The sequence below is a fragment of the Salminus brasiliensis genome, chromosome 13 (assembly GCF_030463535.1).
Source record: "Salminus brasiliensis chromosome 13, fSalBra1.hap2, whole genome shotgun sequence".
Lineage (NCBI taxonomy): Eukaryota > Metazoa > Chordata > Actinopteri > Characiformes > Bryconidae > Salminus > Salminus brasiliensis.
Window position 1 is genome coordinate 24,616,755 of NC_132890.1, and position 134,198 is coordinate 24,750,952.

The window sequence follows — 134,198 nt, forward strand, 5'->3', positions numbered from 1 at the left end:
ACTTTACAGCAGTCCATCCAAATTACCAAAGAACCAGTGGTCCATGGACAGCGATATGTAGCCAGGAACGTCCAGCTAACTTAGGTCCAAATCTCACCTGGTTAGACGATAAAGCCTCATATCTGAGAGCACAAAGTCAAGTGAACGGTCTTAGGAGTGTTATTGAATATTTTCTGGCACATTTACTAGACTGGTTCATCCAGGTTTGCTTGAACTTAGCATGTCGCTAAACTCGCAGCTACAGTGGGATAGTTTTTTTCTAATTAGTTAGCATGGCTACTGTGCCTTAAATGAAGCTGAAGCCTAACAAAGCAATTACTCAGAAAATAATTGTGCAGTATGTGTCCAAAAGTTTGTAGACATCAAATGTTCCTTCTGAAATCGAGGTTAATAACAAAAGGTCTGTGCTTCTGTGCTGCAGTAACAGCCTCTACTCTTCGAAGCATCAATAAGGTCAGGTCATGATGTTGGAAGATTTGTTCTGGCACTCCTGGCAACTCAAGTTCAAGTTACATTGCTCAACAGCAAGCCGACGTTTGGCATTGGGCACGCTAACTATATATGTGGCTGCTCCTTCTGGAGATATTTTTTGGAGATTTTTTTTTATTATTTAACCTGAATTATAAAAGCTGTGTAAGCACTATGCCAAAAATGTGTGCACCTTAAACTACCTCAACTCACTACTTGGAAGGGGTGTCTTGCATGTTAGCTTATTAGCTCACTGGGGCTAATCTATCTCAGTTGTTCCTGTTGGAAAAGCTACCCACCTAAAAATAACTCACCTATTCCTGCAGGTAGCCACTTGTGTAATGTAGAAGGGGTGGGCAGATCAATCCAAATGTTGATAATATCAATACTAGTGTTGGTATTGGTATCAGATCGATGCTCTCGTGATGGGATTGATACTTTAGTTGCTCTTATTTAATCAAAAAGCATAATGACTGTGCCAACACTGCTTCTTTCACATCATGCACACACACCTCCTCCTCCTCCTCCCCTGCTGTGTTTTGTCGTCGTTCTGTCACGTAACTTAGAGCTTGCGCTGTGAGCAGTAATTTTGAAGACTTCCGCCTTAGTTACGTCATGTTTGCGTTTATGTGTTGGTTCAGTTGAGTCGGTTCATGTTCATTTACGTTCATGTGTGTTGGTTCAGTGACTCGGTTCATGTTTATTTACGTTCATGTGTTTTTGGTTCAGTTCATTTGTGTTCACGTGTGTTTTGGTTCTGTTGTAATCGTTCATTCTTTAGTTCATGTGTTTCACCTGGGACTGGGGGTACTTAAGGAGCCTCAACCCCATGGTTCGATGCCGAGAATTGTATCGTTTGGGACCTTGAGGTCGCCTGAGAGGTTTCCCGTACTGTTAGAGGTGTGTTGAGGCCAGCTTCTGCTCTGTGTCCTCATTCAGGAGCAGGTCACCCTGCTATCCACGTTATCTGCGAGGCTCGCTCGCTCACTGTCAGGATTCGCTGGCTGCCCACGTCCCAGCTAGGCGACCCTCGCTCACGGCAGCACGCTGAGGTTCCAGGTTTGGTCGGCCTAGCCGTTTTTGCTCAGTAGCTGGTCCCCCAGCTCTCCCCCCTTTGTCGTTATAGCACCGTTCTAGCGCCTCTTACGTTAACCCCTGTTTAGCCTAGGCTCTAGGCTTCTTTCTGGTCTCCTTTTGGTTTTCCCTCAGCGCTAGCTGCTCGCGCCAGCTCAACTCCCAGTCCCAGGTTCGCTTTGTTTTGTCCTCTTGTTTGTCACGTTTGTGTTGGCCTAGCACGCCATGACACTAAAAACTTTGCTGTCCCGGGTTTTAACATATAACACATAAGATTGACCATTTAACAGTAGAAAGCAAAAATAGCAATGAATTAGTGGCTATGAAAAGGTATTCGGATTTAGCATACTGATGATAGATTCACCTCATTAATCATAACACTGCTCTCCTCTACATGAAAGTACATACACTGCTTTCAATAGCACATAATTATAAGTGTTAGTACTGGTGTCAGTGATCCTGGCCCTGTATTTACTTAGTATCTGATCAATACCAGATTTTCAAAGCAGTATGAGGGCTTGTTAAAATCACCATTAAACCTCAGAGCTGCATTTATAGTGTTTTGTCTCTTTAAAAACTTCAATCTTCATGTGAGCTGAATGGTGACAGTGACGGAGTGGAAAATACAGAGGGTAAGTGAACAAGGGCCTATTGGACAGTGTTGAAATGCAAGGACGCCATGTGTAAAAAATGGAAAATTAAATTTTAACACTATCCACTAGATGTCCCCAAATCCATAGCTGGCCTAAGCTTAAAATAGTATGACGCAATGGAGTTCAGTAATGGGCCTTTTTTTAATGCATGCTGTCATACTCACTCATGCCAACATGTTTATCATACTGATGTAGAAGGAATCATGAAAAGGTACCTTGAACGAGTCAAATTCAGGTCCAGCCACTAGCAAATACACAGCGCAGTGGATACACTTTACACCTCCCTGAGGAGGACAATGTGTTCTTTCTCTTTGTCGGCTAAGAAAGAGTGAGCTGGTAATTCCTGCACAGCACCAGACACCTACACCAACATGGACAAGGGAAGAGAACCCTGCTGGAACAACATCCTGGCTAGCTGGTTGACTAGTCTAGCAAGTGACCAACCAACCAGAGTTTTATGGTTTAGCTGGTCTATCATCATATCCAACTTGACCAAGATGCTAGATGACCAGCATGGCCAAGCTTATTGATCAGCACACTCTAATATAAAAATAAAGGTGCTTCCAATGGTTCTTCGAGTGATGCCATAGAGGAACCACCTTTGGTTCCATAAAGAATCAACTAAGGTTGGTTAAATGGTTATATGGTTGGTCAAAAGTGGTTCTTCTACGGCGAGGAACCACTCAAAGAACCATTTGAAGCATCTTTATTCTTAAGAGTGGATGACCAGCATTACCTTCATGACCATGCTGAATGTCCAGTACGACCAACCTGACCATGCGGGTCCACCAGTAACTAGCTTTACCAAACTAGTCAACCAGTATGACCAGCTTGATGACTGGTGTGAAGAACCATCACTTCTAATCAAGATTCTTTTTTCATTTTAATTTGACCAAGAAGAGTGGTTGACCACCAGCAACTAGCTTAAATAATCAGTTTGGTCGAGTTCACCATACTGACAGACCCTTTAGTCCATCAAGCTCAAATGTAAACATACCTTATGCTAGCTATGAGCTAAACTAGTCAACCAGATTAACCAGCTGGCTTTCCAATCATCTTGACCATGAAAGACCAGCAATCAGCTACAAGCAGGTCTAGAACTGGATTTTTCAGTAGGGAAAGCAGACGGATTCATCCATAAGGCTGCTGGAATAGCTTGGTCCGGAAATTCCAACAACACTGTACCCCACAGACTGCTGACCAGAGGCATTCTCATGCACAAAATATATATAGACACCCCATCATTATGGCAGATACCCACACACAGACGCATGCATAGCTTTGCTCCGCTCCACTGCTCATGTCTGTGAAAGCAGCCGCCACTCAACACACTTTCAGACGCCAGCCAGTTACCTAGCAACTGCACTCCACTTCCATGGCAATGCTATAAAAAGCAACAACAAAGAAAAGGAGGGATGAAATGAAAGGAGGATGGTGGACATGGCAAAATTGGACGAAGGGCTGTGTTTAAACAATCGATCAGTCTCCCTCCCTCACACACACACACACACACATTTACATACATACACACACACCTAAAGAGAAGAAAGCACTGTTGCAAGCGCAATGTACCTCTATTTATGAGGTGGCATCAATCAATACAGGGCAGTTTGCTTGGGTCATTTAGGGCAAGCGCGTACTGGACAGCCTGTGTTGCCTGTTCTGACACCACATAGGCACATAGGCCATTCATCATTCCATTTAAAACACTGTGAGGTGAGGTTTGTCGATATGCTAATATGGTAATATGTGCTACAAACACATAAAAATAAAGGCACTTCAAAGGGTTCTTTAGGCTATGCCATAGAAGAACCGCTTTAGACCACCATAGCATATATTTTCAGCTGAGTTTGATGGTTTAGCTGGTCTACCAGCCTGACCTACCTGACCAAGCTAGTCAACTGGCATGGCCAATCTGGTATACCAACTCTTGAAAAATTAAGCAATGCCATGAACAAACCTCTTTTGGTTCCATAAAGAAGAATATAAGGAATATTTGAAGGATCTAAAGAACTTTCATTTGATGATCCTTCTATTTCATTTAAAGGTTCCTTACAATCAAGTGGTTCTTTTATGGCATCGCTCAAAGAATCATTTGAAGCATCTTTATTTTTAATAGAGTAATATGCATATCTGTGTCACAGTGTATGTGCTATTCCTCTTAGACCTTCATACCCCACCCCACCCCCCAACACCCACCCCTCTTTTCCTCTTTCTGTCAGCCCTTTTTCCCCCAATCTCGTTCGCTTCTTCCTCTCCGCATTCAAAGCGCTGGGAGCCATTAAGAAGGGCAGTCAGTGGTGACAGACTCATAATTACCCTGAGGAGGGGGGGAAGAGGATCCTGAAAAGGAGGACAATGCTACAGCTCTACAAACTCCTCAAGCGTTATGAATGTTAACAGTGTGTTGGATCATGTGAGAAGCACCTAGGTGAGGAGAACACTGGCAGTGCAAGATCATTCATCAGCCTTGTCAGGGTCTGTAAGATGATCTAAAAGCAATGAAACCATGATACAAATGCAAGGTGAGGACTTTACATGTGATCCAGGAGCACCGACTGATGGTCTGTTTGGCCTTTCTGCTGCAATACTGTTCTGTAAATGCAACTAATCATCAAGAGACATGGTCTACTCCAATTAACACCCCTCCTTCCCCTGGTATCTCAGTAGATTTGCCTCTCGAGCCTTTCCCCAACCAAATCTATGTAGGAAAACAAGGGCTGGTGATTAGTTGAAGTCATTGGTGTGAAATAAGATAACAGACTCGACATCCTTTTGGTCAAAGGTAAAGCCTCAGTCTCATCCCAAACACACTGCATAAACACTTTAAATGTAATGGATGCTACCATAATAATATTGTCTTAGCTCTGGTGACCATATGTCCTGTTTTTCCTGGACACTGGTCCTATTTTTGGGGTGTGAAAAAAAAGCGTTTGCTTCCACAGCTGCCACAACAGATCTTATGTACAGGTTTTTACAGCTTTAAACGAAGCCTGTTTAAGTCCCGCCTTCTCAGCGCCACTATTGGTCAACATGTCACCGCATTTACATCAACCATTGGTCAAACCTGGTCACCTTAGCTTAGCTGACTAATCAGATGATAACAAGTAGAGTAAATTAAATCTAATATAAATGAATGAATATAACAATTTATTATTAATATAATAAAAAAATATCATCATAATAATAATAATCATCATCATACAATACAGGGTTTTCAAATAGGTTATTAAACTGACACCAGTAAACCTAAAATATTTTAAAAATAAATTCAGAATTGGACCCTATAACTTGTCAAAATTATTATTGTCAAAATAACCTATGCATTATGAATTTGAATAAAACACTGCAAAAAATCTGCAGGGATTAAACAGAGCAACTGCACCCATACAGTAAAACTCAACAACTCCAAACTGTTTCCCCCTGAAGCTACGAATGATTCGCTCTCAAGGTGAAGATCCTCTCTGTATTCCTGCTCACAGTATTGATTTGCTGTGGGTGGGCAGGTTAGGTACACACGCCTGCCTGGGCTGACTTTAATAACTTTCATATCCAAACTAAGGTTTAGGACATCGGGCTGCTGAGGAAGAGTGTGGAGGAGGTATGCAGGATGTTTATTGTAGTGTATGGAAGCAGATCTACAGCTCGACAGCTACAGCGTCACTGTGGGACTGTTACTGTGGGATTTAACTGCCTATAGACAGTACCCTGCCTTCATAAACAGACCAGTTATGATTGGGCAAGTAAATCTGTCAACTCACAGTGATTTGATTCGATGGTTTAATGATTCAGTGTATGACGTACTCTCAAATTTCACCTGGATTCGATTTGATTAGATTCTGTGCAATTCAGATAAAAAAAAAAACACTGGAAATACACATAATATATTTATACTAATAAGCTCTGGACAAAAAAAGAGTCACCTTGCATGTTTAAGGTGGTAGTAACTTCATGCTCAGCAGATGCAGATGCTTTTTTGCCACTGCTGGTAGACCCGTATGACCGTATGCTTCAACGCACCTGCAAATTCAGCTACTTCCTTCACACTTTGACCTTTGACACACCCAAATGCAATCACTCCTGTTTACCCATTATTAACATCTGCTTTGCGACCTGTTTTCTACACATTCAACAAGGCATTCACTGTACCACCTCCTCTCAATCTACGAACCCCATCGCTCACACCACAGGTATTTACAGCCCCATCATCCTCATGCGATTTAATCTGCAGGAGTCTGAAGTTACTACCACCTTAAAAGCGCATGGTGACACTTTTTTTGTCTGCTATACTAATGTAAATGAATTGTGTAATATGGTGACAATCATTATTATTATTTACAGTCTTTTGCAAAAGTTTTGGCACCCCTGGTCAAATTATGTGTTTTTGAATATTAGTATTTAAATAAGTTCACATTCTCTACAGACACACACTTCTGCACATTATAAAGCATCATTTTACATATTTTACTATTTTAATAACTGGATCATAATTTATATATTCCAAGATGTACGCATGCACACCAACGCGTACTACAGGGCCTTCCGTATAAACAGGTGGGGCTATTCTCTGGTAATAGAAGTTATCTAAGGTTGTTTCCTGTAGATTATTTGCTCTTATTTACACTTAGAACATCAACAAAATGTGTCATTTGGCCAGGGGCGCCAAACTATTTGCTAAAATAATGCCACATGGCACATTTTCTACAAAGAAAAAAGCAGGCCGAACACACTTCCTGTTTTCATTTTTTAAAGTTTATTTGTATTCTTCAAATACCAATTAATAGTGCATTCCTGGGCTTGCAGGTAAATGTAACCAGTTCTCAGGTCTTCCGATGTTTGATTGGAAAACTCCAGTGAGACACGCTCCCCCCAAGGGTCCGGGGGTGGGGTGGTGAAGCACGAACCATTGAGATGGTGGGACAAGAACCGGAACAACCAGAAGGTCCAAAGAGTCTCTCTCTCCAGAACAGGCAAAAGAAAAGGAAAAAGAAACCAGTGACGTTCTGTCTCTAGTTTAGGTGGGCGGGGTACCCTCACCCCTCAGGCATCCTACCTCTCTCTCACCCCTCATCTCAGATGAACATCCACTCGGGAGGTCAAAGGGCAAACCCCGGGCCCTTCAGACTGCAGACAAGAACGAAGCTATGACATCACATCAAAAAAAGGCAGATAAACCGAAGATCTTTAAAGACATTTACACAGGTACAAAGTCGCCCCCCGTTCGATCGTAAATAGACTTTTTTTTTCATAATCTCTTATATCGTAGTTCATTTCTCAGTTACTTTCTCATATATTTCATAAAACGATTCAGTAAAGTAAAGCTTTCCACGACTCGTTTTTTTACACAGCTGTTTCAAAACCACACATCTACTTGGACATTCGACGAACACCTAGCTCAACTTGACATCAAAGAAAACAAGCACAGGTCATTTTCCTCCACCTATCCGCTCAACCTCAGCGTTTGTGCTTTTGTCGTTGTCGGGTGACAACAGTCACACAGGCCTGTGGTGCAGCTCTCATCTGTAATTCTGATCTGTGTACTGGACTTTGACTGTGGACAGCCAGAACACAGGGACGGGACAGACGTGATTAACAGAGCTAATGACCAAGTGTCCATCGATGCATTAAAGTCTACACTTAAAAACTCAACTGTAAAAACATACAACGTAAAAAAAGACAGAAACATCCAAAACAACAGCCAAAAGCTGCCTGTCAGACGTTTGGGGACATCTAGCTGTTAAATATATGTTAAATATATGTTTAATACAGATAAGAGTATTCTGTTGGTAAGAATATATTTCATATTTGTATATATCCTCTCAACCTGGCTTGCTATACAGTAGGGGTGGCAGGGCATGGTCCAAAAACAGGGTAACAGATAACATGGGCATTTTATGCAGTTCAACACACTGAAGTACAACAAACTTTCAGTCACAGTCAGATATTTTCACAGCAACAAAATCTGCCAAGTTTGACAGCAGTCAGATCTATATTTCTCAAGATTCCCCCTAAAGACGTGTGTGTTCCTAACTCCCAGAATTCCCTCCTATACTCTGTTAATCATTCGGTCAGTGGCTGTAACAGAGCACAGCTTTAAGGTATATAAACAGCTCACAACAGTCCTTTTCACATATGGACTCAGAGAATCTCAGAGAGAGGGTCCAGACATTATCCGGAGTTGCCCTTTTGCACGTCTAGCGTACAGTCTGAGATTCCCTGTGTCAGACACGTTCTCACTACAGGAAATGTTGCGGTTGGTTTAGGCAGGCGGCAGCGCCGGTGTGGCGTGTGTACGAGGCATGGCATTACCCACTGTGAATTCAAAAATGTCCAACCCCTTGACAGATGCCACTGTAGATGAAGATAATCAGTGTTTTTCACTTCACCTGTCAGTGGAGTTCATTTTATGGCGTGTGTGTGCTCAGAGACTAAATGCAGCAGCTAGCAGCGGCCAAAAAGCTTTTTTCCCAACCCAAGGCGACAACATAGGAAAGGCCTAGAATTACCAGACCATGGCTGAGTTCAGTGAAAAGCTGCAGGTAAATCTGCCTGTAATTTTCTCAGGGGAGGAGAGAGAAAAATGCAGAGGAGCTTTTGTGAAAGAGAGAACTACCTCAGGACCCCATGTGTGAAATTGAATAAGGCTAAAGATAGAACTCCATAGTATAATTTTTATATAAGGTTTTATGGACAAATTTATCAAAAACATAAGACTGATGTGATATTAATAAACATAGTTCAGTTATATCATGCTAATACTGGCTGATGTATTCTGTAGCCAATAATGTGCCTCTTTTGAAAGCCAGTGTATAGATTTTGTATAGATTCAAAAACAGAATTATACTGAAATAACTGTAAGAAGGAACAGTAGGGATTAGCCCCTCCCTCTGTTCGAATAAACCCACCTATATAATATAATATTTCCTTAATTAAGATTTAAAAAAAAAAAAAAGAAAATTAAAATTTCGGGCAAAAGTCAACATGTGCCCAGACTTCAGACAGGAAATGTACTCAATACAGAAAGTTCTAGAAAGGTGCTGGAGAGCAAGGGAGCTGTTAAATTAGCAAGCACTTCACTTCTCAGGTCACTCTGTCCCTCAGCAATCCACCAGCAGTCACTCTGATCACATCACAAACACATCTCGCCAGCAACAAGGAGACCAAGCTGGACTCATCTTGGGTCAGGGTATCTCCCTCTCTCTTGCTTTCTCTCTGCTCTACATCTTATCCCTCTCTTCCCTCATCTAAATCCATGCTCGAGCGTCCCCCTGAGCCCCACTGACACAATTATCTCTCTAGCTGATATTAGGTCAGACAGCAAATTTCCTCTGTCCTATCTGCAGCTGCTCGCAGCCATTAATGCAGAAGGAGCGATAGATGCGTCCTGTCAGAAGTGTCTGCCTTCTTTAGGCATAGGCAATCTGATATGCAGGCCGTCCTCCGTTAAATAGCACAGCAGGCCTTTTCGCCATGCGCCCAGGATGGTCTGCTTTCAGCTCAAGACATGCAGTAAAGCTGCAACTGGCTGTTTTCGCGAACTGTAGTGACCTCTGAAAAAATCAATACTAAACAATGGCTTCCTAATGCCATCGGGAGCTAGTGGGATCGTTTAGCTGAGATTTCCTACTTTAGGTTTGCTCACTTGTTTTGGTATGCGACCACCAGCTACATGCCAATTTGGACAGGTTCATGAGTGAGAACCTAAAACAGCAAACCTGGACATCATTTATGGGTCCAATGACGCTAAATGTGTATTATATGTCTTCATATGGGCCATATTTTATTATGACACATCACTTTACATTGGAAATCAATACAGAATGTGATTAAAGAGCCCATATCACAGTTTTAAAAGAATGAAACGAGTTTGTTCATAGTTTAAAAACATGTCCAGTCCTCTCCAGCCAATATATGAAAACTAAGCTCCCACACAACATCATCATACATGCACCTTTTCAGCCTACAGCATTTTAGCCCCTCCCATTTTGGCTTATAAGGAGTGTTTTTACAGGGACTGCTCTTTTCCCCCCAATTTTCTCACTTTCATATCCAATTCCCACCCACGAGCTAACCCCCGTCACACAATGCTACCAGCACTACTATGGTGAAGGCTAGCATGTGCTTCCTCCGAGTCACATGAAGTTCCCCTGCATCTTTTCAAACTGCCACACAAACGTTAGGACTACAAAACCTGCACTGGCTAGCATTGCATTAAGTGAAAGGGGAGAGGGAGGCCAATTATGGTCTCTGAGACTCCCACTAATGGATTGAACAGGTGATCTCCTGATTACAGGGCCTACACGTAGACAGTTGTGGCAAAAGCCAATCAGAACAGAGATTTTTCACATATATCGTCTAAAAGGCACAGCAACAAAAACAGCCTATTAAACTAAAGGTAATCAAGGTATCCAAGGTACAACCACATGTCCTCAAAGGTGGACCTACACTCTTAAAGTCAAATGATTCAAATAAGAATCACTTTGGTTCCATAGAACCAAGTACGTAATAGTGATGCATAAGGGAAGAACCGTTTAAAGGTCTAAAGAACCTTCCCTTGATCTAAATCTCTATTCCAATAATGGCTGTTTAAGGAACCAGAAATGGTTCTTCTATGATAATTATTTTTTTTATTTTTTAAGGGGGAAAAATGCAAGAAAATGTGGGCTATGGGCCCTTTAAATATTACACACTAAAATCTCTAGCTCGGTCTGAACACTGTGCGATGCAAAACCAGGGGGCACGGGGGATGGAAGCCCGCAAAAGTCTGACACGGCAAAGGAAATTCAAGGACGACAAATTCAAGACATTGCTTCACAACACACCTGTTCACATTGGGACAGCAATTAGTTTTTTTTTTGGTTCTTTTTTTTTGCTTTTTTTTTTTGTTTCTTGGAGAAAGACAAACATCACAGACTTGCTTCAACCACTGATTGTACTGTACAAGGACCAGCAAACAGCAAAACTGAAAAAGAAAGCAAATAGGCATCAGAGGACGAATTACAAACACTTGAATTAGCCCTTGAATCAAAACAGTTCAGAAACTATGAAAATATGCCCAGATTAGAGAGAGAGAGAGACAGAGAAATCAAAAGAACAGAAAAGCAGGCAGGTGTGGATAGAGCTCAGCAGAATCCAGCGAGCTGGAATTGCATTCTGAAACAGCAACCTTTCGTTTGAGTCCTTCAGCGAGGAGGTGTGGGATGAGAAACGATCCACAACGGCCACCTCCAGCCCAGGGGTCAATTGCTTTATCATAGGCCTTGTGTTGCCTTCTCTCTGCCGAAGCACTGCGGCTTTGATATGTGTGCTCTTCTCATCTAAAGATAAAGATTGTGATCACACAGTAACACGTCCACCTCTCTACAGCTACTCCTCACTGCTTGTTCGGCCAGAACATAAGGTCCTTCAACAGGTCCTGCGCGAGTCTGCCGACGTTCTTCTAACCTTTGCTGTTCCTGCAGTTATAATACAGCACTTCTCTGTGAGTTTTACGGTCCTTCTCCTCTTCGTCGCGGGTTCTTCAGTCAGTACCTGGGAAACAGAAAGCACCGGGGTGGTCGGTTGGTTTTAAAGGGACAGATAGGACTCAGAGCGAGAGGAAGAGTCAAGAGGGGGCTTCTGTTCAGTATCTGTGCCGAAAGGAGTCCATCTTCAGAGAAGGGCACAGTACAGGGGTCCTGGTTGTCCATGTGGACGAGGGGAGCAGTAGGAAAAGGGGAAGAGATCTGTGAAGAGAAGTTTTGGGGGGGGAGATGGACAGGCCCGTTAACCCAAGGCCTCTTTGCCGGTCTCTCGCACCTGCTGACCGCTCTTACTCATCTTCATCTCTGTCAGCTGAATGTACCGCAACACGTTTGTGTCTGCAGAGAGCAGAGAGGGAGAAGAGGGACAGAAAGGGACAAAGACAAAGACAGACTAAATAAGACACACTTTTTTAGAAACTCTGAACCAGGTTTGAGGAATGAAAAGGAAAACCTCCCATAAGCTGGACATACTAGCTCACGCCTTTTGCTGTACATCACTAAATGGGGTTCTTTTAGGGTTCTTGAGTGAAGGCAATGGTTCTATATAGTACCATGGAAACTCAAAGAACTGTTTAAATGCTTAAATTCAGCATTTGTCTGGTTAAAAGGTTCTTTAGAGAAGTAGAAAACTATATAGAACCTTCAAAAATGGTTCTATAAAGCACCAATAAGGAAACTACAGCGCTCTTTAGGCACTGAACCTTTTAAGCATTTAAATGCATTTAAAATTATTCTGCAAGGGCTCTTTACAAGACCGTGACTCAAAGACAATAATACAAAACCATATAGAACTGATTTTGGTTCCATATGGCACCAAAAAGGGTTCTACTGTTGTAATGAATCTAAGGACCCTACCCAAAACCCTTTTTGCTTAGAATGCAGAATTATATCAAACCATTTCTAAAGACATTTCTACATTCTTAAAAGTTGTTCTTCAAAGGTTCTTTAGTAAGGGTCTATATAGGACCAGGAGAACTCAAAGAAGCAACTGGATGCTTAAAAAAATGTGTTTGTCTAGTTAAACGTCTCTTCATATTACAGAAATAAATACATATAAATATGGTTCTATATAGCACCAAAAAGGGTTCAAATCAAAGAACCCCTTTTCAGTACTACATAGAACCCATAGAAACAAATTCTCTGGGCAATTCTACCTCCTTAAAATGTTTTTTTCAGGCGGTTTTTAGGTTTTATTTAGAATCATCTCAAAGAATAATTTTCTTAAATTGATCTTCGACTGGTAAAACCTTAAGCAGATGGCTGTATAGAACATTAAAAAATAGTTATATGTAGCATGAAAAAGGGTTCCACTATCATTACGTTAAAGTTATAGTTATTTTGCTTTTTTGCTTACAGTGTAGAATCTACCCACCCAGAGAGAGCATGGCCAATTGTGCTCTCTCTGGCTCCGGCTGCTGATGTCGAAGCAGCATGACCCAGGATTCAGACATTTTCTATTTTACTCATCGCTTGTATCGGCCCTTCCCTGCTCCTCTGCTCAGTGGGCTCGGGGGTTACTTGTGAGTTAAACAAGCCTACCTGTGGGCTCGCGGCTCTTGGCATCGCGGAGGTAGCGCAGGGCACACTCGTAATCTCCCAGGTGGTAGAAAGCAATCCCGGCGCGGTACATGGCTTTAAAATGGTCCTGCTGATGACCAAGCACCTTCAAGCAATACTCCTTCACTCGCTCATAATTCACCAGCTCCGACTGCAGCAAACACGCTGGAGGGAGAGAAAGAGAGAGAGAGGGAGTAAAAGAGAGAGAGAGAGAGAGAGAGAGAGAGAGATGTAATAAACCACACCTCTTAAAAAACGGCTGATTCAAGAATTTAAGAGGCTTATGTAGGGAATCTGCAGGCAGCACAGATATTAGATAGTACCGGAGAGAGAGAGAGAGATAGAGAGAGAGACAGAGAGAGAGAGAGGGAGGGAGACAGACAATGAAGAGAGAATGGACAGTGATAATTAGACTGCAGGCAAGTGAGGGAACTGGTGCATGGAAAAGGGCAAAGCAAAACTATAAAAAAGGACAAAATAGATGAATCAAAGCACAGATAAAGTGAGAGAGAGATAGAGAGAGAGAATAAAGAGGGCAGAGGAAAAGGCAAAGGCAATGGCTAAACCATAGCAGTGTGAGGCCTGGCGGACCAGGGTGATTCCTCCTCAGTCGTCAGCTATACTGGAGCTGCAGTCTAAATGCTCTTAGCTTCAGTCAGACTGCAGATAACTTCATTAGCACGATGTGGAGATCTAATTGCACCTCTTAGCTTTCGTAAGCTAAGTGACAGAAATAGGCTAATAACCTTATCTGCTAGCACAGAGATAATGGAACTCACAACACAGCAAACACAGCGAGCAATGCCTTAGCACACATAAGAGCAGGCATAAAATGAGGTCCAATATTTTACTTTTTACATTGCTTGATATTTTCCCTTAAAAAATGGGGATGGTATTCAAATTCAAAGAGAAACTGATTTTAAAAGGTAAAACAAGACTAATATTTACTATGGCTATTGGTATATACTAGTATGTATATGTTCAAAGAGTAAAAAATAACAAGAAAGATGTTACACAGTTTGAGATGACTGACTGACTGTACAGTTTGATATTCAATACATGTCACATGTAGATATGACACGTTACATATGATTGCTTAGATAACTAGCTAGACTAGTTTTACTGTGGCACAAGTGGATCAGACACAGCAGCGCCTGTAGGACTAATTACACTGATACGACTACTTACATATTATTAGTTACATAGTTATCTATGACTAGTTCTATATATATGATTAGCTACCGAATTAGTTACAGAGTTGGGTAGTTACATAGATACTACATATATGTCATATATCTTCAAAATGATGATTTTACAGGAGAAGGCAAATAAATAAATAAATACATAAATAAATAACTAGATAGATAAATGATAATTCATTCCAAGTACTTTTGAGCATTTCTATTGGTCCATGCTGCTGGATTGTTTAAACACTTCTACGTCACTGCTGGACAGAGAATAGTCCACCAACCAGAAATATTCAGCCAACAGAGTCCTGTGGAAAGCGTGTGACCACTAATAAAGGACTAAAGGATGACCAACACAAACTGTGCAGCAACAGATGAGGTTCTGTCTCTGACTTCTACAAGGTAGGAGTGTCTAATAGTCTAATAGAGTAGACAGTGAATGGACACAGTGTAAAATAATAATAATAATTTTTATATATATTTACTGTATATAAATATTTATATACTGTTTAGTTTTATACTGTCTTATACCTAAACTCATACCTAAAAAGGCAACTTTTAGAGCACAATTCCTTTTTATTTGCATAACCCCATGTAATTTAATGTTTTTCTATCAATGTGTTTAATCAAGCAAAAAAAAACACATATATATTTATATATATATATATAAAGCAGAGTTGCTCTATGACCAAGTCTTTACAGAACAGTTACATCAGTGGAACTCTCTATCCTGAATAGGCCAAAATCAGAATTCAATTAATGACAGCGAGTTAAATCCTTCTTGTCCATTTTTAGACAATACAAGACAGCTGAAATCCTATTTCCTTCCTCATTTCCAAGTTTAATGAATAAAACATTAGAGTTCCTCAGCAGAAAAAGAGCTACAGCTAATTAATAGCTCTGTGGAATAGTAAAATTAGATGCACTGGCCCTGAAAGAACATCTGCACTGCAAATGTATTAGAGCGGGGGCTGCCAGGCAGCTGGCCACACGCTGTCAGCCCTGCATCCAATCACACACATTTATTTAAACAGCAGGAGAGACGTGGCTGGACCATGATGACAGGCTTAATTTCATATTTTGATTTGAGCTCATTGGCTGTGGTGAGTAATCTATGTGTGTCTGTGTGTGTGTGTGTGTGTGTGTGTGTGTTTGTGTGTGTTTAATCCTGATTTAGCTTTAACAGCAGTGGACCTCACCCCACGGGAGGTTCACTTTATCAGCTGTGGCTGAAGCTCAAGCTATTGTTATCATCGCTGTCCAGCCTTGTCAGTCATTCTGACACACTCAGACACACACACACATACACACACACACACACACACACACACAGTGTACCCCATGCTCCAGGATTAGCTGTTCTCCAATGCAAGCTAATTTTCCCTATGACCCCTAAGACCAAATTGATGTACCACATTCTGCAATATGCAAAATCAAAATCTAGTCAATATATCTAATGTTTTTCATTATGACTTCTTTATGAGCTATTATAACATGAGTAAACCTGTTTAAAATCATAATTGTACCAAGAAAATGCAAGCAAAATATGCAGGAATGGGTTTAAATCTTCTTACAACTACACTATATGGCCAAACCTCTAAAACCAGGGTTACTGATAGGGAGTTTGTCCCACTTTTGAAAAGGCTTTACACTAGATACTGGATCACTGCTGTGAGGATTTGATTGCATTCAGCCATGAGAGCATCAGTGAGGTCATGTACTGCAGATTCCACTCCAGCTCATCCAAAAGGTACTGGATGGAGCTCTATTACTCCAGAGTAATATATGTTTTATGTGTATGATATTTCTATTATATATGGGCTCAATATATAGGTTGTGTTATACTTGCATTACGTTTGTATGTGTTGATATTTTGCTGAAATATATGTCCAATCAGTTCTTCTTATACAGAAATGTCATATATTGCTATATTGGGAATATATTTTATATATTGAGATTGGGCATATATTTGAATATATATATATATATATATATATATATATATATATATATATATATATATATATTGTGTGCAAGTATTATGTATTGGACCCCTTTTTTAAGGGGTTCGTAAATATGTACGTAAACATATACATAATTATCAATTATAGTATATATTTTTAACATACGTATGATACATAAGTGAAAATAACTAAATAAATGACACATAAATGTTTGTATATTTTGGTTTATGGCTGAAATATATGTCCCATATTTGAAAATAAAATCTTGAATTTTGAGAAAGTTGGCATGTATGTCACACACACACATATATATATATATATATATATATATATATATATATATATATATATATATAGTCTATATATTTCATATGTGTATGATACTTCTATTATATATTTCTTAAATATATATGTTGTGTTACACTTGCATGTTCGTACGTGTTGATATTTGGATGAAATATATGTCCAATTTATCAAAAAAGCTGGCTTATATATTACATATGTTTAACATATGTCATATTTAAATTCTACATATTGCTCCATATCAGATTTACGTATGGGTTAGCACTGGTCATGGTGACCTTGGGCTCATGTGTGGCTGCTTCAGAGCATCCTATTTGATTACCAGTGTTTGTGTGCACACTGAAGTAGCTGGACTCACTAGTTAGTGTGGAGTGTCTGGATACTTTTGGACACATAATATGTAAGATACTTTGACTTGCCAAGAGATGACTGTTTTGCAGTTTGGGCCTGTAAACACAGCATTAGCGGTGATAAATGCATGTCCTGAATATCAGCACATAGTTCAGTGGTGTATCAATAGAGCCCTTTAGTGAGTCACTCAGCACTCAGTGCTTGGCAGACTGGCACAGGCTGACCCTGGCCAAGGTTAATGTCCGTAATACGCAGTGCGCAGAGGAGAGCAAAGCCACCCCTTCATCTCTCTCTCTCTCTCTCTCTCTCTCTCTGTTCTGCTTATCTCTCCATCTGCTGCTGACATTCAAACACTTCCCTGAAAGCCATGAGTCAGGGGCTATCAGCCACAAGGTGGGACAGAAAGACAGACAGAGAGAGAGAGAGAGAGAGAGAGAGAGAGAGAGAGAGAGAGAGAGAAAAGGGAGCCAGAGAGAAATAGAAAAGGGGGGGATAAAAACAGCGACTGAGAAAGAGAGAAAGAGAGGGAGGAAAAGAGTAACAGTGTACTAGTAAAAGAAAGTGGGGTAAACGAAAAGAGGGACAAGGAAAGAGAGAAAGGCGAGAGAGAGGAGATAGAAGATGAGGAGAGGGGATGAAGAGATGAAAAGAGAAAGGAAGAGAGGAAGGTGAGAGAGATGTGAGGAAGGGGAAAGTGAGATGTGTGAGAAAGTGGGGATAGCAGGAAGAGAGAAAAAGAAAGGCGAGAGACAGGTAAGTAAAAGGAGAGAAAAGAGGAGCGAGAGAGAGAAAAGGGAGAGAGGAAATATAGCGCAAAGAGGGGGTAGATAAGGAGTCTTTGTGAAAAAAGTGAGGAGAGGAAAGAGAGGAAAGTAAGAGAAGGAAGAGAATGAGAGAATGGAAAGAGAGAGAAAGAGTATTAGTGAAAGAAAGTGAGGAGAGGATAGAGATAAAGGTAAGAGAAAGAGCGAGGAGCAAGAGAGATAGTAAGAGAGAAAGGTCAGAGAGATGTGAGGAAGTGGAAGGTGAGAGGTGAGAGAAAGTGGGGATAGCAGGAAGAGAGAAAAAGAAAAAGGAAGGTGAGAGAGAAGTGAAATGAGAGAAAAGGGAGAGAGGAGATATAGAGCGAAGGGGGGTAGATAAGGAGTATTAGTGAAAGAAAGTGTGGAGAGGATAGAGAGGAAAGTAAGAGAAGGAAGAGAATGAGAATGGAAAGTGAGAGAGAGCGAGAGAGAGAAAGAGCATTGGTGAAAGAAAGTAAGGAGGGGAAAGAGAGGAAGGTAAGGGAAAGAGAGCGAGGAGCTGGAGAGATAGAAAGAGAGAAAGGACCAAGAAATAAAAGTGAGAGGAGGAGAAGGAAAAAGAGAAGGGGGAAAAGAGAAAGAAAGAAAATGGGGAGAATAGAGATAGAGAGAGAAAGAAAGAGAAGAACACAAAAGACAGGGGGCGAGAGAAAAAGAGAGAGAGAGAGAGGGAGAAAGTGATGATAGAGAAAGAGAAGGAGACAGAGTGAGAGTCACTGAGCTATAAAAGAAGAGGGGAAGCAACAGATCCTGAAGAGATCCTGCTCGACACTCTGCCCTTCACTGTTCCTTCTCGACTCTTCACCAACTACATGACTGCCTCTAGTCTTCCCTCTCTCTCTTTCTCTTCTTTGTGTGTCCTCTTTCTTTGTTTCCTCCCCAATTCCATCCCTCTCACTCATCTCTCCCGCCCGCCGACCGCGAAACACCCTTAGGGCTGAACTGTCTAAGTTTCGTGACACAAGACCTTCAGATGAGGGAGGGGGGTGACACACTCTCCAAGCAAAACGTTACTCAAGATACAAAAGCAGTTCTTATTGCTTCAGTGGAACAGCCTGCACACACACACACACACACACACACACACACACACATACACACATCAGCGGCTGTATGATTTGCAACCAGCAGTACTGACAGGCCAATTCTACTGGGTTGTCCATGGCAACAGGGCCATATTTGACATCCTTATTGAGTCCCTTATATTGCTAGACTCACAGTTTCACACCCCTGATAATGTGAACACCTTTGCTGACCTGATACAGCAATGCCACAGAAGAGCCACCTTTGGACCCCTCAGACAGCTTTTAATGGATGATGGTTTATTAATCATTTGATTGAGATACAAGAGTGTGAAGAACCTTCAAAGAACAACCATAATGGTCCAATATCTAGTGCAAGGCCTTCCCACTAGAGTAAGCTTCGGAATGAGAAGTTCAACCATAACATTAATACCTTCTGCTTAATATTGAGTAGGGGCCCATGTTGTGCTGATACAACAGATCTGAGCATGGTATGGACTCCAGAGTCCTCTGATTGTGTCGTGTGGTATCTGGCACCAAGACTTCCTTTAAGTCCTGTAAATTGTGAGGTGGGGCCTCCATGGATCGCATTAATGGTGCCCATGACCCTGCTGTCGGTTCACAGGCAGTTCCTTTTGTTCAATCTACTGCATTCCAGAAACAATCCATAATATCTGCCTGGTGTTTTGGAGATGTTGTGACATAATTTGATCATTTTTAATGTTTTATTAATGTTATGATTGATCCTAACATGGACGTGATGCTTAATGTGTCCACATACTTTTGACCATCTAGGACAGACAATTAGACAAACAGGAAAAAGACAGTAGGTTCTTCAGAGAACTTTTCTTTGGTAAATGAGTTTAGAATTTAAAAGAACCTTCAAGTTGGTAAAGAACCTGTGCGTCATCTGAATGTTCTTCACATGTTTACAAATGTCTTTACTTCTTCAGTGAACTGAAAGTGGTTCTTCTATGGCAGGGTTCTTCAAATCCGGTCCTGGAGGGCTAGTGGCCTGCACAGTTTGCTGATTTCCTGCTCTAACAGGTACAAATCCTCTAGTACTTGCCAGGTTTAGCAGGTGGGTTTGAGCAAGGGAAGCACCAAACTGTGCTGGACACTGGCCTCCAGGGCTGGGTTAGAAGAACCTTGTTATTGCAACATCCATAAAAGAACCACTGTTGTAAATAAAATCTGTGAGGATGGAAGAACCTTTTCATAGTTTACCTTGCCTATGAAGAATCTAGACCACGTTTCGTCCCCTAGAACATAGAGCCAAGAGAAGAACTCCTAAGGAACTTCTTTATTGTTAAGAGAAAACCTGTTAGATCCTTCAGTATGTGAAGGTTTTTGGAACCATTCGAAGGTTCTTCAAACTTACAAACCTCTTTTTCAAATATACAGTACCAAAGGGTTCTTTGTCTTTAGCAAAAAAAATAACAACCTTTTTAGTAGAGTAGGGCTGCAACAAATGTCAATTCTGATAGTGGGATCATTTATTGATTATTGAAATGAATAGCAATCAATTGCTCAGATTATGAATAGCTTAGCGAGCAAATTACTCTTCTGTTGCTATCAGCTTTTAAATTTAGCTTGATGCCGTTTTACACAGTTGCTAACTAACAATGAAGACAATAAAGATGTCTTTTTCCTACTATACTTTTCTCTATTCACTTTTTTAATATCTCAATATCAAAATAAGATCTAAATAATATATCACATTTTAAACCAAGAATGTGTAAAGTTGCAGCAATAAAATACATATATAAGTAAAACAAATAATGACAAGTAAATGAGTTTATCTATAATTTGTCAGATTAACAAAAAAAGCCCACAAAAAAGGCCACAAAAAAAGCCACTCGTAACCAGCTAGTTGGTTGGCTCTTTTTGGTGAAGGGCAGGACTGTAAACAGACGCCATGAATCCCATTCCTGCTGCATTTCAACCAGTGACTGCTTTCCTCATTTATAACGTCTCTGAGTCGACTTACTTGTAGATTTCCTTTCACCCTCAGCTAGTGTCCAAATGGGACACCCATACCTCACAGATACAACTCCACCCGTTACTCTCCACTGACACCCCAGAGTGATGTCCCTGCAGATTTCCGGCCATATTGCCTATTTCACAGCAGCTTTGTGTCGAGATTGAGTGAATTATTGCTGTCAGAAGTAATCGTGGCAGTAAAACGGTATTCCACAGTGTTATGGTGCAACTTCCATGGCCCACGTACATCCAGAACCGCTCCCAGTTAGCGTAAGAAACATGCGTGATGACATCGGAAACTAATTTGATTGTCGATTTTAGTCGATTAAGTTAATTAGTTGTTGCACCCCTAGACAGATAAATAAAATAAGGTTCCACAAGGAAATATCTAGCTCAAGTGGTTTTCCTTGAATCTGCAGAACCATAACCAGACAGTAAACCATTTATTGAATATACAGAATCATAGAGCCTTAATTTCATGAGTAAACTATGAGAAAATTGAAGTAGGTCTACACGATCATGAAACATCTGACATTTGAAATATTCATAATGCTGTTATTTCAGCTGTGGTCATCCTTAGTGTCGCTTTCTCAGCTGTCCATGTCCTGTTATGACCCCCAGTGGGTTCCGCAGTAAACACCTGTCAGCTTCAATCTCACTCTCCCTCCCTCTGCCATGCCAGTTTAGCCACCCAGAATGCTGCTGTAGAAGCCCCCACTGTATTCAGTTACACCCCATAAGGGCCTAATGGATCCTAACTCTTTTTGCGAAGCTCTGATTTTTCTCTGGCCCTTCCTCTCTCTTCATCCAAACCTCAGTGTACACACACAGAGCACAGATACACACACAGACACTGCTGCAGACTAATTTATCACACAAATGGATGGGGCGTCACAGTGCGGATCCAGAGAATTGCACTTAAGTGTGTGTTGAGTGGCCATGCGAGTGTAATAACAATGCCGTCAGGGGCCGTTCAGTAATGGGCCCGCCACATTTTCATCTGCAGCTCTGGCCAAGACTGCAACACAACAAGACTGGGAGTGGTCATCCCACCGAAGCAAAAAAAACAAGCCATCCAAGAACCAAGCTCTAAAGTGCTCCAACTTTATGAAGAAGAATGGATCGATGTGTTTCATATTTAAGGGAGGAAAAGTTGGCTGCACCGCCCTCCTCCACATCCTGCCCTCTACATCTACATGAGGATGCAGAGATGCACTTGAGTTTTCACCCAGAGGAGCTTTATGTGTGATATAGAGCTGTAAATCGATACACACAATAAGAAGAAAAAAGTATGTGGACAACTATTCCATGACAGTTTGGGGGGGCTTTCTTTTAATTTCATCATAACATGTCCATGAAGATGGACATGTCTCATGTGAAAGAACTTTGACCCTACTGAACACCTCTGGGATGAACTGGAATGGCCTCTGCGAGCCAGTCCTTAATGCCCAGCATCAGCACCCTCACTAAAGCTCTTGTGGTAGTAAACTCCCAGATTGATGGAACAATATTTAGTGGAAAGCATTGCCAAAAGAGCAGAAGACAGTTCTGCAGTGAAGACTATGGAATAAGATGCTTCATAAGTGCGTATAAATGTGAAGTTTGACAGTCCACATACTTCTGGCCACGACAGGGATCATCTGGGACAGTGCATTACTGTGATACATATACAGTATATGCTAGCAGGAAAGGCAGAAAAGCAGATAAACAGCTAGCCGGGCAGATGTGCACTCGTAAAAATAATAGTGCGAAATAGAAAAACCATGAACTGTCTTGCATGCTGTCTTTGTTACAGGCTGCCAAAGGATCCTTTCCATTGGTGGGTACGGTTTTACTTAGGAGGCCAATCAGGTCCCACATTACTTTCCATTGGTGGATGCGGTTCTATTTAGGAGACCATTCAGGTCCCAAATTTCATCCCATTGGTGGAGCTGGTGGTAGGTGGTAGGGTTGGCTACTGTTTCAACAGTGGCTATCTCAACAGTCTCCATGGTGTATGTTGTAGAGATTTCTGTTATTTCTGCTATAGAAATATTGCTTTACAACAGTTTGTAAGTTTGTAACTGATCAAAAGTTTGATCATTCATAGCAGCTTTACCTAGGGAAGCACCAACTTGGTAGTTTTTAGAAAAGGCTGGCAGTGGCCCTTGTAGTGACTACAATGTATGATACAAATAAAAAATACATTGTGATGGTTTTTCAGCATAATGTCTCTTGTGGTCAATTGCTCTCCTCTTTGTCTACACCTTCCACACCACCTTCAGGTTTATGTCCTCCACTCCCCTAGACTAGGCCAAGGGTCATAACAAGAACCAAGTTTGGAAAAGAGATGTGTGAAGAGCCATTATGAAGTTGAAGGAAGCTTCACTTGATAAAAACGTTCTGGAAACAATCCTTAATTTGTATGAAGCATGACGGTCAAGCATCTTTTAAAACTATAAATGGCTTCTCAACACTCCCCCCTCACACATACATTTTTAGATGTAGTGTTTGACTGTATTAGTTGGATGCTAGGTAGATATCCAGACAGATGCATGTTTGAAAATAAAGCTTTAGCCTTTAGAGAGGCATGTTTGAAAGAGATGTGTGTAAAGTTGAAGGAACCTCCTCTTTTTGTGTGAAGAACTGTTTAAAGCTTAACAAACCTCAACATAATCCAGAAATTGGTACAAAGCCTTTTCATGATGTGTAAGACCATTATAAGGTCCTTCAAACTCGCAATCTCTTAAACAGAGTTCTTTAAGAAATCAAGGAGTGGTTCTTCTGTGGTATTGCTGTATCCTTTTGGTTCAGTAGAAGTAGATGAAGGAACCCTCTACAAGTGTTTTACCTTGTATTTGAAGAACAATTTAATGTATATATGGAGCCTTTCCCTGTACAAAGAAACCACTGAAGAATTTCCTTCAGGAAGACCGTACAGATTATCCAGATTTCCCCAAAATCAGGACTCGTATACTTGAAAGTCACCACTGGTTAATGGACAATTAGAGTCTGGAGAGCTGGTCCTCTAAACAGGTGTGGGGACAGCGGAGTGTATTGGCAGGACTCTAATTGCAAATCCTCAGCATTCCCCATCCTCCTGTGCTTCGAACATCTCAGATGGGAAATTATGTAAAAAGCCCTTTTATCCCTTTTAGTCCTTTTAACAGAGGTCAGTGTAAGATGGTGAACAGAGAGATGACAGAAAAAGTGAGGGAGTGATAAAGGAGGGGAGGTGGGGTGGTCAGACTCAGAACTGATGATAAAAAGAGCAGAAAAGGTGAGACGGTTTAGAGGCCGCAGGGAGTCCAGGCTAATCGATCGTAAATGCCCTCCTCCTGCAACATCTATCTCCACTGAACTGAATCGGTCCATCTCCATCACACGACTGCTCATTCTCCTCCCTCATCTATACCCCCCCCCTGTCCAGCTCACTGGAGGGCACTTTTCCTCTGACAGGTCCAGAGCACACAGCAGCAGGAGCACTAGTGGAGCTAATTTAAAACCAGCGTTTGCGGCCCCTGATCACCCTGCTGTCACTCAGGCAGTAATTAGTTCTCTAGGAGCTTAATGGCCAATGCAGGTACCCATCATTCCATCTGACGCTTCCCCACTCACTGCGTCCTTCTTTCACCCTCTTGACCTAAAAGCGCCTCTGGCCTGAGGTTCCTGCTGCATTTATCTCAACAGTAAAACGTAAAAGACCAGGTCTTCAGTTCAAACCATTAATGGCAAAAAAACTTGCTGATTTTTCTCAGTGCCACTATGGGGTTTCTAATAGTAAACAGTAACGTACTGTAATTGAAATCATTCAACCTCCATTGCAAACAAGCATTCAGCTGTTTGCAATAAACCTATTAAGATCAATTTAAATAGCTCAACACAACTAATAGAACAATTTGTTTCTTCAAATTCAACAGTGGGATAATTGTCCTGTTGCATGGTCCAAACATACATAAAAGTCCACCAAGGCCTGGTTTCAAAAAAAATCCTGGAAGAATTTGGAGTGGTCCTCACAGTCCCCTGACCTAAACCCATAGAAAATCTTTAGTGGAATTTAAAGAAGGTGGTTGCAGCACACAAAGCCATTAATATTAGTGAACTGGAGGCCACTCAGAAATGCTACCGGAAACTTGTGTATGGCTATGTGGTTCGCTTGCAGCAGGTTACGAGTAAAAGGGTACTCGGCTAAGTACTAAAGACGCTCTTCATGAAGGAGTTGAATAATTCTGAGACCGCAGTTGTCATTAAAGGCGTCCTGTAGTATCTGGTGCCAAGATATTAGCAGCAGGTACTTTCAAGTCCTGAAAGTTGTGAGACCAGAGGTGCCTGTAAGCCTGTCGTCAGTTCACAGTTGGTTCATTTTGTTGGTTCATCGGTTGTCCACTTTTGGTAGATACTGACCACTGTAAGCCGGGAACACTCCACAAGACCTGCCTGATGTTTTGGAGTGCCTTTTTTAAACCCAAAGAGCTGCCACCACTGAATAGAATCTGGCTTACCACTGCTGATACACAGTTAGGGGTGTACCTTGAACCAAAAAGCCCAAAGCTTCGCTGTAGCGACCTAGATGCAAAAGGAAAGAAATTGTGAACAGTTTTAATATTTCAACCCTATTGTTTCCAACCTGAACCAGAACTACAACACCATGTTGGAAGGAAGCACATGTTAGCTTTCACCCTCTTAGATGTGGTAGCATCATAAAAGAGTCCCAGCTACAGGGTGAGAACTGGATATGATGAAAATTGGGTTGTTGGTTGTTTTTATATGGGATAAGAGGCGGATACTGATCTGGAACTGATCTACGTTTCATGTTTATATGATTCATAAGATGTAACGCTGCGATCTCCAAAGACAGGGCCAAGGATAGGGCATTATTTTTAGGTCTAGTGCACTGACACAAAGCACTGATCCATGAAGGCCCTACTTTGTGACATAAGGGTTTAAAGGATCTGTGGCTAATGTCTTAGTGCCAAGTACCACAAGACACCTTCAGAGGTGTTGAGGAGTCCATGCCTTGAATGCTCAAATCTATTGTGGTGGCACAAGGAGGATCTACTCAATATTAGTCAGGTGGTATTAATGGTATGTCTGATCGGTGTTTAGTAAACAGGCCATAGCCAAAACAGTGCACCGTATAGTAGAATATGTAAAGATTTTAACCAAATGGTTCACAATATAGCAAATAGGTCATAAAGTCATTTTTGACATAGCCCAAATCTTTCACGCTATAGTCAGAAACTCTGTAATTAAATCCATATTTTAAACATTAGTTACCTCAGTGCTGAGTGGCAGTTTCTATGCTGGATTCGGCAGCCTGTTGCTAATGTGCTGTCACTCAGTGCACTGTGGCTTGAAGGACACTGCAAGGAAGAGGAAAGCTGTCCCTAAATCACCAGGCCCTGCCTGCAGCTCTGTCTCTCTCTCTCTCTCTTTCCATACTTCTCTCCTCCCATGGCCTTGCTCTCTCAATCCATCCATATCCCCCTCCTCTTTGATCAGTCCACCTGTCAATCAAGCACTATTACAAAGTAAAAAAAAACCCTGTCTCTCTCATCACCATTTTTGCTTTCTAATCTTTTAGTACTTTATTTTACCATCTTCATATTTGCTTATTATGAGACCCTTTTAACCTCTCTCTCTCTCTCTCTCTCTCTCTCTCTTTCTCTCTCTCTCTCTTTCTCATTCGTTGGTAAATATAATAAGTGCTCTCCAGTGTGTTATTAATAGCCCAAGCTGACAGCCATGGCTGAACTACTGGAGTGAGCAGAGGCTAAGGTCGCAGTCATGCTCTGCCAAACAACACCAGTGTTGAGGCTGCAGCTGTGAAAGGACCTTCTCAGACCTGTCTTTATTCACACCAAACTCAAAACTCTGTTTTATCCCAGTCCATGTTCTGCTCAGGAACTAAATCACATAATCTGAAAATATCACGGCAGGGCATTACTCGCACAAACTGATCAAATCTTCAATATCTGACAGAACTGAGGCAATATTTGTATCAATGATGTTATTAAATATTAAAATATAGCTGCTTGTGGCTAGTTATGACACTCTCTTTAGTTTGCTAGTGGATGTGAGGCTACTCCAATATAGAAAACCTGAAAAGGCCTGCTAGACTAACACACCTGCTAGCCAGAGTGGGCGTCTGTTAGTTGATGTAACAGAACTGGTAGTTAGTGTCTTCAAACCTTCAGGGCTAAAATTTTAATAAATTATCATTATGTGTCATTTTCATACTTTGATTCACAGTCAAATTTGGATTGCTGGTAGAATTTTCTTTGGATAGATTACTTTAGGTTCTTTGTAGATGAACACCTTTCCCCACAATGACATCTAGCCTAATCTGAACCCTTTTCCTAAACCTAACCCTAACACTGTCCTTCAGAAACATAATCTGCACACATGGGCTAGCAAGCTGGCTAGTTGTAGTGCTGGCTAACAGCAACTGGCTAAAGGCCTCGCCCAACACTGTTACTGCAATGTTCGCCCTTTTCATGTCTTTAACATTCTAAAGTCTTTCAACGTTCTGAGGTCTCTCCACCGCCTCCCTAATGATTACACGTGTCTTTACCTTTCATTCAGCTTCTCCTCCACAGATCTTTGCCTTTTTGCCTGTTTTAGTGGCCTTCCTTGACAATGCATGTAGTTCAGCACATAGCTCGAGCCTGATACACAGTGTCTCCTGCCCCTCCTCTTACCCTGCCCTGTGAATGAGCATGAACGCCCCTGTTGTTGCTGACTGGCTGGAATAGTATTGTGTTTTCCATTTACTGAGCTAGGGCTGTAGTATGAACACTAGATTTCCCCCGCATGCAAACAGAATCTAAATGAATGGAAATCGCATACAGTGCCTTTAATAGCTTAAGCCCTGTGTGTATGTTCTGTGTTTTTCTATGTCTGTCTGGATCTCCATTATGGGCACATTGTGGAAGCTGTATCAGTCCCAATGTCTTACTTCAACCACAGCCTTGAAGCTTCTGAGATCTGGTTCAGCTACTGTGGGGAAGGGTACCTTTAGGTTTAGGCGAGGCAGCAGCATTTCTTTTGGATATTACAGTATGTAACTCCATGGAAACCACCCCCCAGAGGGACAGTATTATAGAGAGTGTGTGAATGTGAGAGTGTGTGACTGGTGCAGTGATGATGGCTCACACTTCTCTTTTTCCACTAAAACTCCCACCTCTCAGAAAGCAGGGGCTCCACCCAGAGCTGTTATTATTATGCACGGCAGCCGTCGACGGCAATCACTGCGGCTTTGCTCGTCAAGTGCCGACACGCGCCGACAACAGTTCGCACGCTTTTGTGAGATCAACTGGAGGATTTTCCTCTGGTTCCGTTAGCTTGTCTTGCCACGAGAGAAGGGGAAAACAGGTGTTTTGCTCGCCTGTGCTCTAATTGCGCTCCCCAAATGGCTCTAACTCCTTCCTTTCCTTCATTAATTCTGTCTTAGATAACATATCATTAGCAGTACATTCAGAGAATATGTCTTTGACCCCTTTAGGGTCTGTATCGTACAATTTTTCTTAGATGTATTTTCCCCCGAGACCTACTTATGACATTGTGTGTGGGTTTATGTACCAGAAACAGATTAGTAATTAATTTTAAAATAAGTATTTTCCAACCTTGCTCTTAGAATTACTGTTACTTGGTGTTACTGTGCAATCAGGACTCATATATACCCTTAAATATAAAAGTGCTACAAAGGATCCTTGGATCAAATCTGTAGAAAAGCTACTTTTGGTTCTATAAAGACTTAAAGTAGTCACAAAAAAAGTTCTCTATGGAACCCGAAATGGTTCTTTGTAGAGTAAATGTACATGAGTTCTGTTCTCATTGACTGTACTGTATTGTGCCTCATTAAAAAAGCAGTCAAGGCTGAAAACCTCCTAGTTACTTTAGCATGAATGGGTGGGGCTAAACAGCCATATGCAAATATTTTGGCATTGTGACATCACAAATACAATAAATTACAAATGGGCTGTTTTTGCTGCTTAGTTTTCCTTTAGGGGCTGTATGAATTGGGGGGCTCTTTCACAACACTCATCCACAATATGGGTCCTTTAATTTCCTTTTCCTATTAACATCTGTCTACATGTGCTAAATGTCTATGTTGGTCATAGTAAAATGGATCAGTGAAATTGGAGTTTTCTGTGAGCTATGGCGTGTCTATCATTGTATAAAAGAAGCTCCATGCTGCCTTTATTGTTGGATGCACTCTGAGCAAGGGACGCAGATCGGGTAGCCAGTAGCAGTTTGTACTGCCCACAAATGATCCCACAACGATAAAGAGCTAATGTTAATTTGAATGTGACAGTTGTGCCCTGTTAGGCAGGAGGGTGGTTCAGTGAAAATTATCTTACGTTAGCTAACCAGCCAGACAGACATCGGCCCCATGAGCTGTTAAAGCTATATTTTATTTATAATCTATGTTATAAAGTAAGCTGAAAAACTCTGGTTGATGCCGCTGGCTAGTAGGAAAACGAGAGCCAGCGGCATCAACCAGAGTTTTTCAGCTTACTTTATAACATAGATTATAAATAAAATATAGCTTTAACAGCTCATGGGGCCGATGGAGGAGTAGGGAAGTCAAGTTAGCAGATGAGGACAGCAATATCACCACCACGGACTCGGACACGAATCGAGTAGCTGTTTGTTTGCCTTAGCATTAAAGCGGCTAACCCGGGCCTTGTTCATTGTCCCTGGAAACTGATACAATAACAACAGCAGTCTCTTTGAATGGATGGATTACCCAGATTGCTGCAGGGACTGCTGGGAAAGCAGAAAATGAACAGAAAGGGGGGGAAAACCCTACCTAGATCACTCAGTCAGATGTGCTTGTAAAGAGCAGGAGTCATGCTGCCGCAGAATCAGACGCAGAGCATGTTTTAGGAGGAGCGGATTAAATATTAATGGGGTATCCCTTCAACTGTCTTCCCACAGCTCCCCCAAACGCCGCAGCCGCACACCCACCCACCCACATACACACAGATTATTCATGAACCCAAGACTCAGAGACCTATCTCAATCCCTACTAAAAGCAATGACATCACTTTTGACACACCCAATCACGGCCATGCCTCCATGCTATTTAAACTGTGCAAATATCAGGGCTTTTTATGACCACAGATCGCATTTCGATGTTGAGGCTGGATGAAATGGAGCAGCGTCGTTCCCAGTTGGGGCCTTTAAGCGAGGCACTTAGCATGAGAGGTTTCAGCACAGCAGAGTTACAGCAGTACGACGTGAGCCGTCCGATAGAGCTGCTCTTAGATACAGACATGCTGATTCTGCATGAGTGCAAGCGAAGGCAATAGGAAACACACACACATACACACTCACTCAAAGTAAGTTCACTTTGGTTTCCAGGAAAATATCACAGTGCTTTTCAGAACATAACAGAGGCTCAGCACTTTCAAAAGCATTGTCCACACTAATATGGACATGTTTGAGAAAGCATTTAACTTTCCATTCGCACTGAAACAGCATTTTCAGCCACTGAAAAGCACATCTGCACTTAGGAAGTGCTGGCCACAGTGCTGCTTTGGCACTGTAGTGTGGATAGAGGAAACCATCTATAATCCTGTGATAGGCCTCTGATTGAACCCGGCTCCAACAATGGAGAACAAGTTCATTTGAAGGTTGATGGCAGTGTTGGTAAACCTCTGTGTTGGTCATTCATTTATATTCTTTACACACTTCTATCTACCTCCTCATAGAGAAATCTCATACATGACAATACCTAGATTTCAAATATTTGACATTTATTAGAATACATGGAATTTCTGTGTATCCAACATATGTATCAGTGTGAATTTTGAAATATGGGAGCCATACATGAAAATATACAAACATAAATACTTAATGGACAAAGGTATTGGGATACCTTCTCATTCATTATTTCTTCCAATGTCAAGGGTGTTTAAAAAAAAACTTTCTACTATCCAAGAAGGCTTTCTACTAGATCAACACAGCTGACTGCTGGGGAATGGTCACACCTGGCAGTAGGTATGGTCACAACAGGTTCATGTTTAGAGTCCTATTATATTGGCAATACTTCTATATGGGGACTGCACAAGCTGTGCATGGGCACTTGCACAATGGGTGCAACTTAAAGTAGCTGAATGCATTAATTATAGAGAGGCTGCTTAAACCAAGTTCATGGTTTAAGGCTGCTTTGCTAACTCAGGGCCTGGATGCTTTGTGCCCATCGAGGGAACAGGGGAATATGTAGTAGTCCATGACCTCAAGCTGAAGAGATATTGGTTGGGTTATGCAACAAGACAATGACCCACAAGTCCACAAGTCTAACTAAGAAATGGTTGTAATACCTTTGTGATATAAGACTAGTTTTAACCCCTTATTATAAACTTCTATTACCAAAGAATAGCTCCAACAATTTGTACAGAAGTCCCTGTAGTTACTGAGTAACACGGCTTATTGTGTAATAGGCCTTGGGGTGTTAAGGGGTTTTTACTTAAGTCTTGGGCATAGGTTGATTACAACATAAACAAATTTCATCAAAGTATAGTGCCTGCCATAACTGAGCTCATTATGAAATCTAAGCATGCAGACAATTGGCAAAGGCTTGATATTGTTGAATTCTGCCAAAGTACACAAGTGGAATAGCTTACTGACATATAGGAAGAGCACTGGATTGGAATCACAGAGATCAAAGGTCAAGACCAGTTCCACCATGTGTATGTTTTATCATACAGTGATGCTCATTTGCCTTCCCAACAGCTTGTTGCCTAGTTATCCGTGTCGCTTTACACTCCAGTGCCATAAAAGAGGAGGCACTAGTTCCCAACGCACAGTTAAGTATGTTTGCCTTGCCACTGAGGAAGAAGAGCTGCCAAAGATGCAGACTCCGGAGACTATGAGGACGCTGACTCAGAGTGCTGTGCTCTGTTTGTTTGTTTGGAGATTCTCTTTGTTGCTCCATCCATTTCACCATTATCCACACTCTCCAACCAGTGCAGGGTCCTTAAGGACAGGGATGGCTGTGAGTGTATTTGTGAGGAATTATGCAAGTCACCACCTCCTTTCTAATCACACTCAGAACAACACCACTTACATAACCCGCTATCACATTTATTCAAACACACACATTGTTCAAGTTATAGTTAATTTCCTCAGCTATCAGCTTCAAACCTAGTCCTGGAGCCAGAATCTGTGGCAGACCGGATCATACTGGATAATTAAATCTCCATATCAAAATTGGATGACTGTAGCACTAAAGCAATATTGGATAGATGTAGCAGTATAATAATACTACACTATTACTGTACTGTAGCAAAACTGAATGACAGTAGTATTACAGTAGTACTGTATAACTACAGCTGAAAAACCCCAATCAAGCTGGTTTTCAAATGGTCTTAACTGGTCTTGAATGATCAGAGTGGTTAAAAAGATGGCGAACCAAGTGAATACATACCCTATGCTGGTAACCACCCTATCTCATAACCAGCCCAGAGTCTGTTTTTACGTGAGCTTGATGAACTAGGTGGTCTACCAGTGTGACCACCTTGATTAAGCTTTACTGAAAGGGGAGATAAATGAATGCAGGTTCTGACTTTGTGTTCTCCGGGTGGAAAACATGTTGTGCCGCTGACCCGTGGTGTTGATGTTAATGAGGGAGGAGCAGCAGACTGTCCCTGCATGACTCGGTGTCCTAGAAACAGCCAGCAGTGCACCAGGGGCATGGCCACCTGAAGGCCCGGCCAGCCCTGGCCACACACAGACCTTCCATACAGGACAAACACCCACACACACAGCATTGGCTCCAAAACATCCAGTACAAGCTCTCCAGCAAGCCACCATACACTGCTCTGGAAATAAAACCAAGGACTGTGCTGATAGCTGTAGAAGTCATGGGTTATTGTAAGCATATTATATTCAATACACGTTCTGTCTGGTCTGTCTCAAAATTTCTGTTTAGAGGTTCAAGTCAGCATTTCTTTACATGTACATGGAGAGTTTATTCCCAAGCAGTGCACAAAAGCGGGGCGCAAACTGAAAAATGCAAAAACTGGGCCTAAACTGTTTAATTAGATAGTGAGGAGCCGTGTAAGAAGCCAGGAAATTCAAATGGCAACCACAGATTGTAACTCTGGCCCTGTTTACTGGCAGTGCTTCCACATACTTGGCAACTCTCTGATTCTCCTGGGAGAGTCATTGCCCTTACCCTGTGGTCAATATTCTCCAGCATTTCTCCAGGATGGATTTTCAATTGTTACCTCACTAGGAAGTCAACAGATAGCAGGAAACAAATCTCTAGGAGAGGGCCTCCAGGCCCCCTACGCTAGTTTGGACAATTTCTCTAGTTCTGGGCTCTAAATTTTGGCAAGTAGGGCTTTCCATCAGACCACACACTGCCTCAAAACCTGCTGCTGTGCCGTAGCTTCATTCATCCATTCTGTTCTTCAAACAACACCACTGGAAAAGCACTTAGAAATCATTTAGACGTTCTTTCAAACAGTCTAAACACTCAGAGCAAGCGCTTACCTTGTAGGCCATTCATTATTACACACTGGCCTATGAATACAGTACTGAAAACAGTGAAAGTGACTCCTTATAGATTACACGTAATTGGTGTTGGAGGTGTTACTGATAATTCTGGCACTTACACTCATTTCAAGATCTCCTACTCATTTAACACCAGAATTCTGAACTGGTAAGTTATTGGTCACTATGTCCAAAACCTTTTAAAAGCATTTAAACATTTATTTTAACATCAGAAACATCATCTAACTTCATTTTTGTTTCAAATTGGCCTAGCCTCCTTTTATTCTGCATCTATATATAACTAAAAGAAAGGCCTATATTTCTTTCCTTCATTTAAAACAAAAAATAATGGTTCTTTATTTGGCTTATATATAACATTTGTTTTAAATGTTATATATCTGGTGCAAAATATACAATGCAGTTGTTTCTAAAATTAGTGTTCATTTGTTTAATTGATAAATAAATCAATACATTTATAATTATATAATTTATTTTTGCCCATTGTTGTTTTTTTAAACTATGAATCAATCATAGTAGTTAGAGCACATGATTATTAAAGGATTACTAGAAAATAAGTGAAGTTAAATGAAGTGGAGTCTGTGAATACATTAAATTCTCCATTTTCTTCACATTACATTTTTGCTACTGATTTCCAGAGCTTTTGACAGAAAATTGTGTTTTATATACCATATAAAATGACAGACATTCATATCCAAGTCAGAGCCCAAAACACTGCTGCTTCCTAGTATTAAAAATAGGCCTAGTGATGAGGGAAGAAACATGGAACGCTTGTCATCAAAGACATTTCAGATCTCCTGCATTTTAAATGCATTTTCAGTTTTGTCGTCTTTAAATAGACCCATAACTGCCACAGAAAGTGAGACTCACAGGCCAGATATTCGGAGTTCATTATTGCGTCTAATTCTCAGTTAAATTATTCATTTATCATTCATCACTTTCCCCAAGTTGACGAAGCAGCGAGAGCTTCACACTTGCTTAAGCTATATATGCACTTGGAACTTGGAATAGCTAGCCAAAACCTTAAACCACTGACCTGAGGGCATTACTTGTGGTATCTACCAGACTAAAGGGATCAACATTGGCAAGCCATAGGTGCCTTAACATTAGCTTGGTAAGATATATAAATTGCAGAGATTAGTCAGAGCTAGCTTAGCATTAGCCAAGTCAACAACATTGCTGTTACTAGTCATACAAGTGAACCCAATGATTGTACGTTTGATTGAACACATGCATGAACTTCCATCACAGAGAAATGAACCAGTCAAATGGTTTGTTGTGTTATAAAACACTGTCTTTACTAAGGAACCCTTGAAAAATGCTAGAGCTAGCTTAGCATTAGCTCAGTCAGCAACAATATTGTACGCTAGGCCTAAAAGATAACTCAGTGATTGTATATTTGATTGAACACATGCATGAACTTCCATCATAGAGAAATGTGTGAGCAGGCAGCATGTACCGCCAGCTGCCAGCAGGGGGCCCAGCCAGCAAAGTAGGAAAGCTGGTGGGGTTGGAGCAAAGAACTCCAAGCCCCAGAATTCCCAGCGATAATCAACGCTAACCAGACCCACCTGTGTGGCACGGTATAAATACACCTAGCCAAACACACTTCCCCGTCGCACCTTTGTAGAGGGGCGAACGGTAACAGTGGGTTTATGTTGAGAAGAGAAAAGAGAAAAGTGAAAAAGAGAAAAAAAAAAAAAAAAAAAAAAAAAAGTGAAAAAGAAAAGAAGTTCAAGCTGTGAACAGAAAAGAGAAAAGTGAACAGCTGTGAAGAGAAAAGCGAAAAAAGAGAAAAGAATTTGAGTTGTCTTTAGTTTGGTTTTCCTTTGTTTGTTTTCCCGCCTTTTTGTGTTGCTTACGATCAGTGCTTATACTGCCACTCCTCACAGCTGTGGTGGCCTAGTGGAAATACACTGGGCTCCCATTACCAAGGTTGGGAGTTCAAGCCCAACAGTCAACAAGCACCCACCACAAAAGGAGTTGTCTCATTTGACAATAATAAAACAAACTTTAACTGCACTTGAGTCCAAACCCCACACCACACCGTAACAAAATGAACCAGTCAAATGGTTTGTTGGGTGTTATAAAACACTGTCTTTACTAAGGAACCCTTGAAAATGCTAGAGCTAGCTTAGCATTAGCAAAGTCAACAACATTACTGTTACTAGTAATGAAAGTTAACCCAATGATTGCATATTTAATTTAAAAAATGTATTAACTTCTATCATAGAGAAATGAACCAGTCAAATGCTTTGTTGGGTGTTATAAAACACTGTCTTTACTAAGGAACCCTTGAAAAATGCTAGAGCTAGCTTAGCATTAGCAAAGTCAGCAACATTATTGTATGGTAGGAATGAAAGATAACTCAATGAAAGGTCGGTTCCTTGATTTTACTCAGAGAGTTTGTAGCAAGAACAACTAATGATGGAAAGAGGCATATGAATGTGTTCTGTGGTTTTTAAACTAGCTTTCTATTGTCCACAAACCATTTTGTGGCCTGTTCCGAAGAGCCAGTTATAACAAAAAAAAGATTCTCAGACGCATAATTTGATCATTAAAACATGAATGTCTCAGACTGTGAACAACTAATAGGGACCATATTTAGATGCTTGGTATGTGTGAAACATTTGTGCAGTAACAACAGCAGTGAGATCATGCATAAAATATCAAAGCCAAAGCAAAGCTGCCATCTAACAGCGTCTGGGGTGAACACCGGGATGAAGACAGAGAGAGGCTTTTAGCTCTAATCTGGGCTGTAATAACTAAACTGAAGAAATTCTGCCAGCGATACCAAGTTACTATCTAGATTTGCGCGTTTACCAAATCCTCTTAGTTCTGGGTGGGATATAAAGCTGCAGCTACCTTCTGCTACCTCAAGCTGACTGCTGCACAGGACTGGGCGTTCCCATAGAACCCTAGTCTGAGCGCAGCTGTCAGTGTCTGTCACCAGGTAGGTTTTTATACTTTCCACACTTTCTACAGTGTTTCTTACAAGGTACCCAGGCTCAGGCTCAGCCTCATTGCAAATCCCAACTGTACCTGCATGTTGGCACTGTTGGATTTCTGGTCTTATGCCTCAGCTTATCTCCAAACATTACTGGTCTTATTTAACTAGAATATACCACTTACCAATATTGGCCATGCTTCGGTTTGGTACTAATTATTTCTCACTTAAAGCTCCCTGAAACAATCAGAAAACTTATGTGGTAAACTTTCTCTGCTGAAACATCCAGCTAAGATAATGTCAGATGTTCTAATGGTCTAAACTGGTCAATGTGGTTAAAAAAGCTGGTTATCTAGGTGTCTGCTTGGTCAAGCAGTGCATGATTTGCTTTGGAAAAGACCGCAAAAACCCTATACCGGTCAAGAGCCAGCAGAGTTTCCATTAATATCCATTAATATTTTTACTATATTTAAGTACGATTTAAATTTGACAACAATAAATTGCTGAATGTCTTGTTTTACATTTCACTACTATAGCAAAATACCAGTAACAAATTACATCTTAAGGTTAACCCTGTAAACCCTGTATCGAAGCCCACACATCAGTTTTTCACCCTGATAACTACATTACTATCAAAATTAAGCTTCATAGGCCCAAAAATAGAACCCTATGGGACTCCACAAAATAGCCTACATTAAATTATTACCAAATAATTCATATTAGTGTGTGCTTTAAGGTTAACAAAGAACAAACCTATGGTGTTAAAGATCATGAAGGTAGGCCTATAATTTATTCGGCTTTGTTCTTCTCAGCTTCTGTGAGTTTTTTCTACATTCACTTGTCATTATTTTATGACTGGGTCCATCAAGGGTGTTCTTTTCACATATTCCTCATTTTATTTTATCAAGTATGTGTTCAGCCCTGCCAGCACTGTCCTATTAAATTCTGCCCACAGTGTGTGCAGCATCTGTGTGCCACTGACAGCATAAATACTACCATCTGGAGCTGGTGAATGACCGCACCTATCCGCAGGATTTCCAAGAGCACCTGGAAGTGTTTTCATGTCCTGAAATAGGAGTCACACAACATGTTCTCCAAAATACAGTGACAGAGGAAGAGAAGGCGGACGGCTGTTGTTAAAATATTGTGTGTGCATTCAGTCCAGAGTGGTTATGTTTCTATATAAATCCTCACTATAGCTCATAATGGACCTTCGTAGGTCTGCATAAATCCGGACTGGCCTCTGGAGAGCAGCAAGGGCAGGTCTAATGCGCAGGGTGTGTTTGCGCTCACAAACCACCATACACTCAATGACTCAGCATCACAAGCCAGTGAAGTCACCATGCCCGTGAGGAGGGCACGCCACAGTCAGCAAAGTAACAGTAAACTGTGGGGGGTTGAAGGAACAAGAACGAACAGATGTGATGGATAAAAATGCATGCCGATAAAAAAAACATCCAAATTGAAGTTTTTTTTTTTATAGATACAAGCATTACGCAGAGTAGTAACTGACCAAATGAGCTATTACTTGACAAAATATGAGCCACGATTTATCATGCATCACATGGTCTATGTATTATTAAGAAAGGTGATGCAAATGTAAGTAACAATGAAGAACATGAAGATGAGAAAATCCTGCACCTAACAACTGGGTTTCCACACAGGGCCCAGCCCATTCCCTTCCCCTCTACTCTACTCATCCACTACATTGATAGCTCTATCAGGTAGATACCTCCCTTCCTATGCTGCTGTGGCCATTTATGATCCGATCAGCAACACTTTCACCCATCATTACACAATTAACTGCACGAAAACAAGAAAATCCTACACCTAACAATTAAGATTGCTGTGGCCGTTTATGATCCGAACAGCAACACTTCTACTGGGACAAGGAAGATGACAAGATCTTACACCTAACACTTAAGTTACACAAAACCTTCCCATCACCCATCCACTAATCACCCACTACATCACAAGCTCTTCACAGGGGTCAGCAGGTAGGAAACTCACACCACAAAACCTCCAGAAGGCTCAACCATGACGTCTGCCCCCCCAGACCTACTCCCCTCCAAGCTCAAATTTTGGGATTTCACAGGATTTTACTCACAACCTCAGTTCCGCTATAACAACAGCATACACACCAAGCAGCCTGCATCTCTCACCATGCTACACCTACAAACACACTCTACCCTCTTCACACCAAATCTTAGCCCTTCTCAGCCACAACCTGACTAGGTCTTTCTGATTCTTCTGACAATTCCTGCATGGTTGCCCTCAGCAGCGGCCTCTGAAATCAAATGTAATCAACGAAGACTTTGCTACAAAACCCCTAACGCGTATCTTTACCAGTCTAATATATGCCTGCCACCCGAGCTCGCCCACCTCAGCCACCAGATCTGCAGACCTTAACCTTTTCTTTTAGTAAATGCTGTCAATTAAAAATGCATTTTTAATGTTCTTTTAAAATCATTTAATACAAAGCATTTATCTATTTAGTCCGTTTTGTTTTCATGCCATATTTATCATTTATCACAGACTATGTTTGTTGGTTGCCTCATATACTTAATGATCAGTTTTTGTTACTTCTGTTTCTCGAGGCTAAATCTCATTTCAACAATTCTGTTCACTGATACTCAGTGATGCTTTTAATCGTCAACCCAGGGCTATGATTATGGGCAATGGGCTCATATTTTATCAGTCAACACTCTTCAAATCAAAGGACAATTGCTCGACCTTTAAATTCATTTGCATTTTTGTTGATTCCATTTCTACTGACATATTGTCACACTTATGCAAAAAAAATTACCATTTTGTCATAATGCGAGTCTGTCAATTCTTTATACTGTGTCAAAATTTCATGATAAATGAACCAACATCATTGCTTCAGAATTACTGTGTATGGAATTTAAAAGAAAGAAAATGACTTCCATTTAAGGATGTTTTTTTCTTTTCCTGTAAAATAAAAGTTATTTGTGTGCCCAGTGAGTGATGCTTAAGATTTTATCAGTTTATTTTTGTTACTTCCGCTCATCATACTAAACCTGCATCCCGGAGAATGCAGAGTAATCAAATACACTCTACACAACAACACTCATTCAACACTTCACAACAATTCACCCTTTCACTCGCAACAACAATCGGAACGTCTGCATGGTTCATTCCGAGGCAAAATAACAGGGTGGTAAATCGACTTGTAAAGCCACATCTGAACATTTTCACCGCAACCAGGTTCAGCTTGTTCAGTTATATCTGATTCATCTGATCTTCTCATTTATGCAACTGACTTTAAGTAAGAAGGAGATATTTTCTTATGATCTGAATTTGATGAAAAGTCATTGTAGTGTGTACAGTCTCGTTCTGCAGGGAAAAACATAATTCTGACATGTTTCTTTCATTTCTTTACATTAAAACAAATGGAACAAAGTGCAAACATTTTCACACAGAATGTACATCAAATGCAGTTGACTACGTAAATAACTATACAATTTTACTGTATAGTAATATTTGCAGACTTCTAGGTGTTCTACAGCTATCAGTCCAGTCCACTGTCGATGGCAAATGCAACTGGACTGATAGCTAATTAGCTCTTACAGGTCTCTAATCCAAACCATCATAAGGTACACTAGCCTACACTGCTGCGATAGATGGCGAGTTGTACTTTTAAATGGCATCATGCTGTAAGTAGAGGCATCTATCAGGCTTTGTTAGTGTAATTCTGCGTGAGCCTAACTCTCCCATCAGATCTTTTTTCCTATCCCCTCAGCTCCCCTCCCTCCCACCCTTACAGCCAACTGAGATTGTATTTACTGTGATGACAGCTCTCCTTGCAGTCTTGGCAGCTTTCTTGGCCTTGGTAGCTACTTCCGCCACTCTTACTTGGAATGAAACAGCCTCTAAAAGCACTGCAATAACCGGCCAAGCAAAACACTCACAATGGCCACAAGGTAAAACAAGAGGGCTTAGAGAAAGAGAGAGAAAGAGAGAAAGAGAGAGAGAGAGAGAGAGAGACAGTGTAACATTTCTTTAGATCCTTTTTTTTTTATCCAAAACCTGCTCAAATATTTTATAGTGACACTTAAAACCAGACGTGCCAACTCAGATTTCCTGGAGTGATGCCAAAAAGGAACCAATTTGGATTTGTTAAAGAGCCTTTCTGTGTTGTTGTACTGAGATGTTTGAGTGTGAAGAGCCTTTTTAACATTTAAACACAGTCAACGCACTGGATCTGGATACCAAAGACTAGCACCACCAGTTTGTACAGAAGTCCCAGTAGTTCCAGAGTAATTCACCTTAGTGTGTAATGAGCCCTGCTGCTACACATTGAGCCCTTAAGCAAGGCCCTCTCCTCTCTATAAAAGCGTAGCATAGCTAACCCTGACTTTCCAAGCTGGGATATACGAAGAGAACTGTATATTGACCGCAACAGCACATTATATTATTATTATTATTATTTAATGTAGTAATCTATTGGATTATGTTATAGAGTATCATAAAGTGAATGAAAAAACGGCTATAGGAATACCAGGGGTGAATCAGCTTATTAGGGGAACATTTGGGCAACGCACACAACTGTGAGAGCCTCAGGGTTTAACCCAACTGGGGGGAGGTGGTTGGGTAGCTAAAGATACAGCTTGTGTCTGCAATTGCTTTAGTGATTTTACATGCGACTGCAGCCACTGTCCCAGACAACACAAACATCTACACTGCAAGCTTGGCGGTTTGCTACAATCACTCTATGGGATCAGGCCTTAAATAAAAGAATCTGTACCCACTGTGTGTAAATGTGTGTGTATGCTGCGTATGTATGGTGTGGGGGCTGCTATGATATAATACAGTACAGTACAGTAGGGTCTGTGCTGAGTGGAACCCCATAGAGATGCCGTGCCATCTGCAGCCCTGGCACCAGCTGCCCTCACCACACTCTGCTGGCCCAACACCCCCTCAACAACACGGCCTAAAATGAAAGGGGACGAAGCGAGCTCTCACTTCTTCGTCCATATCTTCATCCCACATTCATTCATCAGGTCATCATGCGCCGCTGTCAGAACTAGGGACAGATTTTTCATTAAACGTGACGAGGTTTAATATTTCTCCTTCTGCTTTCATGTGATTGGCTCCTCCTGGGACGAAGATAAGACTCCTCTGCTTCTGGAGACGTGTTCAACACCAATACTATCTGCCCTCTCCAGAGAGAGAGAGAGATGGGGGAGGGGGGGAGCGAGAGAGACGGAGAGAGGGAGAGACTAAATGCTATAGTAAGGGACACTGGTTCTAGCTAACATCCCGCTTTAATATGGCCACACCTAATTGGACACCATTGGTTGTTGCGGCCTGTAGTAATGAGAACAGAAATGGACGGGCAGCAGGATACAGACTGACTCAGGCAGTTCTAATAGGCTACATGTGATGAACGCAGTCTTTTCTCTTCATTACCGTCCCCCCGAAGTGGAGGAAATCAACCCATCCGGGGGACATCCATCACAGAGGAGGCAGCAAGATCACACTAGCACACACAGCACAGCAGTGGTGCACTATATTTATCTGATCTCACCACAAACTGTGAGTTAACAGGGGACTTACTTTCTTACTTTACTTAACTGTAAAAGCGATATACAGATTTGAAAGAAGTAAATGTAAAGCATTGCTGTTTTAGCACACCCAGTAATGAAGCAGCTTTGTCTCCGGCCTTATACGAGCTTACGATGTGATATCATCTCAGAATTAGCGCTGCCATTACTGCATTCCCTGATAATACAGGCGTAATGTGCCAAGATTGAATGCTGGTAATTCTGTGTGTCACAATGCTCTCAGTTCTCAGTTTCAGCGGCCATATCCACTCACTGGCCACTTTATTACAAACCTCTACCCTGTACTTTAACTCACTGGCCAATGTATTAAAAAAAACTACTCATATTTCCAATTAGTAAAGTTATGACACATGACTCTGCTTTTCAATCCAACTCTGTGTCGAACAAACGTCGCACCCACCTCTACCCCACCTGCTCTCTTTCTTCCATCACTCTCCATACCGGGGGGTCCGGCTCCTCACGCAGACCATAAAAAAGCCAACTCTAAGCCAAAAATATTCTCCACCCTCCGCTTCCATCTCGGAGTGTGGTCCACACTAGCAAACTGGCCACTTTATTAGAAACCCGACCTTGTACTTCTAATCGTTGGCCACTTTATTAAAACCCCCTACCTTGTACTTTCAATCAATGGCCACTTAATTAGAAACCCCTACCATTGGCTTCCACCCAGTGGTCACTTTATTAGAAACATATACCTTGTATTTCTACTCACTGGCCACTTTATTAGAAACCCCTACCATGGTCTTCCACTTACTGGTTACTTTATTAGAAACATCTACCTTGTATGATCACTCACTGGCCACTTTATTAGAAACCCCTAGCCTGTACTTCCATTCACTGGCCACTTTATACCCCTACATTGTATTTCCACTCACTGGCCACTTTATTTGAAACCCCTACCCTGTACTTCCACTCACTGGCCACTTTATTAGAACCCCTACCTGTACTTTCATTCACTGGCCACTTTATACCCCTACTTTGTATTTCCACTCACAGGCCACTTTTTTAGAACACCTTACCTTGTATTTCCACCCACTGGCCACTTTATTAGAAACATTTTGGTTAGTTTCTGACTACAGGACCACTGTTTTCCCGATAATATCTGGGTGATGGTCCATTCTGGGCTTTTACACACATCAGTGTCACTGTTTCAAGTTGAGAGTGACTCCACCAACCAAACATGTAATAAAGTGGCCACATCAGATCAGGATCTACTTGTTCCATTCTGAGATTAAACACTAATTCACTATTGTGTTAGTGTCCTCTCCCGGACTATAGCTGCAGTACTTCCTCACTGTGATAACAACCAGTGACTTTCTCTCCTCTCTGTGGACCATTCTGTGAGAACATGACAAAAACATACTTTTTCACTGGCAGTAATTTGTGTATGTGGTTGAAATGCCTGATTAACACTAGGACCTGCAAAACTTGCAGTGCAGTACACCAAATAAACACCTGACAAATGTCCCTGCAACCCTGTTACAAATGCTTCCTGCCCTGCATCATCTCCTGGGAAAGTGTTTTTAATAAGGATGGCAAATAGACCATTTGTCTTCTTTTGCAGCCCAGACAGAATCAGGTAACGATACTTTTTGGCACAGTATTTCTTCCCTCTCATATCTCCTTAGCTTTTTCCCCCTCATTTACCTCTATGTAACTGAGTAACATTAGGATATCTCATTACACACACATCACCCATTCTTTCTTCCATTACACTTCTCAGTTTACAGTCTGGTAAAAAAAAGAGCATGTTTTTAAACATATTTAAACATATGGATGTTTGATATTCATTTAAATAATATTACGAGATGGAGATCTTGGGCTTTGCTCTTAGGCTGAACTAGCTATGGCCGGCATGGCCTGGTCATGTTAAAAACGAATGTTCTCCACTTATAATATTTCGTGGACAGCTGAATGGCTTAGATCTCTTTAAATGCTTATTCCAAAGACTACTACAGTCTCTAGCTGTATCTAATACAGTGGCCAGATCAGTTGTGTTTCCCAGGTCTTACTCCAAACTTGCTTATAATAGAAGTCAACAGGAAAAGCGCTGTAGCAAGACCTTTATTGAGGTACACCCCTGTACACCTGCATATTAATGCAATTATCTCTACAGATAATCATGTGGCTAATCAGATAACTGCAGATACAGGCCAGCAGCTTCAGTTAACGTTCACATCAACCATCAAAATCAAGGGAAAAAAATCTTGAGCAAGGCATGATTGTTGGTGTCAGAAGGGCTGGTTGGCTGGTTTGAGTATTTCTAGGACTCCAGTGAGCAGCAGTTCTGCAGATGGAAACTCGACACAGGTCAACACAGAATGACCAGACTGGTTGGAGCTGACAGAACATGAAGGCTACAGTATACCACTCTGTACAACTGTGGTGAGCTTAATGGGTTTGGGTATGTGGTTGTTTTCATGCTCCAGATGCAGCAGATTCCAGAGTGTCCTTTAGAGGCATCACTGCAGACCTTGTGTTTCGTAAGGCTAATCAGTGGGGTTTTTAGAGAAGCGGCATCATTTTAGAAGTTGTTGTGCTTGGCTCAAGTCGAATAATTGGAAGGAAAAACTTGTCCTTGTCACAACAAACAGGCCTTTGAATAGTAGCTCGATGCCTTACACACTTTGTCTCTCTCTCTCACACACACACACAAACACTCACACAAGGCAAGAACAATGGCAGCATTTGTATTGGCTCAGTCTGGCAGGTTCCACTTCAAGCTATTCTATCAGCCTCTCCTCGCCCCACCACCGCCACCAACCGCCATCAACCCCAGTCAGTGACCGCTCCACCCGAACAGGACTGCTGAGGCTAACAGAAATGCTGGGAGAAAAACCCTTCTGCTGTGCAGGGGGATGCGCAGTCCACAAGCAAGAAAACATGCACTGCTGGCAACTCACAGGCCACAAGATCAAAATCTGGAAAGTCTTGTTCTATGCCGTGGCTTGAAGAGCGGCCAGATGGTAGCCCAGTGATATGAGACAGTGTGATCGAACATCATGTACAGAAATGAAGAACATCTTCTTCAAAGGAGGTTTCATGAAGATCTCAAAACCAGGCAGCTGAAGAGATTAGGTGGCACTTTCTAGGTTAATGCAAATGTGGAGGAGGTTGAGTTCATACTCTTAATCGAAATTAAGACGCTACAAAGGCTTCTTCAAGAGATTGCCCTAGAAGAAAACCGAAAAAAATTAGATGGGAGTTTAAAGAACACTTATTTTTCACACTCACACACCTCCCAACGAACATGGTATTTTCTGAAACTAAATCTAACCAATGAAAATAGCCTCTTTCATAAACGTGTGAGAGTGAAGAACCTCCACATATATAAGGTTCTTCAGGGTACTCTTAAAAATAAAGGGCCATGGTTTTGAGTGGCTCAGAAGTCCAATGTTTCTTGCTTTAAGAAGAATTTCCTCCTTCTGTCCCATGCTTTTATCTTTACTGGTATCACATCAGGTTGTCTTGCCATGGTCGAGGGCGAACTAGAGAATGAACTGGAGGATGAGAAGGTGGACGATATCAGAAGGTAACCAGAAACCACAGCAATAACGAACTCTCCAAGAAAAAAAATAAACACCCTGTCATGCCCTACTGGCTTCCTCAAGGCCACAATTTATGGCAAGAGCACGTTTACGACAGCATGAGGGATGCTGAACGCTACACACACCAAACCCCCCACCTCTCAGAGCAGGTGTGCATGAACCAGTGTCCATTACCCTGATGGTTTAGAATAGCCAATGTTTTCCATTAAGACCTTCTTGCCTTGTTTTGGTCGCGAGCCATCATCAACAACCAGTAAGTGAAAGAGCAGGCTGTAATCTAAATAGGCAGTTAGTCACTGGAGAAAAAAGGCAGCACTGGGTATCAGGATATGAAACGCAACGATGATCACTGCGGCCGCAAGATCTCTTCTTTAGTCGCATTATTACTGAACAGAAATGGTCCTGTCAGTGCTAGCGGAAGCTATGTTTATGAGAGGTTGCTGTCCATGGTGCCATCAAGTCTTATTCCATTATGAGCCCTGTGTTTACAAGAGGTTGCTATATAAACAGATAGTCATATTATGTTACCATTCATCAGACTGCTGTCTATGAAAGAATGCTGTGCATGCAGGTACACTGAGTTCTGTGCTGTGTCTATGTCTATGAGTTCAATTTCTTTATTATTTATGTTGATTTCTATCGTATATATCTTATTCCTTAGTAGAGGCTTTTAGCCTAAGTGTTACAACGTACCCCTTTGAGAGATTATTCATTGACTTTTCCATATTGAGTCTCATTCTTTTAACAATGATTGCTCTGCTCTGTATTGAGTCTTGCTCAATTTCTCAAATTTAACACCATTCTTCAAATGACTGCCATGAATACCATCCATTGAGTCAGATGCAGATACTGTAGCTATACACTGAAATGGCAATTATAGGCAATGACAAACATGACACTGAATTTTTTTCTATGGTTAAATGGTTCTTCACACACAATAAAAGTAAATATATACAAGTAGATGTTTTTATAGTACCAAAAATGGTTCTGCTCATGTTAAGAGATGACAGATTACTAGGCCACAGTTCTTGTAGGGTTTCTTCAACTGTTGTTTTAGAACAGGGAAGGTTTCTATACAGAGCCTTGACAAGCCATTTAGATGCTTAAAGGGTTCTTTGCTTGGTTAAAGCGGCTTTTGCAGATTCTACTGCATATAGCATGTTTTAAAAAGGGTTCTACTATCATTACCTATCTGAGAACCCTCTTGAGCACAGATGTTACAAAAGCAATAAAGCACATAGCATAGGTTAAACATGACTCAGGGTCAATGACACAAAGACACAAAGACACACGGGTGAAAGGCATAGGATTCAATGCATACAGCACTATGAGTCTATATAGAACCCTAACTAAGTAACCATTGAGGGTGTGAATGAATATAGATTTGGATAGGGATACGGATATGGATATAAAAAAACCCTACACTTTAAAAAAGGGTTCTTCAAGGCGTCCTTTAGAACAAGGAAGGGCCCTATATAGAGCCCTGACAACTCCAATGACCATTTGGACGCTTACATGGTTCTTCACATTGGTGGAAATCCTCCTGTAGCTGGTTGTGCTGTATATAGAATCTTTTAAAAAGGAGTCCCACTATTTGTACATGTCAAGGAAACCTTTTTGTGTATAGTGATTTAGACTCGATGCAAACAGCACAGTGGATCTATGTAGAACCCTTGCCTTTACTAAAGAACCGCTGAAGAACCCACTGAAGAACCCACTGAGGATTCGCTCTTTTAAGGGCTTCCTATCCACACAGTATACACAAGGTCTCAGTTCTCATCTCTTCCCTTCTAAACACAATCCCCCACTGGCTTTGGCCTGCACCGTTCTCCAAGCATGCATGCACCAATGCACCACCACAGCCGTGCATGCGCCAAAAGACAAAGCCACAAAGCCCACCACCAACCCCCCCCCCCCCCTCCGCCACCAGCAGCAGCCCTCCACCAGCTCACCTGTCAGACTGTCATAGCACTCGATCTCGGTGCTCTCCACGGCTCTCCGCTGCTCCTCGGTCAGCCTGGACGCCGCCTGGTTGAGCAGCTCCACCTCGGAGCCGTGGACGCCTTTGAGCTGCAGCAGGGCCCGGTGGTACTTGCCGATGGCCTCGCGGAACTTCTTCTCCTTGTAGCAGCGATGGCCCTCCAGCTTGAAGTCCACGGCTTTCTGGATCTTCGCCTGCATCTCCATCTCGGCACGGTGCCCTCCTGTCCCTCCGCCACCGCCACCACCCCCTCCTCCTCCTCCTCCTCCTCCTCCTCCTCCGTCCTCCGGGTGGCTCCTCACGCTCTTGGTCGCGCGCTGTTGCTGCTGCTGTTGATGCTGATGCTGATACTGGTGCTGATGCTTAGCCTCCATCGTCGTGCTCCTCAGTCGCCCTCGCGGCGAGACGGAGCCATGCTGTTACTGCTGTTACTGACGTTCCTGGTACTGTTACTGCTGCTGTGGATGCTCCGGCACGCGCTGTCCTCCCGCGTGCCGTGCATAAAGGATGAAGGCGCGTGCGAAGGGAGGAGGGGGGGGGGGGGGGGGGGGAGCAAAAAAGAAAAAAAACGAAATGTACGCGCGCGCACACAACGAGGGATCGCGAGACAGCGTCTCAGAAGCGCTCGAGGCTAATAACAACGACGATGATGATAATAACAACTCGAATTAAACGTTTAAACGTTTAAGAGTTTTAAACGTCCTGCAATTCAACGCGTCTCTTACTGCGTGCGGCTCTGTGCTCTGAAGCTCGTGCACGGATGGATGGGAGCGTAGATGGATGGAGGGACGGAGGGAAAGGAAGGATGGAGGGAGGGACGCTGCCTCGCCTCGCCTGAGCTCAGCTCTTTCTGCCCCCTCTGGCACGCCACTTCAGCACCACGGACAGCGAGGCATTATGGGAAAAGAGACAAGGGGGAGGAGTCAAAGCTACATCACCGTCACGACTGAGAGGACCGCTGGCTTAGCTTTAGCATTAGCTTTAGCATTAGCGTTAGCATTAGCTTTAGCGCAAAACACAACACCGTGCAGGTTCTTATAAATATATGTGAGCAGAAGAAAGCTCTTACTTGTCAGAAACGGCCATTGGTACACATTGAGGAGTGTGGGGGTGCCCTGGCTGGAGATACAAGGGCTGTAAAGTGGCACGACATAGCTATAAAAAGGGTGCGTCTCAAACAACTAAGAAACCAGCTCCCTACAGAGTGCACTACACAGGTCATGAAGTGCCCTAGATGCATACAGTCATGTGAGAAAAAATAGGACACCACATGATCCTTTGTCTTTGACATACTTGTTAAACCTGTTAAATATGGCCAGGCCAAGAGCAGCCCCTGCAAGATGACCCTGGTCGTTAGGTGGTCGAGCAGAGAAACAGCAAACTGTGCTGGACTCTGGCTCCTTGGTTGTGGGTTCGATTCCCGGGCTCGGCAAGCTGCCACTGTTGGGCCCTTGAGCAAGGCCCTTTACCCTCTCTGCTCCCCGGGCGCTGGAGTTGGCTGCCCACCGCTCTGGGTGTGTTTGTGTACTCACTGCCTCTAACACATGTGTGTGTGTGAGTGTGTGTTCACTACCAGATGGGTTAAATGCGGAGGACACATTTCGCTGTACAGTGTACACTGTACAGTGACAAATACGTGCACCTTTCACCTTTCCCACCCATGCTCTAGAGACTGTAGTGCAACACTGCTATCCTGCAGGGGGCAGTTGGAATTGAGCTTCAATGACTCACCTGAGCTTTAGTGACCCTCCTGGATGATAACATCAGTTCTCGTATAAATGTCCTGTGTTATCTGGCACCAAACCGTTGGCAGCAGATCCTTTAGGCCCTGTAAATTGTGAGGTAGGGCCACCATGAATACCATCAATAAGCTTTAGGTGCCAATGATCCTGCTGATCCCGGTCATTCACAGGTGGTTCTTTTCTTGAGCCACGTTTGGTAGGTACTGACCACTGTATAACAGGACCTGCCTGATGTTTTGGAGATGGTCTGACCCCGTCGTCTACACATCCCAGTTTGACTCTTGTCAAAGGGGCTCAGATTCACATGCTTGGCCATTTTTCCTGCTTTCAGTTACCGTTCACTTGCTGCCTAATATTTTCCACGCTTGACATTATTAACAGTCACATGCCACACAAAATTGAGTCTAAACACCTTCTTAATCAAGCCCTAAGCAGCATCTTTATCTTTTCTTCTGGATGACACGCATGCCTTCAGGTTCTTTCAAGGTTCTAGCACACCCAGAAAAAGTCTGTGTGCTGTGCTGTGCTGAGAGCACAGATTAAGCTCCAGCTAAATGTTTCTGTGGGTGTTCTCCTGAATCAGACACTTCCAGAGAACATGCTCCGGCTGGGTACACATAATAATTACCATCACTGCATCACTAAATATACACTGCAATCTTCTTAAAATTGTGCAGCCGCACACTTACGCAGATGGCAGGGAATTTGCATCGCTGTGATTACTGCAGACTGCCCGAATCAGCTTGCTCATTTACTCATCAAGCTCACGAGCAGAGCGCAGCTTCAGTTCAACCTCTTTGAAAGAATGGCATGGCAAGAGCTTTCTACATTTAACTAGTGGAAATGCAGCACCTACATCCAGCCTTTGGTATTTGTTGCATTACGCAGAATTTTATAGTATAACACCACATTCTTTAGACTCTATTAGTTGGTCAAAATTTGCTATTTTATCCTTGTGTTAAGCATTTCATAGAATTCTGGTTGTTTGATGTATTTTCATGCAAATGCATTTTCATCTCTTAACCTTTCTTAACCTTCTTCTTATTACCCTCCTCAATTTTAGATTAGCCCATTACCGAACTCTTTCCGATCACATGTAATGCTCCTGACACTGGGAGGGTTAGGATTGACACATGAAATAATTAGAACACCACACGAAAACCTTGTTTTGAGTTAAAACATATGGGCATTTCACCTCAAGATGCATGAGGAAGCCTCCAACAATCCTAAAATATTATTAAGGGACCTACAGGTAGCACTTGCCCCAGTTGATGTCAAAGTACAGCATCTACCGTCAGAAAGAGACCACACACAAGGTGATCTCTGGCTAACGTTAGACTGGGATTATTGGAGAGTTTTCTCTAGCAGTAAATGATTTTGTGAACAGGACAATGAAACAGCTGATTTCTGATTGTTCAGACACTCATCTGCATCTACAGCCTTCTTTCTGAAGGCCTCGGAGAGCTCTGGATCTCCCGGTGATGACTCCACTCACTTCCACAAGAGAGCAAAACAAACTAAATGTCTGAGGTTTAAATACTGCCAGCCTTATTTCATATGACTTCAATGCATGTCGAGCATTTTTACTGTCACTGATAAATTTCCAATGCTGGAATAAAAATCATTAGAGTCTTGTTAGAGTTAAAGCGTGCTCCCATCATCTCAATCGTTTGGTGTAAGGTGGTCTGGACAGTTGTCTCAGCTGTCTTTTTTTGTTGTTGTGACATTCCGATAAAATCGATCGTGTTTAATATTTGCAATATTAGTCTTGGATCATGCATTTTGTGAATAGGCATTGTGAATAACCAATAGATGAGCTCCCTCCAGCACCAAAAAGGCTACAGGATTATCTCTGGTGGGCAGGTGAGCCATGGAGGAGATTCCAGAAAGGAATAATAATTAAAAAATAAATAAATAATCAAATCTCAAAAGGAATCTAGTTGCAGTCTTCCAAACAGTGATCCTGTAAGATCCTCAGTCTTTGCAAAATCCTAGTCACACAGAACCCTAGAACACAGCATTTTGATAAATTACATCTTACAAATGATTTTAAAGGCATTTCTTCAGCTCTGTGTGTGTAGTTATATTCCCGCCATCTCTCAATATTGTTCAAATGACGACCAAACATCCACATGTGTGAATATGTTGAAAAGGAGAGGTTTTCTTGGGATCAGTAGTAGTTTAGCCACTTCAGGATGAACATGCTAAGGAGTTAAAATTTCTACACATGGTCAATGACATCAGCCGCCTGAAGAACTTCAAATTAAGAGGGAAGGGAAAAAAACAAAAACAAAAAACAACCAATTAAACTAAAAACAAACAACCAAACTCAAAGAACACAAGACATTTCTGTTGTTGGGTTTTTTGCGCTCACATTTTATGTAATCAATTCCAAAGACGAGCGGTCAATCTGTTTTATAAAACCAACACAGGTCTTTCCCTTTTGCCATAATCCTTAATTCTGTACAGTGTAACAAAGTTCTACTTTAAAAGACATTACAAATTAAAACAATATAAAAAACAGGGGAAAAACCTTCAGGTGAGCGGGGCCAGGTACGTCTTCACTCCCTGGGATAATAGTGTGGTCAGCAAGTGTTATCGTGGTTCAAATGCACAAGCCACTTCTTATTTTTGGCCACAAAGTAGGTGAAAAACAACAACACTCAAGGGTCCATCGCCATGTGTGTTGCCAGGCAATGCTGTCCAACCTCCCAGCAGGGGGAGTTGACACCTTGCTCACTCACCTCCACCTAGGTAACACTTAACATGGCACTATTCCAGCAGCTGGCATCTTACAAGAGGACAAACATGACAAACGTGTGGGATGGAGGTGTTGGGGAGGTCTGGGGGGGAAAAGGGGGGGGTCTTTAAAACATGCATGCTAACTGTCTCTTCTTTAGGAAAGTAACAGTTGAGGTCAGTAGGTGCCTTGAGAGGAACTTGTATGGTTGTTGTATGGTTCATCAAACCATTAAGTCTTTTACTTGTTTAAAAAAAAAGTACACAAGATGACAAACGGGAGGCTGGTGGACACCTAACCGGAGATGAGAAACAATCCTTTCCTTTAGATAGTGTCGCAAGCAAGTCATCTTGAGCTGGAGGTGTGTAGCTTAGGCTTTCACTTGAAAGGTTTCTCAGTGAAAGGAAGTGGGAAATCACCCACTTCTAGGGATATCTGAGGACTGGTGCCTTGCTGTACAAAACAAATTGCAGTAGAAAAACACAAGGGACTCCTTTAAAAGAGTGGAGAGTAGCTTCTCAAAGGCAGGGTGTGAACAGAGAGGTATGGGAAGGGCATAGGGCTGCATAATATACTGCTTGCTAATCAGATCACAATATTGACACTTGTAGTAGAGATATGTTTAAGGGCTTACATACATGTTGTAAGCCCCAATCAATTTTACTGTGTGTTTAGAGCATCCGTAGCAAACGCCACATGTTCCAAAAGCGTTTCTGTGGGTGGTAGGATGAATGAAGGTCTTCACGCCATCCAGAACATCCAGTACTGCAAGCCAATCTTCAACTGACAATAATGGCTTAGGTGTCAATATGGTTCTGATTTTGGTATATTGCAAGGTGTAACCGCAACACAAAACAACATAATCAGATTATGGTCAATAATCCATATCATGCAGCCCTAGAACATCAAAATCTGAGTGTTTGGAGAGAGTAAAGGGTGCATATATCATTCCAATAAGCACCAAGAGGACATGCAAAGTCTGTATACTGTCTTCAGTAATCCCCACCCCCCACACCAAAATGGCATAACACTGCAAGTAACCGAAACTCTGAAGGCACATACAGACTTTCCATTCCACCTGTGCTGAGGGAAAGTATGATTCCTTCTTCTAAGCCCTGAATGTGGGATTTTATAGGGAGTCAGAGAGGAGGAGTGTTTAAGGAGGTTCGCTTGTGCATTAGGTCCTCTTGGCGCCCAGTCTCTTGAAGACACTGACTGTCCTAGCGTCCATCTGAGCCCCCTGGCAGTCCCTGCCTGTACCTGTGCTACTGCTGACTTTAGGGCTGGCCAAAGCAAAGCTAGCCTGAGCTTTGCTTTTGCTGCTGGTGACATGGCTATCCTGTGTGTCTGCTGACTGGCCTCCAGCTACTGAGCTGGAGGTGGCAGGGCCAGAGCTGGCTGATGGGGCTTTACCCAGCCTCTGCATTATGCTCAGCTTGGGTGCCCCCTCCTGGGTGGAGGAGGTAGAGGAGGGTGCAGGGGGAGTGCTTTCTGATGTTGGGGTATTTTTGTATTTGCTGCCAAGGCGGTACATGGTGATGGGTTCGGACTTCGGCGCAACAGGTTCTTTTTTAGAAGCTAGTGGGGGTCGCTTTAGGACTCCAGCGTACTGCAACACCGAACCTTCACCGTCGCTGTCTTCATCACCCTCAGCAGCAGCGCCGTCTCCCACTTTCTTCTCAGCTTCCTCGTCTTCGTCTACTTTGCCAAGGCGACTGAACACTCCTGTTATTTGCTGCAGAGGGACAAGAAAAGGAAAGAAACATAAAAAAAATAAATAAAGATTGCATTAAAAAGAGAAAAAATTACAGATACATATTGCGCATCATCACAGTCACGCAAAAAACAAAAAAAATAAAAACGTACAATATATATATTTTTATTTGAAGTCGTTTTGGAACAAGAGAACGTTGAATGATTAACTTAATGTTGACGGCAATAGTTAGTTCCAACCCTATTCCAATTATGACGCACAATAACACAGACAAGCCTGGGCAAAGACCAATCTAAGACCAACCAACAGAAAGATACATAAAAACAGGGTTTACTCAAACTGTAGGCCACCCTGTTATGGGTAAGAGGCACTGGTCAGTTTTGTTCTTGTGAATTGTTTGCAGAAGGGTAAAAAAGTAAATTTTTACATGGAGGTTAAGCTTTTTTAAAACTGACACGGTCATCTAATTATATTTACATTTATATTTTTTTTCAGTGCAAGAACTGCACGTAATTACTCCATTTTGGATTCAAAAAGAGATTGAACTGATTGTTCAGTCGGTTACACTGATTATTACATTGTTTTGCATTTAAAATGTTTGGATCACTTAAACTTTGTGGTCAACTGATGTTTTTCATGGCCAGTTGTGTGGGCCGCAAGCTGACAAAAGCTTTGAAACCCCCGATTCATACATACCTGCACAATTATTTGTATAACTCTACTCTCCTGAGACAAATTTACACAAGATGTTGGGAGAGTTTGACTGCACTGAGCCTACTGATATTGGATGATAGCTCTTGATCCCAAACTTCACTCCAGCACATCCTAAAGGTACTGAATATAGCTCAATCACTCCAGAGAATGCACTTCCACTGATCCACAGGATGAGTGGATCCACAGGATACAAAAGATGTGTGTGTGTGTTTATAGTGCAAGTTAAATACATTATTACCTTATTGGCTGTAGCAGCATCCGCCTTAGACTCTGACCCCAGCCTCTCAAACACGGAAGTGCGCTTGAGACTTTTGGCTGTGTTTAGAACAGATGGGAAAAAAAGAAAAGCTATATATACACACTGCAGTCACATTAACTTTAAAAACACCAATGATACATTTTTCCAGTCAACACTTCCATATATAAATAGGCATTACTAAATCAACTGAAGACTCTCCTCTTTCAAGATTACTTAATAAAGCACCAATCTCACATCTACATGTGAGTGAGAGGAACCTATAAATTGGCAAAAATCCTTTACATAAACACATAAGGTAACACTTTACTTGGATGGTCTACTCAAGATGACTCGTAACCGCTCACCTGACATTAAAAACACATTCAACTAACATTCATTCAAGGTATGTCTGAAATGCAACTGAACTCCAAGCTGAATGTCCATGACTGTCTATTGAATGTAACCCTATACCTTTCCCTTATCCTTGAAGCAACCCTAAATTCTAACCCTGACCCTAATCTAACCCCAACTCTAAAAGGTCACATTCAATAGACAATCATTCAACATGGCATTTAAGATACATGTAATTGAATGTCAGGTGAGCATCTATGATGCATCAACAATAGACCACCCAGGTAAAGTGATACCAGAAATTTAAAAGGTTGTTTACACTAACAGGGCTCTTTATGGAACCTGAAGTGGTTCTACTGCGGCATCGGTCAAAGAGCCAATTGTAGCTTTATTAAACTAATTGTAACCTTATTTAAAGAAATGGAGGTTTCAGGCTAAATCTATTCAGCCAAATGGTAGTTCTCCAGGTACCTTTTTTGGCCTGCTGTGCCAGAATTCGTCGGGTGCGGGCTGTGGTGCCTTTTGGCATATTAATTATATACTTCCCCTCCATCTCTGCAGTAACTCGCCGTCGTTTCACTGGCGAGTTGTTTTCCTCATCTGCAGGCTGACTGGCAGCTGAACGAGAAGGAGATCATTAAAAAAAAAAAGAAAAAGAGAAAGAAAAAGGCTGAACAGTGAGAAATGAAGAAAAAACAAAGTGTGAAAACCAGGGAGGTGTGGACACCAAGCAGATGTCTCCCCGTCACACTGCTCTAATCTGTGCCCAAGACATTCATGCTCACTGAGAAATAAACATTTACAGCAGGCTAACACACAGTGACATGGTGACAGCAGAGGTAACGAGAAGGGATGCTAGTGAGAGGAGAGAGGTACCCGCTTTGGCACTGTTGTTGGAGACAGTCACAGAGAGCCGGTTGTCAGGGCGACGGGCGGGCGTACTTGGTGGGGAGTCCCGACTCAAGGCGTTGGCGATCATGCGTGTGGCAGCTGAAACGGGAGAGCGACAACCTCAACTACAGACTCTTAATTACAGCCAAAAAAAAGGCAGACAGTCCTGACATCAAAGTCACAACCAGGGATCTGGAAATGCATTTGCATTGACATTGTGCAATATTTTCCATCAACTCTGAAAGATGTGTCTGCCCTCAGTGCTCCTGTCAACTCGGATACTTAATTGGGAGACAAAATACTGGAGACCTAAGAATATAAACGAAAACAAACCACTGAGAGATTCTGAAAGTGAATCGCTACATCTTTCACTGTTGCTTCCTGTAAGCAGATTTCTTTCACGCTCAGATATACATGCTACTAAACATGCGACCACAGACTGGACTAAGCATCATCGACCATGACAGGTTTTACAAGTAGTGCCACAATGAAGTCAGAAGGTTACTTTATCCACATAAAACCCTGTTTCACAGATGATTCAAACGACTGATGTAGCCGATAATTATCCAGAGGGCTCATTACTCGCACTAATGTTCCACTGAAATTGGGACTCCTAGCTCTGTAATGAGTTGTGTTTAAATTGTTTTCACAGAGTTGCTGCAAAAGCCTGATACATTAATGCAGTGGATTCCAACCCTGGTCCTGGAGGACCCTCTGCCCTGCATGTTTTAATGGTTTCCTGCTCTAACACACTACTGATTAACTCAGACAGGGCTTATCAACAAGCTGATTAGCTGGACCAGATGTGTTGGCAGCAGGGTAAACCCTTGAGCTTTTTCCAGACCCATGTCATGACTGCAGAAAAGTGCTGTCATTCACTGCTTGACTGTTTTTAATCCAAAGAAAATTATGAAAATCATGGATGAACCCAAGTCTACACACCTGGATGCAGACTCATGTACTCATGAGGTTAAGGTTAGGATAAGGTTTACACACTGCTCCTTGACTTTATATGTTTGGGCAAGTGTAAAAGCTGTTTTCGAGCACAGGAGTGGTCCAGAGCAACGACCTCTGGCATTCCTAAAACTGGTTGTCTGGGGTTTGCTTCAAGACTGAGTATTTGGGACAAGTGCAAGAAACGCCCTGAGGTATGGGGTTAAGGAAACCATCTAAAGTGTACAAACAAAACAAATCCAAATCTTGTTCTAATTTTGCAAATAGCAGGGTCATGCGATATTCAGGTGAATATGACAATGGTTCCAAAAAATGACAATGGTTCCAAAATTTATTTAAAACAGTACAATATCTTTTTTTTTTTATACTGCATTCATCTGAAAGCACTGCATCTTTAAGATGTTAGTGAGATTTTTGAGTCTCTGTGCTTTGAGGGAAAGACACTGCTGGTGAGTCACATCTCCCAATGCAGTCAGTGTGACACAAAGTGAGGAACACAAATGAGAGCTCAATCTAACACAGCAGAGCTAGCATGATTAGCATGTTCACAGAGCGACTAAAGAGCAATCATGTAATAATCTTAATCCACACTGACAACTTATTAAAAGGTATAGTAATAAAATATACTGGAGCGACAGGTCATTTTTAAAGGTAAATTGCTGTCAAAGTTAATTCACCAATGCTGTTATCTTATACTTATTTATTTTTATAGTAATCCAACACTATTGGGTAGAAATTCTCAGCTAATAAACAACTTAAGGCTCAGTTGCTTTTCAAGATATTTTGCACATCTAATCAGAACAGAGTTGTTTCAGGGAGTGTCAGGTTCTTTTAATGTTTAAGCATGTGAAATACTCACGAGTATTGGCAGTACGCCTCAACTCAGCCTGAACACTGGTCTGGCCAGAGGAAATGGCTTCAGTGGCCATTTTACACATGTCCTACAAAAAGAAGCAGGAAGGAAAACGGTTATAGATCATTCGTAGTCTGGAACACTTATTTCACATTAACATTTATCAAAACATAACACACAAAGCACTATTGTTTTATATTAGGGAAATATACTACATGATTTTGCACATGTTACAAGAAGTGTCACAAGCAAAACTATGCTAAACTGGCCTGTCTACATTAGTCTGCTCACTTCTAACGTTCAATAAATACTTGCTCTCCTTCATTCAACATCATTATTTATAGAAACGAGGGTGTAGTGTTTGTACTGGATAAGAGTTATATTATACATTACGGTGCAGGGACGCGAAATGTTCCACATAAATTCTGGGACAAGCAGACACTGTATAATTTTAGCCTGGGTTATTGGCTCCCAGTATAACTATCTCCCTAGTTGGGCAAGCCTGCAGACAATCACTAGGCCATAGCCTAAAACTAGGGCTGGACAATACATATCTCCTACAGTAAGAAAATTCAGAACATCTCACCATCATGATGTAATCTAAACACGGACTGTTCCTAGCCTTTGTTTTGCAGAATTCTATTGATCTTTGTGTTGTGGGTGAAAAGTGTGTTTATTAGCAACTTATTCACAATTTCTACTGTATTTCTAACATTTAAATGCTAGGCTGGACTGGATAGCTGATTAACATCTGCTATGAATGTTGAAAATTAAACAAATGCATGAAAAGATCAGTGGATTTACATTCAAAGACCAGAGTCCTAGACGCAGATGACCCCACATGTGAGAGAATGAATGGATTTCTAACAGAGAGTACTGTTTATTTTGCCCACCTGTCTGTAGACCTGCTTGGCATGTTTGAGAATGGCTATGATGTCCCCGATGACTGTGATGCCAAGATCCATCATGATCTCCTTACTGAGATCCATCAACATGTTTTTCTGAATTCTATACAGAGCAAAGAGTCAGGGTTTACTCACAGATATATAAACAAACAGAACAAACGGTTCAGAGGTAAAAGTACATTGTTCTGAATTAAAAACTAAATTTTTTGATGATTACCAATAATCCGACAAAATGTATTATATCTGAGACATGGTGGTGTCTCATTTCGGATACAATTAAGAATGTCTGAGAAGTGTCTTATATTAATAATTTGGTCACTGTCATGCAACACCTTGACGTACAAAATCCACCAGTAAGGTAATTGAACTGACCTTTCAGTTGGTAAATTTATCAAAATGTTTTGACACAATAGCAGGTTTGGATTATGTGAAAAAATCAGTGATTTGCAAAACAGCAAAGATTTATAAAATGTACCCGGAATAGGACTGCAGAGAATTTAACAGAACTGCAGAAAGGTTAGAAAGACAAGAAAATGGAAAATTGGAATCGATAAATAAAATGTCCAAATATCAGCAATCATTTATCATAATCCATTTATTGTGCATCCCTGGATATGACAGTTTTATTGAAATACAAATATATAATTTAAAAAACAGAACATAATTTGTCAATAACCACCTTCTTTAGTTTCACAGACTATATGTTTGCATTAAAAAAGGTCTGCAATTGAGATCGTCAAGAGGAGTATTTTACCTGTTGTCTACAAAAGACACGGCATAGTTGACAGCCAGGCCAGGGGGGATTCCTGCATCTTTGAAAAACTGGATCCACTCTGACGTGGCTGTAGATGAAGCAAAGAAACAAACTATGAAAATCTTTCCAAACTGTCAGAAACACTGTTCTCAGAAATCTCCTTGGCACACTCATTAGAGCAGTGGTCACAAACACTACTTCTTAAGATCTTCCTTCCTGAACAGTTCACTTCAAACACTGACTCAACTCATCTCATCTCATCCAGACCATCAGTCCTGATCATTATAAACTGTTTAATTGGACTGGAGGTAGAGATCTTCATTGCTGGAGACCACAGCATTAGAACACATGCTGCCCAAAATTATCCGCAAAGGTCTGGTGTGGCTGTGGGTTTTTCTTTCAACCAAGCAGACATCACATAAAAAAGTTTTTTAAAGACGGAGACCAACAGATACACAGTGGATTTGTTTTCCAGACATGGGACCAATTGCTCTGCGAGTGCAATGCATTTAGTCAAGCGTGAAAGCCATTTGAGCCCTGGAGCGGTCCAGAGAACCCATTTCTACACCAATCGTCTGGGGTTCGCCTTCCACAAAGCCACAAAGCGTATTGAGAGGGGGGGGGGCGTGAAGCAACAAGAAGACGACACTCATGTCTAACTTTTGCAAACCTGTGTGCATAACAATGCGAATCTTGGAACAAAGATGTGCTCCTGCTTAGTTTGAATGAAAACACCAGCACTATGCATCCCCTCAGCATTTGTTCAGTGCAAGTCTTCAAAATGTCATTATTTTGAGACATATAAATGAACTCCATAAACTTGGTATCAACACATGACTGATCACAAATCACAGTACACCAACAGATTATCTGACAAAAGGCAGAACCTTATATAAACCATATAGAAGCTAGTAAAAAAAAATGCTTGTAGTCTAACTGCATAGGCACGCAACACTGCGTGACCCATTGAGGACACGTGTGGCAGAGCAGCTGGGTGTTATTTTTAAAGCAGTGAGCAGAGTCACAGGAGAAACTCCCAGGCTGTTGGCGAGCATCTGAACTGAGCTGCAATCAAGGCCTAATCTTTACTTGCCTCGCTTAGTTTGCGGTTTACAATGGTGGTTATCTGATGAATAACAAATCTGTATATAAACTAAATACACTGGCTCAAAAGAGTCGAGACTAGCTGAGTTGAGGGGGTTTAGTCAGAAAAAGAAAGAGACATATAAGCCCCAACATAGGTCATACATGCCTAATATGGTTCAAATGTGTTGTATACATAAATCCCTGTAGGAATGTGATTTGTGTTGTCTCTTGTCCACTGAGCAAACAGCTAAATATTTCATTATTTCATCAGACTCCAATCATGTTGATGCTCCACTGACCGTAATCGGGAGAATGGCGCCTCTGTCATTGCCACTCCAGGCCAAAACACTGCTACTGTACTATGGAACTTAGCGAAGCAGTGCGAGACCTCTTGCCATAACTGGGCAAAATCCTGTAATATTACTCTACTGTATAAGTACACATTATTTTTTCACTTAGATGCCAGTTATGTATCTCTCAGCTTGTCAAGACGTGCACGTGAATAGCTGTCTATGCAGGGACGTAAAGTGTGATTCGTATTTACTACAGTGGTACAAGAGTAAATTACAGTCCTCGACTGAACAGGGAGCCTTTAACTCAAACGGATCATTCAGCTCTGCAATGGGACATCACCTCATAGGTTTAGAGTAAGAGGGAACATTTTTGTGAACCATTCCTTTAAAACACACTGTTCTTACCTAAACTCTGACTATTAAAGGATTCAGCCATCATTAAGCCTGGGACATGTGAGATACGCACTGGTGGTACTGTAGAACGACATCCTCAGTTTTAAAAAGCTTAATTTTTCATTCATAATAAGCAGGAAATCACTGTCACAAAAACTCCTGTAGCTCCAAAATGGCAACAGAAGTAAAGGTAAAAGATCCAACACCAAAATGTTCAAGTATTTCTATTGGTCCCATCATCATGAAATGTTGACACAATGTGAAAAACAACCACCAGATCTTCCCACCACAACGTACGTACGAAACGGTGTCGGTTCAACCCACATTTTCAGTTAGATCGTACGTACGTTCCCATATGGTCTAGCGGTTAGGATCCCTGGTTTTCACCCAGGTGGCCCGGGTTCGACTCCCGGTATGGGATCGATAGAGCCCGGCGCTCTAACCGCTGAGCCACCACTGCCCATAGGTTATCGATAACAGGGTTGTGGGTTCGATACCCGGGCTCGGCAAGCTGCCACTGTTGGGCCCTTGAGCAAGGTCCTTTACCCTCTCTGCTCCCCGGGCGCTGGAGTTGGCTGCCCACCGCTCTGGGTGGGTGTGTACTCACTGCCCCTAGTACACTAGTGTGTGTGTGTGTGTGTGTGTGTGTTCACTACCACAGATGGGCTAAATGCGGAGGACACATTTCGCTGTGCAGTGCACACTGTACAGTGACAAATATGTGCACCTTTATATCAATTCACCCCAAACAAATGCTTACAGTATAACATCCAGGCCAAAGAAATACACTGGATTAATGGACAAAACCTCAATTTGTTCACCTCAATTTATTTCCACAAAACACTATCAACTTCAGCCAAGTTTCACTTTTCACAGGGTACAAGAGACCCCCTGTGCCCCTTTAACCATGCCTCCACCAAGAGCTGCTTGAAGGTGTCCTACATTCATTCAGAGCTCTGAGAAAAGCAGGACAGCCCGCAGTCTATTCCAGCTAGGTCAGCTACACTACTATCGACTGCTCACTGTATTCTCAGCATTAAACATTAAATACAGTGGAGTAACTGGGAAATATCCAGTGCTACACCAGATTAAACACGATGAGCCGGACCTGAAAACGCTCTCTCCCGTCCTTCTCTGAGCAGCTAGCCCAGTGCTAGCTAGCTATCGCTAATCCATGTTCAAACAAAATGCGGCGACTCTCAACTAGCTAGCTATCAACACTCTCGTACTGCTGAACGAAAACACTCATTATAAATGACTTAAAGGCTTTCATACACTTCAACACACGAACAATAGACACTATAAAAGTCATAAATATAAAAACCTCTCCGTAAATCAATGTACAGAAGTTCACTCGTCCCGGTTACTGAGTCTCAAATCGGCGCATAGCAGGAGAGGTCTGTTAGCTTAGCTTAGCTTAGCTTAGCTTAGCGCCTTCCCTCGTTATCACACCCAGACCGAGCGCTACGAGTCTGTTTCTCGACACGTTCTCGTTATCTAGAGTGAAGTCAACGGCCCTGGTCACGATTTAAACAGATACAGACACAGTAACGTTGACTCCACAGCCGGCCGGAGCTCATTTCTTTCTCTCACCTGTTGTCACGGACGCCATCTTTCAGGGGAAAAAAGAGAAAACCGGCCGCCGTGACGCAATATCCCCGTCCTTCGGAAACAATCGGGGGAACGAAAGTTTCCGAGCGTGACGTCACATCGGTCGCTTTTGCTCGGGTTCCCTCAAACACAGAGACAATATTTTTTTATTGCAGTAGAAATATAAAATAGTATATGACAAGTGATACATCAGGGATCTGCTCTCACGCAAAAGGAGCAAAAAAAAGCAGCAAACATAATTACAACATTGAAAATGTAAACAAACGAACAAAAAAAAAAGCACGCAAATAAAAGCATCTATTTTAATACTTTTCCAAGGCATCAATAATATTCTGCAAATTAATGTGCTCTTTTCTTTTTCATTTAATTTCAACGTCTTGCAGTACAGTTTCAGTTATCTTACAAATACCACCAATAAGTGTCGTGTCCTAATACATTTATGTTAATTAGTGCAAGTAAAATGTTTTTTAAAATAAATTAATCAATAAATAATTTTAATATATTTAATACAAGAAAAAAATATTTATTTCCAAATATTACAAAAATATTAGTCTACAGCTTGTTAGCCAAATGTACAAACTTTTAGCTGTTTGCAATAAACCAATCATCCACGAATAATTTTAATAGTTCAACACAACTAATTTAACAAATTCAACACAAAATACCTCTTTTAAATATGACTGCAGTCTCAGAATTATTCAACCCCTTCATGACAAGTGTCTTTAGTACTTAGCCCAGCGCCCTTTCACTCGTGACCTGCTGCAAACATGCTGCATAACCAGGCACCAGCTTCTGGCAGCGCTCCTGGGGAGCCTTAGCCCATTCCTCATGGCCAGTGAACTCAAGTTACTAATACTATACTCATTACCATTGGTAATTTACATGGATTATCATTCTCATATCCATAATTCCATTTGTACAAAGTGTAAAGCTTTATACAGTGAACCTGTCAAAACGACTACAGTGTCACAATCCCATAGTTTATATGGGAAATTTAAATTTCTACTAGGAAAAACTGCATTACATATATTTTGAATTTGAAATGTGACCATGCCTGACCTGACCCGTAAAGACCTGATGTCCTTTTATAATAAAGGCCTCCATTTGTTGGTCCATCAATTTCTAAAGCGTCTGATTTCTTTGCCCCTTTTCACCACTAGGGTGCAGTAAAACCTCATTAATCCAAATACAGAGAACGCTTCCAGCAGTGTTTTCCTGCACCAGTCCTGTAGCCCCCCTGCACTGCTTGGTTGAGTGTTTTCCTGCAGGAGTCTCATCATTAGTTTATAAGCAGGTCCTTCAGGAGCTGAATCAGGTGTGTGAGCAGGTAAACACAACACTGCTGCACCCAGAACTGCACACTACCATCTACTTCTGCATACAACACGTGTCCAGCAGATAAACCTGCTTTTTACCTAATAATTTCAATTATGGGGCATGTTAGCAAAATTATGAGAAGTGCTATTACATTTTTTATATATTTTACATATGATTTAGTATTAATGATCAGCTAATGTCTCCCAAATAAAGACTTTTCGTTTCATAAATTACACATTTATAAATACATTAAGAAATATGATCAAATTAAACATCTGTTACATTTACATCTGTTACATTGACATGTTTTCCATGTTCCCCCCAAAGAATTACTGAATACAAAATGCTTTATGTATCAGTATAGATCCCAAACAAGAAAAAGTTGGTTTCGGACTTCGCTATGGACAGAAAGGGGGTAAATACTGTACTGAGTTACTGTATCTGTTTGTTTAGATAGATCATTACTGGTCTTCTCAGTTGCTTTGGTACAGTCCTCAAGTGACGCTCACTGTTTGACCATTTTGGGCATAACCCATTTTTCTTGCCTGGGATTAGACTCCTAAGTGTTTTCCAATAGCTAAGGTTTTGATGACAAAATAAGGCACAAGGCAGCACTTTTTCTGGGATGAACTGATCAATTTCAACAGTACAGTATGTGGGAGACTGCTTGCAAGATATTGGACAGAATTCACATTTATGCTTTTACTGTTTGTAACAGAAATATGCACAATTTGCTTATTTGTTGATCTAATGACTTGAATTTGAATTGAGAGCTAATCATCAAGTTAGGATTTTGCCAAAAAAGTCTAATACAAATGTACTTCAGCAGTTTTAAATATTATGATGCTTTGAAATAATGTCCCAATGTTTGGGGGGGGGGGGTGATGGACATGACAAAAGTGATTGATACTGTAGCAAACAGCAGACAAGTGTGTAACAACCTTTTATAAAAACATTTGCTATTTATTTTGAATGAATGAGAAATGACTTTTGTGATGTGCACAAGTGACTTGATGACATGGAAGTTGGACAAATACTTTTGAGAAACTCAATGTGCCAAAGCGACTGAGAAAATCTTCTGCTTCTAAACATCTGTTCTTTAGTGTGATTTAACAACAAATATATCAATACAACCAATACACTCAAATAAAACACTTCTTTCATATATTTAATGTATTTGCATGTGTAGCCTAAATATGTGGAAAATAATGCTGTTTACATACATAGATGAATAAATGTTTCATTTTTAATTACACATTTATCATGTTTTTTAGTCTTGAATATTTTATCTATATGTGGTTCTTTTTAAGTAATTTGAACAGTAAAACATGATTTGCTACATGATTTTAATTTATGCAGTAATCTTGTAATCTGCAGATATTAATTCCTTTATATATCACTCTTTAAAACATTCTGTTCCGTTTTCAAAACATGTTCAATAAACCCAAAGAGAAAAGGGGAAAAATTCAATATGCTTCCGTTTATTTTAATGCCATTTTTGTTTAAACAAGAAAAGATGGTCATACGTAGAGATTCAGATAGGTTAGCACACTCAGTTTTCACAGTCTATGCAACAAAGTGAAAATTCCTTCTCAATTTTGTAAAGGGCTAATAAGACAGCAAGAATTAATCAGAAACTGAGAAAGATAAAATATGTGGATGTTGCTGTAGACCCCAAGGGTCAGTCAGTTGGATTTAGATATACTAGCAAATAATAAAAACCTCAGAAAGGGCAGGGTTGTTGGCCTTTGGGGTCAAAATGTTCTGTTCGACAGAACTAACATCCCCTAACCCCAAAAAAATATCCCAGCCACTTCGGTCAAGTACATTTCAAACAAACATGTTTACATTATCATTGATCATACATATCAGCACTATAAAACACAGACATACAAATATTGATAAAGGACTGCCTGGAATTTGGAATTCATTCAAAGCTTATGTTACTATAATTGCAGCTCCACGTCCAGAAACGGTCAATAAAACACCTTCGAAAAATAGATGTATCATAGATGTATCATAGCAATTCTCTCCTCTTTCTGATTGAACAAGTTTATGATTAGCTTGTAAGACATTATTAAAGAAGGCCCTTGCTGAATCTTCAAAGGCATATCGTGAGATCAATGAGACACAAAGCTTCACCAATGAGAACATGTCCACTGAGGTGAGAGGCGGTGGCTTCACTCCACCCTCATTATGACACTATTAATATTCAGAAAAGTCATTTTTGCGTCTCAGCTGGCCAACAATGTCGATAGACGTTGTTATCTGGTTGAACGTCGGTCAACGTCACTTGGACGTCGAATAGTGACAGCAGCTGACGTTGATATTTTGTTGGTTTTAAGTTGCGATGTAAAGTAACCGAAATCCAACGTCTTCCGAACATTACATGCCAACGTCAAGTTGACGGAAATGACCAAAATCTGTTGAGGTATGATGACCAAAACCCAACATCTGCTTCACAATGTCCATACAATGAGAAAGTCGGACATTTTTTAAGTAATGTAGTTGGTTTAAAGTCATGGTGTTAATCAACGTCTGTCTAACGTTGGGTTTTGATGTCATTCAAGCCGATTTTCATTTTCGACTGAAATTCAATGTCGGTCCGGCGTTGGAATCCAACGTCCTTCTGACGTCAAATTGACATCTGCTGCCTGCTGGTGTAGGTCAGCTAATGTGCTACATGCTATTGTTATCCCAGAGGATCCATATATTGCATTTCAAAAAGCATTGAGAATTTGAGAAAGCCAAAAACAAGGACTGAAACTCGGCCTCCAGATTTAACAGGGCGTCTTTTAGCAAAGCGGAAGACTACAGAATCGCGAATGGAAATCACATTAGTCTCGTTCCTCGTTCAGGGTACGTTGAAGAATACAGTAACACTATGTTTTGGCTTAAGATAGACGAAAGCACCAACAGCATACTACGAGCACCAAGACCAGCAGATCTGAAGGCTTCTGTATGTTCTGCCAGCTTCTGTCCTGCTCACTTTCCACACATCCGGCTTCACAGAGCCACTGTGTGCAATATCATTCAGTCCTCATTACAGAACGACGAGATAGAAAGTCATTAAAACAGCTTTGCTGAATAGACTACACTAAAAGAATTGCACTTTGACCTTTCAGCTGTAAACGTGCCACACTTCCACACCCTCTGTAAACATCTTTGCCATCTATTCTAATCCACAGCCCCAGTGAAAAGGATCTAAGTACAGTTAAGCTTTACAAGACAAGTGGTGCACTTATAAGATATAGATTTTGGAATAATAATAATAATATAAAAAAAACAGCCATTGATATTTGTACAGTTGAACAGAGAAACATCTCAAATTTCGGAGGTTCATCCCATTAAATGCCACTCGCCCACATGTGTGTTATCTGAATGTATACCTCTCTAAACTTGCAGAAATGTGAACTTGTGTATTGGATGTATTAATAGTGAATACTTTAAGGCCACCATCTATAATATGTAATATATAATCACTGGATGGCTACCTTATCCTTGATATGTAGGCAAAAGTGACTCTTCTTTTAAATGAAATGCTTAAATATGACACTCTTTCTGTGTAAGACTAACGAATATACTGTTGCTGTCACACAAAAACCTCCATTCGTGTTATTTTTACTATATTTTTTCGTATATTTTTTACTTTTTGACATGTTTGACATGAAGCCAATCTCTCAGTTGATCCTCATACTGTGTCAAATTATCACGACGAATGAACCAGTAGAAATGCTCTTCTGAAAGTTCAGAAGGTTTTTGTTCTTGTCCTGTAAAGTTGGCATTTTGGTGAGGTTTTTGCATAACAGCAACCATATGCTGGTGTGCATATGTGTTGGGACAGTACACACTGGAGTGTATAAAAGTCAGTACAGAAACAAATGGATATTGCTCAAGGACAAAGTTTTAATGTCCACTTGGCACGAGTATTGAATCTACATTGAGACACTCAAATCTTCTATTCACTTTTGTTTTATTATTTATTCGTTTGCGTCCAGTGTGTTTTGTCCACAGGGGTCAATGAGCGAGGGCTGTGGGACCAACCTCACACTGACAAACTAAGCACGAGCGAGAAAAAAAATAAAAAAATAAAGCACAGGGTCACCTCCATAAACCCATGATACATATATACCATTATATGCACCACAGTTCGAAAAACACTCATCATACATAGTCATGTGTTTTATATATAGAACATATAAATACACAGCAAGTAGAGCAAAGGCAGTGACAATGCTTTTCATATTGAGGGAAAGGCGGGCGATTATTGTATATCATAATATAGTTTTTTGTTGTTTTAGAAAAATATCTATGTTTAAACCAAAACCAGCCTTAACAAGCTCACCCTCCGGTCTTCATTAACAAAAATAACCATTTTACATTTCTGAGCATTCATACGTTACAATCATTTTACATACAGTATATATACACAATGAATATGTATATATACGCATACATAGTATAGAGCATTTTTAGGTATACTTTTATGACATAAAAAACATACGTTCATAGTGCACATGTCTTTTTTTTTTAGTTGCCAAATGTAAGATAACAATGAAATAATAATAATAATAATAATAATAATAATATATTGTAATAATTACAATAAGACAACAGTAACAGAGAACAGGAGCGACTCACGGCCCTGCAAAGTTCCTCCATTTGGCAGCAACGGCACAGTCAAGAGCAAAAGAGAAGAGAGCGTAACACAAAAAAAGAGTCGACTTAACTCAAAATATCAAAAAACAATAATTAGCAAATTCACAGGAAAATAAAGTTTTCATATTCATAAACAACTCCCGTCTTTCTTCCTCCATCTGCTTTGGCCCACGGTTGTGCTTTCTCAACATGTCAACCTCCTTAAAGAAAGAAATAAACTGGAAAAGCAGCTTCACTGATGCCCTTTCACAATAAAAGCCTGCAACTACCCGCTGATCTGTTACTAAAGGTCAGGAGTCAGGCTGCAAAGAACCATGGGGACGTACAGAGCCACTAGTCCAAATGCTAAGAGGTTGTTTCATATTTCAAAGTTCTTTTTTTGTTTGTTTTTCAAGGTTTCTCAAACCAAGCTAGCCAACACTGACTGGCGAGATCTTTAAGAACCGCCTTATTGGACGTAACCTTCAGTTAAGCCACTTTTTTTTAGGTCAAAGCTAATAATACTATTATGGAAAGGAATTTGAAAACCACAGAAAAAAACTGTCGTCTGGAAAGGAGGTGTTTGGTAACATCGCACGGAAAAATGATCAGGAAAACACAAGGACAAATAACGGGCAAATAATGGCATGGGGAACCAGACAGGGTGGATTCTAAGGTGGACAGCTGCAAGGTGACACTCCGGTCATGAGAGAAAGACCACAGCTTGTTTTCTCTCTCTCTCTCTCTCTCTCTCTCTCTTTTTTTTCCCACCTTTCTCAGAGGCCTCCAGACATCGGAGGGCATGGCTGTGCCTAAGAGCTCCTCTGCTGACCTTTCACTCTTCAAGCCCCTACCCTGCATCGGTCATCAGTTTCCTTCCATTTGCCCAACTGTTCAAGCAAATCCTTGCAGTGGAAGTGGACGTAACGAAGGAACCCCATGCCTTTGGGCCTATTGTGGTCTGCAGCGTCATTTGCTGTTGTTTGCTTCGCATGCTATAGCTGGTGTTGGCTGTTATTTTTTTAAAAGGTCTGCTCATATTTAAAAGCTCTGCGGTTCCTCAGTGCAGTGCAGCAGGCTGGTCCATGCTGGGCAGGGGTGAGGGGCTGTGGAGCTGGGGGGGTGGCCGGCGATCAATCAAGGGTCCAGGGGCTTTCAGGGTCCAATGGGCTCTCAGGGGCTGAAGACTTCAGAGAGAACCAGAGGCACATAGAGACAGAAGAGAGGAGAAACAGATGGGCAGATGGACGACGGAGGAGACAAGAAAAATAGAGATAGGTAGAGATAGACTGATTGATTGATTGTTTGACTGATTGATTGACTGACTGATTGAACTATTGTAAGGGTCGGTATTGTAATGTCCCTTATTTTCATAGTCCCGGCACAATGAGAAAGAGGAAGAAGCAAAAGTAGGATTAGATGGAGGGATGAGGAGAGCACAGGTGGGAGGATTTGGCAGTCAGGCCCCAAAAACAAGAACCCCCATACTGAAGCCACAAAAGTTCAGTGTCCCCTTTTTCATCTCAGACAAATACACTCTGCAGACGGTCGGCATGGTGAGAAAGAGAGATGGAACACCAATGTGAGCAGCAGCAGAAAAAGAGAGAGGCAGAAGGAAACAGAAAGAGGGAGAGATATAGCAGTGGGAGGAGTAAGTGCTTGCGTTATTAAGTGTCTCGTTTTTTTTATGTTGGAGTGTGTGCATGTGTATGTGAGGGGATGTCACAGGCTCTGGCTGTGGTGACTCATTTCGATACTACGCCTGAATTCATTACAAATTAATACTTTATCTAATGAAGTCATTCAGATGTAAGCTACTAAAGCACTTAGGATGGTGCAGGATTGCATTGCTGGAGCGATAAAACTGAGAGAGCGTGTGACAGATCGAGGTATTTGATATTATTCCAATTGTGATTCTGAAATCATGTGTGCAAAAACAAAAAAAGAAGTGAATTCACCAAAACAACACCCGAAGGCCTTGAATAAATATATGACGCTAAGAGGTCTGAAGGTTAACGTGAAGGAATGTGAAATGGTCCTACATCACAGAGTGTGATATTACTGAGGCATACATCTGTATCACTCTGCTCACAGCTCTACATTCAACCAAGTATGCGTTCTACGAATGTCGGTTTGTATGTTGTGTATTGACGTGTGTGTGTTTGTGTGTAAAAAAGGACAAGCAGGGGCAGGAAAGGGCAAGGTATTCTCAGAGTGCGAGAAGTGAGGGCGAGTTCAGGGAGTCAGAGGACTGCTCGCTGCTGCTGGTTCGCTGGTTAGCGCTGGCCCCGCAGGCTCCCTCTGGGTAGGTGAACACAAATGAAGATGTGTATGAGGGGTTGTAGCTGCCGGCGTCAGGGTTACCGCCACCGTCGGCAACAAGGCACGGGCCGCCCGGCGCCGGCTGGCTTTGCCCATAGAAAGAACTAGAAAAGGCTACCTCCTGCATCATCCCCTGCTGCTGCTGCTGCGGCGGCTGTGGCTGTGGCTGCTGATGCTGCTGCGCCGAAGGCGCCTGTGACGAGCCTGGCAGGTGGTGGTGGTGGGACGAGTAAGCAGGAGGCAGGTAGAAAGTGTCCTCCTTCACAGTCAAGCCCACCACAGAGACCGGGGCAGGAGGCGGGGGTGTCTGCAGTGGTGCTGGCGCCTCCTCCTGGTATGGGATCTTGCAGCCGGGCTGGTGAGCAATGAGCACAAACTCCAGCCGCTCCTTCTCCTTCTGCAGCTCGGAGATCTCAGCCTCCAGCTCGGCCTTCTCCTCCTCCAATATATCTGTCTCCTGAAGAAGGGGAGGAAAGTGAGAGCGAGAGAGACACTGAGCGACATGCAACACGGACAGGCACTGGCGCCGTCACGTGGCAGATGAGAACAAAAATGCTGAAGGGTACAAAAAAATATTTCCATGGACCATGTCTTTTTTTACAAGGCCTCGGAACATTTCTTCTTCATAACCGGGTTAAAATAACAACCTTTTCATGTCTAGAAGAGTGACATACATTTTGACCATCTGTTTATTGTGTTGTTAAGCGTGTGTTTGTCTGTGCAGATTTTGAACTGCTGCCATAGGTTCACCTCCATTAGAGGGTTGTCAACTTTGAAACAATACAGTAACAAGTTGTTATTATTATTATCTGCACTGGTGAATGCAAGTGCCAGTCTTGATGCTCATTGGACTTACATATGCTGCTAATTTTAGTGCATCGGACACTTTAGGCTGTTCTAGATTAAACAATGACTGAGGCAGTTGATGTAACATTCACAGTCAGTGATCTGTGTATCTAGAACTTCCAGAACGACTAAAAGTGATTAGTTGGTGTCTTGATCATATTCAAATTGTTCAGGTAGTCTGAGGTTTATGGCCTTCAGTTCATTTCTTGAAGGTCTAACCCGTTGGAGAGCTTGCTTGGCTGTATTAACTTAAATACTACTAAGGAAAAATACTGATTGGACAATACTTTCTGGTGCTATTTAACCCCTTTTGTTTCCTTCCAAATTTTAATGAAATTTTTGCAGAATTTAAATACAATGTACATGATAATTTCCATGTCATGTCATAATAACTGAACATTCATGTCTGTTTGTATGTATGCTTGGAGTGTTGGATTTAATAATATGTGTTAAGTTATTATTTTGAAGTCACTCACCGATTGTAGCCTGTCTGTGAGCTCACGCCGCCGATTGCGACACTTGGCTGCAGCCAGTTTGTTTCTCTCTCTCCTTACACGCCTCTTCTCCTCCTCCTCTGGAGTCAGCTGGAAAAAGGGGGTCAAAGTCTTGTAAATATATCATTAGCTTTCAAAGACAACATTCTACCTCACCAAACTTTTGGGTAACATTCACACTAAAGAAGGCCTGACACAAGTTATAGTTCACCGTCATCACATATATATGCACCGTCTGGTCCAACACCATGTTTGCTTACCGATTCATCCCGTGTACGGCGGCGGCTCCGAGACTGGCGTACAGGGCCAGGAGTGTCTGAGCTGGGGGGAGTGAAGCCCGAGCCAGAGGAGAAGCTGGGCCCTGGCAGGTCATAGGGGTCCAGGCCCACCGGCTGGGTCATGGTAGTTGTGCCTGTGCCACTCTGTCCAGGTGCCACAGAGGAGATGAGGGTGGGCTGCACCATCCACTGCAGGTCCTGGCTCGTGGTGATGGCCGTCACTGTGGGGACGAAGGAGCCAGGCATCTCCACCCCTGCTCCGCTGCCGGCTGTCCCGCCGCCCGCCCCTACACCGCCAGCGGCAGATACACACTCCTGCGGGTCATGATCACACGCATTGAATAACTTACAATAAAAGTGCATTAGCAGTGGCACTATGTGTAGTATGTTTTACATCTATGGCTATACATAAGGGGTAAAAATGCTGAAAAAAAAATATATACAAAGTTACATTTGACATCTATAGCCATTATATTAGTAAAAAATATCCTAAATATTTAGTTTTTTTTGTTCCCTCTCAGATTTATAACCACACCAAAATTCACTATGAAATACTTTAGAATCATGCTAAATTATTATTTACTGTTATGCAGTAGTAAGAGATCTGAAACTTTACATTATTAAGCAGTTGTAAATGACCCATGGCCATGCAAAATAAATATTTTGCTTCCTGTTTAAACATCATTATTTTTATAATTAGTGTTAAATTACTTTAAATAAAATAATAATAATTACAGTTGTGTAAAAACCCCGCTCTCTCTAGCCGCTCTGCCTGTCTTTATTTAGAAAACAGTGGCGCTGGAGCTCTTATGAATATTCATGAGCAGCGTGTCAGACGGAGAAGCCCACTGGCTTCGAATTTGCTGCAGCAGCCAATCAGCGCTCTCGAGTCAGTCCTCCTCTCCTCCATTCTCCCCGTCACACCCCCGGTGTTCCCCTTAGCAACGCGACGTAACACTCCAAAATAGAACGCATTCACGTCACAGAGCAGAAGGCAGGGCTATGCGTGCCTACGTAGGAGAGTTCCACACGTTGCTAGCGGCCTGAGTAGCAGCTACTACAGACAGCGGAGGGTCATTTGCAGAGTGAAAGTGAGCGATAAAACTGCTGAGCTTTAAATAAAACAAGTAGCTATGGCGTCTCTGTAACTTTAGCATCACATTCTTTTGCATTATGTCTCTGTATGGTATGCAGGATTGTATTCGGCTCTGTTCTATTGCAGTATATTCTGGAATAAACAAAATAAATAAGGTCTATATACTAATATCATTCTATCTACAGCGTAGATAGGTACAGTGCACTCTAAATAAGCAGCCAGGCAAATATCTCTCCAGCGATTGTGCACATATACTCTCCAACGTACAATATATAGCTAGCTACCACTATACAGGCTGTACATTAAAACGTGAGGGGGTCTTACTTGTGGCGCACTGGTGGTGGGCGGGCTCCCGAAGGAGTCCACGGAGGACAGGTACTGCGATTCAGCAGAAGGGGACGAACTTCCACGGGAGCCGGTGTCGAGGTCTCCGGGGAACCCCTGGAACATCTCCCCGGCAGAGCCGAGAGGAACCGAGAAACTTACCGCTCCCGGCGAAAACGGAACGTCACCTGGTAGTCAACGAGAGAGGCGGCGTTGAAGTGCACGTTGTGGTAACCCCAAAAATGCACTGTATTGTTTTGTTTACTTTGCCTATGCGTGCACACACACTGTCTTTAAGGAGATCGCGCGAGTGCTGCACACACACATACACACAAGTGCTGGCTACGCCGCAATAAAGCGTATAAAACAGCAGCAGACCTACCGTAACAAGATTTGCTTGAAGATTCCGACAAGATGCCTTTAGTCTCTTTCCAAAAAAGTTGCATTAAGATGGCAATCCAGATCTGCGCTGAATGAAAACAGTTCCAAAACTCCCAACTCCAAGTATCTCCGCGCGCTCCTGGCTAAAATCCGTGAGAGGGTCCTCTTTTTCGATTTATAAGATGTGCATTTATAAATCCATGAAATGACACCGTTATTCCCCCCACCAGTGTGACGTGTGCCTTCACAAACCGAGGGGAGTCGTGGAGTCGCTTTCTCGGCGCCGAGCTGTTCCTCTTCTGAATGAAGCCATCTGAGTCCGCATTGTAAAGTAGGGAGTTCTGTCTCCGCCCCTCGCTGGAGTTCCGCTGACGTACGTGCCCATATATGGTTCGCCGTTCGTGTGTTTTTGTTTTCGGTCTCCTAGGCGATGACGTGAAGGGATTCCCTCACCCACACAGCCGTTACGGAGCGATCCAGAATAGCAGCGTTTACTATATTCACTTCCACGAGATATTTCTATTTTTATTTCAATTTTTATTTTTGTGCCGCTACAGAGCCGTACATATGTATCTATAACGGGTTTCATAACGTTCAGCAATTTGCACTCACATTTGTTACTAGGGTATAAAATAGTGTTTTATTTGGATATCGTCTTTCTCACACTCAATCACGCTGTATAAGAGAAGATTCAATTATGTAAACACCGTAAACTCAGACATGTGTATTTCTGTTGTATCATTAACAACATTAACATTGTATTTTTTTGTTTACAAAAATCTCATCATTGATGCACAATAAGTCAAACGAGTTCACTTGTCTAGATAATACAGTTCAGTACAGTAAACACTGCTAATAAACAGGTGAACTGGATAACACTCTTTGCTGTGGTTTCAATCGGCGATTCAGCATTTCAAAGCAACCAGGTAACTTAGTCAAGGTGAAGTTTTTAGGTTTAGTTTTGCTTGTTTTTTTAGTATAGAAACTACATGCTGACCACATTAGTCATTACGTAATAGAAAAACTATATTGCAGCATGGATGGATGTACTGATGTATGATGTGGCTGTATTAGTGCCCCCCTCATTACCCTCTCCACCAAAAGGACATATAATGCATATTTAAGGCCAATGGACGTTTCTTGGGCTTGTCTGTGGAAAGCACAACCAATAAAACAGATAAAACCAAAATAAATAAGGTGCTAGCATTATTATTATTATTATTATTATTATTATTATTATTATTATGACTACTACTACTACTACTACTACTACTAATAATAATAATAATAATAAAGAAACTACAGTTGTTCACTTTACAATACATATTATAGTACAGTGTATTTACTATACTTCTACTATACCAGTAGAAGGGTTATTATACAGTAATACACATTTAAATATAAAAAAGGTCAGAACGATAATCAGATCTTATTCATGTGAATTCATGTGAACTGAAGACTGCCTTTGCTAACTGCCAGAACCTGAGAAAAATAAACTGAAGCCAGATTCCCCTACTAATATAACACCATATACAAACATTTCACTGTAATCCAATAATATAATAAGGATACAATATCACAAATAATAATATCACAGATGTCATACATACACGTGTAGTCAGAAAGCGAACGTCAGAAGCCAATGACCTACACTACATCAAAAGTATGTAAATAAAGGAACAGTGGGCTGTAGAGATGGAACAGATTGTTAATCATTTTAATGTTAATAATAATAACAACAGGTAATGAGTAATGATACGCGGAATATAGGGCTGGAAGCTACAGGAAAAGTCGAGAAATGTTTTGTAACACGCGTTATTTTTTCCCCCAAACTTGCATTCTGTCAAACCCCTCCTCCCTGCACTGGCTACTCCTAGCATACTCATAGCAGCCTAGCCTGTGCTAACATAAGGTGGAATGGACCTGAATTCAGGTGGGGGAATGTAAAAATAATAACATTAAAATTATCATAAAAAATAATTATATAAAAAAAAAACAATAAATAAAAGTGCTTATGAAGCTGACGCTTGCTACAGTGACGTGGTGGCTTGTCTGTGAATGTAAACAGCTAGCCAATCTCAGTGCGGGCACAGGGATGCTACGAACCAATCCCGGCGCAGGGGGCGGGACTTATTGGAATACCGGTGGGTAAAAACTGGGGTGAGAGTGGGGATAGCAACAATTAGTCAGCATGTGAACGTCATTGATGAAGAACGGTCTGTTCTGGTCCGGTAGCAGGTAGGAGCCTGCTACTCAAATGGGATGACTAATGGCGAGCGTGTACATAAAAAATGTACCACAAATATCAAGCAGAACCCTCAGGTCTACGTTAAACAAGAAGGGCTGCGTCAGAAAAAAATCACACCACAGCATATGTGGGATGGAAAAGGAGGAAGGGGGAGTGATAGAGAGCAAATCGACAACCCAGCCAGTGATTTCTGTGCGTGGTGTAGTGTTTTGTGATAAGATGCGTTATATATATATATATATATGTATATATATATATATATATATATATATATATATATATATATATATATATATATATATATGCTAGCTAGCTATATATATATATATATACTATTATTTTTGTGCAATGTTATTATTTATTGTAATAATAAATATATATATAGTAATATGTCGCCACTGTTGAAACAAAACTTTATTTTCAGTGGAACATTTGTTCTATACATGTAAATAGTACACAGTTCCTTTCACTGGACCCTCTTTTTCTTGTGTATAGTTCTGTTTGTTTAGTAGATTTTGTTCTGTATTATATGATATTTTAATGCATATATGTCCTGACATCTTATGCAAATGGCTTCTGGCCTGACCCTGTTGAATAACATCAGCTGTAAATTAAAGGGCAGTGCTCAGCCGTCCCACGATGTTTCTGTCTCGGTCTATTTTTGGTGTGTACGTTACCAAACGAATCCACTCAATGCAAATAAAAAACACAGCAATATCATGTGGTTCCCAGTAGCCTCCTTCTTACAACCATATCTGCATGTGTGTGTACAGGCGTTGCGTCGTCATGGAAACGCCGTTCCAGCACGTCTGACGCAAAGACGTCATGACGATTTGGTCTTTTTTTTTTGTTTTTGTTGCGCAGCAACCCGTTGCCCTGGTAACCAGCGAAAGGGGCGGCGACTGTAGCGCCGAGAGGAGCCCCGCAAACGGAGGATTTCTCAAGCGAAACCCGCTTTCTTTCCCACGGAGTTGGTTCTTAGAGCTCTCCGTGAATCTAGCTAGCTAACACGCCTGTGCATTTCACCCTAGTCACCCACAGCCAGCGAGTAATGCAAGCTGCGGAGTGTTTTCTGGCTAGCGATTTAGCTAGCTAGCTACTTTGCTAACGGCACCAGACAGATAGCTAGCTAGCTAGCTAGCTCCGCGCTGCTTGGCTGCTGTGTAGTTAGCTGCTAGCTAGCATAGCAAATTAGCTCGCTTTTTTACCGTGTGTAAAATCTTCCTATAATTAGCGACATGTGCATGTTAAAAAGCACGAAAGCTAGGTAGCCTCATATGAGCAATGGAGTTGCTAGCTAGCTCACATGTCAGTAAACCTGGAAGACAGCATTAGCTAGCTAGCAACTGAAGAAGCCAGAGTAGACTGAGCTAACCCGTTAGCCAGTGCTAACTGTGTGTTTTTCGGGTTGGACTCAGCAACATTAGCTAACTGTATGTCTTTACATACACAAAAACTTAGGTCTCTGCAAACATTTCAGCAAGAAGACAGAACAGTTAGGTTATTAATAATAGCTGGCTTGCATTGCTAGTTTTGTTCATCTAAACATTAAAAACACAAACTAGAAACAAATAAAACACAAAATCACGGTGCTGTGGAGGCTTACCTAAACATTAACTAGCTCAATCAAAAAAATAGTTCCCTCTATATAGAAATCGGTTGCTACAATTTAATAAATACTTCCCTCAGTTGTGTAAAGCATTTTCTCTAAACCGAGGGAAGGATTTGTTAAATTGAGACAAAGGTTTGCTGAGTTGTGCAAACTATTTATTAACAATGTATTACCTTGAAAAGAGTTTATGCCTCTAAATATTTTTGCTATTATATGTAATATGAACAATATGTAATTATTAATACATATAATACTATCTAAATATTGTTAGAATACTATATATAGATATTCGTCCTGCTCTCCTCGTCTAAATGCCTGCAGGTCATGTCAATGGCAGTACCTGCTACGTGTTTATTCTGATGACCTCCATGACAGTTTGTGTTCCTGCATCAACTGGGCGGACCATGTTGACATTTTAATAAGCATTAACAGCAGCAGGATCAGAGCTGTATGCATTACTAGTTACTTATTTTTCACAGCATGTCTGCTAAGTGGAATATAATAGCATAAAATAGCAAATCACAATCTATGATAGGGTTGTTCAATTGTGATCAAACATGAGAGCTTTTGCACTTGTATTTGCGAGTAGTCAAGGATGGGTTGTTGTTAAAGACAGATAATTATTATAGTATAGTTTTTTTTATGCAAACAGTGCAAAATATATGCTATATAGATTATATATCGTTTTTCACAATGTAATAGATTGTACATTGTGTGTGCAAGCAAAAAAGTGAGCATCATCTATGCCTAACCTAAACATTATGAGAGTCTTTAGACTCATTGAACTTCTTTGCCTTGTTTGTTTGTTTGTTTGTTTTAAAGGCTCTTGCTCCAGCAGAGAGGTGAAACTGTAAATGTTTGGAAGGAGGAGCATACAGAAGCCCAGACAGCCTGGCTTCTGTTTACTGCACTCTTTCCGCTTTCCTGTTTGTGGTCTCGGTGCAGCTCGAGCCCCCTGCAGCAGTCACGAGAGTGGCCTGTTTCCTGGGGAGGCGGGACATGTTTGCCCACTTCCCTGCCCAAAATATTTGTAACCAGGCAACAGTGAGGCCCGTCCCACCGCAGGTCAGTTGTGAACGCCCCTCTTGGCTGCTTTCACCAACACTATTGCATAACCCTTGTGCTAACTTCCCATCACCAGCGAACAAATTTAGCTTAGGATGTTCCACAATGCAGATTGCCCCACACAAAAAATGTGGATGGATTCGCTTTGGTGTTTCTGGTTTTGCATCCCTCACTGAGCTTCTCTGTATGTAAACTTGTACTTAGTTTTTGACTTTCAGGCTCCTGCTGGCTGAGTCTGAGGGCACACAGTTTGTCTGTGTTTGCAGGGACACATGCAAGCAGCTGCACAGTGGCCAAACATCTGCTGCTATTGAGCTAAACCTGGCTGTCTGCCGCTGTACCTCCCGTTTACTTTGCCTTTGTTTTTGAAATCCCACAGTGCTGTACTGACCCGAAAGAGACGGCAGACTGTCGCCCAAGTAAACAAGGCTCATACGCGAAGTAACACATGAATTCAATAAGCTCATATACTACTAAATATATAGTAGCAGATACTTGTGAGCTAGTTTGAAGAACAAAGCTCTGTTCCCTATTTCTTCTGGACGCCCCCAGCCAGTGGCTGGATTTGATTTAACATCATTAAGCTCTGTTTTTTCAAATCTGGTGTTGGATGTTCACTATAAATAATACTAGACTGCCATGAGGAGAGCTTTGAAGATGTTTTAATGAAAACTGTGACGTAAACCACAATTTCATAACTTTCAGAATATAACCTTCTTTCACCTACAAAATAATTTTTGGCCAAACAAACTGATTTCATGTCTTATTTAAGTTTGTTAAAGAGTAAGCGAAGGCCTAGAAATAAGTCAGTGTGTCGCAGCCTGTGTGTTCTTACTCTCTCTCGATCATTCTCTTGTCCCTTGGATTGCTCGTAAGTGGGGAAACACTTGGTCGTGTCTGGAAACATCTGGCATGTCCAGCATTATGAGGTCATTCCTCTGTCTCCCTTGCTCACTTGCTGACTGGCTCGCCGAGTATGTGTGTCTGTCTGTCTGCGCTGGATGTGGAATGCATGGGAGGGGGTTTGGAAAACAGGTCTCTGAGTGAAGAAAGGTCGTAGAGCAGACATCTGTGGTTCCTCCCTCTTCTTCGTGTCACTGTGTTCAGACAGACAGAGCTTAAACTTGTAACTCCCACTATGTCTGTGGCTAGAGGCACCCCCCCCCATTCAAACTCTCCCAGACCGAAGACCGAAGAACGGAACAAAGTCACAAAGCGAGTGGTGTGGCGAGTTTATTTACACTAGAGGTTTACCATGAGGCGTCCGTGGGGCAGTAAAAGTAAGTATGGCGGCATGAGGCACCTCAGTGGTGGGGCACGACTGCGCTGACCTAAATTCCGAATGTCTTTCATGACTTCATCGTCCGGCAACGATTCACAAGTTTATATGCGATGAGCAGTATGTGCTCCAGTATACTTCTCCATTACGTTCCTTGCATCCTGTCCGGATCGCCGCTGTGTGAGTGTTTGAGGAAGTGACGAAGGAACGGGAAGCTGTGCCTTTCTTTGATACCATCATGGATATTTTCAAAGGGAAAAATGTAGCATTCCAGTGGCCATATTCAGTGCTGTGGAATGTTCGGAAGGAAATGTACTATTTTGCATTTAAACAGTTTGGACAATGCTCTTGGCAAATATGGAACATTTTTTCAAAGTCACCCGTCCTTTTACTGTTATCTGGGCTGAGAACGTCATGCTGTGATTCTAATGTCAAACGTCCTCCAATTGCCTTTGTTAATCCTGCCATCATTGGCATGCTGATCTGATATAGTACCATGCAAGACATTGCAATGAGGCAAGCTAAAGCCTCAGCACTATGCAATCAGTGGGCTTAGCATTCAGCAGCGCAGTGTGACTCAAGCAGCGTTACCCTCAAGCGCGTCAAACGTAGCCTACTTTCAGCAGGCCTCATGCCAGACAGGGAGGCGCAGCGCTGGATCAGAGAGAGTGAGTGAGTGAGAGAGAGAGAAGGAGAGAGAGAGGGCACTCTTTCTCTTCCTCTGCATCTCCATCAATCTCCAGCACTCTATCTCAACCCCCACCTTCTCTCCAGTGCTCCTCACCCATCTCCCCCACTCCTCCAGAGCTTATGCAACGCTTGCCCTATTTTTATGGGGGAGGTTGTGAGGGACGAGAAAGAGAGAAAGAGCAGGTGGGAGGAAAGGACAGAGAAAGAGAGAAAAAGAGAGAGGAAGGGTGGGGGAAAGAGTGCAGTCAGCGCACATTGCACACGTCAGGTGGAAGACAAACTGTCCCTACCTGCCCCTCACCCCCACCCCCCTTCTTCATCACCACCTCCCTCCGGTTCTGTTCGTCATCAGTGCTCTCTGCCTTTCACCCACCCATTTACCCACCCCACTCTGGTGCCATGCACTCAGAAGCAGGGAGCAGCCAAAGCGCTGGTCGCTCCTGCCATTCCACACATAGCAACATCACCGGAGTTCAGCTAACTCCAACACAAGTGAAGCCAATCAGGTTCAGCTCCCTCAGAGTGCCTTAAGGTGAGCCAAAATCAGAGAGGCAGGGTTCCCCTTTCTCCAAATGTGTTCAACCAGTCAAGACGTGTTTGGTGCTTGCTTTTTTGGTTTGGCACTGGAGCGGTTAACTAATGGTGCTAATACATAATGCAAGGGTAGGGAACTCCTGGTCCTGGAGGGCAAAACACACCTAGTTCAGCTCACCCGTTGACTGCCTGGTTAAGTAGGTGTGTTAGAACAGGTAAATTCACCACACCTGATATGAAAGCTCACTACCGCACACTGCATTTGTTTTTCCACATGCATTTGCCTCAAAACGTGTCTAGATGTTAGGTAATCTCGGACAGACTTGTTTATATCGTTTCTGGCACACTGTTGTGTGTGGCATACTATTACCTATAGCCATGGACAAACATATCTATAGGTAAAACTTTGCATAGTGTCCAGAAGTGTCCGGTTGTATTTGCAAAGGGCTAGTGTGGCTGCAAGCTTTCATTCCAACAAAGCAGGAGGTGACCCGATCAGTTGTTTGAAGGCTGCCGCCAACTGTTTAAACAAGTGGGTGTGCTACAGTCAGGTGTGCTCCAGCTTGTGTTGAAAGAAATCCTACAGCCATGCTGACACTTTACTCATCAGACATTGGTTTCAAAGCTTCAGTGTAAGTGTAACGTGTTTTGGCTGATCAGCTACGTTTATGGCAAATGGTGAAAAAAAAAAATATCAGCAAAGTGACTGTCACTGAATGTTAAGCAATATTCAGACAGGATTACATTTACATGGGTGTGAATTTATTCCCGTCCGGATCAACTATGCGTTTTTTACCATCGTCTTTTGAGAAAATTACAGCCTGGAAAAACTGTTTGTCACTGAACTCAGCAATTGTCTGATCATTTTAGGCCTGTCCGGATTCACATCTCTGTATTTTCCCAGGCAGATGCCTCACATCAGAGGAAAAGGTGTTTGAGCGTTGCTGCTCCTCCAGTGGATATCAACAACTTGCCGAATCGCTAAAAAACAACTGGAAAAAGAAGACAAACCTGGTCTCATCTTCTTCACATGGTTTGCAGCAGAGCAGCACCACCAGATAAAAAAAAAGGTTAGCACTACCTCTTATAAGAAGGCGAAACACCAATAATACAACTGCATCTCCCCAGGGGAGCGTTTAAAGTGTACTTGGAGTTTTTTGGAAATAAGTAAGTTCTCTCCATCCAAAACGATGCCATTATTGATGTCTTAGTCCTGCAAAAGAATGAGATAAACAGCATAGTCAGTGAGCTGTTCGCTATGGTAACTGGGAAAGCGTGAGCTGAGTTTCATGGGATGTGCAACTGCGTGTTGAAAAGTCTGTTCGAAGTCAAGGCCAACTGCACGAACAAACACAAATTCAACATTTCCAGACAAACATAATCAGATAATGCTATCAGTTTTGTATATGACTTTAAGCTTTTGAATTCCAAAGTGAGATTCACATTTCATTCTCTTTCTGCAGGGGTTCATCTATAGAGCAGACATATTTGCCCAGATACAGAGGACGTAATTCAAAAGCTGTTGTTGATTGAGTAGTTGAGTATGGTTTATTAGAAGGAAGACATTCCGCAAAAAAAAAAAAAAAATAAAAAATGACTCACATATGGAAAATTTGCTTTCAGGAACTTCATTCTTTATAATTAGACCACACCACCACTATGTATGAACTTCCAATTAAACCAGCACTATAATTATAATAAGCCAGAGCCCCAATCGATTCCGTAATAACTACATGATATTGTGGTACCGATTTATTTTTAACGATGTGAATTACAGGCCTGTGGAATTGTGCAGTAAAGAATAATTGCAGGATTCAATGACCTATTCTTTCCAGTTGTCATCAACGACACAGTAGCAGTCTTCCTTGAATTAGTGACTTTATTATCCTTTATCTGCTCCACTGACATCATTATCACACCTCTGGTTACAGTGCCCAAGTATTAGCATTTGTTCCTCGTGCCGCACACCCAGAAACCTGACTAAATAAATCAGCATGAGGCTCATAGTAAACCTGCCTTTACACCCTGCAAAGCATCTGCACACCTGTGATGACATCTGATTCATTTTCTCATTACACCTAGGCAGTGAATCAGCCGCGCTGCCCTAGTATGTGTATTTCTCCACTGATGTCTTTGTGCATATTTTTAAATGAGATTTAAATTACTTTTATGTGGTATGTCTCATTCCTTACATTCAGTGGATGATACTGACGCATACACCGATCAGCCATAACATTAAAACCACCTGCCTAATGTGTGTAGGGCCAAAAAAGCTCTGACCCATCAAGCTATGGCCTCACAAGACCTCTGAAGGTGTCCTGGGGTATCTGGCACCAAGACCTTAGCAGCAAATCCTTTACGTCCTGTATGTTGTGATGAAGTGAGGCTCATGTCCTTTCTACTGATCTTTTGTCAGTGGTTTTGATGTTATGGCTTATGAGTGTAAATCCTATCCTAATTAATCCTAATTAGTATTGGTGAAAGGTGACATCCTTATAAAAAATGAATAAATCAAATTATATTATTACTACATATTACATGTGTATTGGCCGGTAGACACCACTAGAGAGTGTGAGTCACTCAGTGGTTTCAGGGATGTTATATGACCTGACCATTTGACCATTTAATGTGAGAATACGTGGTTTGCCAAGTTGGGTACAACCATCATTTTTTTGCAAGAATGATAAAAATCACTGTATGTTTAAGAATGTAACTTTAATAGATTAATTATATCCGAAATGACTATGATCCAGTAACTAGCAACTAGTTTTTTAGTACTAATTATTCAGTATCTTCTATGAATTATTCAGTAACCACCATGAATTATTAAGTATCTCCTACGAATGATTAGAAACCACCATGAAATATTCAGTATCTACTAAGAATTATTAGAAACCACTATGAATTATTCAGTATCTACAATGAGATTTTCAGTATTTTCTAAGAATTATTTAGTAACCACCATGAAATATTCAACAGTTACCATGAATTATTCAGTATCTAAAATGCATGATTTAGTAACCATTTTGAATTATGCAGTATTTGCTATGAATTACTCAGTGGTAGGCATACATGATTATGTGTCAAATAATCACTAACTACTATGAAATATTCAGTATCTGCTGTGAATTATTCAGTAACCACCATTATTTATTCAGTATCTACTACTTATTGCTCAGTATCTACTATGATTTATTTAATAACCACTATGAATTACTCAGTATCTATTCTGAATTATTATTTAGTAATCATTGTAAATTAGGCAGTATTTGCTATAAATGATTCAGTACAGAGCATTAATTAGTCAGTATCTGTTATTAATTACTCAGTAACTACTATGAATTATTTAGTGTCTACCTTTAACTAACGTTTATGAACCAACCATGTTCACTACCACCGTGAATGATTTAGTATCTACTATGAATTATTAAGTAACCACCATGAATTATTGAGTATCTACTGTATCTAATTGCTCAGTAACCACTACTAATATCTAGCTTATGTTGTTGGAGGGTGAGAAATTGGAAGTATGGGCCCAGATACAGGCCTTCGGGGTTTTACTCTGGTTAATACTGTTTAATAGTGGATTTATAAAACAAGCGATTCTATCGCTATGACGTTTTTGTGTAACAGTTTTATATAAGTCAAGTTTACTGTTATTAGTTTTTCATATGCATTAACATGCGAAACACAATTAAACTACAAAGTCTTTCTCCACTGTAGTGCTGGAGTTTGATAATGGACAAGTTGACGTAAACTGAACACATATTCCACTGAACATTCAGTGTGGGGGCAAAGAGTCAAATTCAATTTGCGTGACGCATTAGTCAGTAAGTGATGTATTCACACCCAAAAGAGCTGACATTTTACCCATATTGTTGTTGTACTTCGTAAGCACTGAATCCCATACACCCGCTAATGAAAGAGGTCATTTATAGAAAACTGACATGGATTTAAGTGACTGTACCAACTAGTAAATAGCCCTCTGTGTGATGCAAGCTTATAGAGCGGAGAGGCGTTGGGGGCCATCCAGCTTTCTGTCTCCAAAATATCACGCAATTACCATCCCCGTAAATACATTAAGCATCCCATGCCAACGCATCTTTAAATACGCCGTGGTGACGACTTCACTAGTATTGTGTTCATCAACATCAACGCGGCAGCCAGGTCTATATTTGCATCTTGGCAGACTCCTTATACAAGCCCACCCCCCTCCTTAGCTCTGCCAATCTCACTGGATCTATCACTTCCACAGCGCACCCCCCCACCCTGGCGAATACACCCCCACACGCTGCACTACAAATCTGGCTCTATTCCTGGAGCCGCCCCCGGTGGTACCGCGCTGAATTACTATGGCTGGCAGGAACAGGCAGCAGAGCCGTGTCACTGCAGCCTGGCAGCCAGATCAATGAGGGGAAAATGGAGTGGGCCGAGGGAGGGGAGGGAAAAAAAAGAGGGAGATGAGAGGAACACAGATGGAGGGAGGTGGACAAACAGTTGGAGGAATCTATTCTTTCCCCCAGCACGTCAGAGAACGCCACAGAAACACATGTTCTTCAAGATGCAGAATCTTCATCCTCATCAAGGAGGACAGTCATATGTAAGGTTTGGCCAGGGGTCTGGGGGCCTGGTTCCTGTAGCAATCCGTATTCCCATAACTGGCAGAGCCTAGAGGTGAGGACCAGTTCTTCAGTATCAACCCCACCATGTTCTTCAGTCGCCATCGCAGCTTTCTGTAGTGCAATGGGTTTGTGTAGATTTTGGGGGGGACACCCCTTTACAGAGTCTGGCTGCTTTACAGCTCAGTTTTTGGTTCTGCTGGAATTTCTGTTAGAGGAGGAACAACAGTTCACAGTTTCTCACTTCCATGTACTCCATGAACTCTCATTATTACACTATGCCAAGATAAAGACAGTTTGATATTCTAGGACCCATTTAAAACCAATGTATGAGTCTTAAATAGCTTTGAGAAGAAAACCACCAAACCATTATTCAGGCAAAGCCTTCACTTCTGAAAAGACAATTAAGCATTGAAAAAAGTACCCATTATAGTCATTATAATCATACTATTTTGCACATTTTTGAGGTGTTCCCTTAATTAATCAAAAAAAAAAAAAAAAAAACCCATAGAAAGAGAACCTTTATGAACAGTGTATTACTATTAGAAGCACGTTGACCTTGTGATGCTGCAAAAGTGCCTTGGAGACAGATCTAACTTGCACATCTTCTATAGCTGTTTCTATACTGTCACAATTCCCCAAACTATGGGGCATCAATGACTTTCCTGGAGCTGGTATAGAGATGAAAGACTTAGAAACTCATTGAGGGTTAGCACGGAATGACGAAGCTCATATTTCATCTCAGCAGTCCGAGCAGAAAATAAGAAAGAACACCCCCCGAAAGTGTTCTTTGTGCCTGTAATTCAGTGGTATTCACAAAGCACAAGTGAAATAAAATGCCCTTGTGTTCTGGGACAGACTGATTCACTTTGTCTGCAGGAAGCTGTCATTACATTTTCCTCTGGCTGGAACACACTGAACCAGTCTGAATTGTAAGTGAATTCTAAGTCGTGTTACAGGTATCAAAAGTATAGCTAAAACGAAAGAAAGCAAAAATATCATCTAAGATTGCTTTGTCACAGTATGGCAAAATACCTGGCATGAATGTATGGTATTTCAGGAGCTTATTCATCAAGGTCGCTCAGGTTGATTTACTGCACTTTTATATCTGACACACTGCTTGTCCTGCTTCCATTTTAACCTGCGTTGGTGTCAGTGAATATGCCTCTAGTTAAGATTTTGTTCGCTGAGGTTTTTCTTGTATATAGGAGGCGTCACACGATAAACTTCTAGCTCCAAATTGGCAACTTTAGAGGAGACGAGGGAAAAAAATGTATTTAAAAAGATTCAGGTCACTCTTGAGCATTTCTATTGGTCCATTCATAGTGGAATTTAGAAACTATGTAAAGAACAACTGCCAGATTCACATTCACATGTCAAAAAGGAAAAAATGCTTCTTGAGGAAGTATTTAACCAGACCAAGAACCATTTCTACATTCAAATGGTTGTTTGAGTCATGGTTCCGTACAGACCATTGTCCTGAAGAACAGAAGAAGGAAAAATCCTTTCAATGGAAGTCAGTGTACAAATATTTCATTCCATGTCTTTTTTTTTTTTTAATTTTTAAAAATATTTTCATCCATTTTCTCCCCAGTTTGGTTGCCAATAATCCAACTCATACTCTCCCCTTATTACATGCAATGCTCTTGCTACTGGGAGGGTGAAGACTTGGAGCGTGCCTTCTCCAACGTACTCGGAAGAAAGCTCTGTGTAAAAAAAAGTGCCATCAACTCACCCTAGAAAAGGAAGGCCAGTTGGGCTCTCTCGGGGCCCCGGCTTCTAATGGCTAGCACTAGCGTTCTTCTAGTCATGGTGACAGCACCTTATTCTGCTTATTCTATTTTTATTCAATTTTCTACCCAATTTGGAAAGCCAATTACCCCTGAATTCCCCCTATCACTAGTAATACCCCCAACACTTGGAGGGTGAGGACTGGCGTCTCCTTTGACATAGAAGCCAGCCACCGCCTCTTTTCAAACTGCCTCATTAGGCATCACTTGCAAGAAAACACAGCTACCCAGCTCAGATACAACAGCTAAAAGACACCTGTGCTGACCACCATCACACTGGGAGTGCAAGAGAGCAAGGCCCTTTGTGCTCTCTCAGACTTCGGCTGCTGATGGCAAGCAGCATGACCTATGAGTCAAACCAGCGATCCTCAGATCATAGTGGCAGCACTTTAATCCACCTTTCTATTGGTCCAATCTTGAATTTCCACGTCTGCCACAAGATAAAGAACAGTTGTCAAATTATATGAAAAGCTTATAAAAGTAAAAAGCCCAGTTATTACCTTCTGAAAGAGAAGGTCAGGGTTGGCACAATAGCATGTACATGACTAGACAAGGAAAGGCCGGTGTGTAGAGCATTTTGTGGTGTACTGGTGTCCTCAGAATGCTGAAGACTTGTTGATGCTGTGTGGACATTTGAACGATCTCTACAAGGATTGTTTTTGTAGTAGTTAGAAAAAGTAATAGAGGCCAAAATGAATCTTTTGGTCCCAGAAGTTACAGTAATGGTTTGAGTTTTGGGACTTGTAAATACTCAACAACGTCTTCCAGGCAAACTAGTGCTTGTGTCACATTCAGCTGCCTGATCTGGCCCTGGCCCTAGTCTGAGAGTGGTAGAGAGGTCAGATCACACTCTGGGCTGTGTTGTGTGTGTTCCTGGATTCAACTGGAAGTTTCTCAGCGTGTGGCCCCCTCACACCAGTCCAGACCTTGTTAGAGCAGATATTTAAAGGGTGAGAAGGAGAGAACCAAAGAGAACTGGACTAGATTGAGGCTCTGAGTGAAAAGACAGACGCAGAGCTTTTCCGACAAAAGCAATGAGAGTGGAAGAGGAAAAGAGAAAAGTGACAGGTGTGGATGTGACTCTCTCTCTTTCTCGTTCTCTCTTCCACTTCCTCTTGCTCCCTTCCCAGAGGCGCTTGGACTGTTGCCGGGGGCAACCTCTGCTCAGTCTCCTATAAATACGCTTCTATAAATAGGAGTTTGGGAGAAAGGACAAGAGTGTATAAAAAGTGTGTGAGCAAGCATGCGCCACTGTGTGTGTGTATATGAGAGAGAGAGAGAGAGAGAGAGAGAGAACCGGAGAGGGAGGGGAAGTGGCAGCATGCTGAGACAGTTACTAGAGAGAGCAGTGGATGTAGGGAGGGAGGAAGGGATGGATGGAGGGAGAACGTAGCGGAGGAGGGAGCGATGGCGTGATGACGCCGTGCGTGGCGTCAGAGCGATAAGAATAGAGGCGATGCGTGCAGCGCTGCTGAGACATCGCTTTTAATACCCACAGTCACTCTCCTAGCACAGTGTGTGTGTGTATATGTGTGTGTGTGTAGGTGTAGGGATACGCAGAGCATTATTTAATATAGAAATGTCCCACTATGAAAGCAATGGTTTGTGTTTATATTTGGAAGAACCCAGAAACACACAGATGTCCAACGGAAGAATATAGAAATACATATTTCAAAAAGAATATGTTTAGTTTTCACAGTCCACACCAATACATATTTTGCTTTAGGCTTTAAAGACGCTGGCTGCATTCCAGCGCTCTTCACATACCTACTGGGAATCTTAAAAGCAGCACATTGTTGAAATGTGAAACACCGTTTGAGCTAGACTGGCTAGAATAGAAACAGGAATGCTCAAAATATAAAAAGATAAAGGACAGACTGAAAAAATATAATTAATATAAAATAGAAATACACAGTGTACGTCCAAAGGTTTATAGACACCTGCTCGTCTAACATTTCTTCTAAAATCAAGGCTACTAACAGAGGTTTAATCCCACTACTGCTGTTCTGGATCACAATCATCACTCTAAACTCTCTAATCTTTCCAACTCATTCGGAAAACGTGAATGTCTAAAAAGCTACGATTTTAGAAAGTTCCAGGAAGGTTCTGTACAGCGCATCTGATCATTATTAGAACGTTTCTCACACGTCAACCTCAGTTAGACCAACACTAACCACCTGCTTAGTACTGAGTAGGTCCCCTCTGTGTCACCACAACAGTTCTGACTATTCAAGGCATGGACTTCACAAGACCACTGAAGGCGTGTGAATGTCTAAAATGTGGTCTTGTGAAGTCCATGCCTTGAATAGTCAGAACTGTTGTGGTGACACAGGGGGGACCTACTCAGTACTAAGCAGGTGGTTAGTGTTGGTCTAACTGAGGTTGACGTGTGAGAAACGTTCTAATAATGATCAGATGCGCTGTACAGAACCTTCCTGGAACTTTCTAAAATCGTAGCTTTTTTTAGCCTGTGGTATCTGGCACCAAGTCGTTAGCAGAATATCCTTTGAATCCTGTGTGCTGAGGTGGGGTTTCTATGGAATGCATCAGTGAGCCTTGGGTGACCATGACCCTGTCGCTGGAGCACCTTTTGTAGGTACTGACCACTGCAGATGCTGTGACCCAGTCGTACAGCCACCAGAATTTGGTTCTTGTCAAAATGTCTCAGACAATGTTCCCTGCTTTTAACACATTACTCTCAAGAAATGACTGTTCACCTGCTGCCTAATATAGTCCACTCCTTGACAGATGCCAATGTAGATGATAATCAGTGTATTAATGTTTCAATGTTAAGTTTTAAAAACGTACCATATTGAACATTCTAAGTTCTAAAAAATGTAACCAGAAATTGTTAGCTGGGACTCCACAGCCAATGCTGGAGGGCATTATATCCTTTAGCTCAGCCTGGCATTAGACATGTGGCTTCTGACCATAGCATTCTTTTGGAAATGCTTTTTTATGGAGGTTAAACAAGCTGAAGACCAGTGTCAGCATTAGGGGCACTTTCAAGTAGCTAATTTCTGTTATTGGAAGGTGTCTACAAATGTTTGGACATGTAGTGTAGCACATCTAGGTAACATACAGAAATGTATAATATATATATATATATATATATATATATATATATATATATATATATATATATATATATATATATAAGATTATATAAGAGAAATATATAAGACAAGCAGTAAATGCCTTACGTTAAAGTAAGTGAAGCAGATGGAAAAGTGTATGTGCAATGTTTGCCGGGTCAAAATCAGAAATGACCCACATGAGCAGTATGATGGAGAGATGAGTGGGTGGAGGTGACTGGAACAAGGGTCCAGAGAGAGCTGGGGTAAACAGAATGACAGAGAGGCTAATACGCAGGCCCAGGTGGATGACGTCAGTTTAGTCCTAGCCAAGCAGGTCTGTCCTGCTGAGGTGTCGCATCTCGGTGCGTTCACACGGCCAACAGCCTGAGCAGCCACTGCAGAAAAGGCCAAAGACACGAACCATTATACACCGCACACCACTTCACCAGTACAGTTATTAATAACCAGCAACGCGCAGGAACTGCTTTTCAACCTGAATTAGCTTCATGTTCACGACAGAGAGGACTGAGCGAGATCTGATTGAGAGCCAACAGGACAGAACAGTTTGTGCTTAGAAGGCCTCTTAGAAGTCTGGAGTTCCTGCTGTTGTTTTGCTGCCCTATTTAAATGGGGCTGCATTATTACATATTACGTAGTTACTTATTTTATGGTTGGTTTAGGCAGTTTCAAGCCTGCACTTCCAACTTTGTTTTATTTGTTTGCAAAGTAACAGCAACATGGCGAATATACATCCATGTGCATTTATATACATATAGAATATATATATATAATCACAAAAAAGCTTCTCTTATATTTATGAACATGAATATGGAATGTCCTCAATGATTTGATGTACTGTACTTTAAAATCCAGAAATTCTCCACTTGTTCCAGGAGGACTATATTGACATCTAAAAATAAATATACGCCACCACGACTACAGAACTCTCAAATTGTCCTTATGTAAAATATAGAACACCGCACACCCATGCATGAACTGGTCTGTCCTGGCGGAAAGAAAGAGAAAAGGCGAGGCTGAGACAGGGATAGGTTAGGGATTGGAGCTGGATTACACGTATCTGGGGAGGTAATGTAGTTTATGTAATTACTGATGGGAACTGTGCTTTTAATCACAGTGCAGTCTTATAATAATAGCCGTGAAGTCATTTTAAGCCAGTATGAATCTGGAACGAAATCTGTTATCTGGATTTTATGGAGCGATCTTGATCCAGTATGAATCCACAGCGTGTGAAGTCTTTGGAGCGTGATAATAGGAATTGTGGGGTAACTTCAATTCAGTATGATTCTTTTTTGAAAATGCTTTACACTAGATGTTGGAACATTGTTTTAAGGATTTGACTGCATTCAGAACATTAGTAAGACAAGGTACTGATGTTAAGTGATTAGTTATTGATCAGAAACATCAGTTCAACTCATCCCAAAAAATACTTCCACTGCTCCACAGTCCAGCACTGGGGGGCTTTATACCCCTCTAGCTGATGCTTGAAACTGGGCATAGTGACCATGGGCTTATGTGAGGCTGCTCCAGAGCATCCCATTCTACTGACATCGCTTTTCTACAGAGATTATACAAGCTCTCTGGATACTTTTGGGCATATGTCAAATCCTCAGGAATCACATTACAGAACCTCCTCTGGAAAACAAAGCCGGGCCCTATGGTGTTTAATTTAAGCGCAGTTAAAGTAAGGGTGTTAGAGTTGGAGTTGGTAACTACTGGTACAGGAAGAGAATAACTGTGGAGGAGGAGTATCAGGTCTTACCGCATTTATTCCTCTGTTCTTCACCTCTGGGCTGCTCTCCGAATCGAACAGAGCTGAGAAGAATCACATGTCTACAGTCAACAGATTCCTTCAATCTCTCCAATTAACAGGTTTACACTCACACTGTGTTATTGTGCTAATGACGTAGTTTAAAGTATCCTTCCTGCCAAAACAACACTCTACATACAGATTAACAACACCACGGGACCTGTGAAGCAGGTTTATCTAAATGTAGAAGTGGTCAACATCTGAAATGGTCCATAAAGCTATATCAGATTTAAATTATTGTTTATATTACAATAAATATAAATAAATAAGTGAATAGTATATTGTGATTGCTGTGTGTGTGTGTGTGTGTGTGTGTGTGTGTGTGTGTGTGTCTGTGTTAACTATTAACTATTTACAGAACTCTCCTGGAGGATGGCCATTATTTCGAACACCTAGTTTATCCAACCAGCCCTTCATGAAAGTAAATCAAGTGAGCTGCTAGTAGAACTGAAATAATTCGTACAGTCTCTGGAGTTCACAGTGAAGATCAGCACCCATACCTGTGTTCTTCTAACTGTGTTCTTCTAACCGACTCATCAATAACTTATCAATATTTTCCTTTCATTTTTGAATTAACTAGTATATTAACTATGGAATAGAGGGAATACTTTTCTTAGACTTTTTTGAGACAAAATGAGGGCAGAGAAGAAGTATCAGTTTTCCATAGAGAGGCCAGGCATAAAGAATCGAACTAAACTGAATCACATCGGTACTGAACTGAACTGTATTGGATCAGAATTAAATTGGGGTAATAAATTGATATTTACAATATTTAACTGTATCTTATTTGTATTAAACTATATACATAAACTATGTATAGAGGTGCATCTCTGAAAGCGAAACCTGGGCTGCTCACACCCCTACTAATCATCATTCACATTCCAAACGAATCACTAAGCTGCTCCAACGACATTTTACTGGCTGAATCTGGTAATGGATCTTAAGTGCGTAATTGTGACAGCCCTACCTGCGAGCAACCTGAGCTATGAGTTTAAGGGTTAAATAACTTGAATTCCGTCCACGGCCGCACACTACACAGTACACTCAGTACAGACACACTGTTACATCAGACGGTGTTGCAGCAGCCTGCGTGCTGCGGTCTGGATTGTGTAATGCAGGGGGATTGAGCGGTAATGAAGAGGCTTACCCACGAGAACCTGCAGCCTGGTGACACATGAGACGAAGATGGGGAAGGGCAGGTGCTGCTCTCCAGAGCCAAACCGCTCCCACAACATCTGCAGAATGCTATTATCACATTGCACACCTGAAAAAGTGAACGAGAGAAAAAGAGGGAGAGAGAGAGAGAGTGCGGGGAGAATTTAGAAACAGAGAAAGACAGCAGCACAGGAATGGGAATGAAGGCTAGTTCAGGAACCCATTATTATTTAGTCATTAATCTTAACCAGTAAGAGCCCAGGCCCAGTTTTGAATAACTGCAAAACTAATGGAATCAGTTCAGTTAACTGTTATTAATTTAAGGTTTAAAAATTGTAGGTTTTAAAAACCAGTGTAACATCTAGGTCACAACAACAAACTCATCTATTGTATTTCATCATTTGGTTCTAGAAAGGAGGTAGGACCTGGTTATATGTAATGTATTATATTTTTTAAAGCATATGAATTGTTAAATTGGTTGGATCAGGCCTTTAGAAGCAAAAAGTGACATTTTGTACATGAGGTCACATGTATACACTCTCACAAACTGTCCTGTGACACATCCAGGATGTTGAGCATGTCATGCAGTCTCCTTAAACGTCTATGGACCACCGGTGGACGGGTGGAAGTGTTATTACAAACTTCTATTACCAGATAATAGCCCCACCAGTTTGTACAGAAGTCCCTGCAGTTACTGAGTAATACACTGTAATGTGTAATAAGCCTTTCTGCATTAATGTCACTATGGGCTTGTATGGGTTAGAGCATCTGTTAATTTATTTTCTGTTAATAGTAATATGTTAATAATCTTAATAGTCATTTAATTGAAGATGGTTTTGTGTTTGTTTTTCCTCTGCTGGATGTCAGAGACTGGTAGTTCATTATAGGACAGGTCTAGTTATTTCAGCCAAGATGGGAAATACCACCTATGAGGGCTTAGGGTGTCCTAACTGCATTTTTATTATTTGCATTTTATGAGTGATTTTTGTATATATGTACAGTATATACACACATTATTATTATACATACAGGTATTTCCATATACTATTAACGTATATACTTAAACAAGTTTGTGTGTGTGTTTTGATCCTTTACCTGCTGCTTTGAGAGCTTGACTGAGCTCAAATGGACTCATGGTTCCCGATGAATCCATATCGTACTCAAAAAAGATGGCCTAGATTAAAGAAAAACACAACAGAAGGTTTTAGAAAGTAATGTTTGTGTTTTCAGTAAACAGCAGACTGTTTAAACCAGGAGAATGGGAGGGGCAGTAATTCACTACACACAAACTCTGTTTTCCAGCTCTAAAGCTAAGGAGTTGAAGTGAGGACATGGACTCAGAGACCACAGCAGCCTCATGCAGGTCAACAGGTTTAACCTAGACACATGTATTGCTAAGAATTCTTGCTTTATAACTTTGAATAATTATGTTGTCATGCAAACAGATGTTTGTCCATGAAGTAAATATGGGTCAAGCTGGTCTATCAGTATTTAAAAACCTGCTCGGATTAATGTATTCATCTATCCATTGTGAAACCAGTGACACAGTCAGCACAGTGAAAAGCACATCATGTATTGGTTCATTTGTTCTTTAATTTGAGCAGGCAGGTTTCTGTCTGCAAGCAAAGACCAACTGCCGTCAGCTTCAGGCATCAGTGATGGTGACTTTCAGCCCTCACGTATCAATAGCAAGTTACAAGTTGCGTGTGTGTGTGTGTGTGTGTCTGTGGGTGTGAATAATGTCAGAGTCGAGCGGACAGACTGCAGCTGTAGAGGTGGTCTGTGTACCTGCAGGTTCCGCAGCGAAGACAGAAGCTTCTCGGCCTGGTCTCGACTCAGCCTGCCTCTACCTCCCGTCTACACACACACACACACTCAGGATAATAACTAGCAGAGGGAGAAAGACAGAAAGAAAGAAAGAAAGAAAGAAAGAAAGCAGAGATGGAAATCATAGACCCTGTTCTACACCTGGTCACTTCATGCAACTTGAGTATCAAGATTATATCTGGATAAGGCCAAGACATATCCAAGACGCATCTAAACCAGATACAAATCAGATCACTCAAACCTGCTCAGGAGGTGGTCTGAGATGCATTTGAGCCAAATGTTAGAGCACTGTAAACGCATCCGTCTCTTCAAGGCCCATTCAGTGACCAAAACCCCTCCCAGTATAACCCAAAACACCTGTAATAATTGACACGTCCAGTGAACAAATGTGCATATTCCGTCCCGCACAGCAAACGGATTTTGGATACTAGTCACATGAAGTTGCTAGGGGTAATGGGGGGAAAAGTAAGAGCAGAAGTAAAAAAAAGACAAAAAAGTAGAAAAAGGAAGAATACATTAAGGACAATAAGAAAAAAAAATTAAGAGAAAAAGTAATAATAAAAAAACTTAGGACAATCAGTAAAAATGTAAGAAATGTAAGATAAAAAAATTAAAATAAACATAGGACATCAAGAAACAAATAATTTAAAGAAAAATAAATAAATAATATACTTTGGACAATAAGTAGAAAATGAATACATTATTTTTTAAGATAAAAGACAATAAATAAATAAACACTAAGACATAAGACACTAATAAAAATGTAATTTAATAGAAAGGATAATAAATAAATAAATAATTAAATAAATAAAACTTTGGACACTAAGACAAAAAATAAGAGAAAAAGTAAGCAAGAAAGAAAGACCAAGTTAGGGGCCAAGAGAAGAAAAGCTTCCAAAAATAAAGAATGAGTAAGTGCACAGAGTGAACAGAGAGAGAGAGCATTTCTAAAACAGAAGGATACATCTTCCCCAAAAATGAGCTGCCTGCAGATCTCCAGGGGAATATGATAGTCCTTCTCTAGCACTGCGGAGAAGAGCACCAGGTTTACTGCCAACAGCAAACACAACACAACACAACCCTACAGAGACACACACTGCACATGGTTCTAATAACAGTGAAGCGGGGTTGCCTGAGTTCATGAACCTGCACCAGCAGCACGCACAAACACAAGTCAACGCAATCCCCCCACCTAGCGGCCAATTCTGTTACTACACTTCTGTTACTGTTATTTCAAAAATCTGATCCACAGAGGGCAGTTCAGTTTTCCTGACCTGAGTTCACCAGCTTCATGAACTCCACTGCGTTCAGTTTGTCATCCTGAGAACAGAGAGAGAGAGAGAGAGAGAGAGAGAAATGTTGAGCGAGAATGTACACTGATCAGCCATAACATTAAAACCACAGGGCTAATATAGAAAAGTCCCCCTTGTGCTCTGAAGGTGTCCTGTGGTGTCTGGCACCAAGACCGTAGCAACAGATCTGTGTTGCAAGTCCTGTAAGTTGTGAAGTGGGGCCTCCATGAACATCAATGAGACATGGGTGCCCGTGACCCAGTCACCAGATCACCAGTTGTCCTTCCTCGGAGCTCTTTTGATAGGCACTGACCACTGCAAATTGAGAACACCCCACGAGATCTGTCTGATGTTTTGAATGTGGCTCTAATTCTTTCTACCCAATTTTCCAGCTTTCATACATAGTTGGGGTACATTTTCTGTTTCCCAGTTGAATCTTTTGTTATTTGTCAAAAGCTTTATTGAATCTTTAATGAATCAGTTTTAATACAGTTTAATAATAACTACATACATTTTTTAGTATTTTTATAATATTTTAGGCACAGTTTATACATGTACTATTAACTAAATGATTCGAAGATTTCACATTATTGACCATCTGATGTATAGTCACCTCCTGATGTATACATTCAACTTAAATTTCACATGAAATCATTAATGCTTTCTTTATTAACAGTTAATATAAAATAAACTGCACAGTCATTTCTATTTTCTGTAGAATATGCCATTTCAATAAAAATATATGTCCGTCCCAATGTTTTGGTCAACTCTGTTACCTCTGATTTAAACTGCAAACAGTCCTTATAAACAAAACCTGTGACCTGCACCCAGTGATGTAACTTCCTCTAATAGGAAACATGTGAGATATGTGAGATTTCAAACTTCTAAACTAATTATTTTGTATAAAATGTGAGGATAAATCCACAATATCTTAATTACTGGTCAATTTATTTTATTGTGATATTGGGTGAATCTCCCATTAAATGTTGAATAAACAATGATGTGTCAGAAATCCATAACATTCTGTTTAGGCCTGCCATGTAGAATCTAGTTTGAGGTGGAAAATGATGGAAAATGTCAACTCACTTACTGCCAACTTTAATGGTTAATGATTTAAGTGGTTCAAATCTTTCCATACTTGAAATGTACCAGCAGTTCTAAAATGGACCAAGTACATCCCACCCTTTGACAAGTACTTTTGGAACCGGATAATCAATGCTGTTCACTTTACCTGGCTATGGTTTTAATGTTATGGCTGATCAGTGGTTATGTGGGTACCCATTCCGATATATTTAGGAGAAAAAAAATCCACTCATAGAATTCAAAGATGTCCAATGAACAACATGTATCTCCAAACTGGTGACTTTACAGGGGAAGGCAAAAATGTTCTAAGCTCTGAGCGGAATTTCATGTAAAATTAGAGCATTTCTATTGGTCTGTTCATCCAGAATCGTTTACACAGTGTACGGAACATCACAGTGTACAGAACGTCACAGTGTGCAAACCACAGAGAAAACTAAAAACAGACCAAAATGGAGATACATGGTTTTCATTACACAGCAGCGCAATGGACCAGCTGAAATGTTGCAACTGTGACATTGTCTGTTTGACATTATGGTTGATTCTAAGGCTCCTTTTGTCTGCAGACTGGTTGGATTTCGGATACTTACCGATCCAGCCTCTTCATCAAACCACTTCTTCACCCTCCTTCTGTCCTCAGGAAGAGGTGGCTTCGACATTACAGTCTTCAGGACAAGTTGTGACAGTGTTAGTTAGTGGTATAATGAGATTGTTGGACCTACACAATTGTCTTATGAGTGACGCACTCACCATGGTAAGAGCAGTAGGGCATGAGATCTCACGAACCCTGTAACAGAAGAATCAGATGAACAGGATGTTTCTTAGATGGTAAAAGGTACACTCTTAAAAACCAAGGTTTCCAGTGTTTCTTTGAGTCACTATATAGAAGAATCACTTTGGGTTCCAGTAAGAACCATGTTTGTACCAAAGATGTGTGAGCGTGAGGAACCTTTAAGCCTTTGAAGGATCTACAAACATGGCTTTTATAAAACCAAAAGTGGCTCTTCTATGACACGACATGAGTCTTTATTTTTAGATGTGTGTAGATCTTCGGATCTTGGTCCTTGGGGACCATTCATTTACATTAACTCATAATTATCATTCTAAAACAACACTCTGGTATTTGACATGGTCCAGGCATTTGACATGGTCCAGGCATTCACTGTTACACTCACTGGCCACTTTATTAGAAACATCTTCAATTGTAGTGCATTTGTTGATGCCCAGTTTGTGTTAGCTACCCTCTAGACCAGGGGTGCAGGACCCCGCAGACCAGGCCAGCACAGTTTGCTGAATTCCCAGCTCTAACAAGCTAACTAAACCAGCAATCCACAGGTGAGTTGAATCAGGTGTGTCTAAGGAGGAAAAGCACAAAACTGTGCAGGGATCTGGCCCTTCAGGACTGGAATTGCCCACCCCTACTCTAGACCTTAATCATCATTCAGTGTCTGACCACTGAGCTCCTCTTGGCTGGATATGTTTGGATGGTGGACCAACTTTCAAGCTAGCAGTGACAATGAAGTGTGTTAAAACCTCAGCAACACCTCTGCACTAATGCCTAATACTGGGCATGCCACCAAAACAGCTCTCATATCCACTGAGGCATGGACTCCACAAGACATCTGAAGGTGCTTTAAGTCCTGTGAAGTGGGTCCTTCATGAGCATTGGTGAGCCTTGGGTTCACCGGTTATTCTGACTTGGAGCACTTATGCACCCCATCTCCATCTTTACACTTGCCCAGAAACGGACCAATGATAGATTGGGGAGACTTAACAACAGATGAGATAAAGCCTGTATATGTACACCTATATAAGTGGACCTGTAAGGTAGATGGCCAGTAACTAGTCCAATGTAGGTGTTTCAAATAAAGTGGCCAACAATTTCATCATGCAACAAAAGCATGATGACATTAGGAGCACATTGTTCCACTGTATTGCCCTGTGCTGCTGCGTACCCCAGTGTGTTGCCTTTTTTGGCGTAGATGCGGAGAAAGAACTCCCCCTGCTGGTTAGGCCTCAGTGTTGACGGCAGGATGATATAGTGTCCAGGATCCAGGTGGACCTTCCTCCACACGGCCCGAGCATTCTTGTACGGCCCAGAGCGGCTCACCAGCGGGTTAGCACTGAAGAACTGCTGGTCAAAAGAGCCAGTGCTGTCCTGCAGCCACAGAGAAGGAGGCGAGGGAGGAACACAGGGGCTAAAACTGTACTGTATGTGCTTAAATACTACAGAGGAAATCTCAGGCCATGTGAGAACTCTGTTTAGCACTATTTATATGGGCAATTAGTATGTATGAAAACACAGTATTCACTGTAACATCAGAATAATGATTGAATAAATACTACTAACCACTACTATTACAGTAAAATGTAGAAAGAAGCCACTGTATGCAGCTCACCTGATGCACGTTAGTGAAGTACTAGTGAGATGAACTGGATTTTGAATGGAAAAGTAGATGGTAAGCTGATCTACACTCTCTAAAATAAAGGGACGCCACATAATTTATTAATTGTCATTTATAAAAATGTTAGTTTTTATTGTAGAGTAAATGATAATCGCCCAGATAAATAGTTTTAAATACAGTTGTCTCATGTGGCTTAAGACCTCTGCACAGCACTATATATATTATATCATACAAAATGCAACACATCAAACAAAACAAAACCAAAAAAAAAAGTGTTGTTTTGTGTTGTCACTTTTTCACATAATCTGACAGCTAGTTGTTCTTTATATTGTGTTAATGCCATGAATAATGGACCAATAGAATTGCTCCAAAATGATTTGGAATAATAATTGTTTACACTGACTTCCATTGAAAGTACTGTAAAGTTGCCATTTTGGAGATTTTTGTCTCAACAGCAACCATACATCATGAGTTACATAATTCTCACTTACATGAGGAGGGACCTTTAAACACAAACAAGAAACACAAGAAGAGAGAGAGAGAAAGAGAGAAAGACAGGTATAGTCAGTTCAAACACAACAGAGTTCATCATAGATATTAACTATATATAAATATCACTATATATATATCACTTGATGACATCATCAGAGTATATCTGCATATTTTAAAAGTATATTTTCACAACATATTGTTTTTTTTTAGATAAGTAGCAAACAACATGACAACATCAGCTGTGCCCCATTAAAAACTATTTTAGGAAATGATTTTGAATCTAAATTTAGGCAAAAATACAATATAATGACAATTTAAATGGTTCTTTGAGCGACGCCAAAGAAGAAGCACTTTTGTGCTTGTTACAGAGACTTTAAATTGGTAAATAACCGTACATCAAAAGGTTCTTTATGCTCACACCTGTCTATTACAAACATGGTTCTTCTATAGCATGGCTCAAAAACCTTTTGTTGCTACCTTCTTGAAGTTGCTCAGTGTTTCAGACATACTGAAGATGGCCATGATGTAGCCAACATGAAACTGTAAAACCCACCTCTGCTCTGCCTCACTGCTTAAGCCTATATACATGTACATATATATATATACATATATATATATATATATATATATATATATATATATATATATATATATATATATATATATATATATATATATCTATACACACACTAAATATACACACACATATTTCTTTGGCTCTCACTTTGTAGATGTGGAAGGCAATGTTGAGGAAGTTGACTTTGTCTTTCTGTCTGCGGTCCTTCTGCAGCAGCTCCACCAGCACGGTGCACTTCTTCATCTTCTCCTTCTGCTTCTCCGTCACGCTTTTCACAGCTGCACTGCCACTATCGTCATCATCTCCAACGTCCACATCATCATCATCAACCTCCACGTCCTCCACGTCCTGCTGCGACAACACCAGGTGGAACTGAGGGTTCTTCCAGAAGGTTCCTGTAGAAAAGTGAGAGGACAGTTAAAGCAATGCTTCAGCCAAACCTTTGCACGTCATCTTCCTCTAACCCAAATGTAGTCCCAATCCCAACCATCAACCAGGACTTGTTTGGTGTATGCATTGTGCTTCTTTGGACTCCACTGGAGCTACAAGCAAAAGTGTTAATAAACTACGGAGAAGTCGTGCTTAAGAGAACGTTCAGGAATTGTATCAGCTGCAGTATGGAGCCAAATCAGTCATATACGTATCACGATACAGGGTTTACAAATCAGTATATTGTGACAAATTGCGATACTGTAAGAAACACAATTTCTTTAACTTTTTAAATTAAATTTTAGTAAAACTGGCACACCATCATATGCGTAATATCTGAGTATAGGAAAAGTGGACTTTGAAGACGGTCAGGGTTTAAACACAACACAAAATTAACCACTTTTTGTCACCAATTTTTGCATTTAAACTATTAATGAATTACTTAATTACTTAATCAATTCTTTATTAAATGAACACCTGTAGTGGTGTGATGAATAATTGGGGTTACTAGTCCCAGCACAAAGATAAATTAGCATAGACAAAAGCAGTTTTACTTTACTTTGATATCAATTGGGCTTGAAGTTTTAATAAATAAAAAAAATGAATGAATAAACACGAATGACTCTCACAAAAGAAAGGGAAAAAACTTGTAGTCTTTAAGATTTATAATAAGCACAAAGAATATCAAATAGTACAAAATAACACTTTACCATAGAAGCAAAGTACAACTAAGCATTTTCCACCCCAGGCAATAAGGCTAATGTAGCTAACAAAGAATAGACCTCTGAATAGGGTGACCATGCATCCTCTTTTTTTCCAGGACATGTCCTCTTTTTTGGGATGTGAAAACTGCTTCCAGCAATCATTGCAACAGCGTTTGCTTCCACAGTTGCCAAGCAAGTCCCACCTTCTCACCGCCACTATTGGTCTACATATACCTGCATCTACATGCAACCATTGGTCAAACAGTATAAAAATGTCTGAACGCAAATATAAACAAACAAATCTACACATTTAACCTTATCCAATGTTTTTATTTTATTGAAGTAATTATTATTATTCCTTTACGTTGCTATGTGAATGAAACAAACTTATTGAAAAAAGTGGTAAAAGTAAGATTAAAAGAAGGCTATTAAGGCTATTTATTAGTTTTGATAAATTAGTAAATATTTATGTATTAGTGTTCAATAATAAATTGCATGATGTTAGAAATCTTTAAATCCCTCCTACGCTCACAGACACACATACTGCCACAGTCCAGGCCACACTCAGGCCTACTTTAAGCCTCCCAGCCACACCATCCGAACCACAGCAGACGTCTGTGTGTCTTGAATGTCCTCTTTTTGAAAACCAAAATATAGTCACCCTACCACTGAAGTCATGACATCATTCTATAGTACACATCATCCATATCACCTCTGTCGTGCTCCTGAATGTCTGTGGATGCTCTGAGTTATGAGGCAACTAATGAAGTGAAGCATATACTCTATATATGCTAACACTGCTGTGCACTAAACTGACATTATAAGGCTGACAATCTCAGCAAAATACCCCAAATAAACCAACAAGCTTTGTCATATTTGGCCTATATACTGAGCTACTCAATAACACTTCTGTTCACCACAAGCCATGATAAACCCATACTTTTTAATATAGGCATGCCGCCAATTACAGAATGACATGTGACTTTGGTGGTCTGTGGAAGCTTATAATTTTTTGATCAGCATAATTCGAACCACATGCCGAAACCATCGCACACTCGCCTCAAACTATGTTAAGTAATCACTGATAGCCTTGCTAATGTGGTGTATGACACTGTAGCTGTGAAATGAAATAACAGTGCATTGTATTATGCTAATGATGATAATTTGTAATTAGTAAGATAGATGGTCATAGCTAGTCATATTTAACACACACACACTCACGTGGGTATTTGCGGCTGCCCCCTGCAGAGCACATGGGTACCCATGATCCTTTATGGGATGTCAGGGACCAATCTGAGACACTGGCGGCATCACTATCCTCTCCAGCATCAGAGTCAGGATTAACACTGCACAGCTCCACTGTATCATATAGCTTGCAAAAATCTTCCACCCCGATCCTACACACACACACACACACACATACACAAACTGTGAGTATAGAGTTAGACATCATATTACATCAAAATTCTGCATGGCATTATGCACAAATGGCAGCAGTAAACTGTTTGTTTTGTATACCAAAACTCTCCATCTTCTTCAATGTTCAAGCGGATTCTGTTCTTCTCGGCAATGTCAATGCCATCCCAGTCCTTACACCTATCCAAACAGACACATACGCACACATTTGTGTTACCAGGACAAGGGATTTTAGAGCGTTACTGCCTAAATCAGGTATCTTGGGAAGGGTTATCTAAAGACTGAATGTGGAAAAAACGCATTTAAGACAATTGGCAATCTTCTAAGGAGTGGACGACCCAGCAAATTCACCAGAACGTGCAAATCTGCCAAAACTGCCTCTACAGACTCTACAGACCTGATTTAGCAAGTTCAATGTTCAACTCATTGAAATGTTGTGGCAGGACTGTGCATAAACAAATGACCACATTAAATCTCATTAAACAGAAACACTGTTGTGTACAGTGGGCTACAATTTCTCCGGAACGATGTGAGAGACTGATAAGTCATACAGAAAATCACAAAAATTACTTGCTGCTAAAGGTGGCTCTTGCTGCTAAAGGTGGTTCAACAAGCTACTGACTCATGGGACGTACTTAATATTTTACACACTGCTTCTGCATTTTGGCCTAGTTTTTGTTAATTAAGTAATGACACGGTGGAATTTTCCATGTGGTTTTGTTCATCTGAGGTTGTATTTAGCTAATTTTAAGACCTGTGAAGGATCAGATGTTTTTCATTATGTCCTTATATGTAAACCCATATAATTCATTTGGAAGCATTTTTGGACCATTCATCCTAATTCTGACACAATGTAAAGAACTGACATACTGCCAGACTCACATTATGGCAAAATGTAAAAAGCTGTTCAAATATAAAGCATAATTATACGTTAACTCACACTTTACATCAAAACTCATCTGGATTCTAGATGTTCTAGATGTGACAAGGACGCTGGTAAGGTTTTCTTCTTGACTCCATGACTCCATTATTTTGTTTGCAACCAATGCTGCATAGTGGAATGGTGAACCACCAATTTTGGTCTTCTACAGCCCATCTTGACTTCCACAGTTCCCCTGAATTGCCATTTCTAGCTACAAGATACAAACATTTCTTTTTATAGCCTTCAACTGCCTTGTGGCCTTTGCTTTCTTTTGTTTTAGAGAGCTGGTTGAAGGAGCCAATGTTTGATGAGTGTTAGGATTTGAAGGAGGTTTGAAGAGAGTACAGTAATGTATTTATGACAGGCTGCCCATGCGAGGAGGCCGCCTGCTTGTGTATTCATATCTATGTATATGCATTTACTTTATGTCGTTGTATGCTTTTACAATAAACAGCAGGGGAATAGTTTATTGGATTAGATGTTTTTCCAGTATTATATATGTATCTATGTAAGAACCTAAGCACCAGGCAGGGGAAAGTAACTAAAATGAGAACAGAGGTATTTCTCACTTGTCACTCCAGGGTCCACAGAACTCCACAAAACCCCAGGGGTTCCGCAGCCGCACCAGCAACACCTCCTCAGCTTTTCTGTGGACCTACACACACATACACACACACACACACACAAACATGCTGGCTTTCACCATGTCCTAAAAAAACACTGGCACAAAAACACTATATAGCTACTATACTGTCTCTATCATGGTACATGGCCAAAAAAAACAGGAGGGGAAAAAAACAAGTTCAGCAACATGCTGAGTTTGATAAAAAGGGAGAGCAAGCAAACCAGGACAAACCAGTCATTACAATGTACCTGAAAACACTCACACCTGAAAAATGATCTGTGCTATGGTTTCTAGTCTGCTAGCTAACTTCAAAAGCTAAGCCTCAATAGCCGGTCGCTCTCTCAGAGTTTTTATCGTCTGTGTCAGACATTTATTGAATGATTGATTTAAATACCGCTGTAAAAGTTTTAAATGGTATGACGGTATTAAAAAAATGTAGATACTGCCCAACCCTATATGTATGTAGCCAAGTGTGTTACCTTATCTGTAGCAGTGATGGCATAAGCATGACCTTTGACCAGCCCCTCTGCTGTCACAGCGCCAATCTCCTTCACGGTTTTGGCCTGCACTCAGGAAAACATAAAATGACTTAAATAAAAGTGAAATTCAGTATTAATTGTCTCCTACATGTTCATATCAATGACATTTCTGATATGTTATAGGAATAAGTTGAATGGACCTTGATTAGAATTAACACGTATAAACACAAATGTAAGCCTACACATTCATTTTTATTCCTCTGAAGGTGTCATTAGACATTAGCATTTCGAGGTGGATCTGTACAGATCCAGCATATCCAACCAATGCCATCCAAGTGATACAAAAAATCACTAATCAGGCAACCTTCTTTTTCAATTCCAGTCCAGTACAATAGTGTGTGCCTACTATGGGCACATTAAACAGTGGAAAGGGGTTAGCATGGGCACTTTGACTGACCTGCAGGTGTTCAACAGCAGGCACTGCACTGTGTGTTTTGATGCATTTCTGATGTAACTATCATAAAACATTTCTGAGACTTGATATGCCACAGTAGCCTTGTGTCGGTTCTGTCCAGAGGGAATGGCCTTTGTTTCCCTTACGCATTGAGGAGCCTAGGGTGTCCAACTCCCTGTTGTAGATTTTTGGTTTGTCCTTCCTCGGACCACTGTTGATCAATATCACACCTGACCTGGACCCCCCACAAGCTAAGTTGTTCAGGTCTTTACACCCGACCGTATGTACTGCATCCAACATCCAGCAACTACAAGATCTGACTGTTTAGGTACTCTCTATCATGCATTTCTTGACATGCACCATTGTTACAGGATAATTACTTTTATTTTCTTTATCTATAAGGGGTCTAATTGTTTTGAATTCATTGATTTGAGACATGGGATATGTATGTGTGTGTACCTGTATGAAGCAGCTGAGCAGGCTGCCTCTGGCCAGCGCAGCAGTGAGTGTTCTCCAGAGTACTGGAGGGGTGCGTGAAGAAACAGGACGGGTGTAGGCGATTCCTCCAGTAAAATCCTCCATTCCTTCAGAAATATTACCCCCCTTCAGGCTGGCATAGGAGCCAATCAACCTGGACACAGATTGTTTTTACATCTATTAACATGCCTTTTTGACATCCGCTAAATTGTGCAATCTTAATGGACCTTCTGCTGTTTTCTATGCAGTAATTGAATGATAAGTCTTACAGTGTGAATATGCAAAGAAGAGGCTTAAAAGGACGTCAAAACATTCCACTGTCTAGCTACACATACAATCTGTAGCACTGACTGCTAGAAATTGCTCTCAGCAGATTTTAGAAAGGGCTCGACGAACATATAGAAGTCGAGTGGAATCTCAGTAGTAATCTGTTTACGTGCAATTAAGCTGCAAAAACATCCTGATGAAGCAGCATGAAGCTATGACACTGCTACTCCTTATCCCACACACTCACACACAGTCATACACACATATGCTGGGACTGACTTGGCGTAAGCCTTCTCCACCAGGGCGCTCCAGAACTCGTTGTTGGTGCGGGAGTAGCTGAAGAGCAGACGGCCTCCTCGCACGGGCAGCCTGTCATCCACCACCACCTCCACCCACTCACCATACTGCCAGAACTGAGGGAGAGAGGGAGGGAGAGAGAGTCAGATTAGTTCTACTACAGGATGAGTCAAAAGTCAAACGTCCAAAACTGTCCAAATATCTGTAGGATGTTTAGTGTTTGATTAAAGTCATTATTATCATTATGTATTAGATCAGGTTCACCCAGTCCTGGAACTGGAGATCTACCAGCCTTCAGAGTTTAGCTCCAACCTTAATCTCACATGCCTGATGCAGGTAATAAATGCAGGTAATGAAGGCCTTTCAGGGGCATCTGAATATTAGAGCCAAGTAATGGATGTTGGATCTAAACTCTCCAGGGTGGGAAATTTCCAGGATCAGAATTCAGGAACTTCCGTATTACACCAATGGATGTATGATACGCATTGGTATAATACAGAAGGGTAATGATAATCAAATGCTAATATTTTTCTATAATATTCTTAAAATCTACAGAAGTTGTGTTAAAAACACAGAGCTCTTGTTCCAAGTTGTCTGATGTTGTCTACTGTTAGCTATCTGTGACCAGGAGAGTCTAATTCGGCCCTACTCGCTAGCTCTCCCCTCCCTCTCTCAAGCAGTGTGCTTCTCTAACTTTCTAGGTACTTCACTGTGTCTTTCAAGGGGGCTGCTCTACTTTTTGAGCTCTACCTCTCATTCAGTGTTCTGCTCTATTATCCAGTGTTCTGCTCTATTATTCAGTGTGATGCTCTACCTCTTGTTTAGTGTTCTGCTCTATTATTCAGTGTTCTGTTGTACCTCTTATTTAGTGTTCTGCTCAATTCTTCATTGTGCAGCTCTACCTCTCGTTCAGTGTGCTGCTCTACCTCTCTTTCAGTGTTCTGCTCTATTATTCAGTGTTCTGCTCTGTTATTCAGTGTGCTGCTCTACCTCTCATTCAGTATGCCGCTCTATTATTCAGTGTGCTGCTCTATTATTCAGTGTTCTGCTCTATTATTCAGTGTTCTGCTCTATTATCCAGTGTTCTGCTCTATTATTCAGTGTTCTGCTCTATTATTCAGTGTTCTGCTCTATTATTCAGTGTTCTGCTCTATTATTCAGTGTGCTGCTCTATTATTCAGTGTTCTGCTCTATTATTCAGTGTTCTGCTCTATTATTCAGTGTTCTGCTTTATTATTTAGTGTTCTGCTCTATTATCCAGTGTTCTGCTCTATTATTTAGTGTTCTGCTCTATTATTCAGTGTTCTGCTCTATTATTTAGTGTTCTGCTCTATTATCCAGTGTTCTGCTCTATTATTTAGTGTTCTGCTCTATTATTCAGTGTTCTGCTCTATTATCCAGTGTTCTGCTCTATTATTCAGTGTTCTGCTCTATTATCCAGTGTTCTGCTATATTATTCAGTGTGTTGCTCTATTATTCAGTGTTCTGCTCTATTATCCAGTGTTCTGCTATATTATTCAGTGTGTTGCTCTATTATTCTTTGTCCTGCTCTACCTTTTGTTCACCTCTTATTTACTCTTACTGTGATATTTTAAAAATGATAATCAAAATTGATTATTGTAATTATAATAAATTAAAATGATACAATCATCATTGAGTTTTATACCAGGCAGTAAATCAATAAAACACCAGGTCAGGGGATGTCCTCACTTTAAGATAACACAGGAATGTCAGACCTGTGCCGGCCTGTTGGGAGCAACCTATGAAAGTGGCAGTTGATGCATACGTGTGTGTGTGTATGTGTGTGTGTGTGTTTTCACACCCTCAGGCTGTGGCTGCATGTCAGGACATTTCAAACTTGGCCCCTAAATAACAGACTGCCACTTCGTTCCCTTATGTTGTGGCTAGTTCTTTCTTTTTCTCACTTTTAAAAACCCACTTACTCAATAACAGGGACCAACATCTATCACCATAACTCACAGTGACTACTCTCACACCAGCTGAAAACACAATGGCCCGCCACTACCTCAGCTATGCTTTTATCTGTTCATTTAGAGCTGCTGCACTCCTTATCTAGACTGATCTGAGTTTACAAAAGCCACCAGTAAAGCTCACTCAGGATCGGTAATGACTCTTTAATTATTTCTGCCAGCATGTCTTGACATTTCTCCACCAAGACAGCAGGCATGCAGTACACAAGGGCTGTTTCAGACAATCAATCTCTAATCTGTAACCTCGGATCTTTCAGATGCTCCATTTCTGCTCGGTAATTAAAAACATCTCAATCTTATTGTGGCAGAAAAATGCAGAAAGAAATGGAATGGCAGATGTGCAGAAGCACATCTCATTCTCCTAGAGGTTTCCTGCTGTTTTTTTACTACATGCTTTAGATAATAGGAAGCCTGTTTGAGCTTCAGGGGAGGGCGGAAGCTAACCTTGTGTGCCATTACTTGCTCTTAAAGCGCATAAGTAAAGACACATGTCTGAGAGTGTTTACTACCTGAATGGAAAGGCAAGGCCAGGGGCAAACAGAGCAGTTTCCAAGTTAGGATCATTATGTAACCTCTGACTATCGACATTTGCACAATAAAGTGTGAACCCGTGTGGAATTACCTGGATTTCTGCACTGATTACTAATGAAATGTGGCATAATTGTTATCTAAGTCACAATTATAGGCAAACACTGTAACTAATAACATATACCGTCATACTGTTCATGTCTTTCACAGAGCATATTGAGTCAATATCCACAGTGCAGGCTAGAAAAAGTAAGTGAGCCCTTGAACTTAACAACCCCTAGATCCCTATTTAGCACCAATTTCCTCCTACAGCCTGTAGCAGCAAATACAATTTGCACAAAATTTAGAAGGAATTCTGGACCATTCATTCCTGCAAATGTGGAATAAACAGTACATGTGTCTGTGTGGTATTAGCTTAGTTACATTGTGTTTGTCTACACTGATTATCAGACCACATTTTATTAGTAATAAATGCAAAGGGTTTGCTTACTTTTTGTACAATGTTAAAACTAAAGGTGCCATTGACTTTGTTTACACCTGGTCACTTCATGCATCATAAGTATCAGGGTTATACCTGGATAGGGCCAAGCCACATAAAAATGCCAGTGTGAACACATCCAAGGCTCATTTAATACAGATACAAATTTGTTTGCTCAAACCACTACAGGAGGTGGTCTGAGATATATTTGAGTCACATGTTATAGCAGCATAAATGCACCAATTTCCACAAGACACATTCAACAACCAAAAAGCCCTCCCAGTTCAATCAAAACACCAGTAATATTTGCCGTGCAAATATCCCACACAGCAACCAGATTTCAGTCTGACTAACCGAATACATATTTGACTACCAAGTGTAAATGAATGTGGTTAAAATCTTATCAGGAGACAATCCAGATACTGGGGTCACTGATGCAACAGAAGAACCACTTTAAAAAAAAAAAAACCTTAAAGGTTCATAAATGGTTCCTGGCTTGGATGCAGAGTTTTAGCAAATAGAATCTTTAAACTTTAAAGAGGTTTGGTTCACTCACACATAGTGTATAACTTAACAGAACATATAACAGAAATACTTTAAAGAACTATTCATCTGAAACAAAAGTGATTCTTCTAGGTCATCACTTCGAACCCCATTTTTGGCAGCTTTGTTTTTAAGAGTGTGACGTCTATAAGAGGTGTGTTGACAAGAGCAAGAAGACGACAGAAACACCTTTCAGGAGAACAGATGCAAACTTCTACCTTCATCAAAACACACAAAAATATCATGATCAAACCTTCAACACACTTCTGTTTCAAAAGCTTCAGCACCTGCCTGTCAGCTTCCGTTATAAATACATTTTGACTTGTTTTGTCTTGTTTCTGTGCAGGAAAACGAATTGTAAAAGTGCTACAGATTCAGAACCTCTACCAGTTTCCAGCATTCATCTGGAGTCAATCCACTTTACCCTGAAACGGAAGATTCCGGCATAGGGGGCGTCCAGGGTCTGTCCAGCTGGAACCACCTTCTCAAACAGAGTGGGGTGCATGGTGAGGCAAGACAGGGCGGCCAGCAGCCAGCAGTTACCTACAGAACACACACAAACACACACAGACAGGTAAGGAAACCTGAACTCGCTGAAAACTGTCCATCACTGAAACCTGTCCATTTTCATGGGAAAAGGTGGGTGCTTCCTCATCACCTGCTGATCAACTCCTATCAGTTTGCAATAGAGAGCCTCCTGACCTACTGCTGCATGGTGTGGTTTGGTGTGATTATTATTATTATTATTATTACTATTATTATTATTATAATTTTCTTTATGTCTGACCATTTTTATTTAAATTCTAGAGTTGATAAATTGATTTTTGTTGTTTTTAAATATCTGTTCTATTCTATGGTTGATGCCATTTTTAAAAATTCTGAAAACCTTTAGAGAGAGAATTTGTGGAAAATTGATGGTAATGTCAACAAAGATGAACAAGACATTTGAAATAGTGCCACAATGCAATACTAATATTAATACAGTAATGAGAAGAGAAGTGTTTGGTGTACATTTCCTTCCCTGTCGTACAATATGGTTCCACCACACCAGACCAATAAGAGTCACTGGGCCAGACTCCTAGCTCTACATTCTCCTACCTGTGTAGCATGATTCAAATGTAAGTCACACTGGATAAGAGTGTCAATCAAATGCAGTATATATGTCATTCCAAACTTTTGAACTCTATTGTATGTTAAAGGAACAATATGCTATTCCAAGTCATTTTGGATCCTTTCTGTTGGTTCATTCAGCAAATAATGCTCACGCAATGTTAAAGTCATCGGAATTTGGGGTGTTTTTGATGTGACAGTGACAAACACTCATAAAACAATGAATCTCAAAAAACAGAAACAGAAAAACATGCAAACAAACGTCTCTGTGATGAACACACAGTTTCGAAGTCATTCACACACATTCCTACATAACAGTACACAGCTGTTTATCTGCAGGGGTTGGAGTGGGGGCTGGGTGGGTTTATTGACGAGGTTTCGCTGTTTTTGTCAACAGCTCAACTGAACTGATGTTCAAAACCACACATTTAGCAGTCTGTGTAAACCCAGACTCCCTCACATTATAACTCATTCGTTTGACAGAAATGAGGTTTTACCCCTGAAGTGTCATAAAAAAACACCACAAATCCATTAAGACACCACACGGCATCACACTCAGTACATTACAGCGGACAGTCAAAAGAAGCTCTGGTACTCTGGTTTGTTTGTGGGGGGCATCTTGCAGATGGTTCCACCATGAGCGTTGAAATTTACAATATATTTCCAAAAGTATCCAGACAAATTCAGGTCAATTCAGCTACACATATTGCATTTTGTACATACAATGCAGTGTGGTCATCCTTGCTGATATACCCCATAAAGCCCCCCAATATCCAACCATCCAACCATAACAGTCACATGGATGAACCTCAGCGCACTGTTTAAGTTCAGGCTGTTCCCTCACAGTCTGCTGGAGATGCTGGAAGCTTTTGGACTGAGCCTGCGGGCCTAAAACCAATCAAAACCAGACTGAGAGAGAGAGAGAGTTGGGGTGAAGAGCGGGCAAAGAAGGAAGAAAGAAAGATAGAAAGAGAGAGATAGAGAAAGTCACAGAGAGAGAGAGAGGGAGACAAACAATGAGCAGTGACAGAGAGAATGAGCCAAGAGACAGACAGATGGATGCAATGAGAAAGATAAAGAAGAAGAGAAGACAGGAAGAAAGAGCAAGAGAATGGAGGGGGGGGTATCAAAGAGTCAAAAGAGAAATATGGAGACAGAGAGACACTATGAACAATGGGAGAGAAAGGAATAGCAACAATGTGAGTAAAAGAGAGAGAGAGACTATGAACGAATGAGAGAGAGAGAAATAGCTGCAATGTGAGAGCGAGAAGAAGTAAGAGAGAGAGAGAAAGAGTAAAAGAGAGAGACAGTATAAACTGTAAAATAGAGAAATAGCTGCAATGTAAGATTAAGAGAGAGAGACAGTATGAACAATGAGAGAGGGAAATAGCTGCAATGTGAGTGATAGAGAGAGAGAGAGAGAGAGAGAGAGAGAGAGAGAATAAATCAAACTCGGCTGTGCAAAATAATTATTATTGTTGAGGTGGGAGGGGGAGGAGGCGTATGCAGATGAAGCCCCCCTCATTCACTCCCTCCTCCCTCCCCCAGTTCTTCACCAGTTTTGATGTGAGAGCCCTGAGGCTGCTCTGCTTCACAGCTCTCAGCAGGGCGTCTGCAGAAGAGGCCTGAGACCCTCACAGCTAGAGGGGAGGAACGGGAGTGGGATATTAAACATTATAACTAGGATCAAGCAGAGAGGAGGAGAGAAGGAAATTAGCAGAGAGAGAGAGTGAGAGAGAGAGAGAATGGAGGGGTGAATCTGCATGATAAGAAGAAGATGATATGGGAGTCCTTCCAAGACAGATGTCTCTGTGATTGTGCTCATGCCCAGAGGCCATTCTTCACTGATTTGTGTGTGTGTGTGTGTGTGTGCGTGTGTGTGTGTTATCATTTTCAAAGACGCACTGAGAGCTTATCCTATTAGCCTTGCTTCAAATCTCAGCTCTAACTTGAGCACGGACTCACCCAGCTGACCCTGGCAGATATCCGTGGTGCCCGTGGTGCCCTCCACAAAGACTGCATTGCTGCTGATTTCCTGAAGACAACAGAAGAGAGGGAGTGTGAGAGCAAATCTAGGATACAGCCGCTGCATGTAATAGTGCCGTACCAAACTCAGCTACTCAGCTACAAGATCCAAAACAGTACTAATAGTAAGAGCAAAACAAATGTTCACAAATTAGCTTCTGGTAGTAAGACAGTGATCTTATAAAAAAATGCAACCGAGCTATAAACAATATAAACATAGGGAAGATGCACCCACAATACCTACTGCTGACCACAGCGGACGGGGTTTTTAATATAAGGTGGTTCTGAGGAGAGCAAGAGGTGTACTGGTGCTTCAGTTTTACTAACACTGGTTTGAATGTACTTTTTTTCACCAATGTCTGAATGCTGTGTTAAATGACTGTAATAACAATATATAATAACAACACTTTACTGTACAGTTATTGTATACGTTATTGTACTGAGAACTGTACAGTTTAATCTATGTAAAGCTGAAGTACAGTTTGATCTATGTATTGTAAAGTCTGCTATATTGTGAACTGTATGGTGTATGAAGTATACTATAAAGTGAACTGTTCCATGTAAATGATGTGTAGTTTATTGTAAAGTGTACCGTGTAGTGTACAGTATAGTTTATTTTAAACTAACTGTATAGTGAACTGTATGATTTTTGTGAAGTTTATAGTAAAGTATACTGTATAGTGAACAGTATTATTTTTACATAGTTAATTATAAAACATACTGTTCAGTAAACTGTACGATTTTTGTATAGTTGTACAGTAATGTGTACTATATAGTGTACTGTATAGTTTAAGTTATGTAAGTAACTTAAATGAAAGTATACTGTATGATTTATATATATAGTTTATTGTAAAGTATAATGTATAATGAACTTTTTTCAAATTTTTGTATAGTTTATAGTTTAAACATGTACTATAAAGTTAATGTGTAGTTCATTGTAAAATGTACTATACAGTAGTATATTGTAAATAGTTTATTTTAGGTTTACTGTATATTAAACTTTATAGTCTATTGTTTAGAGTTTATAGTACATACAATTAATATTATTTTATAGTAAACTGTAGTTTCATTTGTGTATAGTTTATTGTAAAGTGTACTGTGTAGTTTGTCTGTATTTATTGAGTTTTGTAATATACAAACACTGCTGCTGCTCTGTGTAAAAGTAGCAGTGTGTAGCTGTGATATTTGGAGGATTTCTTTAATTCATCTCTCAACAATTTGCTTTGGAAGGAATGACAACTAAGTCTGAAAAGCAAGACTGCAGTCTTTGCTCAAAAACACATCTGAAAAATATAATTAACATTTTAATATCATTAAACATTCTTATGCTCAAGTAAAAAACTTTTACTTTAAGGCTTTTGGAACATTTCTTTTTGTCCCGTCATCATTGACTTTACAATGCGATTGATAGTTGTTGTGTTTAAATGAAGCAGAAAAACCAATGAAAAAAATAAAGACTTGACATTTTTGGATGGACAGTGACAAAACGTTAAATATATTTTGTCTCTGTTGCACATTTTGCCATAGTTACTGTTCCTTGCTTTGGTAGGCCATCACTGTATTGGACTGGTCGGTGAAAAGATAAATTAAAGCCATGAGCCAAAACCTGCAGCTACATCTCTCTTCCAAAGCCTTACCAATCTTGTCCTTATCAACATCAGTCCAGATGTTGTGTGTAGTGTTGGGCATTTGCCATGAGCCCCAGGACTTCTCCAAAGTGTTAACCCTAATCACTTCCTTCCTGAGTTTTACCCATTCTTTTTTTTTTTGTTAAGGGCCAAAACATAAGACTAATTGAAAAAGTTCGGCCAGCATTTCACAGGATCAGGATGATTGAGGTGCCATTCCATTTCTATAAGTGAGAAATCTTAGCCAAATAAGTTAATGCCTATTGCATAGTTGTAACCACACCCCACCTTTTTAGTGTGCTTTTTCATGTTTTTTTCTTGTTGTTTCCCCCTTTGTTGTAGCTTTGATTGTGAAATCTCTGGATTGATCTGTATGTACTTTAAAAGTGTTTAAAAGGGATAACTTCAGCCAGTCAACACTGTCCAGCAAAGCATGTCATCTGTATTGGACAGTGTTCACTTTTGGCTGCAATTTCCAGGGAACATCTCTGCTAGATCAGAAGATCAGAACAGCAGTTGCACAAGCTTTTCCACTGAATCATGTGGTATCCATGCAGTTGTCAACCTCTACAAAACCTTCTTTGATGGAGTTTATTTGAGTAAAAAAACAAAACAAAGATCTGCTTTAAGAGCGAGGACAGATGGAAGCTCCACTCATTCTCTCTCTAACTTTTGTTATTTTTAATATATAAAATGTGCAACATCTCTCAACATCTAAAAGTGACAAGAGAGAGTTACAAGACACTGTTTGACGCATGTTTTTAAAAAGTCTATCTATCCATCCATTCTTCCACCCACCCACCTACCTTAGGTCTCAGCCATTTGATGACCAGCTTTGGGTCCGGATCTGCCGGCATACCAATGGACGTCTGATCAGCAGCGAAAGTTGAGTCCAGGAAAAGACTCTTGGTCTTGAGACACTCATCTCTGAGGGAAGTGTAGTCCTGGGTCTTAAACTTCATGGGGTTTCCAGGGGAACCTGGAGCTGGGATGTTGTCAGACATCTGCAGAGCTTTTGAAGGAGCTTTAGCTGACAGTGTGAGGAGATCTGAAGAACAACGAGACTGAAATCAGTTTGGAGGAGTTTGCAGAAAGTTGGAGAAAAGTTGGCTCCTGCTTCTCCGCCCACTGGAGACACCCCCCCCCCCCCTGCCTGAAGCCTCCGGGGATGGGGGCATAAGGGATTGTTTGGTGGGTGTGGTTGTTTGGTGGGGTAGTTGGCCAGTCTTGCTAAGTCACTCATGCAATTTTTGATCAGGCTCATTACACGTTCATGTAATAATGAGAGGATGTTTACTGAGGCACTGTATGTCCAGAGGTAAATCCGTGGTGCAGCTGTGCTTTCTCGAGTGTGTTCATACCATAAAATGTAAGGCACAAATGTCAGTGAAAAAAGAAGTGTAGTGTTTACTGGCTTTACATGTGTGAAATCTCATTAGTGGATGATGGTAGCAGTATCTGTGGTGGGGTGGAGAAAGTAAAATGCCTATATTTTCAAAAAACAGCAGAACTACTTTTTGTAAAATATGATTTGAGTAAAAAGACAAGTATTCTAACTCCTACTCTAGTATTCAAGTATATTAACTAAAGTAAAAACACTCCTAAAGTATCTCCTTTGCGAACAGATTCTAGATTTACTAACTGAGATACACTGGGGTGTATTAAAGTCATTCAGAAGGGTTTGCTATGAAAACTCTAGAGAAGCTTACCAAGCCTTACCTACTTCTCACAGTGGTGGTGAATGTGAACCGGACATCTTAAGAGTTTAATGCCTACACTACACAAAGCTACATGACAGAAAGACATTTTTAGACATTTTATGGTTGACAGGGTACAGGCAGGGCATTCTAGGGCAAAATAATCCATAAATAAGCTTCTGATTTCTGACTTACCTCAACTTTACTATTATTACCTTTACTTACAGTGTAACAGTGGTTACACTGTAAATAGCTATATTTGTGCTGAAGTCATTTCCACCCCTAGCTCCACTGGAGATTCTCTACATTTACCTGACCATTTCACACCGAACCACTCTAAATGACTTTGTTAATATCTACATAGCTCAACTATTGAGAAAGTTACTGAGAAAAGGAATTAACCATTACTTTAGGTTGTTTTTGACCTTGTATTTCAATGTTGTCAGAGTGCTGGAGGCCCACAGCTTTCCTGTAAATGATGGAACTGTGAATCTGAGTAGCATTAGCATAATACTAGTCATTTTATAAGAACAAAAGTTATAAACTGTGGACCGTAATGCATATATCTTACTATAGCCTGCTAAAATATGACGTTAGGACTCTAAAATAAAATAAAAATAATTGAAAATAAAACAACGGAACTTGTTTGGTCTATAGCAGAGTTTCCCTGGCTCTAACCCTTTTTACCTTATGAATGACTTATTAAATATAATTATCCCTAATTAATAATCCCCATTAATTTCAACCTCGTTTTTATAGTGTTTAATTTTTTTGAATATAGTTTTATTGTTTTCCAAAGATAGGACAGAGAATATATATATATATATATATATATATATATATATATATATATATATATATATATATATATATTTTTTTTTTTTTTTTTTTTTTTTTTTTTCCTCTGTCCTATCTTTGGAAAACAATAAAACTATATTCAAAAAAATTAAACACTATAAAAACGAGGTTGAAATTAATGTGTTGGAGCAGGACTTTAAAATAATAATCCATGAGCAATAAAGCCAAAGTTTGCAATTTGCGAATAAAAACAACACCTGAACTTACGATAAACGCCCGCTAGAGGGCAGTACAGCGCCGCAGCCCTTATAGTCCACTGCAGAGAAATCCTCCCTGTCTCACGTTGATGAGGAAGGTGAATGAGGTTTACTTGATCACACGTGAGATGTATGATTTAGGTACATCAAGTGTAACCTGTCTCTGTTGTAGTATTGAAGTGAGGTATTCGCATTGACCAAACATGGCCAAATGTATCTAGACACCCTTTCTAAATAGTGCATTGAGATACCTTAATGTGCCTCAGAGCTACCATGCTGACACAGCTGTCAAATTATGCACATAAAGTTGTATAAACTCCTTAGAAAAGTACTGCCAATAGAACTGGACGCTAATGAGCCTAAGGTCACCAGTGTCAAGCATCCGCTAGAGGGGTATAAATCCCCCCAACACTGAGCTGTAAAGCATGGGCACTGCATTCTCTGGACTGATGGAGTCCAGAACTGATCATCCAACATTAGTACCTGATCTCATGGTTGCTCTTGTGGCTATCAAATTTGTATATGGACTACTGGGAGGCCTTCATGTTAATGTCAATACCCTTGATTTCCTAAGATTATCAGTAGAGAATTGCCAGGTCTCTACAAACTGCTACAGGTGGGCTTAAATAGTTTAAACCCCACCAGTCCAGCAGGTTTGTGCTTCCCCTGCACCTGATTCTCGTCATTAACTGTTTCCCTGCACCTGAGTCTCATCATTAACTGAAGCAGGCGTGTTCGAGCAGGTTAAACACCAAACGGTGCAGAGCAGGTGGACTGCAGAGCTGGGAGCCACTGCTTTAAATGATGGACTGGCCTGTGGGACAGACACTTAGGGCTTTAACTAGCGTTGTCAGCAGTGGTTTCCTTGGCAGCTTGCAGCTTGAAGGCATCTATGACAAGGACAAAAGGTGGGTAATTGGGGGACTGATCTAAATAATCACTCCCTTTTAACTCCATTCTTGCAATCCCTATTATCTCCGTATGGTCTGTGAATTGAGGGATTACGTAAGGAACCGTGATGACAAAGGTCATATCCCCGCCCAGACCATGCTACCACTCCCACTGTGACCACAACCCCGTTGACCCCTTGACCTTCAGGCCTCAATTAGCACCACCAGCTTCCCAGGCCTTTGCCAGAGAAGGATAAAAAAGGTCAAACGAGTGAATTTAGATGGACTGATGTGTGTGCGGATGTCTGTCTGTTGGACTGTCACGTCTCGGTATGTGTTTTTGTTCATTCCCTGGGCCTGCTAGCGCCTCTGTGTTCTTTATTGTGCCCCATACTATGTTCTCCAGTCCAGGCCAACCCTTCTTTTCCACTCTAGGAAGAATTTCATGACCTGTTTTAGGATTGTGAAGCAGTATTCATAGCTCTTGAACAGCACTGCGTGGTTTAATCTTCCCAACACCACAGATTCAACCCATCATTTACTTCTCAAGCCTTCTCAGTTACGTCTGAGATGGAAATAATCTCCATAGAAAAGCTCTGCCAAGCAAATAGGATGATCTGAAAAAGCCGTACATGAGCCTTGGTTCATCATGTCCAACTCCAAGTGTCAGCTAGAGGGGTACAAAGCCCCAAGAGTTGGACTGTTGAGTGATGGAGAAGAGGAGGTTACAGCTGTGACACATGCTAGAACCCCCCAAAAAAGCAGTGAACACATAGATGAATGCTAGAACACAAAGAAAGGCAAATGAACACATATTCAAATGTTGGAACCAAAGAAAAATACAAGACATTGCTAGTACACATGCTAGAACCAAAAGGAAAATACAAACTCTAGAGCCCAATTAAAAGAATAAGGGAACCATATATGTGCAAGAACCCCAAAAACTTGTGTTAGAAAACAAATGCTAGAACACAGAGAAAAGCTAGGGGTAAATGAACAAATAAACAACTGCTAGAACCCAAATAAAGGCACATAAACACATGGACAAATGTCAGAACCCCAAAGAAAAGACAAGAAATTGCTTATACAAATGCTAGAACCCACATAAAAGACAATTAATTGCTCATGCAAATGCTAGAACCTAAGAAAAAGACAAATGAATACAAATGAGAGTGCCACAACAATAGCATATAAATAACATAAAATTGCACACATGCATGCTAGAGCCCAATAACAGGACAAGACAGTGCAAATACAAATGCTAGAACCCAAAGAAAATGCAAATAAAATAGCTAGAGCCATCATTACTTTATTAAGATTCCTCATAACTGAAGTGTGCTGTGTTCTGACGTTCCTGTAAGTGAAGAGCACTAAAGTTGAAAAGACTACATCACTGACCCTTGATGCTCGTTTAACTGGTTCTATTCTCTCCAGTCCACCATGGTCCTCCCTTCCAGAAAGGAGATGGAAGGACAGGATGACACACGAGTGCTAACACAAGTGCCTCATGGCTCTGTGTGCATAGCTGAGGCTAGTTAAACCAGTCTGTCCATGTGTGACTGGCAACCGGGAGTGACCTAGATCACACACACACACTGATTCTCTCTCTCTCTGTGTGTGTTTATCTGTGTGTCTGATGGTTAATGAGGAGGTCACCGGATGCTGTGTATGAATATTTTTGTTCATTTCACTTCCTCTTATCACAGAAACTCAGAAGCTGTTTAAAGTTGTGAAGGAACTGTGTGGGATATATAGGTGTGTGTGTGTGCGTATGTGTGAGGTTGTTTACATGGAAAGGTGTTGGAGGGGGTCATTCCCACATTCTAGCAGGCTGAGAGTAGGTGTTTATGCAGGCCTGATTTGTTTTTGGCCCATGTTTCTAGCTGCGACACCCTTGAGAAAGATGTGAAGGCTTGTTCTCACCTTTTCAGTAACAGATCTGTGGTTTGCAAGTGGCAGGTTCTATCAAGATTTTAGCTGGTGTGAAAACAGTGTTAGTAAAAAAACACATTGCAGGACATTTGTGCTTTTTGATGTTGACACACAGCACCACCAGCCCTCCAGAAGTGCATGCATTTAAGTGAGCATTTAGACAACGTGTGGTTTCTGACATGCAATGATGTAAACAGCCAATCATCTGGCAGCAGTGCAAGTCAAACAGATACAGACCAACAACTTCAGGTAATGTTCATCATCAACCATTAGAATTAGGTACAAGCTTGGCATGATTGTTGGTGTCAGATGGGCTGGTCTGAGTATTTCTAGAACTGCTGATTTTCTGGGAGTTTCAGCACAGCAACAGTCTCTCTCGAGTTTCCTCAGAATGATGTTTTCCTCAGAAAACACGCGCGGATGGAAACACCTTGTTGATGAGAGAGGTCAACAGAAAATGACCAGGCTGGCTGGGCTACAACAGCAGAGAACCATGTTGGGTTCCACTTTGTTCAGCCAAGAACAGAAAGCTGAGGCTGCAGTGGGCACAGGCTCGCCTACACTGCACAGTTGAAGACTGGACAAATGCAGTCTGGTCAGATGAATCTCGATTTGGCTCCAACAGCATGAATCCATGGGTCCAACCTGCCTTGTGTCAACGGTCCAGGCTGGAAGAGGAGGCATGATGATGTGGGAAATGCTTTCTAGGCACACTTACCTTTTAGTACGATAATTACCATTGTCACAAAGGAAAAGGGTCTCAAACTGATTCTAATGAACATGACATTGGTCTTCCCAGTAACCTGATCTAACAGAATCCAGTAGACACATTTGGGATGTGGTAGAATGGGAGATAGCAGTATGAAGGTGCTCCTGAAAGATCTGCAGGAAATGTGTGAAGCAATCATGTCAACATGGACCAGAATCTGAAAGGAATGTTTCAGATGTCAACATCTTGTGGAATCCATGCCATGAAGAAGTGAGGTTGTTTTGAGAGCAAAGGAAGGCCCTACCTAATTGGTGGGTTTCATAACTACATAACTTAGCCTCGTAGCTCCAGAGGTAGTAGCTAGTAGTAGCTCAGCAGTCTTTTGTGGCCTCCCGTGTGGCCTGCTTCCCATTAGGCCTCTGTTTCTAAACCTGGCTTCAGTGGCCACACCTTGGGCTACTTCTGTGTGGCTACAAGTTCGAAGAGGAGATTGCTTTGAAAGCTTTGACCACATCAGGTACGGCCCCCTGGAATGTGCGCGTCCCACATGCGCTACAAGCCGCAGCAGGCTGACCCACGTCTTCCTGTCACCCGTGGAAAGCTTGCGTCATTATACTAGCCCATATCTGTTCCTGCCATCTCCACACGCTGTAGCCTGGTTACCTGTATGTCACAGCAGGCCATTGTTAGGCAACTGGACCGTTGTGTCCCACTCCCCTGTGTGTGTGTGTGTATGTGTGTGGTGGAGATGGTGGTGGTGGTGTAATTTTAGGCTTCAGGTTTCATTTTGTGGTCTATATGAGGGACAGGGGCGGGAATTCAGGTTTAGGAGAGAAAGATAAATAAGCATTAGAGAGTGCTTCTGTGGTTTAGCCCTTTAGCACATCCCTTCCCTCTCTCTCTCTCTCTCTCTCTCTCTCTCTCTCTCTCTCTCTTTCTCTCTTTCACTCCCTCCCTCTCTACCTTCAGCAGAGCTCCGCAAGAGCCCCTGCCCCAGGGGAGGAGGGATGACGAAACGGACTCCGGACGGCCGTGCTTCTTTAAGAAATGTAATTAAGGATGGTTAATTGCCTTTTTATAAAACGAGAAAGCGTGAGGTTATTCTCAACCGAGCTGCACGCTGCAAACATAACATAAATCACAGTGTGTGTTTCAGTAGGTGCTGAAGAATGGTCTCCTCACTCACCCGCTCAGCCACAGAAAGTGCTGTGCGTGCGGGTCTCCTTGTAATGTAATACTGAGCTTTTAATTGCACACAAATAACGATTTGATGGAGACCCAGTTATTACTCTCATTAATTGTCATAGAAGCGATGTGATGTGGAACTATGGAAGGAATACATTCAGAAAGTCTAAAGAGCACACAGTGAAATTTCCACATTTTTGGAAAGTCCTTGCTTAGTCTAGCTGGTTAAGACTAAGATCACACTTTAGCCTCCTTTAGAGCCATTGCACACCAGTATGACAGTTTAGCCTCTGCATTTAACCCATCTAGTGACTAAGGGTAGTGAGTACACAAACCCAGAGTGATGGGTAGCCACCTCAGCACTCATGGAGTAATTGGGACTGTGAATGTTGAGGGACGAGAACACACTATTTCTTCATTCCCCCATCCCCACTTCCAGCTGGTCCTTATGGTCCCAAGACTGCTTTTTTAACCTTTAGGCCACAGCTTCTTCCCCAACTGGGATGCAGTTAGGTGGCCATCTGTTGCCATGCACTATTTAACCTCCCACCCCTTCATCAGTGGTCAGTTTTTGACCACAGCATCCTTTTTGGATTGTTAGTTCTGGTTAGTGGACAACTTTCAGCCCAGAAGTGATCTATCTGGTCACTCTGTATATATATTATATATACCGATCAGCCATAACATTAATACTAACTCCTTGTTTCAACACTCATTATCCATTATGTCAGCTCTACTTATCATATAGGAACACTTTGTAGTTCTATAATTACAGACTGTAGTCCATCTGTTTCCCCCAGGAGCGCCACAGAGCAGGTATTATTTGGGTGGTGGGTCATTCTCAGCACTACAGTGACACTGACATGGTGGTGGTGTGTTAGTGTATGTTGCGCTGGTATGAGTGGATCTAACACAGCACTGACGCTATATGTAAATAAAATATATTATATAAAATATAAAAATAAATATGGGCCTATATGTAACAACAATATATCCCATATGTATTATATACATGTAAGTGCCTGTAATCCCAAATATATCTTATATGTGTAGGTACATCTATGTAGTAATTATATATCACATATATGTAAGTACCTATACGTATGTGAAAACAATATATCCCATATATATTATATGTATATATGTACCTATATGTAACCATAATAATATATCATATATCCCTCCAGGCCACAACGCCCCCCCCCCTCCCCCCGACTGCAGCAGAGTGTGTCCTGTGTGAAGGCCTCACCCGTCGGACTAAACAAAGGTCTGCGGTCCGTGCTGTGGCTCACCGGCATGTTGCTCAAAGTCCACCCACACACTCACCTGCAGGTTTGTGTGGTCAGCTGTTATTGGCGCCACACCCTGTTTTGCGGGAAACTCAGGGGCAAGAGGTGCCATCATGTGATTGGTCAGTGAAGAACAAGTGCTGGCCACTTGTGGCTTTCACTTCTGTATGTGTGTGTGTGTGTTTGTGTGCGTGTGAGTGCATAAAGGTGTATAGATGCGGCCCTACCCAGACAAAGGGCACCTGGGAAGGTTTTCCACTCGCCAGGGGCTATCTCTCACAGGCTCACGTTACATTATGTAATTAGGTCCGTGCGGTCACCACATGGTGCTGTATGAACCGTGTGGCTTCCAGCAAGATGTTTGTGAGAGTTGTGTGTGTGTGAAGGGATGGGGCAGTATGCAAATGATACCAACAACCAAAATTAACATACGTTTTGTAGAATTGTTGCATTATTTTGCATAAAATGTCTAAAAATCACAAATACTTAGTGGAATCATTTAATCATCGGCACTACTGCGGTTTACGGTTCAGATTAAAAGGGGGATTCTTCATTTTTTCATCAACTATCCCTGTTTTTTTAACAATATATTACCCCAACATTACCATCGCTGCAGCCTATGATTTCAGTAAGGATTTTTTTTAAGATAACAGTTGTTTATATCATTTCCATGGAAACAAAGGCAGGGGAGCAAAAGACAGCCACGAGAGTGATGTTTTCATGTCTGGAAAAGTGTAATTTAATCATGTACATTTAACTCTTGATCATGGAGTAGATTTATTCAGTGTCATCACCATTTATATGGTTACAACAATATTTTACTATTAAATAAAATATTCTATGTATTTAAAGTGCATCTAAAACTAGTCATTAAGTAATTTTAGGAAATCCCTGATCTAATTAGTAATTAGTATAAAATGATTGCTTTTTTAATTCATTATACTATTATTTTGAGTTAAGATGGTAAAATACAATGAAAATAGCATTGAAAAAGCATCCATAAATATAAATATGTAAACATGCAGCAGATTGTTTATTTCCATGGGGACCTGAAAGGAATAGTTCAGCGACAAAAAAACAAAATAAAGGAATTTACTTTAGAATGGGAGATGCTAGGCTAATGTGCTAACAAACAGTGGACTTAGACTGTCACCAATTGCCATGACATGTCTCTTAACCCACTCAGAATACTTTATGTGTTCAGCGCAGACAAAAAACGACATAGTTTAGAACATGAGACACATTTTCTGCATGATAATATGGTTGAGTTCACTTGTTTAAGTAGCTTTTTGATCATTTAGCATATATTTACAGAAGTCTAGTGTTTGTTAGCAATGTTAGCCTAGCATTTCTAAATCAAACTAAAGCATCTATGTCAGAACACTGTACCTTATGCTACAGATGAAACTGAAAAAATGCGGCAGTATCCCTTATACTAATACAGGCAACCAACCCAGTACCCAGTGTGTATGTGTGTCTGTGTGTGTGTATGCATGTGGTCAAGGAGTTTTAGGGTGTGTATGGGTGAGTCGGAGGAAAGCGGGTCCCATAGCGCTCACCTGTAATCCACTATCCCCTGAAGAGAGCCGGTGAAAGGAATTTGGCCAAAGCGGAGGGGTATAAATGACACGTTTTAGCTCCTTGCCCACCGCCCACCAGCCGCCCCACTGCTCTCTCTCTCTATCTGTGTAGTTTTCTGACGCAGTGATAATTGGGCATTGGGGTGAGAGCTACATATGGTCCCTGCGACTCAACCTCCCCCAGTCCAGCTTGAAAGCTCATTAAAAAAGCTGGTTGTTAATGAGCTATAGGGATCATAGAGCAGCCCAGTCATTAGATGGAGATAGGTGGGGGGCGTATGGGGGGGGGGGGGGGGGGGATTCAAGATGCTGCCGTGGTGGTTTTGTCCCATTACAAAGGAGACAAGCCATTATTGTAACCCTCACCAGCACTCTCTCCACACGCCCCGTTCCCACCGTTCTGTTATTCTGGTGTAGACGGGTAACAGTGGCACCCCACCCCCCCTTCCCCATTCTGATTCCTTTAAACTGCATATGCATATTATTCCTTTTATTATAAGACTTCATATTTAGTGCCTAATATGAATTATTCTGTAACCATATATATATATATATATATATATATATATATATATATATATATATATATACATAAAAACAATGCTTCTTGGTAATAAATCTTATACAGTTGGAAAGCCTGTTAACTTCCCTTTTAAAGTAGAGTACCTTTTAAAGAGTATGTGGGTTGCCAAAATTTGCCAAAACCTCTCTGTCAATGCCAAACAGGTTATTCTGCCATTGACCCATTTGGTGTTTAGTGGACTGGATGATTGAAGTTTTAAGAAATTAGACATATTGGCAATTTTGCAATTTATTCATTTAACAAACAGGAGCCTCAGTAGCGTATGACAGAACCATACACAGTCACAACAGCCTTGCACCTCCTCCTTATGCTGGTCACCAGCCTGGTCACACACTGCTGAGAGATGGCATCTCATTCTTCAACCAGCATTTGTCGATATCAGACAATGTGGTTGTGTGGGTCCCTTTTTAATGGGTTTGAGGTCAGGATTGCTGGCAGGCCATTCCATCCTGTCCACTCCCAAATTCTCAAATATCATCTTGCAAACCTTGACTGCAAATCTGTAGAAGACCTAGGTAGCCTAAGTGTTGACAGGGTGAGGAAACGATCCTCTCGGGTTGCGGCCTGTCTCTGACATCCCCCGTTATATGGAACTTGGCCTTCAATTTGGAGATGGTACTAGGGCTCACTCTAAATAATGGGGTACACCAGCTTGAAGTTGCTCTTTTGCACCTGATTGGCAGCACCTGAGGGTACCAGAAGCTTAAAACAAGTGTTGATATTTGGCAATGGCAGAGAATGTAAGTGCCAGAAATGGCAAAGATGATTTGGCAAATTTTGCATGGGCACAACCCACATACTCAGCTCTACTGCTCATCCCAGAAATGCATGTTCCTTACACATGTGGCACCATTTAAACCATTTAACAGGCTTTTCAACAGTATCAGATTCATTACCAAGAAGCATCATTACAACAAAGAAATAGTCTACCAAACACAAATTTCTTAACTTTTTGTATATATAATGTGAATAAAAAAGTCATTCCCCCCTAAAAAAGAATGCACCTTTGGCATGTCAGCAATGGTAATCAGGAGCAAGTCAGCTGAATCAGATTTCCAAGCTTTATAAATTCTTTGACTCTTTAAATCTACTCATCAAGCATGGGATCCTCTGAGCAACTTTCTAAAGATCTAAAGGCAATGCCCACAAGGCCCACAATGAAGATACTGATGCCCACAAAGCAGAGAGAGATTATAAGAAGATATCCAAGACCATTCAGCTTGTGGTACCTCCAGTGTGGAATGTTATTAAGAAATGGCAGTTCCAGGGAGCCCTGGAGGTCTAGATGAGATCTAGAAGACCAAGGAAACTCTTGGAGTGAAGTATGGTAAGACAGACAAAACAAAATTTCCATATAACTGCCAAGAACCTGCATGTTTATCTGAACCAAGAGGGTGGTGAGCCACTCCGCTGTCCAGCGCTGCTTGCAAAAACATAATCTTTGTGGAGGAGTTGAACAAAAGAAAACCTTACCCGCGACCTCATCACATAACTCAACATTTGAAGCATACTTCAGAACATCTAGAGAAGATTTGATGAGTTTTGGAAACAAGTGCTGTGGATGGATGAAGTCAAAACAGAACTCTTTGGTCACAATCAAGAGAAAAAAGAACCTGCGTTTCATGAAAAGAATACCTTGCCAACTGTGAAGCATGGGGGTGGAGCTATTATGCTATGGGCTTGTGTTGCTGCCAGTGGCATTGGCAATATTGCACGGGCGGGGGATATTTACTATATGTTCAAATGTTTGTGGACACCCATTCCAAAGAATGCTTTCAGCTATTTAAGTTGCACCCATTGCTGACACAGATGTGCAAATGCACACACACAGCTTGCCTAGTCCCTTTTGAGAAGTACTGCCAAAAGATTAGGAACTGTGTTCACTGGAATTTTTTTGGGATGAGCTGGGAAGTTGGGGATGAGGTTAGGTGGTGATCATCCTAATGTCTATTCTAATGTCACTATTGCTGTTGTTGCTGAATACAGTCAAATCCTCACAGCAAAACTAGCAAAATCTAGTGGAAAGCCTAGCAGTAGGGACAGTTACTCCAACAAAAGCAGGATAAACTCTTCATTAATACCCTTGATTTCAGAAGAAACGATGAATGAGCAGGTGTCCCAATACTTTTGGTCTATGTAGTGTACCTGCGAATTCTGGATGCAAATGTAAAACCATGTGAAATGTCATGTGAAAAGGCTGGAGATGAAAAGGAGAGGATGGTTTCTACAGTAAAACCACTATGGATCACCTGAAGAGACACAAACTGAAACTTTTGGACAGGCCCTCGCAGTCCACTGACCTAAACATCATAGAAAATATGTGGACAAAGGTGGGGAAGACCCAAGAATGTCTCAGAACTTGAGGTGTCAAATGACCAAGGGTGTCCTAATTTACACGTGCAATTGTATATTGAATGTCCACTCACTGTCCATTCATGTGTCTTTTATGTGACACGCAATTCATCCCCAACTCTCTAAACCATTCACTGATTCATCATTGATCACACGATCCTTCATTAGCCTGACCACAAAACCACTGTTGACCGGATATGATTCGGGTGGTGGTGTGTTTTCAGCACAGCAGTGACACTGAAATGGCAGCAGGAAAGCTGTGGGTTTTATATGCATGTGAGTGTCACTGCTATTTTGAGAGTGGTCCACCTCCCAAAAACATCCAGGCAGGAACGGTTTGGTGGTCAGGAACTGACCATTGATAAAGGGTTGCTTGGTGACTAATACAAGCCATGCATCTACTGATGGGCTGCGGTCTCTAACTGTATTCCAGTTAGGTGGAGCTAGTTAGTGGCCTGTAAGTGTATATACAGCCTCTTTGTTTTTATCATGCTCCATCTGCGCGTAGTCTGTAACTGGACACCTATGTTGTGATGTACAAGGGTGACCTTAAGATGCTGTTAACCATCGCCAACCCACTGCTGCTGAATTGACTTGAGATATTTTTGTGACAGTTAATGAGAGCTGTGACTGGGGTTCAATCAGATCACTATTGGCGTGCTCAGTGTTCTTAGTGTTATTACATTACCAGGAGCATCATGCTTGAACCAGCATGAACACCGTGTGTCCCACAACACTGGTGTACAATTACAGACTGTAGCCCATTAGCTGTGATGACCTTTGCTTAGAAGGTGCTTCTAATGAAGTAGATGGTGTATGTACTTTATATATTTATATATATATATATATATATATATATATATATATATATATATATATATATATATATATATACAGTCCTCAGTATCAGTATCAGAATATTATGACCACCTACCTCAGAGTGGGAATGACCACCCTTGGCTCGGTCGACACTAGCGAGATGTTCTGGCATGGACTGTATTGGTTGATGGAAGATGTTCATTATAGAGGTTAACTGGTCCACAGTAGTGTGTTGATTGGTCTGTCCCACTCACCAGAGTCGTTGCTCCCTTTTGGCATCTCTGGCCTATGGGGCACCACTATTATGCCGCAAAAATGTCGGTAGCATTTTATCATGCACCTTTTATCTTGCCCATGACACAACTGACTGTGTGTTTGCTTATTTATACATGCAGCAGCCCTCTCACATGACATCTATCCATCATTCCAAGCCAGCGGTGTTCATAGTATCCTGATTGCAGCGACAGTGGGCGAAGGATGGTAACATCTCAGAAACCGCTAATTTCGTGAGATGACGTAGAGCTGCCGTAGTAAAGGTGTACCAGGAATGGAGTGCTCGCACATTGAGTATCTCCCAACAACCTAACAGTGGTGCACCACAGGCCATTGATGCCAGAGGGGAACGACGACTCCGGCAAGCGGTACAGAGCAGTCGACGCACAACTGTGGTACATTTAACCTTTATAATGAACACCTTCCGTCACCTAATGCAGTCCATGCCACAACGTCTCACTAGCAGAATCCGGGCGGAAGGGTGGTTATTCCCACTATTGGGTAGGTGGTCATAATTTTCTGATATTCAGCTTTCCAGGAGAGGGAAAAAGCATCCTAACTTTCAGTGGAGGTCAATGTGAAAATATTTTATTCCAAGTAATGTTGGGGGCATTCTATTGCCCATTCATCATGAAATCCGGACACAATGTAAAGGACAACTGAGCAGCTCAAATGATGTCAAAACATGAAAAATGGCAGCGATGTGCACTATATATACATTTATTGACTACTTTATTTGACACACGCTGTTTGTAAATCTTCTGAAAGTTTAGTTAGAGACTGTAGCTCATCTTTATAAATATACTTGGTCATCACCACTGTTGGCTGGTTATTTTCAGCTTACAGGTTATTTAGAACCCAGCAGTGACACTAATGTGTGTAAAAAAAAAAAAATAATAAAAATAAATAAATAAATAAAAACCTCACAATACAATACTTAATATACTACCATACCAGTGGCATGTTTGTCACGGCTGTGCTCCTTTAAAATGTGATCAGCAGTGGTCCTATGGTGGTCTCTTTCCATTGTAGGATAAGGTATGCCCAGTGTGTGGCCATAAAAGGCTCCAAGCACTGGAGCTAGCCTGGGTTCCACAAGAACATTTCTCAAAGCTTCTCTTTCTGTTGTTTATTTGCAGGTTTAATTGTTAAATAATTGTTTGGACTCCCCAGTACCTACAGTACATATAATAACTGTATTTAACCTATAATCTTGCTTCAGCTTTGAAGACACTACTTACCTTTTAGCTCCACCTTGCTGGTATGCAGTTAGAGACTGCAGCCCATCTGTTGCAAATCTTTGTGTGTTAGCCATCCTCTAGCCCCTCATCAATGGTCAGTTTCTCACCACATAACCGGTTTTGGCTGGTTATTTCTGGGTGGTGGAACCACTCTCAACAAAGCACTGACATGTGTAAAAAACCCCAGAACGGAAACAGCAGTACTGTGGTCAGAACTGACCAACGATGGCTGTGGTAGAGGAGGGTGGGGGAGAAATTGTACATGACAGCAGATAAGAGTCTGCACTCTGTTTTATGTGTGTGTGTGTGTATATATATATATATATACACACACACCAATTTTTACAGCATTTACAACATTTTCCTCCATAGCATGGGTTCCACAAGATGTTAGAAATGTTCCTTTGGGATCCTGGTCCATGTTGACATGGAAGCATTACACATTTCCTGTTGATTCTTCGGGAGTAATTTCATGCTGCAAATCTCCCGTTATACCACATCCCAAAGGTGTTCAGTTGGACCCAGGTAAATAGAGATGAATTTTGCTTTATAACATGGTGTCTCTTCATGCTGGAAGCAGACAAATTGTGTCCATGGTATTAATAGGCCCCAAATGTCCCGCCAAACCATTCCCCACACCATTACAGTCCAGCCTGGACTGTTGAGACAGGGCAGGTTGGGCCCATTGATTCATGCTGTTGGAACCAAATTTTGACCCTAATCTTCTGTAGTAAGGTGCCTCAGTAAAAATCCAGATTCATCTGACCACACCATGTTTCTCCAGTCCTCAACTGTCCAGTTTCTGTGACCCTGTGCCCACTGCAGCCTCAGCTTCTGGTCTTGGCTGACAGAAGTGGAAGCCGACCCGGTCTTCTCCTGTTTTAGTTAATCTGCCTGAAGGTTGGACGTGTTGTGGATTCTGAGATGCTTTTCTGCTCACCACAGTTGGACAGAAGTCATCAGAGTTACTGTAGCCTTTCTGTCAGCTCTAACCAGTCTGGACATTCTCTGTTGACGTCCAACTAAAGTTTTTTTCTTATATTTTGCACTGCTGCCACAGGATTGGCTGATTCGATAATTGCACGAAAGAGTCGATGTGTAGGTCTTGCTAATTAGGTGCCATATAATAGATGATCTAGAAACTTGCATTTATAGTATTGTGCCTTCAGCCACAATTAGTGCTCCCTCAACTTGACTGGGACACACACACAGAGCACAGATCAGGTGTGTATTCCCACTGAATGACCTTTGAGTCAGAGCCTGATTCAAAAGCAGTAGGGTGAGAGAAGAGTGGCTCGCCAGTGCAAACACAGATGAATTCTTGATGTGTTCTCAAACAAGTAGTGACAGGTTCCATTCCACTGCAGAAACCCACACTTGCTCACGTGTGCACGCACCCACAGACACACACACACACACACACACACACACACAGGGACACTTCTGACTTTGCTTCAGTCTTTTAATCAACATTTGCACAAGCATAGTAATAACAAATGTATGGCAACTTTACAGAACAGTAGAAGCTTCACAGGGAATGCTGTGAGGGGAGGAGAAGAAACGACACACATACATGACAGTTATAAGTGTATAACTCAATAGAGAGTAAGACAACAACGCAAAATCCACTGTGGTAAGTGCGGAAGGGAGGGGGCGGGGCTATCTATATACAGTGTGCTGGTCCCTGAAGAAATGGACACTGTTGTGCCCAACAGCTTTTTCACATTTGTCCATTCAGACAGCCTCAGAACTAGATTTGTAACCAAACGAAACAGTAGTACGAGAGTTCCCTGATAAGATTACAGACAATAACGGTCATCGAAAATAAAATTACAAAGCAAATATGTTGTGTACACTTACAACAAGACACGTTTCAACACACATTCGTACACGCACACCACTCTCAAGTGCTCACATGGTAGCTCTATCAATCGACAGGTCAGTGCTTCCAAGTCAGTTCCCCACCCTGATGGAAGGCCTGTCATTTTACACAACCACAAAACATGCAGTACCCTTGAGAACCAACTCAGAAACGCAGGGTGAAAAACAAAGGACAGATCCGTCTGAAGGCATGCATATGTGCTCAGGCAGTTCAGCGAACGTTCAGCAACCTGTAAAGAGAATTATCTGTAAACAGCAGGACGAGGCCTGTGGAGCAAGTACAAAACAGAAAGCCAAAAACACCCGTTTCTTATCTACAGGACTCAAATCTTTATGCATAGAAGAGCAGCTAGAAAAAAAAGAACAATCTGTTGCTA

At 41.2% G+C, this 134,198-nt stretch overlaps 4 protein-coding genes, 1 long non-coding RNA gene and 1 other non-coding gene across 8 annotated transcripts; 2 read left to right on the top strand and 4 right to left on the bottom strand.

The window, feature by feature from the left end:
- Positions 1 to 6,931: 6,931 nt before the first annotated feature.
- ttc9b (tetratricopeptide repeat domain 9B) lies at positions 6,932 to 48,320 on the bottom strand. The gene is made up of 3 exons (XM_072695677.1): positions 47,429 to 48,320; positions 13,259 to 13,441; positions 6,932 to 12,055 (listed from the first exon to the last, which is right to left on the bottom strand). The coding sequence occupies exons 1-3, from the start codon at positions 47,829 to 47,831 to the stop codon at positions 11,961 to 11,963; spliced, it is 681 nt and encodes a 226-aa protein (XP_072551778.1). The 5' UTR covers positions 47,832 to 48,320; the 3' UTR covers positions 6,932 to 11,960.
- A 3,241-nt stretch (positions 48,321 to 51,561) lies between these two features.
- Positions 51,562 to 62,811, bottom strand: c13h19orf47 (chromosome 13 C19orf47 homolog). Its single transcript, XM_072694951.1, has 8 exons — positions 62,679 to 62,811; positions 59,314 to 59,401; positions 58,548 to 58,662; positions 57,661 to 57,742; positions 55,833 to 55,946; positions 55,428 to 55,574; positions 54,606 to 54,682; positions 51,562 to 53,674 (listed from the first exon to the last, which is right to left on the bottom strand). Exons 1-8 carry the CDS (start codon positions 62,695 to 62,697, stop codon positions 53,117 to 53,119), a joined length of 1,200 nt encoding a protein of 399 aa, XP_072551052.1. The 5' UTR covers positions 62,698 to 62,811; the 3' UTR covers positions 51,562 to 53,116.
- Positions 61,435 to 61,506, top strand: trnae-uuc (transfer RNA glutamic acid (anticodon UUC)). The gene has a single exon. It is a non-coding gene; the product is annotated as a tRNA-Glu (tRNA).
- A 4,978-nt stretch (positions 62,812 to 67,789) lies between the features above and the next one.
- Positions 67,790 to 74,680, bottom strand: fosb (FBJ murine osteosarcoma viral oncogene homolog B). 2 transcript variants are annotated; one of them, XM_072695523.1, is made up of 6 exons: positions 74,394 to 74,680; positions 74,012 to 74,199; positions 72,574 to 72,906; positions 72,296 to 72,403; positions 71,092 to 71,430; positions 67,790 to 70,952 (listed from the first exon to the last, which is right to left on the bottom strand). In XM_072695523.1, exons 1-6 carry the CDS (start codon positions 74,455 to 74,457, stop codon positions 70,887 to 70,889), a joined length of 1,098 nt encoding a protein of 365 aa, XP_072551624.1. In that variant the 5' UTR covers positions 74,458 to 74,680; the 3' UTR covers positions 67,790 to 70,886. The 2 variants fall into 2 exon arrangements, with proteins under 2 accessions (XP_072551624.1, XP_072551623.1); XM_072695522.1 differs by having other exon boundaries at positions 67,790 to 71,430.
- A 2,884-nt stretch (positions 74,681 to 77,564) lies between these two features.
- Positions 77,565 to 83,848, top strand: LOC140574875 (uncharacterized). Of its 2 annotated transcripts, none has more exons than XR_011980780.1 (3): positions 77,565 to 79,317; positions 82,725 to 82,890; positions 83,284 to 83,848. It is a non-coding gene; the product is annotated as an uncharacterized lncRNA (long non-coding RNA). The 2 variants fall into 2 exon arrangements; XR_011980779.1 differs by lacking the exon at positions 77,565 to 79,317 and adding an exon at positions 80,138 to 80,597.
- A 7,676-nt stretch (positions 83,849 to 91,524) lies between these two features.
- Positions 91,525 to 117,339, bottom strand: capn12 (calpain 12). Its single transcript, XM_072694928.1, has 20 exons — positions 117,142 to 117,339; positions 114,648 to 114,717; positions 111,997 to 112,115; positions 108,015 to 108,148; positions 107,451 to 107,622; positions 106,538 to 106,621; positions 106,003 to 106,088; positions 104,614 to 104,691; positions 104,317 to 104,492; positions 102,110 to 102,357; positions 100,444 to 100,697; positions 99,239 to 99,275; positions 99,079 to 99,153; positions 97,391 to 97,436; positions 97,081 to 97,142; positions 96,078 to 96,146; positions 95,385 to 95,463; positions 94,282 to 94,398; positions 93,087 to 93,139; positions 91,525 to 91,701 (listed from the first exon to the last, which is right to left on the bottom strand). The coding sequence occupies exons 1-20, from the start codon at positions 117,337 to 117,339 to the stop codon at positions 91,675 to 91,677; spliced, it is 2,184 nt and encodes a 727-aa protein (XP_072551029.1). The 3' UTR covers positions 91,525 to 91,674.
- Between the last annotated feature and the right edge of the window lie 16,859 nt (positions 117,340 to 134,198).

What these genes read in the sequence shown, in the direction of transcription:
- ttc9b (XM_072695677.1), bottom strand. Translation starts at nt 47,831, where the DNA reads ATGGAGGCTAAGCATCAGCACCAGTATCAGCATCAGCATCAACAGCAG. An exon ending in GTGCTATGACAGTCTGACAG is followed by an intron (nt 13,442 to 47,428) that starts GTGAGCTGGTGG and finishes CTCTCCCTCCAG; the next exon opens with CGTGTTTGCTGCAGTCGGAG. An exon ending in CAAGAGCCGCGAGCCCACAG is followed by an intron (nt 12,056 to 13,258) that starts GTAGGCTTGTTT and finishes TGCTCTCTGCAG; the next exon opens with ACACAAACGTGTTGCGGTAC.
- c13h19orf47 (XM_072694951.1), bottom strand. An exon ending in CAACAACAGTGCCAAAGCGG is followed by an intron (nt 55,575 to 55,832) that starts GTACCTCTCTCC and finishes CTTCTCGTTCAG; the next exon opens with CTGCCAGTCAGCCTGCAGAT. An exon ending in ATGCTGCTACAGCCAATAAG is followed by an intron (nt 53,675 to 54,605) that starts GTAATAATGTAT and finishes GTCCCTCTGCAG; the next exon opens with CAAATAACAGGAGTGTTCAG.
- fosb (XM_072695522.1), bottom strand. Translation starts at nt 74,457, where the DNA reads ATGCAACTTTTTTGGAAAGAGACTAAAGGCATCTTGTCGGAATCTTCA. An exon ending in CCACCACCAGTGCGCCACAA is followed by an intron (nt 72,907 to 74,011) that starts GTAAGACCCCCT and finishes CATGACCCGCAG; the next exon opens with GAGTGTGTATCTGCCGCTGG. An exon ending in GCCGTACACGGGATGAATCG is followed by an intron (nt 72,404 to 72,573) that starts GTAAGCAAACAT and finishes CCCTTTTTCCAG; the next exon opens with CTGACTCCAGAGGAGGAGGA.
- capn12 (XM_072694928.1), bottom strand. Translation starts at nt 117,339, where the DNA reads ATGTCTGACAACATCCCAGCTCCAGGTTCCCCTGGAAACCCCATGAAG. An exon ending in CCATCACTGCTACAGATAAG is followed by an intron (nt 106,089 to 106,537) that starts GTAACACACTTG and finishes ATGTGTGTGTAG; the next exon opens with GTCCACAGAAAAGCTGAGGA. An exon ending in TTGATGAAGAGGCTGGATCG is followed by an intron (nt 97,437 to 99,078) that starts GTAAGTATCCGA and finishes CTCTGTTCTCAG; the next exon opens with GATGACAAACTGAACGCAGT.